General features: G+C 39.7%; 1 protein-coding gene and 4 pseudogenes across 1 annotated transcript in view; 2 read left to right on the forward strand and 3 right to left on the reverse strand.

The window, feature by feature from the left end:
• LOC148015418 (cysteine-rich receptor-like protein kinase 15) overlaps positions 1 to 4,999 on the forward strand; it is a 9,991-nt gene extending 4,992 nt beyond the window's left edge. The window contains exons 4-7 of the mRNA XM_087665037.1: positions 3,502 to 3,712; positions 3,803 to 4,046; positions 4,224 to 4,353; positions 4,536 to 4,999. Coding sequence (XP_087521163.1) covers positions 3,502 to 3,712; positions 3,803 to 4,046; positions 4,224 to 4,353; positions 4,536 to 4,811 — 861 coding nt within the window. The 3' untranslated portion in view covers positions 4,812 to 4,999. The remainder of the gene's footprint in view (positions 1 to 3,501; positions 3,713 to 3,802; positions 4,047 to 4,223; positions 4,354 to 4,535) is intronic.
• Positions 5,000 to 7,243: 2,244 nt separating this feature from the next.
• LOC148015419 (cysteine-rich receptor-like protein kinase 8) lies at positions 7,244 to 100,714 on the forward strand (annotated as a pseudogene).
• On the reverse strand, positions 33,821 to 41,211 carry LOC148015420 (thiol protease aleurain-like; annotated as a pseudogene).
• LOC148015421 (thiol protease aleurain pseudogene) lies at positions 42,365 to 43,195 on the reverse strand (annotated as a pseudogene).
• Positions 44,460 to 45,371, reverse strand: LOC148015422 (cysteine proteinase 2 pseudogene; annotated as a pseudogene).
• Positions 100,715 to 102,563: the final 1,849 nt, after the last annotated feature.

The following is a 102,563-nucleotide window of genomic DNA, read 5'->3' on the forward strand; positions in this document are numbered from 1 at the left end:
CCCTAAATAGTCTTTAACCTTTTCCCATTGGGTTATATTGAAATGCATTATTGTAACAACAAATATAGTTGAATCCATTAAGCTACTCCTCAAGATCAACAACCTCCTAGTTAGGGCAGTTGGATATTTTACACTAGTAGAAAACATATTAAACTTCATGCCCAATGGGTGATTCCCACACCCATTGGGCAACCCAAGTACTGGGACACTTGGCCATGCTGAATGATTTGAAAACTAAACTAAGACATCCATTGTATGTAACCTCCCCAACCAAGCATAAGGATTTTAGTTTTAGAATTGCTAACTAGAGAGGAAAAAAGGTTTTCAAATTCTTGATAAACATACATTCGAGATTTTGTTGATTTGTCGATAAGCTTGCACAATGTATATGTTGTCATTTATGGAGAATAGTACCATAAAGGACTATCCACCTAGAAGCAAAAGGCCTCTAATCACCCCATCATGTACTTTCTTATCCACTTTTCTCAAAAGAGGATCAGTGACTATAGCAAAAAGGAGGGGGGCCCCATGGGCACCCTTATCCTATCAATGTTCTTGATGCAAAAGGGAAAGAAATATATCCATTTAAGGATATACAAGCATTAGCATTAGTAAGTAGGGTTGCAACCATTTCCTTGAATATTGGCCCAAAGCCCAAGGTTGTAAGAGTGGACAAGATGTGACCACATAATCTAGTCAAACACCTTATCTAGGTCCATGTTCAAGAGGATGAAATTAGTACATGAGCTCAATGCATAGAGTGCAACAGATGGAGGGATATAAAGAAAACTTAAGATAGGAATATGCAAGAAATTGTTCCCAAATGTATGCCTTGTAATCAGAATAAATGTCGATAAAAGCTTCAGTATGAGTACATGGACACTAATACTAATGCCTAAAGTGGCATTGACTCTCTAAATCTAGAAGGAAGCCACACTCTAATATTTTGAAGCCAATGCCACTTTAGGCATTAGTATTAGTGTCCATGGTTCAAAATATTAGATTTTTTTACAGGGTGTGCGCGTAGCGGCACGACAACATGATAGAAAGTGATTGCTCTAACTTTGCTTATGATATTTTGGCATTTAATAGCAATTTCTTTGAGTCTTGGAGGCCTTATTTAGTAACACTTGTAGAGTTTTGTATTAATGGATGTGATCCATTGCTAAGGACTTTGGAGAAGAATGTAAGTGAAGGAGCTATGGAAGGTTTGCATTTACTAGATAAGCAAGTTTTCAATGGGAAGATATTTGTGCTATTGATGATAAAAATACACTGAGAGAAAAAAAGAATTTCTTAGTGGCTCTAATGGAGCCATGTGAGAAATTGGTGATCCTCTTCAACTTAGTGGTACACATTCACAAAACCAAAATCACATTGATCAATTGTGAGGTGGAAGAATTTGATTGGCTGGTGGACTATGGGTTTAAACTAATAGACCCTAGCAAGATTTTCAAATATCTAGGTTGTTACTATCAACACTTCTTCAAGAAAAGTTTGAACGGATGCATATTAAGGTTTAGAAAAAGTCATAAATATGGAATTGAGTTCCATTGAGTAATGAGTGACATACTTTGGGCTTCTTCTTAATTTGTTGTAGTGCTCTTTTCTAATTAAAAGCTTGTGGCTAGCTTGAGAATGAAAATAGGAGGGAAGATGACTCCTTGATTTGTTAAATATAGTTTTGCTGATCCATTAGCCAAATTACTGCATAACAAAGGAAGTAGAAAATGCATATATCTATGGGATGAAGGAACAATCCAATTTAAGTGCATCAATTTGACCAAAGTGGGATGAATTAGATATGTGATGAAGACAAAGAAAGAATCTTGGATTACAACAAATTCAAAGTCTAATATGCGCTACTATTGAATAGATAATGATTATATCTAATTATTTCAAATTCTTAGAAAAAGGATTCATTTTTATTTATTCTAGCTATATCAAAATAGAGATTACTACAATCGTGGTATTATTTTCAAACATCAAAAGGTATAAAACTCATTAAAAGGCATAGTACTGATGTGCTTTGTAAAAGATTGAAGGCCTCATAAAAGTTGGGTTTGGTTTTTTTAGCATCTTATTTTGCATATATTAAGTTAATGTACACCTTTTACATATAAATAAAATTAGAATGTGTATACGAGTAATTATATCATATAAAAGATCAAGATCAAGGAGATATGCAAGTAGTAGAAACTTGAAGTCAATATTAGATTTTGTGAATTGTGCAAAGGGGAACGTTTGAGCTTGTTACATGCAAAATCAAAAAGGCATGTCATTAAGACCTAAAATAAAAGCTTGGGTATATCTTGACTACTAGCCATTTAACCTTGCCTTAATAGAATATCTAATTAAACCATAGTAAGCTTCATGAGATCTACTTTTTTTTTGGGATAAATGAGTAATACAATCTAGTTGTACAAGCTTTATGCTTGTAGAATATTTTAAAACATTGAATAAAATGTGAGTTCAAATAGATTCAAAGGATATAGTAGCTTCATTATATAATAAAGGTGAATACCATGTGAACAACCAACCATGCCATAACCAATTCAATTCGTCATACGAAATTATAAATAGAGAGTCTTAAGGTATAATTAGTAAATAAAGATGGGCCTATGCTTAGCCTTGCATTGAGTATGGGTGTGTTTATTGTGTGTGTATATGCAAACGTGCATTGAAACGACAACTAATTAAACCATGATTGAAATCAACACTTGAAATTGTTCTATGTGCATTATCAAGATGGCTCCATTCAAAAACCTTTTTCCCCCTTGCATGGGCAAGTTTTGCCAAGTGGTAGCCTTCCAAAACAATTTCCAACATTTACTTGATTGTAGTTGTATATATGGGGGAACAAATAGTATGTGGGGTGAGGAGATGAGTACACATAGGTTGCCTAAGAGTAATCTACTATAGGGACAACTTGGCTCCTTGTCATATGATACCATCTAATAATCCAATATGGTTATGTAGAATAGCTAATGTAGTGCCTATTAATAGAATTCTGACATTCTATAACATTCGAAACCTTATAACTAGCTCCACTCACTTTTGTTTTAGTAAGAAATACATGGATTGAGTTACACTCCCTATCTACTTTAGATGGTTACTTGGTTGCTACCACCTTCCTAAGTAAAGATTTAGCTCATCTATTGACAAGACCTAAGGCATCCATGGTTCCTTGATTGTTTCCACCTTCCTAAGTTTGTGATTTGGTTCATCACCTTACAATATCTAAGAGCTAAGAAATACTTATCTACAAAACCTACATAGATATACTCACTTGGACTACCTAATTCTATAGTCTAGGGACTAAATTGATTATATGCACTTGAGTGTCTATTGTATTATCTATGTTGCAATGGCTTGGACCAAGAGAAATGTTGAGGTTCACTTCAAAACCTAGGAATCTTTTTTCTCCTCATTGTCACATGTTTAAAGTAGTCTCAACATGTTTTTTTGGCCAGTAAGATATTAACTCTAATGTTGATGCAGGGAGCTTTACCAAATGGACAACAAATTGCAGTAAAGAAGTTATCATCATCAAGCACACAAGGGAAGAACGAGTTCATGAATGAAGTAAATATCATAAGCAATGTGCAACACAAGAACTTGATAAAGCTATTAGGGATATGCACGGATGGCTCTAACAGAATCCTAGTTTATGAATATCTCCCAAACAAAAGTGTGGATAAGGTCTTATTTGGTACGATGACACTTATTACTCACACATGCATTAGGATATAAGAAGTGGTGAAGTAGTGCTATTGATAAGGGTTTCTTTTCTTGTCGATAGGGGACTCAATGGAGGAGGGTATACCGAAGCTAGATTGGCCTACTTGTTTTGGGATCATTCTGGGCATGGCTCGTGGGTTGGCGTACCTTCACGAGGAGTGCCAAGATCGTATCATCCATCGAGATATTAAGTTAAGTAACATTTTGTTGGATGACCGTCTCAACCCAGTTATTGCGGATTTTGGCCTTGCGAGGCTCCTGTCGGAAGATGAGTCACATATCAACACAAGGGTGGCCGGAACCTTGTAAGTGTATGACTTATTAATTCCTACAATATTATTGATGGGAGGGGATGATTATTAGATATTGCTTGTGCCTATCATATATATTCTAGCTTTACCATAGATAAAGTAGCAAGTTGAATTATGTGCATATAATGCCTTAGTGTACTAATTAATTACATTTTATTATTCATATGAAAGAGGATATCTCGCCCCTGAATATGCTATCCATGGGGAGCTCAGTGAGAAGGTTGATGTCTTCAGCTTTGGTGTCGTTAGCCTTGAGGTCGCAACTGGAAGGAGGAACTTCAATGGTGGAGTTCTTGACTTGGTAAGAGATGGATGCATCAGCCTTCCTTCATTAGCTATTATATATTGGGATATTCATTTACCTAATGTTTCTGATTAGGTTTTGCTTAGAAACAAGCACAATGGCCATTAATTAAGTCTTCCCTTCTACAGTATATTATATTATTAAACCAATTGCTTTGTTGAAACTTGTTGTACTAGTAGGCATGGAGATTGTTCCAACAAAGGCGACAGCTGGAGCTTGTAGACCAACGTATAAGAAGTGATGCCTTGTCTGTTGGAGAATTTTTGCGTGTCATTCATGTTGCCCTCTTGTGTACGCAAGCAAGTCCCACATTGAGACCAACCATGACAACAATAACCATGATGCTTTCTGGGGAGTCTGAAGTGTTACAATTACCTTCAAAGCCACCTTTTGTGGACCATACCACAAATAATTCTAAACCTTCTACCAATGGAATATCCAATCATAGCTTATGATCCTATGTAGAAAGGGGATTTTAGATAGTTACTCCACACCTACAACTTCTTGTGTTAATCCAAAAAGGAAAAAAAAGAAAGTCACGTTTTGCTCTACATACACTAAGCCTTATGATCAAATCGTGTAATTATCTCTATAAAGTTTCTCTTAAACTAATGTGGGTCAAGATTGATAAAGCACATTAACGAAGGTGAGTGGAAGGCTCATTGCTCTTGTTTAGGGCAAAGGTTTGCCAATGGAGAATAGATGTATGTTGATAAGTCTCCATTTTGCATGTCTATATGCATTGTATGCATGCGTGCGTGTGTGTGTGTGTGTGTGTGTGTGTGTGTGTGTGTGTGTGTGTGTGTGTGTGTGTGTGTGTGTGTGTGTGTGTGTGTGTGTGTGTGTGTGTGCATTGTATGCATATATGTGTATGTATGTGTATATGTGGATGTGTGTGTCTATACATGTGCATGTGCACATGTTTGTATGTGCATATTTTATAAGTGTGTGTCTATTATCTCTCCCTATGCTCTCTCTCTCTCTCTCTCTATATATATATATATATATATATATATATATATATATATATATATATATATATATATACACTCTCACTCATATATATTTACATGTGTATGAGCATGTCTCCACACACACACTTATATATATTTGCATGCGCACGCACGCATGCATTCTCATTTCATTTAATAGGCCTTGATAGAGAGACAACATTCCTTTGAAATAAGCATGAAAATAAAGGCATCATGATGAACACATCAAATTACAACAAATTCAAAGTCTAATATGCGCTACTATTGAATAGATAATGATTATATCTAATTATTTCAAATTCGTAGAAAATGGATTCATTTTTATTTATTCTAGCTATATCAAAATAGAGATTACTACAATCGTGGTATTATTTTCAAACATCAAAAGGTATAAAACTCATTAAATGGCATAGTGCTGATGTGCTTTGTAAAAGATTGAAGGCCTCATAAAAGTTGGGTTTGGTTTTTTTAGCATCTTATTTTGCATATATTAAGTTAATGTACACCTTTTCACACATAAATAAAATTAGAATGTGTATAAGAGTCATTATATCATACAAGAGATCAAGATCAAGGAGATATGCAAGTAGTAGAAACTTGAAGTCAATATTAGAATTTGTGAATTGTGCAAAGGGAAACATTTGAGCTTGTTACATGCAAAATCAAAAAGGCATGTCATTAAGACCTAAAATAAAAGCTTGGGTATATCTTGACTACTAGCCATTTAACCTTGCCTTAATAGAATATCTAATTAAACCATAGTAAGCTTCATGAGATCTACTTCTTTTTTTTTGCATAAATGAGTAATACAATCTAGTTGTACAAGCTTTATGCTTGTAGAATATTTTAAAACATTGAATAAAATGTGAGTTTAAATAGATTCAAAGGATATAGTAGCTTCATTATATAATAAAGGTGAATACCATGTGAACAACCAACCATGCCATAACCAATTCAATTCGTCATATGAAATTATAAATAGAGAGTCTTAAGGTATAATTAGTAAATAAAGATGGGCCTATGGTTAGCCTTGCATTGAGTATGGGTGTGTTTATTGTGTGTGTATATGCAAACGTGCATTGAAAGGACAACTAATTACACCATGATTGAAATCAACACTTGAAATTGTTCTATATGCATTATCAAGATGGCTCCATTCAAAAACCTTTTTCCCCCTTGCATGGGCAAGTTTTGCCAAGTGGTAGCCTTCCAAAACAATTTCCAACATTTACTTGAGTGTAGTTGGATATATGGGGAAACAAATAGTATGTGGGGTGAGGAGATGAGTACACATAGGTTGTCTAAGAGTAATCTACTATAGGGACAACTTGGCTCCTTGTCATATGATACCATCTAATAATCCAATATGGTTATGTAGAATAGCTAATGTAGTGCCTATTAACAGAATTCTAACATTCTATAACATTCAAAAACTTATAACTAGCTCCACTCACTTTTGTTTTAGTAAGAAATACATGGATTGAGTTACATCCCCTATCTACTTTAGATTGTTACTTGGTTGCTACCACCTTCCTAAGTAAAGATTTAGCTCATCTCTTGACAAGACCTAAGGCATCCATGGTTCCTTGATTGTTTCCACCTTCCTAAGTTTGTGATTTGGTTCATCACCTTACAATATCTAAGAGCTAAGAAATACTTATCTACAAAACCTACATAGATATACTCACTTGGACTACCTAATTCTATAGTCTAGGGACTAAATTGCTTATATGCACTTGAGTGGTCTATTGTATCATCTATGTTGCAATGGCTTGGACCAAGAGAAATGTTGAGGTTCACTTCAAAACCTAGGAATCTTTTTTCTCCTCATTGTCACATGTTTAAAGTAGTCTCAACATGTTTTTTTGGCTAGTAAGATATTAACTCTAATGTTGATGGAGGGAGCTTTCCCAAATGGACAACAAATTGCAGTAAAGAAGTTATCATCATCAAGCACGCAAGGGAAGAACGAGTTCATGAATGAAGTAAATATCATAAGCAATGTGCAACACAAGAACTTGATAAAGCTATTAGGGATATGCACGGAAGGCTCTAACAGAATCCTAGTTTATGAATATCTCCCAAACAAAAGTGTGGATAAGGTTTTATTTGGTACGATGACACTTATTACTCACACATGCATGAGGATATAAGAAGTGGTGAAGTAGTGCTATTGATAAGGGTTTCTTTTCTTGTCGGTAGGGGACTCGATGGAGGAGGGTATACCAAAGCTAGATTGGCCTACTTGTTTTGGAATCATTCTGGGCATGGCTCATGGGTTGGCGTACCTTCACGAGGAGTGCCATGATCATATCATCCATCGAGATATTAAGTTAAGTAACATTCTGTTGGATGACCGTCTCAACCCAGTCATTGCGGATTTTGTCCTCACGAGGCTCCTCTCGGAAGACAAGTCACATATCAACACAACGGTGGGCGGAACCTTGTAAGTGTATGACTTATTAATTCCTACAATATTATTGATGGGAGGGGATGATTATTATATATTGCTTGTGCCTATCATATATATGCTAGCTTTACCATAGATAGAGTAGCAAGTCGAATTATGTGCATAATGCCGTAGTGTACTAATTAATTACATTTTATTCTTCATATGAAAGAGGATATCTCGCCCTTGAATATGCTACCCATGGGGAGCTCAGTGAGAAGGTTGATGTCTTCAGCTTTGGTGTCGTTAGCCTTGAGGTCGCAACCGGAAGGAGGAACTTCAATGGAGGAGTTCTTGACTTGGTAAGAGATGGATGCATCAGCCTTCCTTCATCAGCTATTATATATTGGGATATTCATTTACCTAAAGCTTCTCATTAGGGTTTGCTTAGACACAAGGACAATGGCCATTAATTAAGTCTTCCCTTCTATAGTATATTATATTATTAAACCAATTGCTTTGTTGAAACTTGTTGTACTAGTAGGCATGGAGATTGTTCCAACAAAGGCGATAGTAGCTGGAGCTTGTAGACCAACGTATAAGAAGTGATGCCTTGTCTACTGGAGAATTTTTGCGTGTCATTCATGTTGCCCTCTTGTGTACGCAAGCAAGTCCCACATTGAGACCAACCATGACAACAATAACCATGATGCTTTTTGGGGAGTGTGAAGTATTACAATTACCTACGAAGTTAGTTTTTGTGGACCTTACCACAAATAATTCTAAATCTTCTACCAATTGAATATCCAATCATAGCTCATGGTCCTATGTAGAAAGGGGATTTTAGATAGTTACTCCACACCTACAACTTCTTGTTTTAATCCAAAAAGGAGAAAAAAATTTATGTCATATTTTGCTCTACATACACTAAGCCTTATGATCGAATCGTGTATTTATCTCTATAGAGTTTCTCTTAAACAAATGTGGGTCAAGATTGATAAAGCACATTAACGAAGGTGAGTGGAAGACTCATTGCTCTTGTTTGCCATTCGAGAATAGATGTATGTTGATAGGTCTCCATTTCACATGTCTATATGCATTGTATGCTTGCGTGTGTGTGTGTGTGTGTGTGTGTACATGCATTGTATGCATATATGTGTATGTATGTGTATATGTGGATGTGTGTGTCTATACATGTGCATGTGCACATGTTTGTATGTGCATATTTTATAAGTGTGTGTCTATTATCTCTCCCTTTGCTCTCTCTCTCTCTCTATATATATATATATATATATTCTCTCACTCATATATATTTACATGTGTATGAGCATGTCTCCACACACACACACACACACACACACACACACACACACACACACACACACACACACACACACACACACACACACACACACACACACACACACACACACACACACACACGTGCATATATGCACACATGTGTGGATGTGTTTGCACAAGTGTGTACACTCAAGGAGGTCAATTTTAAATGTATGTATGTATTACATGAGTTCAACGTAAGGGAGTTTCAAAATACCATTTTTACACACTTTTACATACAAAAGGGTCCCATATGAAGGGTTTACTTACATATTGAATAGGAAAGGGTTATGTTTTATTAAGAAAAAATGTACAATTAAGGATATTTATAAATAGGCCTTGAACACATGTGATATAGAGGATATACCTATAGTAAACTACCCGACTGTGTACATGCTTGCATGTGTATATGTACATATATTATTCATATCTTTTTAAAGTCTATGTATATTTGTGCATGGTTTTAGAGTATGTATATATTGCATGAATATGTTCAACAATTAAAACTGTTAACCCATCCTATAATCTTCAATGAAAAAAGAAATTCAACTCTTTTTTTATGTATATGCGCATTTGTGGATGTTTTTAGAGTATATATACATTGCATGCATATGTTCAACTATTAAAATATCATTTCATTTAATATGTCTAATCAAAAAACAAATTCATCTCTCTCTCTAGAAAGAGAGAAATAAATAGAGAGAGAAAGAGAGGGAGGGAGGGAGGGAGGGCCACATACAGTTATTCAAAGACTCACCTTTCCCCTTTTCATAATCATATCCCCTTTTCATAATTCAATACAAAAGAGAAAGAGAGAGTGTGTCTATTCTCTCACTATGTTAGAGGACTTAGCAAAATATAGAAGATGGATGAATCAACCATGCTTACACATAGATGTCAATTGAAGATAATAATTAACTATAGTAGGTGCGGTCTTGCAGGGAGGTTCACCTTCTAGGAATAATTCACAAACTTCTCTCAAATTGAGCTAAGAATGATTTGTTTCTTCTTATGAAATATAGTAATAGATTAATTATATACATATTTATATCAACCCCTCAAATAGGGGAGATGAAGTCTAGTTGGACAAACAATATAGCTATACTCAGTTGGATCCTTGTAAACATCCCCGGTTGTAATATTTCCGCAACTGCGTACCGTAAATATTGACGTCCCGCACACGACGTAAACCTTGTGCAAAGGATATCTCTTGCATTGAAATTATTGGCAGTGTAATGTGTGACCTGCACGCGTGAAATGGGATCCTCCGCATTGGTAAATCAAATCCGGGAGTTCAAAACCGCAAGTCTCACAAAAACACCCTCTTGGGAGGGGCAATTTTAAATATTCAAGGCAAAATTTTTTTAATTATTATCCCTTCCCCCAGCCGATGCATGGCTGGAGGAGAGGGAGTGTGGGGGAGGAATGGCCAATGAGGAGAAGGTCAGTTTGCATGAGGAGGTCCTCCACGTGTGTGGAGGCCCCCTTTCCCCACCCCTCCCAAGGCCTATATAAACACCCCCCTAGCTAGAGGGGGGGAGGCTAGAGGGTGTGCAGGACGGGCCGTAAGGTGAGGGAGCTCGCGGTGATGCAGAGAGAGAGCTCGCGGTGCTGCAGAGGGAGCCCGCGGTGTTGCAGAAGGAGCTCGCCGTGCTGCCGCAGGAGGTAGCCGTGCTGATGAAATGCCGCCCCGCCTGATCACGACCCCCTCCCCCCTCCTCGACGTTGCCACAGTCAACCAGAAGCTTCTTAGAAGCTTCTTCAAGAAGCTTCTAAGGGGGGGCTTCTTAAGCCCCCCTTCCCACTAGTCCATTCATACCCCCCCCCCCCCCCCCCCCCCCCCCCGAGACTTTGAAGGGAAAAAAAGCTACGTGCCTTCTCACCGATCACCCAAGAAGTCATCTCTGGGCCGGGATTTTGAAGAATAAGAGAGGAGGCCGTAAAGGCCCCTCCCACTAATCACTTACAAGGCCGGTCCTTGGATTTTAGGGAAGGAGAAGAAGAACTCTAAAGTCTCCATTCTTGCAAGGCCCATTCGCAAGAGCCCTTTTTCCGCGAACATCATCGTAAGGCCCACAAAATCCTTCCTAAACCCGGAATTTCAAGGTGGGTTAAAGTTCTCAAACCTCCATTGTCCAAAGGACCTCATAAGAACCCTAAGGACTTCCCAAGGCAAATTCCGCAAGTCGGAACTTCGGTCAAGGAAGCCATATATCAAAGAGAATTGCGCATACAAGGGAGACGGACCTAGGTCATAAGACTGCAAGCCAAGGCCAAAAGTTGAAATCCACAAAGGCTAACTGGAGATCGAATTCGCGATGGCCTCTAAAAAGATCACAAGGTGCGATGCGGAAGGTTCACCCCGAGCATACGTGGATATTTCCCGAAGTCCGCAAGTCCAGGTTTTTATCTATTTGGATTCCACACAAAAGTATTGAATTAATCACGATAACTTCACGGATTAGGAAGCACTCATGCATGTTCGAATTCAACTAGTCAAGTTAGATGCAGTTGGAAAATGAATTGGCTATTTGAACATTTATTAGAAATAGCTTAAGATATGAAAATTGATCATTGGTACGTTCAAAGGAATGGGTGAAAAGAGCATAAGGTGTCTATGCATTTGTAGGACCTTATCAGCAAGTTTCCTTTTTGTGTATTCAAAAGTGACGAGCCTAGGACAACTATTGCCTCATTTCAAGGTTGAAATTATTGAGGTACACTTTTTTTACTAGGCATGGAAAGATTAATGGCATGTCACCTTTTTAGATAAATCCTCCCTGTAATGATTCATGAGGGAAAGTTAACACCCATAAGACGTTATTCGAAAAGGAATAGAAGGCACGAAATTGATCTATGGACTTGCAAGAGGCATGATTATTTGAGGTAAGTCCTAGTAGGACCTAGGAAAGTTAGTGTCCGGATTATCAGGCATTTTTGCTTTGCCAAGGAAGGATAGGGTTATGGTGAACCATGTGATGCGTAGAAGCAATGAATCGCATGTTTACACGTATTGGAGTAGTTGTAACTATTGACCTAGTTTATTACCTTTGGGAAAGGTTCATCCTTGTTGCAAGACAAGTATATTGTGTTGTCTAAATCACATAAACCACAAGGGATTCATTTGGGCATGGTTCAGTCGATATGATAAGTATCCCAAGTGCTAACTAGGGTTTGGTGCGGCAAGAATTGACCTAGTTTTACATTTGTTGCCAAGTTAGAACCACAAACCCTAAGATCTTACACACATTCGGAATGTTGAGTCAATTGGGTGCTTATGCATAAAATGATCTAAGGTTTTAACCTAAGGATCATTCGTTCAAAATGATGGAACCCCGACGGAGTTGCCTATTTATAAGACCATGGGCCAACATAATTAGGAATAGGTTGGAGGGTACCCTAAACCGTGTTACTCGGCTGGGGTAAATTCCGTGAACGGAAAACACTAAGCAATGGAATGATCCCGTGAAATTAGATGCAACACATGTGCAAAAAGGTTGCAACAACGTATAGACTTAAGATTTGTCCACAAGAGAGTTTTGTCATCTCTCGAAATGAGGGTGGCAAGTTAATTTACAAGAGGATGAGTAATCATCCCGTTACTCACTTTTCTTGGGGAATAATTGCCAAGGAAAAGGAAAGTTAGGTATTTGTGAATGACCCGACAATAAACTAAAGCGACATGGTCGCTGGATCCTGCCACAACAAAACCTTAAGCATTGGAAGGGTATGACCCTAACCCAAGAATGATAGGAATCTTGCCAAGTTGCAATTGATTCCGGATCGAATGCGGGTTGCATTCGGAGGAAAGGAGTCACTCCTTAACAGTTTGCCAGCTAAATGACCATTGAAATTGATTATGCTTGTAACAGTTTAGAAAGGACTGTTTGCATTGTTTGCTCAATGAACTAAAGGATGAAAAGATATCTAAATACTTCAGGTTGAAGCCTGAAGGGAGAGGCAGCTGCAGTTACCCCCGACTGCCTGCCTGACCCTAACCAAGGGGGTTGTTAACCGCGCCGGGAACGTGGACCGAACCCGCCGTGAGAGGTCTCTCCGTTGAGTTCTGCTTGGAGCAGGAGGATGCTTGGGTGCCAGGGGGGGCTCTGGCTGTAAATCCCTCGCCTTCCGGGCCCTGCACAAGAGGCTAACGTGACTCGGGATTGGATCTCGAGGCCCGCATACTAGTCTACGGGCGGAAACTTGGAATAGTGATCCCTGGTGGATTACTGGATAGCCTTCGGGCGGATTATGAATACGCCTACGGGCGGGAACTCCTTGTATTTCAAAGATAAAAGGATAAAATGATAATAAAGAAGTTGTTTGGCATTGTTTTCTTTATGTCCTGTGATAAGATTACGTGAAGGAACCGGTGCATAACAGGGTTAATCAAAGAAGCTGTTTGTATATGTCAAACTAATGTGGTAGGTAATTACATAACTAAAACAACTGAGGAAAGTGCGGAGGATGGACCATGGGTCTGTCCTATGGATGGGTGGTCCCGGTTAGCCGGGAACTTTTCTCAAGGTCTTCGACGAACAGTAGGTTGATCTTCAGCATCAAAGCGAATAACGAGGACGATGACCTAGTATTACATCCTACCCGATTTATGCTGTTTTAGGGGAACGGAATGGGACTATGCCTTATGGCAGAGAGGTCGAACCTTGCATCCCTCTCGTTTCCCATTCTCCTTGAACCAAGTGCAGCGTGAATCCGCTTCAGACCGGGCGCTTCTGCGTAAAGTAGTTCGCTCGGGTCTGACGCTAGTCGCTGTTAGTACAATGACCAAACAATTCCAGTCGATCCTAGTGGGAACGGCCAGGACGCTTCCGTTACGTGGCAGACGCGGAAAGTCCTAGATTGCAAAACCCGCAACATTCCGTGGGAGTGCCGGGTGGAGTTTTCTAGACAACCTTTCCGATGGACTGCTAAGACGTGTCCTAGAGGATTCTAGTGGACACGTTACACTGGTAGAGCAATTCTTCTTTCTTCATCCTTTCAAAACAATAGAAAATTACTGCTATTAGTGTTGCTATAATGAATGAGTTGAGAGGAGAATGAGCAGAAGAGAGAGAGAGAGATAGATAGAGCGAGAGAGAGAGAGAGAGAGAGAGAGAGAGAGAGAGAGAGAGAGGAAGAAGAAGGGAGAGAAAGACTAGAAGAGCAGAGAGAAAGGCATGAAAAGGAGGAAGGAAGCCATGAAAGCTAAAGGAGAAGGTGAAGAGTTAGTTCTTGATTATGTCTGGATGTCCTAAATCGGTCTCTTATACCTTATATATCCCAATCAATGTGATTGGATATCTAACCCCTAGTTTTCGTATATCTTGCTCATTACTACATGTATATCTTACTCGTTACATTCCATCTCAACCTTGAAAGTTTTTACTCTAAAAAATAAAAGACAACTAGAGGAACTTGACAGAGTGGTTAAGGATTGGGGGTGTAGAATACTATTCTAATCCACATTACAGTGAAAATTTTGGGTGAAGACTATGGACATCATACTGTCCACTACAGACATGTTGAGGTAAATTTGCCATAACTTTTGATGGAATACTCTAAATAGGGCATGCCACATATCAAAACGAAGCTTATGAGATAGGCAGTTTCATTCCATGTAAGAAGCACATGGCTATAACTAAGACATGTACAAAACTATTCTAAAATAGTGTGCATTGTGCAAGTAGTGTGGGATCAAATAAAGGGGATATATCCAACTAGTCTTACACCTTGGGCCTCTTCAAGATGAGAAAACTCTTCCACAATGGTGGCTGGGTGCCAAGAGGCTTCTTCCACGGCAGGCCTTGCCATTTGATGAGATATTCCTTGATGGATCGAGATCTCAAGTGTTTATCTTGCTACCCAATGATTGCCTCAAGGATATAATAAATGATGTCTTATTTGTCTATCGGAGTTAGCTCTTCCACATAGTCCACTGAGGTGCCAATGAAAGGATATCTCAAATGGAGAAACACCAATGTTAGAGTAGGTGGATTTGTTATATACAAATTCAGCCAAGTGGAGCTACATATCCCAATTGTGTTGCACATAATGGAAAAAGAACCATAGAAAGGTCTCATGCCATTCATTTACCCTTTCAGTGACTATCAGTTTGTGGGCGATATGTAGTGGATGGAGCAAGCTTGGTGTCCATAGATATAAAAACTGCTTGCCAAAAATTGCTCATAAACTTGACATCCTAATCATGCACTATGACTTGCAATAACCCATGGAACTTAAATGCATGCTTCATAAACTAAGTGGCCACTTGAGAGGCAGTGTATTGCATCTTAGTTGGGATAAAGTGGGCAACGTTAGTGAGGTAGTCGACTACTACATACATACTGTTCCATCCTTTCTTGGTAATGGGGAGGCCAATAATGAAATCCATAGTGATATGCGTACATTTCCCTTTAGGAATAGGTAGGGGTTGCAAAAGACTGGTGGGTCTAAGCTTGATGTCCTTGTTCTATTGGCATGGGATACAACTAGCCACAAAATCCTTAACATCCCTCCATAGGCCCTTCTAGTGAAAGCTGTTAGTAATCCTATCGTATGTTTTGAAAACACTCAAATGACTAGCAGTGGGGTAATAATGCATCTCTTTCATGATCTTTCGCGTGAAGGGAGAAGAAGTGTGGGGGATGACAATCTTACCATGGGACCAAATAAGGCCATGTTTGAGCTGATATTGGGAGTTTTTACCCATTACCCCATGCTATAATTTTTTAAATATGTGGCTGAAGTCCTCATCCAACAAATAGGCTTCTTGAAGCTTCTCAATCCAATCACTATGCAACTCTAAAATGGAAGAGACTCTGCATATCCACATTGAGAGTGAATCAACCACTATGTTATCTTTGCCCCCAGTGTGAGAGATATTAAATTCAAAATTTTGCAAGGTTGCACTTATCTCCTCTCCTTAGGAGTCTAATTAGACTGAGTCAGGAAATACTAGAGGACTCGATGGTCGCTCTTTACTCTAAATTGGATGCCATATAGGTGATGGTGCCATTTCTTAATACCATGGAGGATGGCCAACATCTCCTAGTCATAAACATTCATTTGCATCTATTTATCATCAAGCTTATGACTCTCAAAGCAAACATACCATGCTCTTGTAGCAATACAACACCGATACCTCAGCCACTAGCATCATAGTGAATGGTAAACTCCTTTAAGAATTCATGGCATATGAGGATGGGGGACTAAAGTAAGCATTTTCCTCAACTACGTAAAGTTGCGATTTTAGTAATAGCATCCCAAAAGAATGATTCCTTAACCAATCAGTAAAAGGTATTGCAATAGTGGTATAATGCTTGATGAAGTATTTATAAAATGAAAAAAGACTAAGGAAGCCACATAACAAAGTAGTGGTGGATGATATGGGCTAGTCCTTAACACATTGCACTTTTTTAGAGTCAGTCTCCTATATGCCATTCTTGCTAACAATGTTCCCCAAGTGCTCCACTAATGTCTACATGAAGATACACTTACTTTCCTTAGCAAATAGTCTATGCTCTCTCAAGACATCAAACACCCTTCTCATATGTGCCAAGTGCTTGTCTTGTGATTTGCTATAAATGAGAATATCATCAAAGAAAACAAGCACAAAATTGAACATGAAGGGGTGTAAGATTTTGCTCATGAGGCTTTGAAATGTGATAGGGTTATTAGTCAATCCAAGAGGCATTATTAGAAAATGATAAATTCTATGATCAATCTTAAAAGCTATTTTGGTCTCCTCACTCTCTCTCATGCGTATCCAATGATAGGCTGAGTGTAGATCAATCTTAGTGAAAAACCATGCCCCTTTCAACTCATCCAACAACTCATCAATTCATGGGATGGGATACTGGCTCTTAACTATATCTTGTTTAAGTCCCTATAGTCAATACACATGTGGAAAGAGCCATCTTTCTTCTTAACTAGCACGAATGGAGATGCATAAGGTGAGAAACTCAACTCAATAAACCCCATCTTAAGTAAATCTTTGACTTGCTTTGCAGTAGGGGTAATCAAATCAAGAGCATGAGATGGGAAACCACCTAGGTTAAAGGGAAACCCATCGTCTAGATCATAGAACTGCTCTGGTCCAAATCCTTAGCATACTCCTCATTTTCTGCATGTAATTCCTTCTTCTCATTATTTTGATCTTCCATTACATACATGCTATGAGCTGGCATGGTTGGCCGTGTACTTGTCACCCCATTTAGAACATAGGCCTTTTTATTTCTGCTCCTTCGTAACATCTGGGGAGATAAACTTTTGACCGCTTGGATTAGTTGAGGTTGATATAGTTTGGGGTCTATTTTCAACATATTTACTCTCCCCATTAGAGCCAAGTGCTGTCCCAAAAGTACCATGTTTTCTTTCAACATTAAGGGGGGTAAGTAGGTACTTTGGGGTTGCTACTAGGCATGGGTTTGCCTCTAAACTAAAAACACCCCCATATGGGACTGACCTCAATGGGTTGCAGGGCTGTCCATAACCTTGCTAAAAATTCTCATTTTTATAATACTTTCTTGCATATCTTTCAACCAACTGGATTGCATCAAATAAAGTGGAAGGCTTTTGAGCCAATACATTAGTCCACAAGCTAAGCTCTAACCCATAGATGTACTTATGCAATTCTACATCATCACTAATATTCTCAACATACAGGGTCAAGTTCATGAACTAATCAATATACTACCATACTATGAGATTGCGTTGGTCAATCTGATACCATTGTCTTGCTAATTGTTCTTTCTCCACTGGGGATACAAAAACTTGAATCATATGCATCTTGAAGTCTTCCCAATTCTAATCATCAGTGCGTGGATAAATATTGAAATAGGACTCTAATTTGGATGTCCATTCTTCCAAATTCGATGGGGATGGTGATTGCACATTATACTTGGTAAGAATGATCTTGTCACGAATTTCGTCGGGGATTTGCTACCCATGGTAGTATTACTATCCATGCATACCATGTTACCATGTTGTCCATATATGCCATATTATGCATTGAACCCATACTACCCATTATTACCATTATAGCCATTAATGCCGTGCTGTCCATGATGGGGCTGAGCTAGAGAAGGCCCATTAGGGCTCTTGGGGAGAGTGGGTCTTACATAATATTGGGGTCTTACATGCACCCAATCCCCCTGTAAGATTGGCTAGTATGGGACAGGGGTCTTACAAGGGGATTGGGTGCATGGATGATGGTATAGCTCAAGAGAGACTCATCTTGACTGTGAGAAGGCTAACCAATCTCGAATGTGGAGAGGGGGATATCCTTAGTTCCAAGAACACCATGTGGGCCATGAAGCGGGTCCAATGGTGGAGGCCATCGTGATTCACGCTTGGACTCGTTTGCCTTGTCTTATACCAAGGTGGTGGCTGATCCGAGAAAATCACAAAAAATATTTGTCTAACATTTTGTTGATTTTTTGTACTTTTGGAGCTTTGAAATAAAGAAGAGGGTGGGAACAACCTCTTGGGAAATCCAAGAAATCACTGGATGAAAATATTTCATGGACCGGTTTACCAAGGGGGGGTGAAGAGTAAAGATCAATGGAGGAAGGTGAAGGGAAAATGTATAATGTGAAAAGGAAAGATATGAAATGGATTTGGATCCATCCAAAGGGCATGTGAGGCTCATAATGTCATGACTTTGGAGCCTTATGACAATTCAACCAAATGGGACCCTTCTTGGAAGCATTAGTGGAAGAAAAATCAGGCACATGATTTTGTAAGATTTTTTAAAAATACTTCCACTCCGATCCAAAAAAACTTTTCAACATGAAAGTTGTAGCGCGTGAGCTGAAGTTTTGGTTGGTATTTTTTAATAATTTTTTAGAGCTACGAGTCGGGAGATATGGCCAAAATGGTGGATGCCAACTTTTTCCAACTGCAGTGGAGACCACCTCCCAATTTAATACACATCCATACTTTCTTCCCCACACTTAACACTTCCATAAAACATCATTCATTAGACCCCCAACCCTTTCCCCTCTCTTATCCTCTCTCTCAAGCTAATAAACCATTAGATCTCCCCTCCTAAATCACCCTCAAATCATCCTTAGTTGTAGTAGTAATGTATGAACTCTCATTACTCTCTCTCTATTATTGCTAGATATGATCTTATTTTATGAAGATTCTCTATATTTTTTTATAGGAGAGCTCTTGGACTCAAGCTATGGGGGGGAGAATGGAGACAACTCACCTATGATGGAGCTTGATTAAGTACAAATTGGTCAACAAAACATCTAGATGGAGCTTCCATATTGGTGGAACCGCCTTAATGCAGCTTTGGTGGTGTTAATTCCTATTATATCTTAACCTCCTCCCTAAACACCCTCAAGGCCTATATAAAGAGGCCTTCTCCTTTGTAATTTGTAAGAAGAGGAGAGAGAGCAAAGAGGCCTTCTCCTTTGTAATTTGGAAGAGGAGAGAGAGCAAAGAGGCCTCCTTCAGCCCTATTGAGCCTTCCCCATTCTCCTTCATGAGCTTATGGAATTCCTTCTCTTACTATAGCTTATGTATGCTCTACAATGTAATAAGCCCAGGATATTGGTGTCCATATTGTGTATATTGGTTATGTCCCGAGGGTTCTCCATCTCTTAAGTTTATTGATTCATCTATTTTTTCGTAGTTCTCTCATTCTCACTCACTCTCTCTCTTCCTCTCTTAGTTTTCATCTCTTCTCCCTTACAATCTCCTCTCCCTCTTGCATAGCGTCCTAGTCCGCTCTTCCATGACTAGGTGGTGCCCTTATCTCATTCACTTTGTGGCAGAAGGGAGTTTGGCATAGTATAGAGGCTGCCATACCGAATTTCCTTCGTCATAAATTGGTGCCCCCACTGAGGACATTCTCATCCATGCGGGACGATACAACACATCGTGGTGCATCCTCTAAAACAAGTACTCCAAGTGGCTCTTCTCCAACGCCTTCACCAACTCTTTTTGAAGCTGATCGAAGTCCAGGACTCCCACAATGGTCTCCCAAGGAAGCCCAAGAAAGGAAGTATGCCTATTGGATGACGACACGTATGCGGGTAAAAGGTGTTCACCTTAGAAATTCCATTCTCTCACAATGGAAAAAATCATGTTGCCATCAATTGCTAGGTTCTCATAATTGTGGTGAGTGTTTTGCAAACAAAGTAAAGGCTCTTCCGGAAGGTCCTCGTCTCCAAATCATCAAATCCCTCTCTCTCTCTGGCCTAATCCACATCAAAGGAGGACAATTATGCATGAACGGTGTGGAGTTTTGTAGAAGTGCAAAGTATGAAGACTACCTTCAACTGTTGTTAGCTCGAAGGTTGGGTGTGGTTGAAAAGGTGGCCATCACACCTTATGAAATATATGTCGCCGAGGATGGACACACTAAGGCAAGAACAATCACTGGTGAGCAAATTCTCCGTATAGCAAAGTTGGTGGGATCCAAAAAGAAACATTCTGGAAAAAATCCTTCATAATTCAAGAAAGTGCATTCCCTCTACTCCCTTAAGTAGTTTCTACTCATGAATAATAATAATGGCCCGAATTTCTACACCTTCCACTCTGTACAAAACATCCAAGTTAATGTATGCATCAGTAGGAAGATTTTCTTCCAACAGCGTCTTGTCATGTACTTTGGAGCTGAAAGATTAAGGGAGATTCTTGTATCACCAGAACTTATAATCTTCCCAATGCTAGACTACAATGCATCCTTCAATGTACATGTCTTTATCCTATTATAATAGTTTCTCATGAATCACAACGAGTTGTATGGACCTATCCGTCCACTTGCTATGCAAACTGTGCATATTGTAGCTAGCACAAAGCTTTGATTCCAAGGCATTATTAGAAGCATATTGGGGCCTAGACGTCTTGCTGAAATCAATGCATCTGTAAACCCATTCATCCTTCCCCTCATAAAATACAACTTAAGTCTAGACGTGTTCATCTTTGTACTCTACTAAGGCAACATGGCATTTCCAAGCTTCTTTGGGCGCAATGGAGAAAATGCATTGGATTTTTTGGACAACCTTGAGATGGCCTTCCTTGTCGCTGGGAGGGATGATGAAGCATTAAAGTTGAGGGCTTTTCCTTTGGTGCTCAAGGAAGAAGCTAGAATGTGGTTCCAAACTCTAAATCCGGCCCAAAGAGCTGAATGGGAAGGATTGAAGGCAGCTTTCTTGCAGAGATTTCAACAAACTAACTCAGCTGAAGAGTTATGGCAACGGCTTTTGGCCCTCCATCAAAGTGATCCTTATGGTTATGCAACTTATGAGGAAGGGTTTTTGAAGCTTTGGGGGCAGTGGTCAGACTCACTAAACCCTGGAGAGAGAGCTCCAAACTGCCTTCAAAAGGATCGATTTATTTCAGGTTTGTATCCCTTGCTTAGGGAGAAGGTAAATGTGAAATTTCCAAACACTTTTGAAGATGCTTTGAGAATCACTAGGGAAAAGAATCGAAAGATTCTGTACCAAGCCCAAGCTAGCCAAACAGGTTTGGGAAACAACATCACAACTATGGAGGCCTCTCAAGTTTCCCCAAATGTATCTAATGCACCAGGCCTTGTTAGAGGTCAAGAAGACATGATCCAACAAATAAACAATCTTACTAATCAACTAGAGGGTTTGAGAGTGAATCTTGTGCAAGGTGCAAGAAGACCTATCGAGGGGAATGGTGGGAATCGACCACAAATGCGGCGACAAGCAAGGGAGATGTTGTGTTACAACTGTGGAGAAAATGGACATGGCATGTACAATTGTCCTCACCCTAGAAGATATGATCACCCTGCCAGAGGTCCTTGACAACAAGTAAGCCCTCCTCGTGCTAGGACTCAAGAGCAAGAGCAGTCACGACCTGCAATCTTACAACCACCTTATGTTCAAGCTGAAACCCCTGTTGTTCAACCAAATGTTAATGTCATAAAAATAGAGGAGGTGGTCAGGGATAGAAGGCTCCAAGAAGAAATAGCAAGAGGTAAGATGAAGGTAGATGTAGTAGAGACCATGCCTATCAAGCGGGTACGTGTCCAGACTGAGGCAAGTAAGGAAGCAACCAATGAGGCAAGTACATCACGGGCACCTGGAGATGAAGGGAAGAAGAGAAAGACTCGAACTAGGTCTAAAACTGATATCTCTGACTTCCCTTTGGGTTCTCGGACACAACCTTATGATCTGGTAGCAGACGTGAGCTCTCAAGGGCCAAAAATTACTTGGCCACAACTACTTCATGCCTCTCCAAAGCTACGACGACAATGGTCAAAAATGGTAAGCACAAGGGCAAGGCAAGGTAAAATGGTTAGTGCAATCAAGGCATATGGACTCAAAGATATAGTGCCTATAGTGGAGGCTCAAATTAAAGGTCAACGGATTCGAAAAACATACATGGATAGTGGAGCAGAGGTTTGTGTCGTGACAGAAAAACTTATGCATCAATTAGGTTTAGAAGTAATGGAATCCTCAACCTTCAGGGCAAAGATGGCCAACAATGATGCGGTCACATGTGTGGGTGTAGTGAAAGCTTTGAGAGTATCTGTTTTTGGAATCACTGCAGCAGTGGATGTTTATGTGATGCCAGTAAAGGGGGAAGGATATCCCCTCATCCTAGGGAGACCTTGGCTTATGGGCATCGGAGCTAGGCAAGATTGGGCAACAGGAGATCTGGAGTTGAGGCCACGTAAGGTGGGTGGCCACGATCAAAAGGTGGTTTACAACTTGAAGAGTGGGCGTCAAGAGAACCTTGAACTAGAAACGTCTGCCGATGAGTGGAGCTCAAGTGGATGTTCCTCATCAGTAGAAGAGGAAGAGAGTTCAAGTGGAGAGAGTGATAGCACTCTCGAAGTTATGGGCGTCACCTTAAAGGAACCTACCTTATCAGAAGACAACCCAAGAATCCAAGGAGAAGATGTGTGGGATGCTAGCCTAGAGAAGATGATATCCAAGGATATAAAGGATGAAGAAAGGGAGGGTGAAGCATGCATCATTGTTTATTTCTGATTATACTCACATTACAGGTGTCACTGCAGTGAAGCATCACATCCAACTCAAAGAAGGAAGCAAACCTATAGTACAAAGATTGAGAAGACTGGGAGTTGTGCAACAGGATGCACTGTTGATGGAGGTGAAGAGACTCTTGAATGCAGGATTCATATACCCAGTGGAAGATTCAGAATGGGTCTCCCCAGTAGTAGTGAGGCCAAAGAAAAATGGTAAGTGGCGAGTATGCATAGATTACAAGCCACTAAATGCTGCAACAAAGAGGGACCACTTCCCTCTCCCATTTCAGGATGAAATCTTGAATGAAGTAGCGGGACATGAGCGGTATACGGTGTGTGATGGCTACTCTGGCTACTTCCAGATTCGCATTGCAGAGGAGGATCAAAAGAAGACCACTTTCATCACACCATGGGGCTGTTTTGCCTTTCGGGTCATGCCCTTTGGTCTCACAAATGCCCCAGCAACCTTTCAACGATTCATGAATATGGTTTTCCAACCTTACTTTGGTAAGTCCATAAGGGTTTTCATAGATGACTTTTGTATTTACAGCTCAAGGAACATACATCTACGCAAGGTTGATGAAGGATTTACTCGCTTAGCTATGTTGGGTGGACAACTAAATAAGGATAAATGTCACATTGGGGAAAGCAAGGTTACACTACTAGGGCATGTAGTGTCAATTGAAGGAATTGAGGTAGATCCAAATAAGGTAGAAACATTGCTAGCTCTACCTTCCCCAACCTCCATCAAACAATTGGTCTCCTTCTTACAAAAGCTAAGATATTTGGGTAGATTTATACACTTACTCTCTCAGGCCATATACCCCCTGCAGCAACTGACACGCCAAGAAACACTTGTATGGAGTGAACAAAGTGAAGGACATTTTAAGGAGATAAAGAAAATGTTGGGGTCACTTCCTATAATCCTCCAGCCTTGTTGGGAAGAAACATTCTTCGTAAACCCTAGTGTGGGAGAAGAGGCCATTGGTGCTGCTCTCCTACAAAAAGATCCAAAAACATCCTTCATGAGGCCTGTGTATTTTTCCAGCCGCCTCATGAAAGCCTCAGAGAAGGCTTACACCTCCATGGAACAACTAGTGTTGGCCCTCATGTTTGCAGTAACCAAATTTCGGCCATATTTACTTCCAAAGAGGTTTGTGATCATCACTGTGGAGGATATGTTTCCCTATGCACTACAACATATAGAAATCTCTGACAAAATAGCAAAGTGGGTGGTCCGACTTCAAGAGTTTGACTATACAGTGCAGGTTGAAAAAACAACTCGGGCATGCTTGGCTGATATTTTGACAAATAGGTGCTATGAGAAAAATCTCGTGGTGAAAAGAAAGAACCTTCCACCACCCCCATCCATAAAAACTCTTGTAGATGCTTATAGCCTCTACTTTGATGGTGCATACAAGAGAACTAAGGATAAGGCAGCCGCAGGCATCGTTGTTTTCTCTCCTTTAGGAGAGAAAATCTATTGTGAAGGAATCATCTTGGAAGGTGTCCACTCTAACAATGAGGCAGAATATCAAGCTTTAATTCATGGTCTTTGTTGGTGTCTTAGTAATTCAATCGAGAGATTGAATGCTTTTGGAGACTCCATGCTATTGGTAAGGCAGATGCAAGGTACATGGGCATGCAAAAATATAAACCTCTCTAGTAAAATGAGAGAGGCCAAATCTCTTATGAGAAGATTTAGGGAGGCACAAGTACATCATGTGCCAAGAGACCAGAACAAAGATGCCGACCATCTAGCATCATCAAAGCTGAATGAGTCAATGGTGGGAGCAGTGGCGATCAAACCCCCACTTCGACAAGGCAAGGAAGACTTAGAAGATATTCTACATCTCTTAGAACAAGGAGAAGCTCCCAAACACCTGAGTAAGGGAGAAAGACAGTGGCTAGCTCGGAAGGCTACAAGATATCGCATAGTAAATGACAGTTTGTATTGTCTTGGTAAGGATGGTGTGCTTAGGAAAGTGCCGTCAAAATGGGAAATTGAAGAAATCTTAAAATCTTGCCATGATGATGTGTGTGGAGGCCACTTTGCACATGACATCACAAGTAGAAAGGTTCTACAAGCCGGCTTTACTTGGCCTAGTCTACACCGAGATGTCAAATATTGGTGTCAAACATGTGAAGAATGTCAGAAATCAGGACCACGACGGCTCATAGCAGAACCCCAAACCCCAATCAAGGTCTATGGACCCTTTGAGAAGTGGGGAATTGATGCCATAGGGCCTCTACCATGCACTCCATCAGGAAAAGAGTATATTATCATGGGGGTAGATTACATGACTAGATGGGCCGAGGCTATGCCAACTAGAAGAATCACTGCTAAGGAAGTGAGTAAATTCATCTTTGACCACATTTGTTGTAGGTTTGGTACCCCTCTTGAAATACTATCAGATAGAGGACCAAGGTTTAGAGCTAATGTGGTGGGTGAACTCATGCAAAAGCTAAATATTCAACGACGACACTCTACCCCTTACTACCCTCAGTGCAATGGATTGGTCGAAAAGGTAAATGGAATGATTTGTAAAATCATCAGCAAAGAGGTACATTCAAGGCCCCGGGATTGGGACAAGCACCTTAGTGGAGCTCTATGGGCTTACAGAACCTCCTTCAAAACCATGTTAGGGTTCACACCTTTTCATCTAGTTTATGGACAAGAGGCTCTTTTGCCTATTGAGGTAAAATTAGCTAGCCTTCGAGTATTAGGTGGCACAGTAGGCTCTCAAAAGGAGAAGTTACATCAAAGATTACTGGACCTAGAGAGGCTACAATTGGATCGTGAAGAAGCCATCAACCACTACTCCCAGGAAGCTGAGAAGTGTAGAAAAAATTTCAACAAGAAGCTAACAGATAAAAACATCAAGGAGGGATCTTTAGTGCTTCGATATGACAATCGCTTTGATAAAAGAAAGGATGGCAAGTTTCTCTACCGGTGGGAGGGACCGTTTTGGGTCACAAAAAAATTCAACAATGGCTCCTACAAACTTCAAGACATTGAGAGAAAAGTTCACAAGACCAGTGTAAATGGATGGCGCTTAAAACCCTATCACATCAGGGTGGGGTTAGCTCAAGATACCAAAGAGTGTCTAGAGGCATAAATACCTCTAGCCAGGTTGGGGGGGGCTATATGATCCGAGAAAATCACAAAAAATATTTGTCTAACATTTTGTTGATTTTTTGTACATTTGGAGCTTTGAAATAAAGAAGAGGGTGGGAACAACCTCTTGGGAAATCCAAGAAATCACTGGATGAAAATATTTCATGGACCGGTTTACCAAGGGGGGGTGAAGAGTAAAGATCAATGGAGGAAGGTGAAGGGAAAATGTATAATGTGAAAAGGAAAGATATGAAATGGATTTGGATCCATCCAAAGGGCATGTGAGGCTCATAATGTCATGACTTTGGAGCCTTATGACAATTCAACCAAATGGGACCCTTCTTGGAAGCATTAGTGGAAGAAAAATCAGGCACATGATTTTGTAAGATTTTTTAAAAATACTTCCACTCCGATCCAAAAAAACTTTTCAACATGAAAGTTGTAGCGCGTGAGCTGAAGTTTCGGTTGGTATTTTTTAATAATTTTTTAGAGCTACGAGTCGGGAGATATGGCCAAAATGGTGGATGCCAACTTTTTCCAACTGCAGTGGAGACCACCTCCCAATTTAATACACATCCATACTTTCTTCCCCACACTTAACACTTCCATAAAACATCATTCATTAGACCCCCAACCCTTTTCCCTCTCTTATCCTCTCTCTCAAGCTAATAAACCATTAGATCTCCCCTCCTAAATCACCCTCAAATCATCCTTAGTTGTAGTAGTAATGTATGAACTCTCATTACTCTCTCTCTATTATTGCTAGATATGATCTTATTTTATGAAGATTCTCTATATTTTTTTATAGGAGAGCTCTTGGACTCAAGCTATGGGGGGGAGAATGGAGACAACTCACCTATGATGGAGCTTGATTAAGTACAAATTGGTCAACAAAACATCTAGATGGAGCTTCCATATTGGTGGAACCGCCTTAATGCAGCTTTGGTGGTGTTAATTCCTATTATATCTTAACCTCCTCCCTAAACACCCTCAAGGCCTATATAAAGAGGCCTTCTCCTTTGTAATTTGTAAGAAGAGGAGAGAGAGCAAAGAGGCCTTCTCCTTTGTAATTTGGAAGAGGAGAGAGAGCAAAGAGGCCTCCTTCAGCCCTATTGAGCCTTCCCCATTCTCCTTCATGAGCTTATGGAATTCCTTCTCTTACTATAGCTTATGTATGCTCTACAATGTAATAAGCCCAGGATATTGGTGTCCATATTGTGTATATTGGTTATGTCCCGAGGGTTCTCCATCTCTTAAGTTTATTGATTCATCTATTTTTTCGTAGTTCTCTCATTCTCACTCACTCTCTCTCTCTCTTCCTCTCTTAGTTTTCATCTCTTCTCCCTTACAATCTCCTCTCCCTCTTGCATAGCGTCCTAGTCCGCTCTTCCATGACTAGGTGGTGCCCTTATCTCATTCACTTTGTGGAAGAAGGGAGTTTGGCATAGTATAGAGGCTGCCATACCGAATTTCCTTCGTCAGTGGCCAATTGGGCTACAAGGGGGCACTGTATGAGTGGCTCATGGGCTTAGGAGTCCAAGCATTGTAATGAAGGAGAACTAGGAGAGAAGGGAGAGACTATAGAGAGGATAGAGAAAGAGTGAGAAGATGAGAGAATAAGAGAGAGAAAGACTAGCAAAAGAGAGAGAAAGATAGGAAAAGGGAGAGAAAGACAAGGGATTCCATGAAAGCTGAAAGGAACGGTAAAAGAGACTTGATTATTGGTAATTGATGCTACAATTTGGTCTCTCAACATCTTAAATACCCCATTAGTGTAATCATGTATTCTCATGCTAACCCTGTGTCCTATCCATCTATCTCCACTGTTTTACATTCCATCTTGACTCCAAAGGTTTTTGCCCTCAAATACAAAAAGAGGACTTATTGCTAGGTATAGCTCATAGGGTACTTCTCCGCTCAACATTTCAAAGGATAATATAGGTACGGGGAAGTACAATCCCATGTTGAATTGGGGGACATAAATATTTATAGGATACATATAACCAGATTGGACAATCACCTTTCATGTTCACATTGACACTTCTAAATTCATTGCAAGAGCGATGTTGTGCTAGTCTGGTGAACACAACTTAGACTATCCTATGAGCTTTGCTAGCAAATAACTCACAAATACAGAAATGAATTATTCGATAACAGAGAGAGAGGGGTTAGTCATGGTATTTGTTGTAAAGAAGTTTCAGCACGATCTTTTGGCTACACCCTTTACCTTCTTTGTTGACCATCAAGCCATGCTCTACCTTGTAAATAAACCATGCGCCACAAGATGCATAACTCAATGGCTACTTCTACTTTTAGAATTCGACTTCTTCGTGGTTGTGCGTAAGGGAAAGCAACATTATATGGCTGACCACATGTCTCACATCCCCACAAGAGAAGCGGCTAGGCAAGGCATTGCAGACAAACTACCTGATGCACATCTATTCAATCTATCCAGCAAAAGATATTTGTTTAGAGTTTATTTGATGCCTTACTAGGCAGATGACATAGTCCAAGTGCTTGAGCACGGACTCCCTGAACGGCCAATAGTGAAAGCCTGGCTTAGGCAGCTCATTCTCAAAATTGAACCTTATCAATTGATAGCAGGCCAATTCTATCGGCTAGGGCAAGACACATTGTTGTGTAGATGTGTGTGCAAGCATGAAATGCATGATGCACTCACAGAAGCACAGGACAGAATAGTAGGAGAGAATTTCAGTAGAGACACAACAGCCCGCAAGGTGCTGTAGCCTCAGCTATGGTTGCCTACTCTTTTCCAAGACACAGCACGATTCGTAAAGCACTATGATGAGTGCCAAAGGACCAAGGTACTAGTTTGCAAGGACAAAATGGGGTTAAGTCCGATCATCACAAGGAAACCATTCAAGAAATGGGAATTCGACTTTATTGGGCCAATCACTCTCATAGCACAATACTCACAAGCAAAATACATCATTGTTGCCACCACATACTATCTCACAAAGTGGGTGGAAGCACGAGCTACAAGAAAGAATGATGCTAGGACCACTATCAAGTTCCTTTGGGAGCAAATGATCTCATGATTCGGTTGCCCATTGAACTTGTTAGTGACTAAGGTACACACTTCACCAATGAAGTGATTGCTTATCTCCTATCCACCTTTCTAATCATCCATCGAAAATCCTCACCGTACTATCCTCAGGCTAATGGCCAGGTTGAGTCTATGAATAAAATTCTAGTAAATGTCCTGACCAAAGTAGTCTCTACTTCATGCAGGGACTGGGATAACAAGCTCATGGAAGCCTTATGGGCCTACCACACAGCTTATAAAATGGATATGGAACAGACTCCCTTCATGTTGACCTACGAAACTAAAGCAATTATACTTGTAGAGTTCTTCGTTCCTAGCTTGAGAATTGCTCTTCAAGAGAGATGGGATGGAAAGGAGGCATGGACAAAGCGCTTAGTCGACCTACCACACAGCTTATAAAATAGATATGGAACAAACTCCCTTCATGTTGACCTACGAAACTAAAGCAATTCTACATGTAGAGTTCTTCGTTCCTAGCCTGAGAATTGCTCTTCAAGAGAGATGGGATGGAAAAGAGGCATGAACAAAGCACTTAGTCAAGCTGGAATGCCTATCAGAGACTCGGCTTCTAGCCACCCATGCACTAATATGCGAAAAGGCAAGACACAAAAACTGGTTTGACAAGCATGTCAAGTAGTGAGACTTTGAATAGGGTGACTTAGTACTACTGTACTCACTCAAGGGACATAAACATAAATTTAAATTTTGGGGGCTAGGACCTTTCAGAGTTTGCGTCATCAAACAAAGTAGCAACGTAGAACTTGAAACCCTAGAAGGAGAGGGCATAGGCTTCTTCAATGGCATCCACATAAAGAGGTACTGCCCTCCCACACACCCACTACATGAGCTTCTAATGTTAGAGTCCCTGCCAATGTATGAGTGGCCATTATCATTGAGATAGACGATGAGGATGAGGAAGCCGTAGAACCAGATTACCTAAGCATAACGGTAATTGCAAGGCAAACATATACCTTCAATGCATTGATGGATGAGGAAGTTGACTTTAATGTCATGACTCATAATCATTGGCTTCAAATCGGCAAACCATAGCTACAGTCCACTAACGCCAAACTCAGTTCGTATGGGGGCTGATCACATGCACTCTTGGGGAAGTACAAGGTTGCCATCTCTATCGAGTCTAAAAGCATGCCAATGATCTTCTATTTGTTGCCAAACACTAAAGATGCACTTACAGAATCACTATTAGGACGCATGTTTAAAAAGCAAACTCATTGCACTGTCCAATACGAGTCCTAGTGAATTCACCTTGCCACATGCAACGTACGTACTGTCACAGCTTTCAGCAATGGCTCCGTAACTCCATCAAAGTCTGCAAAGCCATCGATAGAGAATCCCACTATCGAGTCTAAGGAGGGGGGTCGTGACTCGTCACAACCTGCCAAAGCTTCAATGCCAACAACCCACTGAACCCAAAGCAAAAGCCCATGAACCCCAGTTCAAATGGTCACCTAAACAGCAAGCACAGCTGCCTAGGAGCAGACACCCATGCCCTCGCAAGGCTAAGGACACACACTCAAAACCTAGGAGGCATAGAAGAAGCTACTGATATTGACAAACGGTCAAGCGGTGATGGGTCCCAAAGACCTTATTGCAAGCGCAAGGCTACTATGAGGGTAACACTCATATCTAGGTACCTAAAGCCAAGATGGCCAAAGGCACTCCTCAAAATCCACCCTCAAACCTAACCACATGAAACATCTAGACAAGTCAGGCACACATGCCATAAGAGAATCATGCTGTTAAGTCCATAGAACCTCCAGAGCCTAGACCAGCAGGGCCTAAACCAATCTATCACCCAAAACCACAACCTGCTATTAACAAAATGCCCAAATCTAGTCCCGCTAGTGTCCCTCAGACCTCAGAAGCACCTAGTAGCGCAACACCCGCAGCTCCAACCAATCCCATTGAACATGAGGCCAAGCCACAACCTTAGAAGCAAACCAAGCAACAACCATCAGCCTGCTAAACTCTCTAGTTCTATCAAACCTCAACCACCTGCTTCTGGCCTTAGACCCTCTTATTGTTGGGAAACATGGATCTAGAGCAATGCTATCTATGGTAGATGAAGATTATAAACATAAAACATAATTGAGATAAAGAATTGTAACTCAAGTGAATTAGGTTCCAAGATAGATTATATTGGACACATAAACACAATCTTGAGTAACTCGAATTGAAAAGTACCATTCCATTCAAATGAGTTTTAAGTACATGCCTTTATAGATTTTTGGATAGTACCACTTTTCCTCATCGTGCTTATGGGATTTTGGACATCTCTTCCTAGAGCATTCATCATTGCTTCTCTCTCATACAAAGCCACTTATGGGCAAGCCTTTATGGGAGTACATACAAGCATCATTTGCTATTCTCAACAGCCCCCCTCAAATGATGAGTCTACCCTTGCTGGCTTTTGCCCCCCCTGCATGCAAACATGGACCATAAGACTAGCTCTTTGGCAGCCTAGTCAAGTTAAGGCTTGAAACTTTATATATTGGTAGGGTTTTTACATCCACTATGGGAAGCAGATTAAGATCCTCTTTAAAAAAATATTTTTTTGGTTTACAGCAGTGCAAAATATTTTCTTCATCTTTTTTTAAAATTTGTTGCTTCTTTGGCAACCTTTGATCTTCTTCGTCTTTTTGGACTTCTTTATCTTCATGCTCCTTGGCTTTTGTTGTACTCCTTATCCCCTTTGTCAATATGTGGTATGAGCCTTTTACTCTAGTCTTATTGACACAATCTTTTGCCCAATGCTTTTGTGATGCATATACACACGTACATTGCTTTGATGTTGTAGGTGTTTTCTTGTATTCAAGGTCTGCTATAAAAGCCCTCCCAAAACCATTGTTGGATTTATTGTCACCATATCTAAGCCATGTTCCTTCAAGAACTTCCAAGCGTCAGTTCTACTAGTATTTTTGATAGCATATACCATGCATTTGATCACTGACAGTGTTCTGGGTCGCTGAAAAAGCTTTCATCGACAACATCATACACTTGAGCACCCACTGAGTCTCCATTGAACTCACACACATCATCTTCTATCTTATAAGGGTATGCTTAATGCTTCCCGTTCCTATGTGCAAAGGATGCAAATCGATGTGCCAATTGAGAGTCCCAAATGGTGCTTGATATATCGACATCTTTCTTAGTCTCGAAGAGATGTTGGTTCCTCGTAGTTGCAGAGATGAAACAACAGAAAAAAATAGTAGAAGGAGCATCCTGCAAAGAAGCTCCATCTGTGAGGTAGCCATCTCTCTGCTTTGAGGGAGTCTCCCATGGTTTCCTTTGCCAGGACGATCCATTCATGATTTGTCTGGACAATAAGGGTGTCGCCCTTCTTCCTGAGAAGCTAGTGGCCTTTGGTGGCACCGATCAGACGGGTCTTCACCACTCCTAGGACCATTGCAGTTGGAACAACATTTAGACAGTGGCCTTGTATGACATGTTTGATAATCCTCTATCTTCAGGATAGACAGTAAGTGGCTTGGAGAAGGGTCAACGAAGAAGGGAAGAGAAGAGACCTGCTAATGCTTGCTTAAGCTTCTTGTGTGTTTCAAAGAAGATGGGAGGGGAGCTAGGTGGATTTTAAGTGAGGAGAAGGATACGAAATGCAGAATAGACCTAAGGTATGGATATGGAAAAGGCCTTAAGGTAGGTTCAACTCCTACTATCCATTGATAATAAAAGAGGGCTAAAGAAGGACTCTACTCTAATGAAGCTAGTCATAGCTCACCATGGCTCTAATACCATGTTGGGAAACAAGGATCTAGACCTATGCTAGCTATGGCAGATGAAGATTATAAACATAAAATATAATTGAGATAAAGAATTGTAACTCAAGTGAATTAGGTTCTAAGATAGATTAGCTTGGACTCATAAACACAATCTTGAGTAACTCAAACTGAAAAGTACCATTCCATTCAAATGAGTTTCAAGTACATGCCTTTATAGCTTTTTGGATAGTACCAGTTTCCTCATCGTGCTTATGGGATTTTGGACATCTCTTCCTAGAGGATTCATCATTGCTTCTCTCTCATACAAAGCCATGTATGGGCAAGCCTTTATGGGAGTACATACCAGCATCATTTGCTATTCTCAATAGCCTTCCTCAAATGATGAGTCTACCCTTGCTGGCTTTTGCCCCCCCTGCATGCAAACGTGGACCAGGAGACTAGCTCTTTGGCAGCCTAGTCAAGTTAAGGCTTGAAACTTTATATATTGGTAGGTTTTTTACATCCAATACGGGAAGCATATTAAGATCCTCTATTAAAAAAAACATTTTTTTTTGGTTTGGAGCAGTGCAAAATATTTTCTTTATCTTTTTTTTTTTGGTTTTCTTGCTTCTTTGGCAACCTTTGATCTTCTTCATCTTGTTGGACTTCTTTATCTTCATGCTTCTTGGCTTTTTTTGTGCTCCTTATCCCCTTTGTCGATATGTGGTACGTGCCTTTTACACTAGTTTTATTGACACAATCTTTTTCCCAATGCTTTTATGATGCATATACACAGGTACATTGCTTTGATGTTGTAGGTGTTTTCTTGTACTCAAGGTTTGCTATAAAAGAACTCCCAAAACCATTGTTGGATTTATTGTCACTAGAACTAAGCCATGTTCCTTCGAGAACTTAAAAGCGTTAGCTTCTACTAGTGTTTTTGATAGCATATACCATGCATTTGATCGCTGATAGTGTTCCGGGTCGCTGAAAAATCTTTCATCGACAACATCATACACTTGAGCACCCATTGAGTCTACATTGAACTGGCACACATCATCTTCTATCTTATAAGGGTATGCTTCTTCGGTTTCCAAGACACCCGTGTGCATAACATACTCAAATTCATGAGAGGGAAAGCCTCCATTACATCTATAGTTGTTGTAATCTCCTGCACAATCTACTAGCTATTGCTTAGAAAGCAGCACCATCTATCTAGTGGCTTGAGCATGTGCAACTTCCAAAGCACTAGTGGTACTCAATGTCCAGTATTTAGTGCTTGCAAGAGAGGATCTACCAATCAAGTTGAAGGCAAAGCCTTAATAACCAAGTCCACTCAAGCTGTTTGTTATTTTTTAATTGAAGAAGTGTTTTGTAGATATGGTTGTGTGGATAAAGTAACTGCAGATAGAGGAGAGTTGGATGCTGATGAGGCACGCAACTTCTTTGATCAATTGGGTATTAAGTTGGCTTTAACATCAGCCTACAACCTTGAAGGCAAAGGGAAAAGTAAAAGAGGGCACCAGTCTATTCTCAAAGCCCTAGCAGGCCACGGTGTCACTGGTCTTGGCAAAGCAGAAGCCGATCACCCAGCTGAAGTCCGGCGGCGACGCCGAGTAAAAGTCGGAGGTGTTGTCGTAGCGCTCAAAGCAGGGGTCGAGCTGGATGCGCGCCCCGACCGACGACAAGCATCCGGCCTGCAGCGACGCCGTGGCCTCCCTCACGCATTCCTGGCATGATGATGATGATGACGCCCCCTGATTATTGCCATTGATGGTTTGGCCCCCCCGGCACTGGAACAAAGCGAACGCCGCCCCGCCGCCGTTAACGTCCTCCCCTGCAGACGCTGTGTTGTACCGCCTTGTCCCGGCCAACGCCATTTTGAAGCGGATCACCCAGTTGAAGTCCTAAAATGCTACCTTTTGCATTGAAATTTTGGGTTGATTTACACTGTTCCAAATCATTCCAAACTTATTTCCATTGAATGGGGTGCCAATTTACTTTCCATCTCTTATTAAGCCTTATGTACAAGAAGTTCTTTCTTGTTTTCATATATGGGATGGGTAGTAGAGGCTTATTGTCAGGCTAGCAGATTTCTCTGATGTTAAATCTCATATTTAGTTGAATAGTCTTACACACCCTCGGGTCCCAACAGTGAATTGTTTGTTGTATTAATGTGATATATGAGGGTGATAAGGCATACCTTTCTTTGAGGGAGTCAGAAGTAGCCCAGTCTCCCCTATCCTAATCCCATATGCCCTTCTAGCTTATTACTCCTTTTTTATTTAATTTAAACTCCTGACTTACCTGGTCCTCTTCTATGCAATCATGGAACACACTAAACCAGATGGAGTCCAGAGTAGCCCATGGGAGAGTAAAGTTTTTATTATTGAGCAGAGTAGTCAACTCCTTGTAGGACATCCAGGTCCCCCTAGATGCTCTTGGTTAAATCTGAACTCCCTTGGATCTTTAGCTTTAACTTATTGAAGGCAACACTGATGACATTCAAATTCTTTCATCTTTTGCACTTAGGGGGATAGAAGTTTTTGCAGCTATTGTGCAAAAGAATGGCCCAATCTTCATTCTCATGAAAAAAGGATCGAACTACCCATTTAGCTACAAGTTTCTCTGCTAAGCTTAATATGTCTGGGAGACCTAGTCCTCCTTCTTCCTTAGTTAAGGTACATGTTTCCCAAGAAACTTTAGGTATTCTGAGTTTTTCACTGTCACCAGCCCACAGGAAGTTCCTCACCAAATTTTCTAGATTTTTAAGACCAATTTTGGAGGGTTTCCAACATGATAAAAAATAGATGGTTGTTGGGATAACGACATGCTTTAGTACTATCCTTGTGCCTACCAGATTTAGATGTAGAACTTTTAAATATTCCAAATTTTTCCTAACTTTACTTAGTACCCAATCCCATCTCTGCTTTAGGGTGACGCCAAAGCCCATAGGTACCCCTAGTAATCTGAACACTTGTCTCTTTGCACCCTTCATCCAATAGCCATTAGGGAGAAGGCTTGATTAAGGACTTAATAGCCAGTTCAGGTAAGCCTGAGCTGTCCTTTTTTCTACACGCATTTGATAATATCGCTCTCCTTTTTTCTTCAAAAGTAACTATCACGCGTCTTCCTCCATTCAAACATTTAATGTTGGAGAATTGTTCAAACTTGGTACAATAAGTAAGTAGCACTCCTTTAATTGACTAGGTAAATTACCCTTCTAATTTCTAAAGTTCCCTGCTACGAATGGAGAGAGAGAGAGAGAGGATGAATAAGCCCACACCAAGGTTCAAGTCCTAAGTTAAACTAATTTCTACCATGACAAAAGTCCAATTGTCTATTTCAATGAAGGTTACATTTCTATTCTCTTCTTTTCAACCATAGAAAATACAAACTCAAAAAATGTATAGCCTTTATGTAGGGATAGAAACCTATTTTCCTTTTCCAAAAGTATTAGAGAAAAAAGATCTTGCAATCACTAATGTCTAAAAGTTGCAATGAAGAAGTTAATCCTCTTCCTAATCACAAGGGTATAAACTTACAACTTTCTTTTCATCACAAAAGTCATCAAGCCTTGGTCAAGGAGCACAACATGTATATGCAATATTGTCCTATAATTGCAACTAGGCACTGCACACCTAGATTCTCTCAGTGCTTCATGTCAATGTTCTCCTAATGCTTCACACTATTATTCTCCTAGTGCTTCACACTAAGGTTCAAAGCACCAAGGTCTAATATTAGTCCTTCACACTAATATGTGAGATATATATATATATATATATATATATCTTTTTGCATACCAAACCTCCCCTTTTATATCACATATGATTAGGGATTTTCTCATTGGTTTGAGATTCTCAAACCAAACTTTTAAATAATATATAGAATAGATTTGGCATATTATGTTGGAGCACATATAGGCTCTTAAGAGCACTTGTCTTCACATTATTTCTTCAATCTAAAACTCTTGAAAAACAAAACACACACACACACACAAACACACACACACATGTTCAAAAATGAATAAGTAATACTTTGTTAGGCAACATCATGCCCACATGATTGGTTGGAATGCAGACTCTATGTGGAACTAATGCAAAGTGACTAAATATATGAAATTTTAGAGCTTCCATTTACTCAAATCCTTGGATATCATTTTGGTGTCTCTTCTCCTATCCACTAGTTATTGACCATAGACCTTTATTCATGTATAGTAGTTTTATCCTTGTTTGCCATGTGTGGAAGCGTGTTCCTTTGAAGCAACATGACAATGAATCATTGCCCATACTAGATGACAGGAGCAAGAACAAACCTTTTGAATCAGATCAACACAAAAGTTGAACCCAATTGTGTTAAGAGGCACAACTAGAAGTAGTGTTAAAAGACACTATGTTTTGATGATTGATATTAAATCCTCCCCTTCTTGTTGATTTGATATGTAATTCTTGCTGGAACTTTAGTGGTAAAATAGATCAGAGTGACATTGGGTTGGTTGAGTTGACAAGACTGAGAAAATAGAGTGATTTATGAGCTTTGGTGAAAGTGGCTATGGCTACCCACTTTAGGGTTTACACAAGCAACTAGATTTTTTCTTGTAGTAGAAGGTATAGTAGATTGTTTGATGAACCCTCTAGTGAGGAGAGAGCTCACATGATGGGATTCAAATGTCCTATACTCACAGGACTGATCATGACATGCCTGAGTAGTATGGATTGTACGACTAGCAGGTGGCCAAATGTGGACAGTGAGTTGAAGCATGCGCAATGCTAGAGCAGATAGGCATCAATGTCTGAGTGTGAGGTGCCAGCCTGAAGCGTTAGGAGCAAAGGAAGAGTCCTTCATTCACTTCGCTAGAAAATACTTACTAGAAAGATGGAAGTACAAAGTACAATGGCATTGCATTCAAATGATTGCTAAGTACACTCTTTTATAGTAACTTATAGGATGGTACCACGTTCCTCCACATTGTGCTTATGGGATAAAGACAAATCTTCCTACATTGAGCTGCATGTTCCTTGCCTATTTGTTCCATACAAAGAGGCACATATGGATATGATTACATATTTCTCAATAGATAGATGATTAGTTGTCTCTGGTTGCAATTCAATCCATAGTGATGCCTAGCTTTTGAAATTTGAGATCTTCATATATTCAGTACTTCTGATGATTTGCAACCATGTTTGAGGTGTGACAAACCTTTGTCATCAATGCCATGAAAACTAAGCTTAGAGATTCCAAGTTTTGAGAGGTGCAATCCACCTATGTGATGGGATTGCAATTCTAGACACTATTGCCTGTATTTCAAATGTGTTCCAAAACTATTACTTGCATTTTAGATCTATGATTGATGGGATTATCTATCTAGGTAAAGGACCTATTTGTTGACTTTCATGGGACTAGTTTTGAATGTGGCCATGATGGTGTTTCCTAGTTGCCTATATTTTCATCTATTCTAGACACTATTGGCTGCATTTCAAACCTATCACTGATGAGATTATCTGTTTAGATAAAGGACTTGTTGCTGGCATTGATGGGACTAGTTTTGAATGTGACAATGATGATATTTCCTAGTTGTATGCACTGTGAGATTACCCCATACAACTCACATAATAGATTACCGAATTGATGCTTTTGATTGACAACCTTAAAAAGGAGTGGTTTTTATTTATTTATGAAGCTGAGAGACATTGAAATTCTATGTTGAAATCCCAATCTGGAGGGCTATTGATATTTAATTTATGAAGCTAAGAGACATCAAAATTCTGTGTTGAAATCTCGATCTGGAGGGCTACTTATTGTGACAGTCATATCGAGGGTGTTGTATGCAGTGGATGCCAACCCATGTATGAGGATATTCTTAGCATGACATGCAAGACATATACATCATACATTGTGGATAATTCCTGTGGCAACATGGAGATTGATTAAAGAGAGAAGATGCCTAGGATAAAGTCAACAATCATTGGAAACATGGCTACATTGGTTTGGAACTTGTAGTAGCTTTGATCTTAGATAAGATTAGCGTCAGTGACAACAACCACTAGTAGTAGTTGCCTCTTTGTCTATGTATACATAACTCTTGAATCTCAACCTTGAGCATTGGATCTTCCATCTGAGGGAATTTTCTCTTGTCCTTGAAGTAACATCTTCCATAGATGTAGGATAGATATCCTTACTATATGAGGGAGATTACTAATGTAGATGATTTGATTTGGAATTAAGGATTCTTATGCTTGATGTGGATCTAAACTGGTATATTTAAAACTTGTAAACCATATATACACTAGGGAGGTACAAGGACCACCCAAGGAGCTTAGCCACTACTATTCAAAAGCATTCCAACAAGCCTATGCAATGTTGACTCCAAAGAGTACAACTAAATTGAAGTTAAGAATAAGACGCAAGAACATATAGACATTTAAGCAAGCTATGATGTAGTATATGAGGGGTTAATTCATAAGGCTTTTATGCATCAAAGGTAAGAATATGAAGTAAGAACATGCAAAGATTGAAGCAGGTCTTCATGAGTATTTAGAGGTCCATTGGAGAGTGAGCAACTGCTCGATAAACTCAATCATGGCTCCTAGTTGTAAAGGGAGATCTTGCTCAACCACCAAGACCCACAGACCGCTTATTCCTTCAAGTGTTTCAAGAGAGCACTAATGGCTACCTCTCACACACAGCCGATGTGTTATCCCTCTCTATGAGTGTCGTGAGCTTACATTGATGCTCGATTGAGTTACTTCCTCTCTCAAGCACTCCGATAGCTCCATGATTCATGATGCAAGCTCAAGCATCCTCAAGCCTCTTCCTCCAAGCTCCAAGATCCATCCTCCATAGCCACGCGTGAGAAGAAGAAGAAGAAGAAGAAGAAGAAGAAGAAGAAGAAGAAGAAGAAGAATAGAGGAGATGGTGGAGGGCTTTCCCTCCAAGATCCCTCACCCTCACACACTTACTCCCTCACTCACTCACACTCCCTCCCTCAAGCACTCACAAGCAATCAAGCAAGACAAGAGAAGGAGAGAAGAAGAAGAGTCCACTTTGCCACACACCAAATAATGAGCTCTTCATTCAATTTTAAACTTTATATACAAAATCCTAAATAATTTTTTGGGCGGTCATTCCCTTATCCCCTTTTTTACATGACCAGCCATTGTGGCAAGTTCATTTTTCCATTTCCTTCTATGCACCTTCTATTTGCCTTATTTCTTACCTATGCCCACCTACCTTTTACAATTTGCACAAGAGGGAGCCTGGCACTCTTTTACAATAGTTTTAGGGGCGCCTTGCATTTAAAAATGCACTTTTGCCTTTGACTTGATTTTAGAGGCTGCCCTTGTGCTTTTAGCCATTTTCCATCATGCATCTTCCATTGCATCTGATTCCTTCCTGGGCTACCTCTTTTAGGTGACCCAACTTGTGATTTTCCACTATTTTCACTTTCTTCTTATGCTGAGGTTAACATCATCCCCTCCTAGTTTAGTGCGAGTCCCATGGCACTGATGTGTAGTGGTTGGAAGGGGGGATGGATGTAGCTGGATGGCTTTTTTGAGTTTGTATACAAGCCCTTGCAAGGGTTGGGGTTGGGTGGATTGGCCTTTGCACTTGATTTTTGATAGGGCTCACAATGCCATCATCACACCAATCTTTCCTTGTAGGAAGGTTAGTAGAGAAGCTCCTCAAGAGGTGGGTACCCTTGGTGGCTAAACAATTTTGTTGCCAAGATCTCAAGTAGGTGTTTCTAAACTCGTCCCATGTGACATCAGCAAATTGATTAACAACGAGAGTGTACGGGAGCTTCTTGATGTTGGTGGAATTGATAAGCTTAACATTGCAAATGAATGGAGAGAAGCGATGGCGGACCTCTGTGGTGGTAGAGTTATGATGCTTCCCATTCCTTGTGCAAAGGATGCGAATCGATGTGCCAATTGAGAGTCCCAAATGATGCTTGATATATCGATATCTTTCTTAGTCTCGACGAGATGTTGGTTCCTCGTAGTTGCGGAGACAAAACAACAAAAAAAATAGTAGAAGGAGCACCCTACAAAGAAGCTTCATATGTGAGGCAGACACCTCTTTGCTTTGAGGGAGTCTCCCATGGTTTTCTTTGCCAGGACGATCCATTCAAGATATGCAGGAGCTGGAAAATAAGGGCGTCACTCTTCTTCTTGAGGAGCTAGTGGCCTTTGGTGGCACCGATCATACCGGCCTTCACCACTCCTATGACCATTGTAGTGGGAACAACATTCAGACGATGGCCTTGTCTGACATGTTTGATAATCCTCTATATTTAGGATAGACAATAAGTGGCTTGGAGAAGGGTCAATGAAGAAGGGAAGAGAAGAGACCTGCTAATGCTTGCTTAAGCTTCTTGTGTGTTTCAAAGAAGATGGGAGGGGAGCTAGGTGGATTTTAAGTGAGGAGAAGGATATGAGATGGAGAATAGACCCAAGGTATGGATATGGAAAAGGCCTTAAGGTAGGTTCAACTCCTACTATCCATTGATAATAAAAGAGGGCTAAAGAAGAACTCTACTCTAATGAAGCTAGTCATAGCTCACCATGGCTCTGATACCATGTTGGGAAACAAGGATCTAGACCTATGCTAGCTATGGCCGATGAAGATATTAAACATAAAATATAATTGAGATAAAGAATTGTAACTCAAGTGAATTAGGTTCCAAGATAGATTAGCTTGGACTCATAAACACAATCTTGAGTAACTCAAACTGAAAAGTACCATTCCATTCAAATGAGTTTCAAGTACATGCCTTTATAGCTTTTTGGATAGTACCACCTTTCCTCATCGTGCTTATGGGATTTTCAGTTAAGGCTTTTTGGATAGTACCACCTTTCCTCATGCAAACATGGACTAGGAGACTAGCTCTTTGGCAGCCTAGTCAAGTTAAGGCTTGAAACTTTATATATTGGTAGGGTTTTTACATCCACTACGGGAAGCAAATTAAGATCCTCTATAAAAAAAAACATTTTTTTGGTTTGCAGCAGTGCAAAATATTTTCTTTATCTTTTTTTTTTGGTTTTATTGCTTCTTTGGAAACCTTTGATCTTCTTCATCTTTTTGGACTTCTTTATCTTCATGCTTCTTGGATTTTGTTGTGCTTCTTATCCCCTTTGTCGATATGTGGTACGTGCCTTTTACACTAGTCTTATTGACACAATCTTTTTCCCAATGCTTTTATGATGCATATACATAGGTACATTGCTTTGATGTTGTAGGTGTTTTCTTGTACTCAAGGTTTGCTATAAAAGCACTCCCAAAACCATTGTTGGATTTATTGTCACTAGATCTAAGCTATGTTCCTTCGAGAACTTAAAAGCGTCAGCTTCTACTAGTGTTTTTGATAGCATATACCATGCTTTTGATCACTGATAGCGTTCTAGGTCGCTGAAAAAGATCTCCTTGACAACATTATACACTTAAGCGCCCATTGAGTTTGCATTGAACTAGCACACATCATCTTCTCTCTTATAAGGGCATGCTTCTTTGGTTTCCAAGACACCAGTGTGCTTGACATACTCAAATTCCTGAGAGTGCAAGCCTCCATTACATCTATAGTTGTTGTAATTTCCTGCACAATCTACTAGCTACTACTGAGAAAGCAGCACCATCTATCTAGTGGCTTGAGCATGTGCAACTTCCAAAGCACTAGTGGTACTGAATGTCCAACATGAGCCACAATGCACTTGATTTTTTATAGGGCTCACAATGCCATCATCATGCCAATCTTTCCTTGTAGGAAGGTCAGTAGAGAAGCTCCTCAGGAGGTGGGTACCATTGGTGGCTAAACAATTTTGTTGCCCAGATCTCAAGTAGGTGTTCCTGAACTCGTCCCATGTAACATCAGCAAATTGATTAACAACGAGAGTGTACGGGAGCTTCTTGATGTTGGTGGAATTGATAAGCTTAACATTGCAAATGAATGGAGAGAAGCGATGGCGGACCTCTGCGGTGGTAGAGTTATAATGCTTCCCATTCTTGTGTGCAAAGGATGCGAATCGATGTGCCAATTGAGAGTCCCAAATGATGCTTGATATATCGATATCTTTCTTAGTCTCGAAGAGATGTTGGTTCCTTGTAGTTGCGGAGACAAAACAACAGAAAAAATAGTAGAAGGAGCACCCTGCAAAGAAGCTCCATCTATGAGGTAGCCATCTCTCTGCTTTGAGGGAGTCTCCCATGGTTTCCTTTGCCATGACGATCCATTCAAGATCTATAGGAACTGCACAGTAAGGGCATCGCTGTTCTTCTTGAGGAGCTACTGGCCTTTGGTGGCATTACTTAGATAGGCCTTCACCACTCCTAGGACCATTGCTGTGGGAACAACATTCAGACAGCGACCTTGTCTGATATGTTTGATAATCCTCTATCTTCAGGATAGACAATAAGTGGCTTGGAGAAGGGTCAACGAAGAAGGGAAGAGAAGAGACCTGCTAATGCTTGCTTAAGCTTCTTGTGTGTTTCAAAGAAGATGGGAGGGGAGCTAGGTGGATTTTAAGTGAGGAGAAGGATATGAGATGGAGAATAGGCCTAAGGTATGGATATGGCAAAGACCTTAAGGTAGGTTCAACTCCTACTATCCATTCATAATAAAACAGGGCTAAAGAAGGACTCTACTCTAATGAAGCTAGTCATAGCTCACCATGGCTCTGATACCATGTTGGGAAACAAGGATCTAGACCTATGCTAGCTATGGCGGATGAAGATTATAAACATAAAACATAATTGATATAAAAAATTGTAACTCAAATGAATTAGGTTCCAAGATAGATTAGCTTGGACTCATAAACACAATCTTGAGTAACTCAAACTGAAAAGTACCATTCTATTCAAATGAGTTTCAAGTACATGCCTTTATAGCTTTTTGGATAGTACCACTTTTCCTCATTGTGCTTATGGGATTTTGGACATCTCTTCCTAGAGGATTCATCATTGCTTCTCTCTCATACAAAGCCACTTATGGGCAAGCCTTTATGGGAGTACATACAAGCATCATTTGCTATTCTCAACAGCCCTCCTCAAATGATGAGTCTACCCTTGCTGGCTTTTGCCCCCCTGCATGCAAACATGGACCAGGAGACTAGCTCTTTGGCAGCCTAGTCAAGTTAAGGCTTGAAACTTTATATATTGGTAGGGTTTTTACATCCACTATGGGAAGCAGATTAAGATCCTCTATTAAAATTATTATTTTTTGTTTGCAGCAATGCAAAATATTTTCTTCATTTTTTAAAAAAAAAATTGTTTCTTCTTTGGCAACCTTTGATCTTCTTCATCTTTTTGGACTTCTTTATCTTCATGCTTCTTGGATTTTGTTGTGCTGGTTAACCCCTTTGTTGATATGTGGTACGTGCCTTTTACTCTAGTCTTATTGACACAATATTTTGGCCCAATGCTTTTGTGATGCATATACATAGAAACATTGCTTTGATGTTGTAGGTGTTTTCTTGTATTCAAGGTCTGCTATAAAAGCCCTTCCAAAACCATTGTTGGATTTATTTTCACCAGATCTAAGCCATGTTCCTTCAAGAACTTCCAAGCATAAGCTTCTACTAGTGTTTTTGATAGTATATACCATGCATTTGATCGCTGACAGTGTTCTGGGTCGCTGAAAAAGCTTTCATCAACAACATCATACACTTGAGCACCCATTGAGTCTCCATTGAACTAGCACACATCATCTTCTCTCTTATAAGGGTATGCTTCTTCGATTTCCAAGCCACCGGTGTGCTTGACATACTCAAATGCCTGAGAGGGCAAGCCTCCATTACATCTATAGTTGTTGTAATCTCTTGCACAATCTACTAGCTACTACTCAGAAAGTAGCACCATCTATCTAGTGGCTTGAACATGTGCAACTTCCAAAGCACTAGCGGTAGTGAATGTCCAGCAGGAGCCACAGTGCACTTGATTTTTGACAGGGCTCACAATGCCATCATCACGCCAATCTTTCCATGTAGGAAGGTCAGTAGAGAAGCTCCTCAGGAGGTGGGTACCCTTGGTGGCTGAACAATTTTGTTGCCCAGATCTCAAGTAGGTGTTCCTGAACTCGTCCCATGTAATATCAGCAAATTGATTAACAATGAGAGTGTATGGGAGCTTGTTGATGTTGGTGGAATTGATAAGCTTAACATTCCATACAAATGCAGAGAAGCAATCGCAGACCTTTGCGGTGGTAAAGCTGTAATGCTTCTCATTCGTGTGTGCAAAGGATGCGAATCGATGTGCCAATTTAGAGTCCCAAATGATGCTTGATATATCGACATATTTCTTAGTCTCGAAGAGATGTTTGTTCTCATAGTTGCGAAGATGAAACATCAGAAAAAATAGTAGAAGGAGCATCCTGCAAAGAAGCTTCATCTGTGAGGCAGCCATGTCTCTGCTTTGAGGGAGTCTCCCATGGTTTCCTTTGCCAAGACAATCCATTCATGATTTGTTTGGACAATAAGGGCGTCACCCTTCTTCTTGAGGAGCTAGTGGACTTTGGTGGCACCGTCAAATGGGCCTTCACCAGTCCTAGCACCATTGCAGTGGGAACAACATTCAAACGATGACCTTGTCTGACATGTTTGATAATCCTCTATCTTTAGGATAGACCGTAAGTGGCTTGGAGGAGGGTCAATGAAGAAGGGAAGAAAAGAGACATGTTGATGCTTGCTTTAGCTTCTTGTGTGTTTTAAAGAAGATGGGAGGGGAGCTAGGTGGTTTTTAAGTGAGGAGAAGGATATGAGATGGAGAATAGGCCTAAGGTATGGATAAGACAAAGGCCTTAAGGTAGGTTCAACTCCTACTATCCATTCATAATAAAATAGGGCTAAAGAAGGACTCTACTCTAATGAAGCTAGTCATAGCTCACCATGGCTCTGATACCATGTTGGGAAATAAGGATCTAGAGCTATGCTAGCTATGGCGGATGAAGATTATAAACATAAAACATAATTGAGATAAAGAATTGTAACTCGAGTGAATTAGGTTCCGAGATAGATTAGCTTGGACTCATAAATACAATCTTGAGTCAAACTGAAAAGTACCATTTAATTCAAATGAGTGTCAAGTACCACCTTTCTCATCGTGGTTATGGGATTTTGGAGATCTCTTTCTAGAGCATTCATCATTGATTCACTCTCATACAAAGTCACTTATGGGCAAGCCTTTATGGGTGTACATACAAGAATCATTTGCTATTCTCAACACTTATGAGCGGTGATGAATTCTAACTTTGGGCATGAGCTTAGCTAAAAATACGAGGGATGACTTGGTTGCTTGCCTTAGACACTTGGATGCTACTTTCATGACACTGGCTAAAAGCTACAATCGACTAGACTTAGATCTTTTGGAAGAGCCTATAGCAACAGAAGTGTGTACACTCCTTGTCTCTTGGAAGGAGTCGGAATTCATATTCATTAAGGCTTCCGAAGTAGCTGAGGAGTTAATTGCCACTGAGATATCCAGGGAATGTGCATTGAAACAACATCTCATTACATCCGCATTAGGAGAAATATGGACTCTCTTTTTTTTCCCTTAAGGGGTTTCTCTCACCTCTCTCTCTCTAAAAAGAGATTCCAAAATAATATTAGAATAAGAGATCTTCTACAATCAAGAAAATCTCATATTTTTATTTTCAATAGATTTCACCTATTATTGTATTCTCAAACTGTAGGATAAGGTCACTTTTTCTCAAAATCCTCATAACTAAAAAAATACAATTCCATTTTTTGTAAAAACAGAGCCAATCATTAATGTACGACTCTTTAATGCCCTCATGACTTTTCAACATGAAAATATATTAGAATCATTCTCATTCTTGCTTCTTAAAAGGGCAGAAGTTAAAAAACAATATAAAATGACGTACACATCATATTTTCAGATTATTTTTTACCTAGAGACACCTTTTTGACTCGAGATTTTCCTTGTAAATTTTTATTGTTTTTGGAAAAATATATGCCAATTTCTAGGCATTTCTTCATTCCCTCTCAAAGCTCTAGTTTTGTCTGAAATTTTGTGTACTCTTCTCCTTCCCTCCAGAATATGGTTTCTTGCATAAGAATTCTTCTGAAGCAATACTCAGTACTGTCTTCAACACTCTCTACCTTGCTACAAGCAATCTGAGGAGTGGTTTTGATAGCATTTGCTGAAATCAAATAATCTCTATCTACAACACTCTCTACCCTACTACAAGCAATCTCCCTCCTCAGTACTGTGCTATAAGATATCTTCCTCTTCAACACTCTATACTGCAAGCAATCAAGTGATAATGGAGGTATCTTTATTTTTTTAATCTCTGTGATGTTTTTATTCTTCATAGTTGTTGTTTAATCCTTAAGTGTCAATTCGTAGAGAGAGAGAGAGAGAGAGAGAGAGAGAGAGAGAGAGAGAGAGAGAGAGAGAGAGAGAGAGAGAGAAGGGAGGGGGGAAAGAGAGAGGACTGTGTGAATAATCTCTATCTACAACACTCTCTACCCTACTACAAGCAATCTCCCTCCTCAGTACTGTGCTATAAGATATCTTCCTCTTCAACACTCTATACTGCAAGCAATCAAGTGATAATGGAGGTATCTTTATTTTTTTAATCTCTGTGATGTTTTTATTCTTCATAGTTGTTGTTTAATCCTTAAGTGTCAATTCGTAGAGAGAGAGAGAGAGAGAGAGAGAGAGAGAGAGAGAGAGAGAGAGAGAGAGAGAGAGAGAGAGAGAGAGAGAGAGAGAGAAGGGAGGGGGGAAAGAGAGAGGACTGTGTGAGATGAACTAGGAAAATAAGTGATAGAGTGACAGAGAGTAAATTAGGGTAGAAGATAAGATGATGTTATTGTTCTCCACTAGCCAAGCTTCTGTATAAATGTGTTTAAATATCTTTGATCAATTCTTCTTTTGAGAGAGAGAGAGAGAGAGAGAGAGAGAGAGTGTGTGTGTGTGTGTGTGTGTATTTTGGATAGAACATAAGATAAGATTAGATGCTGATTAGAGGTAGATTAAAAGCTAAGATTACAAGCAGATTAGGGATTGATTAGGGTCTATCATGACTGAAATCAAGAGAAAGAGACAAGATCCAACTAGGTAAAAAAGAACACAGATATAGTCAATCAAAGAGGTGTAATTGTGTGATTTGAGCCAATCCAGAATTAGTTGTATGTTGCTAGATTGATGCTGACCTACTACTCCAAGATATTTAGATGTTCTTGCTATTGATCAGAAAATTGGCATCGACTCCTTAGCTTACTATTAATCAAAGGGGTGTAATTATGTATTGTTAAAATTGGCATATATTTTTCTTTACAGGATGCAGGTGCAGGACGTACCAAGAGAAAGAGAGATATTCACTTTCAATTGGAGGATGAATATGCACCAATATTCAAAAGAACTGTAAAAAACGATGATGCAATAAGATACAAGATGCAACAATAAAGAAATGCAAGGAAAAAAAATGTGGACCTTTGGGTTGATGGGTGCATTTATCCACCCGATCCAGTCACACAAAGGCCACCACAATTTGAAGGGACTTACATCATTTGTAAAGTTCATTTGTGAAGGCAATGAAGGATTATATGGATACACATGCAGACTTGTCACATAAGGATTAGCAAGGGTTCATCAAGCCTTGACAAATATGCATACAAGATTACAAGGGAATATGCAGTCTTTGATGGAAAAGAATAGATTATTGACTGAGAAGGATAGGGAGAACCAGAGCCTACAACAAGCAATGTTTGTCATTGAAGATGCTATGCAGGCTACACACGTGCAAAATATGGAGTTATAGTCTAAAGTTATGGACTTGGAGAAGGAGAATCAAAACATAAAGAGGAAGCTCACAAAAACTTTGGAGATTGGGCCCATTTTAAAAACCAAAGAAGCACGTCAGCGCATTCAATTAGTTAAACCAATTCACCAATTAACCAAAATAAGTGGACAATATCATAGATAGATATATGCTCAATTTGCTACAATGAGAAATATGTTCCCTCATGTAGAGAATGATACAATTGCCAAAGTCCTAAGCAAGGATATGGTAAAAAATGCATTGGAAAATCATAAATTCACAGACATTGTAGATAGTGTCACAAGTGAACATCTTAGGGATGTGAGCAACTTATTTACTACTACAGATGCTCAGGTGTTATGTAACAAGGTGGGAATGAGTTCTGAGTCATATAGTATGCTCTATTAATAATTGGATACATGATTTAAGCAAGTCTTCAAAACTAAGCGAGTAATGCCTTTGCCAAAACCATTTCACGTGAAGAAGGCTCGAAAATAACTAAATGAGAAATTTTTAGAACTAATTGGTGAGCCAACGCATCTAGAAAATACACACATATTGAAGTATGGTTCCAAAGAAGTTGCATTTGTATTGAATGCATCCAACAACTTTGTATTGGATATATGTAGGGTTCAGATTGCTATGGTCAAGTTCTACAATATGTTTATGGAAAAATGTAGAAGCAAGCTTAAGTTTGTCCTCAAACTTGATGAGAGTGAGATTATTAAGGGGCAAAAACTTGAACGTGTGAGTATAACACTTATGAATCAAGCATTGGATCCCAACATCGATGAAAACCATCCTTTATACTTCAGTGTACAGTAAGAGAATGAAATATGGTGGCTTACAGCATTTGAAGTACAAAAGGAGGACCATGAAGTACTTAAAGTTTTTTTAAACCTCACAAATATACCCAGTGTTATTCAATAGCAAAATAATGGAGAAATTTTACACATCGAGGGATTTGGGAACTATCAAGTTGAATGGCATCTTGCAGGTGATTTAAAAACATTGAAGTGTATGTTTGGTTTATCAAATGCAGCGAATGAAAAATCTCCATGCATATACTACATGCAAACTAGGAAGAAAGGGAAAGATGGAAAGAAAGAATGGCTTGCCAAGGCAGGACAACAAGGTGCTCCAACACGTGATCAAAAAGTCATGAGAAATGGAATGCTAGTTCCAGTGGATCCAAACTGGTGCCCTATTTTGGAAATACTACTAACAAGGGTTCACTTTTGCACATTGCATTGTTTGGTTAGAATAATCGAGAAGCTAGTATATGAATATATATGGTTTGCATACAAGATGCAGCCTGTGTCAGAAGCTGATACTATATGCAAGAAGGTAGAACAAGTCCTCTCTGAAGTTGGATTGCACGGGGGCCAAGTAGAAATAAAAAAGGACGAGATAAAATTAGGAAAGAGTGGAAATATCCCTTGTAAACCATGCTTTGGTGGACCCAAGGCTAGGAAGTTTATATCTCCATCTCGAGATGAGGAAGGCAATATACTTGTAAAACAACCAAAGAAGTATGAAGCATGGAAAAAGTTGCACCTTGTTGTTCCAGATTGGAGCAATGGGGGATAAATGAGGATTGCTAAGGCAAAAGTGTGGATACACCTAGATAGATTAGCAGGTCTTTTACAAAAGTTGAGGTTTAGGGATGGTGATGCCAATACATTTAAAGAGACAATTGCTAAATTTCATAAGTCCATAGTGGAGGCATGGACTACATATAGTATAACACACTACAATGGTCAGTATTGTCACCATTACAAAAAAAGATCATCATTTGGAATTATTTTGTGTTTCTAATATCTCTTCTTGTGTAGCATATACTTGAAGCACATGGTCCATACTTTGCAGATCAAGGAAGTTTGGTAGTATGGTCAACTCAAGGCATGGAATGATCTCATTGGCAAGCTCACTATGCTTTTCAAAAGGCAACTGATCATGGAGGCGGCATTAATGATTCCAATTCTATGAGGCAATTATTACAATGGTAATATAGGAGACTAGAGATACGATACGAGGAAAAGAAAAGAAGTCCAAAACCTCTCAAGAAAAAATTATAAGTAGGGCAATATATGAAGTGATAAAAGCAAGATATGAAAACAACACAGCTAGACAACGCCAGGCAGAATGGTTGGCAACCCAAGAGAGAGATGGCAAGAAATGGAGACCTAGATAAAGATAATACTTTTGATGCATTTAGAGTCCACAAGAGAGCATAGGTACCCATGATATGCCACATCAATACTCCTATCTTTAACATGAGATGTCTTGCAAATTTTGTTTAAAATTTTGAAGGTTTGTCACTATGTTTTTCAAAGTTGATTTCAAACTATGTTTTTTAATTTTAAAGTTCATTTACACTACAGTAAGTTTAAAAGTTCCATACTTAAGTCAAGTCTCTCCTTTCATTTTTTCCCATTACTCTTCACTCTACCCTCCACCTTTCTATCCTTCATTATCACAACCATGGCACATTCCAAGCTTCCTATCAAGAAGGCGCCTGCAACAGCAAGAGCTCAACACTCTTTTGAATCTAATGAGCATACTGTGAGTGACAAAGGTCCCTTGGTGGCCGACAACGGTGGCCCTACTGCAACTAATAATAGTTATGCTACTATGTCCAACAATGGTGGCCTTAGTGTGGTCAATAATGATGGTTTGCCATTGTCTAGAAATGGTGGTCCACGTGCTCCAGTTGCTCCACCTCCCACTACTGCTCCAGCTGGTAATACACGTCCTCCAACACATAAGAAATGAAGATGGAGACCAGGCACAGCTGCGCTACGTGAGATAAGGAAATTCCAAAAGAGTGCCAACTTGATTATTCCTAAGGCACCATTCTCTAGGTTGGTGCAAGAAATACTGCAAGATCTGTAGTTAGGGCATCATCACAAGTTCTTTTCAAGGAACCAGGCAAGGAATGTGGGGCAATGGTCAAGCTAAGCCTTGCTTGCTCTCCAAGAAGCAGTTGAAAGTTACTTGATTGATCTAATGGGTGATTCTCAAGTTTTAGCCATTCATGCCCGACGTATCACTATTAAGCCCATAGATATGGTTTTTTTTTCGTAGGATCCACAACAAGTTTGGTTATAGATTGTAAGGAGCTTAGTTTTGGTTTATCTTTCCAGTAAACCTTCAAATATTTGATAGTAGTGGTCTACAAAATGGAGCTGAATTTTTCCCAGCTCTAGTTGTACTTCTTACAATGCATTATCTACCATGTATTTCATGGTTTCGTAATGCCAAATCTGATATTTGTTATTCTATTTTTCCATGATTTGCATTGTGTATATTTCTAAGCTTTTAATTTTGAAAGTAGTTTTATTAAGGTGTAGCGTGTCCGCTTGTCCACTATGGGACATGTCTTAGCAGCCCATTGAGAGGGGAGTCTAGAAAGCGCCACTTGACACTCGCAAGGATTGTCACAGGGTTTGTGATCTAGGTCTTCTCGAGTCTGCTCCAAAGCAGAAGTATCCGGCCGTTCCCACTTAGGACTGACCTGAAGTGAAGGTTTCTTTCCTATCAGCCAAGTCTCTAGGAAGTAGCTAGTGTCGAGCTCCAGATGACCCACTTTGAGTAGGAACAACAGAGTCGAAGCGAATTTATGCTGCACTTGGTTCATGGAGAATGGGAAACGAGAGGGATGCGAAGCTCAACCTCTCTGCCCATAAAGCATAGTCCCATTTCGCTCCCCTAAAACAGCATAAATTGGGATTCTAACTCTATTGACTCTAGGTCTTCACAGTTTCGTTATCATGTCTTTTGAGAAAAGTTCCCAGCTAACCGGGACCACCCTTCCGTAGGATGGACCCAAGTCATGTCCATCGCACTTTCCTCGGGTTGCTTAGTTATCTAATTACTTACCACATTATGTTTGACATGCAAAAGCAGCTTCCTTAATTACCCAATTTAAACACTCGTTCCTTTATGCAACTTAGGCAGCATTGACACAAAAACAATGTCAAGCAAGTTCCTTTTTCAAATATCTGGTCTTTATTTATCATAGTCCTGGAATACATCGAGTATCATGCTCGAAGGCTATCCCAGCAAATGAACAGGACTGCTGCTCCAAGTTTCACTCGTAGACTAGTACACGGGCCTCAAGATCCCATCTGGAGTCAGGACGGCCTCTTGTGCGAGATCTAGAGGCAAGGAATTTATGGCCAGAGTCTCCCCTGGCACCCAAGCATCCTCCGGCTCCAAGCAGCACCCACGGAGAAACCTCTTACAGCGGGTTCGGTCCATGTACCTAGTGCGGCTAACAACCCCCTTGGATAGGGCCAAGCAAATAAACGGAGGAAACTAAACCTGCCCCTCCCTCCAGGCTATTAACCTGAAGCATTAAGTGTTTGGACTTAAATTAGTTCCGTGAGCAAAGAAGTTCAAACAATGTACCTAAGTGTATAATCACGATCATTTCTATGGTTGTTCGTACGACCAACTGCTAAGGTGTGATTCCTTCTTACCGAATGCTCCCAGCATTCGGTCCTGGATCGTTTGCAACTTGGAGAGATTCCAGGGGCTTGGCAAGCTAGGTTGCTTGTTTCCATTTTTCTTTGGGTTAGGGTTTGTACCCTACGGACCCTAATTATCCTTACCTTAGGTTTCCTTGTAAAATAGATCATGGAAAACCCCGTCGTCCTCGGTTGGTCAACTTGCTGGTTATCTCCTAGATCCCTTGAAGTACCTATGTACCTTTATCTTTGATCTTAATTGATCAAGATTGTCTATCCCCTTGACCATGGTTGGTCATGATGGTTCTATTTAGAACAGTTCCTACTCCGTCTTAAGTATAATCTTCTTAAGCCCTCTTAATAATGCTCACATGCACAAAGCTTTTATCTATCTCTCTTGAAGTCACCAAGGACTTTGCATGGGACTCATGGATCTCAGTCCCATTTGGTAAATTACAAACAACGTTGAATTTTCCCAACAACTTTAATGCACACAAGGTAATGCCATGCCTTCATTTCAATGCTTATAATTTTGATATAATCCATATGATATTTTATGCCACAGATGCGAAGGTATTTTCTATGCATGCAATCTTAACATTATCCTTTATGTAATTATTTACACGATCTATAACCTTCTTGAATGATCTGAATTTTTATAACTTTATGTGATTATTGTATGAGTCTAGCTGCACTTTAATCTTTTCTACAGTATTACATGTACCTTATAATCCATCTTGTGATACAGAGATGCACTTTCCTTCTTTCGATGTCCTCTGAAATGTATTTTGCAAGAACTTGTACAAGGAGCAATACACTTTATGCAAGAATTCATGCAAGAAATTTTTTGGGGTAATTTACCATGCAATTACTTAATCAATTTTACCTTTTATGATGTCATCTTACAACGAAATTTATCTTGTTTGTTACAAACATCACAACTAAATTCATACCAAGGCAATACCCATCAATCGCGCAATCAATGTGATGCACGTGAATATGATTTTCACCATGATAATTATAATCTAACATTTAATAATAGAGCAATCTGGGTTTGGAGTGATGTCTTGATTCGAGTGGTATTCACGCCTGATGATAGACCATTCGTGGTTGCGGTACTGTCTTGATTTAAGCCGCCATCCACTCTTGTGGTATTTTCAGCTATCCTTGTAGATCCACGCTTTGGGACCATACTCGAAGATGCGCGTATGAGAGATATAATTCTCACACTCTCCTATGCAACTTTAAGTAAATTCTTGCAGCCTCTCCTTGAGTGGAGAAAAGATAATGAAAGGGGGTGTATATTCAGAAATATTAGAGGGGGTGTAGGACCTCTCTTTAAGGGGGGAAATAAGAACCCTCCAAAAGCATCCCTCTCTCTCTCTCTCTCTCTCTTTCTTTCTCTCTCTTTCTCTCTCTTTCTTCTTACCATCATAGCAACATGCCGGGGTGTCTCCTTGCGATGATGATGAGGAGGGGGGATTGCTGTCAGGCGAAGGGGGGAGGGGGGGGGAAGACGGCCGTCTAACAGCCGCCACCCCTCCACCTGGGGGTACATGCCTCCTTCTCTCTCTTTACTCCCTCTCTCTCACTCTCCCCGACATACTGTCGGCAGGGAGAGAGAGGGAGAGTAAAAAAATTTGAGTTAAATTTAAAAAATTTTAAGGGGGGGTTCTTATGGGGAAGGTACGGGGGGGGATATTACATCCTCTCCCCCTTAGAGGAATCGAAATGTCCTCATCTCGAGAAGACCTAGGGGTATTGTTGGTTGAGAGTATTTTCATCCATCCAGGTGGCATCCTCTTCTGGATAATCTTTCCACTGGATGAGGTATTCTCTCAAGGTCCTTAATCTCAAATGCCTCTCCCTAACATCTATGATTCTATCAGGCCGTAGCTCAAGGACTCCTTAGCTAGGAATTACAATTTGCTGATCGTCAAGTACATGATTCAGATTAGATAGATACTTTTTCAATAGGCTAACGTGGAATACATTATAAATCTTTAGAGTTGCGGGCAGCTGTAGTCTGTAAGCATTAGGCCCTAGGCACTTGATGATCTTATAAGGTCCACAATATCTTGGACTTAGCTTCTTGTACTCTCCCAAGGATAGTGAACTCTTTTTAGGGCATATACGGATGAAGACCATATCACCTTCGATGAAGGATCTGTCTTGCCGTTTCAAGTCAGCGTAAGCCTTCTGTCTATCCTTGGCAGCTTGAATGTCTTGTCTTAATGATTTGATTTGATTATCCATGTCTTCCAGCATCAGTCTTGAAGCTTCTACCCTCAAAGTTGGATCTGAGAAGTTCAAGGGGGTACGACAATCATGCCCAACATGCTTGAAAAGGGGTCATCTGAATACTGTATTGGTAAGAAGCATTGTAAGCAAACTCAACTAGTGGTGGTAAGTATTGAATCCACTTTTTGGGTTCGCGACAACAGTATGCCCTAAGCATATATTCAATTACTTGATTGACTTGTTATGTTTGACCATCAGTTTGGGGATGATAAGCTGTACTGAAACAGAGTTGAGTTCCAAATCCAATAGCCTCAAAGATAGCCCTCCAGAAGTGTGATATGAAAAGAGAGTCACGATCACTAATGATTCTTCTGGGTAACCTGTGAAGTTTGAATATTTCCTTCATGAATAATCTTGCGATGTCTGAAGCTTTATAGTTCGTGTTGACAGGGATGAGATGTGCAACCTTGGTGAGCATATCTACTACAACCAAAATAGAGTTATATGTTAAGATATCGAGCTCCACTCATGATTTGCCAGGGTGACCGTTGTGCATTTATGTCACCGACTTGTCAGTTGTAGACGCGGTTGGTACACCGCCCATGAATAATAGCTACATGATAGCTATCCTTATCTACTCTAGTTCGTGGCTCAGTTAGTATGCCACCTTAGTTAGTTGAGTTTGGTTTGAGACCCATATATAGGGTTCTTCTATTTCTTTGTACTAGAGTTCTTTTTGGCTTACACAAATAAGAAGAGGAAAACTGTTTTCAGCCTCCACCCTTGTGTGTCTTCCCCCATTGTGCAAGCAAGAAAGCTTCAAGCGAGACTCCTTCCTTCTCTCCCACAATCTTGACATGGTATCAGAGCCTTTTGAGGCCATTTCGGGGCCTGTTTTGGAGGTGGAAGTTTTCTGCACGCACTCAGGAAAAGGCCCAGTTTTATGCTATGCAGCCACTGTTCTACAGGTTGGTGAATAGTTACTGTAAAAATTGCATTGTATGCTTGTGCGCAGAGACATTGGGAGTTACAGAATCATCCCTATTGCCTGTTGATGCAAAATCGTCACTAGGAAGTGACTGTGTGGTCAAATACCACTTTCTCTGATGTGTGGACAACTAAAGCTGCATCTCTTGGAGGCTGTCATTATTTTGTCAGTTTTATTGATAACTATAGCAGAAAAGTTGGGTGTATTTTATGAAAAAGAAAAGTGAAGTTTTTGGGCATTTCAAAACTCTTAAATCTATGGTTGAAAAAGAAACAGACTTGCAGATAAAATGCCTAAGGTCAGATGGAGGGGGAGAGTACCTCTCAAATGAGTTTGCAAGGTTCCTGCAGGAGCATGGCATAAAGCAGCAATATTCATGCAGTCATACCCCACAACAAAATGGAATTGCAAAAAGAAAAAAACAGGCATATTGGAGAGGTATCTCGTGCCATGCTCAATGAAAAAGACTTGCCAAATTTTTATTGGGCTGAAGCAGTTGCTACAGCAGTCTACATAATGAACAGGACTCCCACTGCAGCAATACATGGAATGACTCTAGAGGAGAGGTATACTGGTAGGAAACCAGATATTTCTCATTTGAAAATTTTTGGTTGCATTGCCTATGTACATGTGCCAGATGAGTTGAGATCCAAGTTGGATCCAAAAGCTGAGAAGTGCATCTTTATTGGTTACTCTCTGCAGCAAAAAGGGTATAGATGCTATAACCCTTCTACTCGTAAGTTTACAGTGAGCAGAGATGTTGTTTTTGATGAGATGAGTAGCTGGTATAAACCAGTAAATGTGATTGATGATGTAGATGCACAAAATGGTAATGCTGCACAAAATTCACAGCAGCAGTCACAAAATATTAGTGGACCTGGAGCGTCCTCTAGTAGTGGTTCACATTCTTCGCCATGGACAGGCAGATTGAGATCAGGAGAATCTTCTCAAAGTAATGCAGATAGTGGTATGCAGGTATCACGAAAAGGAAAAGAGAAGGTTGATCAGCCCATGTTTGATGTGAATGCAGGTCACTCTTATGTGGATGGTGAATCCAGTGGCTCAGAACAGATCATTGATGATGAGTTGGGTATTCCTTCTATTGTTACACCTAGAGTAAGGAAGACTAGGGATGTTTTGAGAGCACCTGGGAGTGAACCTACTTTGCGCAGGTCTACGAGAGCTAGGTATCCTGTGGATAGGCTGAAATATGATGGATTTACAGCCATTCACTATGCATATATGGTTAAAGTGATACAGGAACCAGAACCCACTTCTTTTGAGGAAGCCATGGGAAAAGAAAAATGGGAGAAAGCTATGGATGAAGAAATGGATGCCTTGGAAGCAAATGCTACATGGGAATTGGTATCTTTGCCTAAAGGTAAAAATGCAATTGGCTGTAAGTGGGTTTATAAGGTGAAGCACAATGCAGATGGTTTTGTGAATAGATACAAGGCAAGATTAGTAGTCAAGGGGTATGCACAAACATATGGCATTGACTATGAAGAAACATTCAGTTCGGTTGCAAGGATGGCAACCGTAAGAGTAGTCATTGCTATGGCTGCATCAAAGGGATGGTCTTTACATCAGATGGATGTAAAGAATGCCTTCTTGCATGGTGATTTGCAAGAAGAGGTCTATATGGAGCAGCCACCAGGTTATGTGCATGCTGTTCATCCTGAGTTTGTTTGCAGGTTGAAGAAAGCCTTGTATGGCTTGAAGCAAGCACCTAGAGCATGGTCTGACAAGATAGGACAGTATCTTGCCACTATTGGCTTTCAGATTTCCAAGGCAGATTTCTCACTTTATGTGAGAAAAACAGAGAAAGGTATTATGCTACTTGTCATTTATGTTGATGATTTGATTATGACAGGTGACAGTGATAAAGATATCCTTCATGTGAAAATGCTATTGAAGCAGAAGTTTGAGATGAAGGATTTGGGAGAGCTGTGTTATTTCTTGGGCATTGAGGTGATTAGATCACCAAGTGGGATACAGCTCTTGCAGAGGCAGTATGGATTGGACATGCTGTCCAAATATGGGATGACAGGCTGTAAGCCTATTTCAGTTCCTTTGGAGCAGAATGTGAAGCTGAGCACAGATGCATGTGAGCTTCTAGAAGACCCTACTATGTACAGACGCATAGTAGGAAGTTTGATTTATATGACTATTACCAGGCCAGATTTGAGCTATGTTGTTGGATTGGTAAGTTAGTTTATGCAGGCTCCAAGGAAACCACATTTGGATGCGGCTAGACGCATACTCAGGTATGTGAAGTCCACATTGCAGTATGGACTATTTTATGAGACTGGGGTTCAGATACAGTTGCATGGATACACTGATGCTGATTGGGCTGGTAGTATTTCTGATAGACGATCTACCAGTGGATATGTGTTCTCTTTTGGGAGTGCTGCAGTCACTTGGAGCAGCAAGAAACAGCCTACAGTTACCTTGTCGAGCACAGAGGCTGAGTACAGGGGTGCAGCAATGGCTGCATGTGAGGTAGCTTGGTTGCATAAGCTACTTTATGATATGCATCAGTCCACAGATGGACCAGTTGTCATTTATTGTGACAATATGAGTAGTATATACTTGGGCAATAACCCAGTCTATCATGCTAGAACAAAGCACATTGAGGTGCATTATCACTATGTGCGAGAGAGGGTTTTACTAGGTCTTATTGATCTAGTTTATGTCAGCACAGAGGATCAGGTAGCTGACATATTCACGAAGGCATTGGGCGCAGAGAAGCTGTGCAAGTTCAGAGACCTGCTTGGTGTGCAGGAATTGGGATTGAGCTCGAGGGGGAGTGTTGAGATATCGAGCTCCACTCGTGATATGCCAGGGTGACCATTGTGCATTTATGTCACCGACTTGTCAGTTGTAGACGCGGTTGGTACACCGCCCATGAATAATAGCTACATGATAGCTATCCTTATCTACTCTAGTTCGTGGCTCAGTTAGTATGCCACCTTAGTTAGTTGAGTTTGGTTTGAGACCCATATATAGGGTTCTTCTATTTCTTTGTACTAGAGTTCTTTTTGGCTTACACAACTAAGAAGAGGAAAACTGTTTTCAGCCTCCACCCTTGTGTGTCTTCCCCCATTGTGCAAGCAAGAAAGCTTCAAGCGAGACTCCTTCCTTCTCTCCCACAATCTTGACATTATATCCTCCCTAAACTTGGGGTAAGCCAACAATAAAGTCCATACTAATGAACTCCCATTTCATTTGTGGAATGTCAAGTGGTTGTAATTTCCCAGGGATTTTAACATGTTTTGCCTTAATGCGTTGATAAGACAAACATTCTGTGACATATTTGAGTACGTCTCCCTTGAATCTTTCCCAATAATAATTCTTTCTGATTGTATTAAGGGTGTTGGCATAACCAGGATGTCTTGAGAAAGGGGAGTCATGGGCTTTCCAAAGTATCTTCTACTTGAGAGTTTGGCTTGAAGGGATACATAATCTTGTCCTAAAGTAGACAAGCCCACTACTGATGGAGAATTCTTGATACTTCGTCTTTAGCTTCGGGTCTTGATCCTTGATGGGGATCTCCCTTAGCATTTTCTGATAGACTGGGTCATGATATACCCCTTCTTTTGCTAGCTCAAGAATCGGGTTGTTTGGCATTGATACCTTTGTGGCTAGAGACCTTGCTGTTCATGGATCTTGCAAAATAAGAGAATTTAGAAATGCCTTGCGACTGAGTGCATCGGCAACTACATTCTCTTTTCCAGGCCTATATTTGATTTCAAAATCATATTCTTCTAGGGCTTCGATCCATCGACGTTGCCTCAGATTGAGCTAATTCTAGGTGAAAATCCATTTAAGACTGTTGTGGTCCGTTACTAAGAAAATTTTGTTACCTAGCATGTAATTTCTCCAAAGTTTGAGAGCGTGGATGATAGCCAACAGCTCCAGGTCATGGATAGCATAATTCCTTTCATGGCTCTTCAATTTTCTTGAAGAATATGCTACGGGATGACCTTCTTGCATAAGTACATATCCTAAAGCAAGTGAGCTAGCATCAGTTACCACTTCAAACTCCTTACTAAGATCAGGAAGTTTCAGGATGGGTGCTGATACTAAGCTTTGCTTTGGTTTGTCAAAGCTGGTCTATTTAGTAGGTGACTATACAATTGCTACTTGCTTCTTTAGTAGATCAATTAGAGGTGCTGCAATCAAAGCATAATCTTTGATGAAAATTCTATACCACCCTGTCAACCCAAGAAAACTTCGTATTTCTTTGATAGAAGTTGGTGTTGGCCATTCCAAAACGTCTTTGACCTTAGCTGGATCTACTGAAATTCCTTCCGCTGATACAATGAATCCTAGATATTCAATCTGTCGCTTGAAAAATGCACACTTCTTCTTCTTGGCATAAAGCTTGTGTGCTCTCATTGTTTCAAGAACAATACGAAGCTGGGGTTCATGATCATTTTCCTATTTTGAGTAGACTAGGGTATAGTCAAAAAGGACAAGTACGAAGTCATCAAGATAGGGCCTAATGATATCCTGCATTAATCTGTTAAAGGTAGCAGGAGCATTCGTCAGCCTGAATGACATCACTAGGAATTCGAAGTGTCCATATCTTGTACTGAATGCAGTCTTCGAGATATCTTCTTCTTTGATCCTTATTTGGTAATATCCAAATCTGAGATCTATCTTTGAGAAGATCTTCGCCCCTTGAAAATGGTTAAGTAATTCATCTATTCTTGGAATGGGGTATTTATTTTTTATGGTTGCTTGATTCAACCCTTTGTAGTCAATGTATAGGCGAAGCTTTCCATCTTTCTTCTTTTGGAACAACACTGGAGCTCCCTATGGTGAACTGCTAGGACAGATGTAGCCTTGATCTAACAGTTGCTTGAGTTACTCTTTTAGTTTGATAGCTTTCAGAATGGACATCTTATACAGCCTCTTTGCAGGTGCAACTCCTGGCACAAGTTTGATTTTGTGGTGGACTTCCCTTTGGGAAGGAAGTTCTGTCAGATCTTTAGGGAATATGCCTGCGTATTCCTTTAACCATGAAGGTTCTTCTCCAGATTCCTGATTCTAATCTAGCTTATTCAGTCTAATCAAATAGACAGGTAGACCCTTTTGAACACCTTTTATTATCCGTGTTGCTTTTTCCAACTGTATTTTTGGCTTACCAGCCTCACCTTGAGTCGTGACTAGTTCCCCTTTAAAATTTTGGAAGGAGACTTGGCCCTTCCCACAGTGGATGTGGGCATCATTGGGTATTATCCAATCCATTCCGAGTAAACATTCGTGGATACCTAGGTTCATTACCCTGAATCTCACAGAAGTTGGCTTCCCACCCATTAGGAATTTCACCTTAGCAATTTGCCTAGTACAAGTGACCTCACGACCATTTTCTAATTCCACAAGTAAAGTAGGTGCATCTATTGTGGCTATCCCTAATCTCTTTGCACAAATTGGTGAGATGAAGGAATGTGTACGGCCACAGTCAATCAAGGTTTTAAAGCTTTTACCTTAATATTCTGATGGAGTTTGAATAATCGAGAATTGGCAATTCGGACCCTTCTTGTGAACAGGGGCATGAACCGATACCCTCTCAATGTCAGCTTCCATGGGTGGATCTTCTTCATTGTCTAGCTCCTTGTTGGAAACACTAGAGGTTCTCCCTCTGGCCATAACGGTGGTTCCTTAGCCATGAGCAGCTTTGTTTTGACCTTGGAATTGCCCTTGGCGATGCCCTCTACCAAGCTTGGGACATTCCCTCTTGAAGTGTCCGGGCTCGTTGCAATGGAAGCAACGTGGGTTGCGATCATTGCTTAGTGTTAGAATAAAGTTGTTAACAGCATTGACTCTAGCTTTCTTTCTTTGGCCCATTAGGGGAGTTTTGAGGTCTCGAAAATGCCATGTAAGAGATCCTAGAGAGAGAAAACAATTTAAAAAATAAAATTATTTTATAGAATTTTTAAAAGGTTTATATTTTGGTAAGTTAAAATATCAAAATTCGTTAATAAGTCATTGTCATGATATTCTCGTGGTCACATCAAACCTAGAAATCTAGGTCGCCATAAAGTTGGCAAGGTTGTCATAATGAAGATCTTACCTCTCCTCATTAAAGTGAAAAGTAATATTCAATTTGAATTTTGGTGGATATTTGATTGCCTCCCTCCATCGTTTCTCTCTTCTTTTTTTCTCCTCCTTAGTAGTCTCTTCTTTGTTTTCATTCTTGCTTCTAATCATATCCTTAGCTATGGATCAATCACCCAATGATCTCTGTAACTCAGCTATGGATCAATCATCTAATGATCTCTGTAGCTCTCATAAAAGACCTCTCTATCATCTTCATATTGAGTTGGATAGTGAGTATGAACCAATAAGAAAGAGAACAAAATCTATCACGGTTACAGAGTCTATGAAACATATACTGAGGTTTGAAGGAAAGAAGAATATTGATCTTTGGTTAGATGGAAAACTATATCCTAAAGATCCTAGCACAAATAGCACTCCTCCTTTCTATAATAGCTTATCATTAATGAGGTTTATTGGTGATGGCTACAATGGATTTTTAGGTTATACACTTAATCTTGTTGCACAAAAGGATATCCTTGGACTAGAGAATCATCTTTTGATGAAACACAATATAGAGTTGTTGCAGAAGCTCGAGGATTGTCAACAAAAAATTCATTCATTGGAAAAGCGTATCAAAGCTTATCAACGAAAGAAAACTTTATTAGGCCTTCGAAATCGACAAAGAGCTCTTAAAAATATTGAGAATCTCAAACGAGGAGGAGGAGGCTGTGGTAAAAGAATCCAACCAGCAAGGTATATTTTTTTTCACTTGAAAAATCTTAAATATGGCTTTATTTAAACTACTTGCATTGATTTGTGATGTTAATTTTGCTTAGATATCTTCTACAACCAAATGCAAGTGAAAGAGATTATTTTTTAAAAGTAGCTCACTTTTATTATCATCTTCTTCCTTCAGTAGTTTCAAAGGATATTTTGGAGAAGAAGAAATTCAAAAAGGAAAAGAAACAATGCTTGGAGTCATTTATAAAGGATCATCCTTTGGATTCTGAGTTAGTACAGAAGACACTGGATAGTATTGGTATCAGTCGAGATGCTTATATGCAACTTTTCCAGCTTTTACAATCAAATATGAAGCAAGGACAGGTACGCAATTGCATGCTTCCGAAGCCATTTGTGGTTAGGACTATCAGACATAGAGTTAATAACAAAGCGATGGAGATTCTAGGTGAGCCTTTTCATATCAAGGCTAGCTTCAAGGGCAAGAAACAAGAGGTTACATTCAATGAATTTAACAATATTTTCCTTGACTTGCCCACCCTACAATGCTTAATGATCAAATTTTATGACTTGTCAGTAGCAGAGGCACAGGGAGTGGCTAGATTTGTGATTAAACTTGATGAAAGTGAGATTCTGAAATGTAAAAAATTGGAGAGAATCTCTATCACCTTGATGAATAGAGCACTTTCGTCAGGTCATTGCAATCACTCAACATCATTTAGTGTTCAATCTGAATATAACATCTGGTGGCTAGGAGCATTTGAGGTAGATATTGAGAATTTTGATATACTATATTGGGTTTTTCATCAAACATCAATACCTAATGTTATTCAAAGGCAACAAGCAGGAGAAGAGCTATTTGTTGAAGGATTTGGGAACTACAGGATTGAGTGGCACATAGCTGGTGACCTAAAGACACTCAAATATATGTATAATGTATCAAAGGGAGCTAACTCGAGATCTCCTTGCTTATACTGCATGTCACCAGCTGCAGAGTTAAACTCAAGCAATTGGAATAGAGCTCCCTCTAGGCACAATAAGGATCCACAGTTTAAACCATTCTTGGACATTCCTTTAGCGAATGCCCATATTTGTACACTTCATGCACTTTGCAGGATAATTGAAAAGCTTGTTCATCTCTATATAGGATTTGCATGGAAGCTGAAGCCATTATCAACCAGAACAAATGCTATAACAAAGGTTGAAAAAGTTCTCTCTGCAATTGGTTTGCATGGTGGCAATGTTGTTATTGAACCAGATCTTCAAAAGTCTAAGGATGGTAATTGTGTCCCAAAAAAACCATCTATTGGTGGAGTGAAGGCTAGAAGGTTTCTAGGCTTTCATGGAAGACTTGGCAAGATAAACTCGAGAAATGGTGGCTCAACTATTAAATTTAATCAATGGAAATCCCTACATAATGCAGTTAAGGATCACACTGATAATGGACAAGCTCGAAATAGAAAAGCTAAAGTTTGGGAAACACTAGATAAAGTGTTTTTTTATTGTGATAAGACTGAATGGAATGATGATGATCTCAAAGACTTTAAAAAGGTGATGACAGAAGCTTGGGGTGATCAACACTTTACTCACTATATGGTAAGAAGTTTGTATATGTTTTGTTTCTTCATTGTCAAACTCATATAATGTTTTTTAATATCTTTATTTATTTGTTGACTATGCAACATATTCTATACAACCATGCTCCATACTTTATTAAACAATATGGATCTCTATCTATCTGGTCAACCCAAGGTATTGAAAAATCACATTATCAAGCAAGAACAAAATATTTCAGATACACAAGACATGGAGGTGGAAGACACAAAGGCAATAGTTTATTAGAGGTCTTTCAATGGTTCTATCGACAAATTTGGCATAAATTAAAGCTTAAAGATACAACCACATGAAGCAATACATCATCTTTAGCAAGGACTATACAAATTGTTACTCAAAGAAGAAAAGATAGATATTTAAATTCTTGCGCAAAGCAAAGATTTACAAAATGGTTACAAACCAAACAAAGAGTTGGGAAAATATGGGTTTCAAGAAACCCTTAATCTTTGGCATCTTCTAGTCTGATTGTGTTGCAGAAGAGTCCTTAGTTTCAGGCACCTCAACAGGGCCTTCAGAGAAGTCCTTGGTTTTAGGTAGCTCGACAGGGCCTCTAGAGGAATCTTTTGTTTCATCCCACTCAATAAGACCTTTGTATTTCAAAAACTCTTGTTTCTGATAGCCTGGAAGAAGCTTCAAATTCTTACTATCTCCTACATAAGAGAGCAAATAGGAGCCAAGAACTCCAAAATATCCAGCTCTAGATCCACTGTATCCAGGCATGAAGCCAAAAACTCTTATGGCTTCTTCCTTGTCCACTAAAATGATCTTGTCCAAACCTCTGCTCAAAACTTGAGATCCAATTACCTTTGAGATAGCTCTCAAAGACATCATTGGTAGACTTGGAGAGCTTGACAATCTACTATGATATATTGCAATTGTTTGATTGTTTAAGTTTCCAATATAATGGCCAAGGCTTTGATTTTTTCCAAGCTTCATTGGCCTAGAGCCCTTGGCCCTTCCAAGAAAGTTGTCCAGATCTTCAATCTCAATCTACAGAACAAACCACAACAGTACAAGATATAAGATATTTATCTATAATGCATAATAAAGTCTAACATAAACTCACTAGGTAACTTTGAATTATATTTCATACCTTAGGGTGTTCGTCTTCTTCAAGAAGACTATCATCATAAAGATTTATTGAACTCTTGGGCTTCTCATCTAATGGAGACTTCAATCTCTCTTCATACCCTACATCATCAATATGAAGTTTCTTCTAGACCTGCAAGAACTCTTCTTCTGTAGGTAGCCCCCCCTTTTCGTATTCTATGATCTGATTAATACATGTATGTAAGGCTATAGAGCTATCTTGGAAATTCTCTCCCTCAACATCAAGACTTACTAGTGGTTCTTGTTCATAACCTATAAAATTCATGTCATTTTTGCCCCAACTTGCAAGGATTGCTAAGCAATAATCTTCTCTAAGATCAAAAAGATGTTGAATATCATTTAGCAACACATATCTCTTCTTGTTGATAAGATAAGTGGAAAATGTTGGAACACATGCAAGAGGACCTTCTTCATCAACCTGTGCACTTGGCTCGATCTCCTTTTCTTCCACCATTGTAATATTGTCACTCTTGAACAAACCTACATCAAAACCTTGGACAAGTTGATTCTCAACATCTTCTTGGAACATATCCTCCTTCTCTTCGACCTCCTTATCCATACTTGCAATATCCTCTAGCTTTCCCTGTTGGTCTATATCTGGAGAAGAATTTTCCATGTACTGAAGATACACAATAAATCCAACGTCCTTGTGGATCAGAAGGCATTGGTGTTGATACCTGTGGAAAGAGCAACATGTTTCTTTCTTTCTGAATTCCTCATCAATGAGGTTGAACCTGCCTAGCAAAGTTGACCTGGATGTACTGGTGGCTCCCATGACATCACTATAATGAACAAATCCATTGACTTCCAAACCTTGCACATGTCTATCATAAAAACATCTATACTCCTTAAGTTTATCTTCAAGATCCTCCAATAACTCCTTCAAATCAAAAGGAACATTGAAAATTTCCCTGATATAGTCAAACTTGGAAGAATTTCCAGTGGTGTGTAAGAAATCAAAGAGCCTATCATCAGATGTCTCCATTAGCTCCTCCTCATCCATTCCTTCCAGAGATAGCTTCCTCTTTGTCATCTTGACCAGGAAAAGATTTATCCCTGAAAACAAAGCAGAATAACAACAATATCCAATAAAACAAGATGGAACCATGGAAAGAGGCCCCAAAATTGCATTTTTCAAGACAAAAAAATCAAAAAAGGAGAAAATTTTTTAGTTGACTGGTGAAACGCGAAAATTAAATTGTCCAAGGCAAATTCCTGTGAAGAAATCGTGTTTCACCGGACACTACCTTGAAGATGAAAATTATTTCAATATCTCATCGGTGAAATGCGATACTTAGCAAAATATCACTAATAGGGACATTATTTCGCGTTTCACCGGTTAAAAGATGCAAATCAAGAAGAGAAACATGAACTATAAATTAATTCTATGGAAACATAGAAATTTATGATAAAATCATTTCTGGAAAAGCTATGCTACTTTTAATAGATACAAAGCACATAACATCTGTAATTATTCAAGTGTTATTAAAAAATCTTTCTATATTAATCAAATTTATTTTGTTAAAATACTTGCAATAAAAAAAATTTGTTACCTATTAAAGATTTTTGAACTCCTCGTCACACAGGAAGCAAGGACCTTGAAGGGAAGTTGAGACGAAATTTCGGCAGAAAAGAAGACAATGTCGGAGAAATGGCTTCGAAATGCTTTTATATTGACCGTTAAGCATGTGGTGATAGTTCCAATGAAAAAGTTCGTGTAATGATGGAAAAATAAACGAGACCACAAATTTGGATGAAATTTCCAATATTTTTGCATGCACGAAATGCCTCAGAATACGTGCACACATGTCTCACTTAACACATCGTATCAAACTCCTCAGAAGATGTACACACTCCCTTTTTTCAAAAATACGTCACACGTGTGTTACATAACACTTTTCCAAGTAATGCTTGTACCATAGATAAAAACATTCCGGTAAGCGAGAATACGTCACACATGTGTTACTTAACACTTTGCCAAGAACTTTGAGTCCATGCAAATTCACCGCCTTCGCCTTTCACCGCATTTCCAGCAAGCAGAAAACATTGCTACTCCGCCTTTACCTTTGGTGTTCCTTCCAATCTCCAAGCATTTCACTGCTTCCCCAGCAAAGGAAACCTTCGAGCATATTCTCATCATTAGGCTGAGATTGTGAAGAATAAGCTAAAAAGAAGGTATGGTTTTCTACATCTTGCTTTTCAATAACAGGCTCCATTCAATGCATTCTTTTGATACTTTTCCTTAATCCTTTATGCTATTATGAGCTTATTAGCACTACAAAAGATTTTTTTCCACAGTGGGAGCATTTCTTAATGTTGTGGAGATTTAAGGAAATCTTCAAACTTCTTTCCTAATTCTGTGGATATTTTATGTAATTTTAAAAGCTTTCCTTAGATCAAAGCTCTTTTTTCTTGGTTTTGTCGATTTCTTTGCTATTCATGAGTTGTCCGGTGAAATGCGAAAAGAAGCAGCTGCAAGGAGGCGCCTTGCTTGACACTCGCGTTTCACTGGACACGCTCGAGAAAAATCCAGCTGAAGCGCGAAAACGACATGCATCATGGATATCTCTTGTCTGAGACTCGCATTTCGCTGGACATGCTGGAGAAGAAGTAACATGTCTTTTTTTGGCAGATGGCTAGGACTAAGGCAACAACAAGAAAGGAGAAGATTGATCCTAGGGATTTAACAACAAAGATTCATCAGTCTTCAAAGCCTCAGAAGCTCTCTAGAAAGTCAAAGCCAAAGAGAAAGTTTTCTCAAAATGTCAGGTGCCTAAGGGATATTAGGAAGGCAATAAAGGCTCCTGACAATGCAATTCCAAAGTTGTCTTTTCAGAGGCTTGTCAGGGAAATTTGTGACAAATATAGTTTGGATAGTTTCAGATGGACAAGAACAGCTCTTAATTGTATACAAGAAGCCATAGAGGATTTTTTAGTTGAGTTTTTTCAAGATGCCTATATTTGTGCTGCTCATGCTCATAGGCTCACACTCATGGACAAGGATATGGTAATTCTTAGGAGACTAAGATATAGATTTTCAAAGGTCCTTGAGCCAATTCCCCTCACTGATTTGAAGACATTTAATATCCTTAATGTGCCCCCAGCTAGGAGAAAGAAAGATGATTCTGGTCTCAGGGTTGAGGATGTCACCCATGAGAGGGATACAAGGCAACATGAAAAAGAGGAGAAAGCTAAAGAGGAACAGGCAGATAAATGGAAAGAGTATAGGAGGCAAAGGGTTGAAGAAAGGGAAACAGAGCAACTAGAGTCCTTTGAAAATGAGCTAGCCACCCTTCTTGAAGCAGCTAATCCAAAAGGATTCAGTGTGTTTTGTTTCTTACCTGGTGACTTAGGCAAAAGAACTGAGGTTATTTGATCCTTTGATGCTGTATGTGTTCAAATTCTTAAGGATAAAAGAAGAGAAGTAAATGACAGTATTATTCTTGTTGGCCTAAGGTATATCCATCCATAATTACTTATACTTTTTGATATTTTTTTAACAATAAGATTTTTCTTGTTTATACTCACTATTTCTATGCCTTTTCTAGGTGTATAATGCATGAGTTTCCTTTGGATATACAACAAAAAATTGAGGTTCTTGATCCATCTATCTCATTCTTTATGAGGAACGAGCTTGATACAAGTTTTATTGAGCATTGGTTCAATCTGATTGACTTCGATACTTTGGAGCTCCTTATAATTCCATATAATGAAAAGTAAGTGATTCAATATTCTATTAGAGTTTTTGATATTTTATCCTACTAATTTGTTGAGATATGATTGCTTTTAGTTCTCATTGGAGCTTGATTGCAATAGACCTTGTGGATAAGCAATTTTTTTAATCAACTCTATGAAAGGAAGCCATGGAAATGCTAAATTGTAAGTTATATTATCCAAGGGCTCCTTGATATTTCAATTCTTTTTTTTTTAAGTACTCTAAATTTCAACATATTTTATATATAGAGGTGCCAAAAGATTAATTGAAGAGCTAGAGAAAAGACCCCCTATGCTGTCTGATTTGCTTGCAACAATGCAATATAGACAAGTTGCGGTAAGTTATTCATTAAAATAATTGAAACATGAGTTTATTCTATGAACTACCATCCGTCCTCTTTATAGTTTTACTTTGTGTTGGTGGTTGTGGTGTCCCCATTAGGATGATAGCCATTCTTGTGCTGGAGGGTGATTGCAAATGCTAGAAGAATGGTTAACTTTGTTTATCTTAATGATGATAAACATGTAAAGGTAATATGAAAGATGCTAAACTTTAAGATAGATATTAATTGCAAATAGTCCATTGATGATAAAAATATAGTCTATTGTAAGAACAATAATGAACTAAAACACTTTTTTCTATAAATGTGTGACAGTTTTTGAAGGATTGCTATACATCTGAGCATGTTTGGTACATCAAAGCAAAGCTCTTGAAGTATATAATGGTCAATTGTATACATCCAACAACAGAGATTGGTGGGGATTTGCACCATGAAGGAGATGCAGTGCCTATAACCATGGAAGGCGAAGCCACAGCTTCAACACCTTCTATACCCAAGACATCAAAGAAAGGCAAAAGGACTCCTAGAAAGGATAGTTCTCCAAAAAAGAAATAGCTTTGCCATATCGCCTTGTAAGCCTTCATATATAGAAATTTGCCCTTCAGCCCTTGTATATCTCATAGAGATAGCAGATAGACATCTGCTACAAAATTTGTACATATATTTTATATTGATAGTAAATATATATTTTCTTGAATGTCCTTGCAGTGTATATTATTTTCTCTCCTTTTCGATATCTGCAAAAAATAAATTACAAATGTTTGTTAGTTAGAAAGTGAGATCTTGATATACATCTAGGTAGATATAATATGATGTGAAAACTTACTCGTTTCTTGTCAAGTTGGAATACAAAGGAGCATGGTAGTTCAATGTCTTCATTTTGTAAATCCATCCTCACTTGATGTAGCGTACATGATTTTCTGATCTTTAAGATTGCAATAATATCCTCGTTGAACCAAATATCAAGGTCCACTATAGGATCTTTGCTAAAATCATTAAGATTTTGGTCTAAAGCAACTAGACTACTACCAACAAAATGCCATCGACTATAGTAAAAGCTAAGGATAAAATTTTGAGTAGCAATCATATATTTACAAGCTATAGAGTCTTGATCTATCTTACATATAATTTTTCCTTCTGTCCTTGTATCCCATCCTTCATCAACAAATTGTATGATATGATCATATGTTAGTCTCTTCACTGAAAGCATGGTTTTTGTTATTCTTATCTCCATATTAGAGAAGAAATCAATAAATATATTAATAGGCATAAATAAAGTAACTTTGCTTATCCTACTTGAGATATTAGATTTTAGTGCTTTCTGGATCTCAGAAAATATCTTACATCTATAGCCCTCACTAGTAGCTGGACTTGGCAAAGGCCACTCAAAGCTTGAAAAATCTGGCAAAGGAAGGAGTTTTATTGATCCCCATTGGCAACGCCGACGCATAGGAATAACATAAGAATGGTCATAAAAGAATATTCCATTCTCTGCAAGCTCTGTCTTCTTTCTGCCTCTATATATTTCTTCTCCAATTGAACCATGTATAATATCAATAACATCAATAATAGATTCCACTAGTTGCCATTCCTCAAGATTAGAGGGATAAACATCTACAAGACAAACAAATATTATAATGGAAAAACCTAAACCATGTTTAAGACATGAAAAACTTTAAGAATCAAATTCTTACAATTTGGTCTATGCATTGGAAGCTTTGAAGATCCATGTTTCAAACACAGCTCTCTACGCATGAGCACATGTTGCACTAGTACCTCTTTGATGCTATTCTTATTTGCTCCAAGCTTAAAATCTCGGATTCTGCCCTTCCAAGCAGAGATAAACGAGCTCTCATGTTGTTGCCTTTTTCCACGTTTTGCTTGTTGCATGGTGATCCAACTACCTTTGCTAATGATAGTAGGAATCCATCTTCCATCAGTTTGGAATGAGTTAAACACTGATATGGATGTGATTTGGGAGCTTGGACGCCTTGTTTAAGGTCGAATTTCTGTATCCATGGTAGAAGAGAGAGAGACATGCATAGAGAGAGAGAGAGAGGACTAGGCTACCGTAACAGAGGGAAAAACAATAGAGGAATAAATGAAAGGAGGGAAAAAACTGAGCGCCATGCTTTTCACCAATTTGAAAGCCAAGACTTTATGCCATTAATGCAAAAGATGTCATAATCACGAATATAAGAGACTAAGAAAACATAATAAAAATACAAATTCATAATATTATTATATTTATATATTTTTTAAAATAAATTTTTAATTTTTTTAATAGAAGTTCCGTTACGGAGGCTTTGCTCTTATTGGTCTAGAGCACTCTCTCTCCACATCCTAAAAGGCATTTTCGAGACCTCAAAACTCCCCTAATGCTTATTCTGACCGTGCACTCTCTTAGTCTGAGCCTTAGACATGCCCTTATTTTGATCTTTGTAAGGCCGAATCCTATTGTTCCTTGGTTTGGTCTGCACCTCATGTATTATTGGAGCAGCTCGAATGAGTGCGTCTTGTAGGTCTGTTGTGCGCATTGATTCCAATCGAGTGTTTATGGCTGGATTCAACTCAATATAGAATTTTGACACCAGCTATGTTATATCCATTGGGGGTGCATACTTTAGGAGTGAAACGAACTTCAAATAATATGCTTCAAGGGATAATCCTAATTGCTTTAAGTCATAGAATTCATTCATCTTTTGTGTCCGGTAGGCAGGTGGTAGATACCTCCCTCGCACAACTTCCTTAAGCTTATCCCAAGTGACTGTCCCTTCCGAGATCGCTTGGTCTCTGCACCACTATTTCCACCAAAGTCTCACTTTGCCGGTAAGCTTAAGTTTGGCGAGCATGGCTTGGTTAGAAGGGGCAGTTCTTGCTGTCTCAAAATAGTCCTCCATGGACACAATCCAGATCTTGGCGTCAGCTTGAAAAGTCCTTCCCTTGCCATCAAACTCGGGTGGCTTAATTTATTGAGAAGGAAATTCTTCTCTTGAGCCACAGCTAGACTTAGTGCAGGAGTCTGATTTGGAATCTGCGCTTGGGATTGCATCTAAACAATAAGATTCCTTATGTTAACATCTTATCATACGTTCCCATATTATGTTAATATGGCTAGCACAGCTTTTTAGCTAAGTGATTTAATCACTTAACACCTTAGTTAACGTTTATGATCAAGATAGACAATTGTAAAAAGTCTTATTTATTCATGAGGGAATATCCCTTTGAGTGCATTTATTTTGGATAAGTAGAACTGGCTGATTAATACATCAGGGAAAATAGGATTGTGTTACAATCAGCTACAGGGACCGAATAATAATATGGAGTGGGGTCATGGATTTTCAGGAAATGGTAAGTCATAGGAAGCTTGGGATATCCCTTCCTTTGATACCCGTTCTTCTCATAGTGCCCTAACACTTTGATTCTGTTCAGCAGAGATCACACGGGTTACTTCTTCATAGACATACTTGTTCTGCTTGACTTGTCGATCGCTAATGTGCAAAGTTGCGTTTACGCGAGCTTCGACAAAGATGAACAGCTTCACGATCTTTAAATCCTCCATCCACTTGATTCTCTTCAAGTTGGTTTGAAGGTACGCGAGTCGGTGGGCTGCTATGTAGTATATTCCTAAGTCTCCCATCCATCTCCGCTCGGCATATAGGGTTAAAGGATTATAGATGCGGTCCAGAATATTCATCATGCCAAGCCTCTGACGATAATTTGAAGCATACATTGCAGTCATGAACATGACCTAGAACACCAAGAACTTGCTCCATGCTTCGTGACTCTGCAATCTAGCATCCATAAGTGAGTAAAGAAATGATTTCAATAGAAAACACTACTCTATTCTACTCACCTTCCCCTGTTTATCCCCTTATTTCCTTTATTTTCCTCCATTAAGTTCCCTTGTAATCTTTAGATCTCGTTGGTTCGCTTTGATACCAACTATAACGTGTTCGCTTGTCCACCGTGGGACACGTCTTAGCAGCCCATCGGGAGCGGAGTCTAGAAAGTGCCACCTAGCACATGCAAGGAATGCCACAGGGTTCGCGATCTAGGTCTCCTCGAGTTCACCCCGAAGCGGAAGTATCCGGCCGTTCCCACTTAGGACAGACCTGAAGTCAGGGTTTCTTTTCTATCAGCCAAGTCTCTAGGAAGTAGTTAGCGTTGAGCTCCAGAAGACCCACTTTGAGTAGGAATAACAGAGTCGAAGCGGATTTATACTGTACTTGGTTCATGGAGAATGGGAAACGAGAGGGATGCAAAGCTCAACCTCTCTGCCCATAAGCCATAGTCCCATTCTGCTCCCTTAAAACACCATAAATCGGGATTTTAACTCTACTAACTCTAGGACTTCACAGCTTCGTTATCACCTCTTTTGAGAAAAGTTCCTAGCTAATCGAGACCATCCTTCTGTTTGACATGCAAAAGCAGCTTCCTTAATTACCCAATTTAAACACTGGTTTCTTCACGCAACTTAGGCACTGACACAAAAACAATGTCAAGCAAGTTCCTTTTTCAAATATCTGATTTTAATACATCAAGTGTCATGCCCGAAGGCTATCCCAACAATAAATAGGATTGCTGCTCCAAGTTTTGCCCATAGACTAGTACATGATCCTCGAGCTCCCATCTCGAGTCACGTCGTCCTCTTGTGCAGGATCTGGAGGAAATGAATTTACGGACAGAGCCTCCCCTGACACACAAGCGTCCTCCGCTCCAAGCAGTACCCACGAAGAGACCTCTCGCGGCGAGTTTGGTCCATGTACTCGGCGCGGCTAACAACCCTCTTGGATAGGACAAGGCAGACAGCCAAAGGTAACTGAACCTGCCTCTCCCTCCACGTTATTAACGTGAAGCATTAAGTGTTTGGCCTTGAATTAGTTCCTTGAGCAAAGAAGTTCAAACAATGTACCTAAGTACACAATCACGATCATTTCTGTGGTCGTTCGTATAACCAAATGCTAAGGTGTGATTCCTTCTTACCGAATGCTCCCAGCATTCGGTCCTGGATCGTTCGCGATTTGGCAAGATTCCAAGGGCTTGGAAAGCTAGGTTGCTTGTTTCCCCTTTTTCTTTGGGTTAGGGTTTGTACCCTACCAACCCTAATTATCCTTACCTTAGGTCTCCTTGTAAAATAGATCATGAACAACCCCGTCGTCCTCGGTTGATCAACTTGCTGGTTATCTCCTAGATCCCTTAAAGTACCGATGTACCTTTATCTTTAATCTTAATTGATCAAGATTTTCTATTCCCTTGACCATGATTGGTCAAGAAGGTTCTGTTTAGAACAATTCTTACTCCGTCTTAAGTATAGTCTTCTTAAGCCCTCTTAATAATGCTCACATGTACTAAGCTTTTACCTATCCCTCTTGAAGTCACCAAGGACTTTGACATGGGACTCATGGATCTCAGTCCCATTTGGTAAATTATAAACAACGTTGAATTTTTCCAATAACTTTAATGCATGCAACGTAATGCCATGCCTTCATTTCAATGCTTATAATATTGATATAATCCATACGATATTTTATGCCACACATGCGAAGGTATTTTCTATGCATGCAATCTTAACATTATCCTTTATGTAATTATTTACACGATCTATAACCTTCTTGAATTATTTGATCTTTATAGCTTTATGTGATTATTGTATGAGTCTAGTTGTACTTTAATCTTTTCTACAGTTTATTACATGTACCTTAGAATCCATCTTGCGATATGGAGATGCACTTTGCTTCTTTCGATGTCCTTTGAAATGTATTTTGCAAGAACTTGTGCAAGGAGCAATGCACTTTATGCAAGAATTCATGCAAGAATTTTTTTGGGGAAATTTACGATGCAATTACCTAATCAATTTCACCTATTATGATGTCATCTTACAACGAAATTTATCTTGTTTGTTACAAACATCACAACTAAATTCATATCAAGACAATTACCCATCAATCCGCAATCAATGTGATGCATGTGAATATGATTTTCACCATGATAATTATAATCTATGATTTAATAATAGAGCAATCTGGGTTTGGAGTGATGTCTTGATTTGAGTGGTATTTACGCCTAATGATAGACTATTCGTGGTTGCGGTACCGTCTTGATTCAAGCCGCCATTCACTCTTGCAGGGTTTTTGACTATCCTTGTAGATCTACGCTTTAGGGCCATACTCGAAGATGTGCATATGAGAGATATAATTCTCGCACTCTCCTATGCAACTTTAAGTAAATTCTTGCAGCCTCTCCTTGAGTGGAGAAAAGATAATGAAAGGGGGATGTATATTCGGAAATATTAGAGGGGGCATATGACCTCTCTTTAAGGGGGGGGGAACAAGAACCCTCCAAAAGCTTCCCTCTCTCTCTCTCTCTCTCTCTCTCTCTCTCTCTCTCTCTCTCTCTCTTCTTGTCATCAGAGCAGCGTGCCGGGGCGACTCCTTGCGATGATGATGAGGAGAGGGGGGGGGGGGTTGCTATCAGGCGGAAGGGGGGTGGCATTGCTAATCACGGGGGGAGGGGGGGTGTCATTGAAATCACAGCTGAGGGAGGGAGGGCTGAAATCACGGCCCAGGGGGGCGGCGCCTGCTGATCATCACGGGGGGGAGGGGGGGCTGCTAAAGATGACGAGGGGGGGGGCTCCCCTTAATAATGGGGAGGGGGTGGTATATGGGGGGGGGAGACGGAAGTCTAACGGCCGTCACCCCTCCACCTGGGGGGGTGCATGCCCCCCTTCTCTCTCTTTACTCCCTCTCTCTCTCTCTCTCTCCCCCCGACATGCTTTTGGTGGGAAGAGAGAGGGAGAGTAAAAAAAACTGAGTTAAATTTAAAATTTTTTAAGGGGGGGTTCTTATGGGGAAGGTACGGGGGAGATATTACATAAGGATAAGTTCAATGCGCAATCACACACACATCAGTGATGAATTGCACATGGGCTGATGCACTATATCTTTACTGTATTTAATGATTTGGCAACACTATATCCGATATGCGATATTCCATTTGACCCATGACTTATATTTTGTGAATTTTTAAGTTTCTAATATTCCACATAGTTTGGTTGACAACACATTTAGTATGCAGTTGTGTACACTCGGTGCAGTGGTGAGTTTTTCTGTTTATCAATGAAGTATAATCGAGTTAATGCATTTTCAAAAAATGATTGAACCGTCAATTAAATGAATCAAAATCTGGTGAAACTTCACCCACATGCCGGGCATCATAAAAACTCATGGATATTTAAAAATTGGCCCCATCAAAAGTCTCTAGGACACCTGTCTGGAGGTTGGCGTCTGGGGCCCTAAATCCCCAAATTCATGGCCCCAGACGCCAACCTCTGGACAGGTGTCCTAGAGACTTTTGATGAGGGATTTTTTTTTTGTAGTTGATGCACCATAAAGGAGTCCACATGTAAAATTTCACATCAATCAGATCACTGGTCATAGTTTTCCAAAGCCTGGATACATTAATTCAGATTTAAGGGTTTTTTGAAAGTTCTGCTATAAGTTTAAAGTTTCACCTCATTTTACACATTTCACTTTTGAGTTTTGGGTTTTCTCTCCTAGAAGATATGGCACGCACCAAGCAAGCAGCCTGAAGACACCCCCCTAGAAATCCTATGCAAAGGCCACCTCCGCCAGCTCCACCACCACCACCACCACGCAAGCGTCACAAGCATCGATGGAAGCCAGGCATATTGGCTCTTTGTGAGATTTGCTATTACCAGAAGACCACGCACCTCCTGATACCAAAGGCTCCATTCCATAAGCTAGTGCGTGAGATTATGGACGGCATACTCATTAAAAACAGCAGGAGGCACTTTCCAGATGGAACACGCTTGCAACAACCCGATCACTGGACTGCCCAAGCCCTCCTTGCACTACAGGAAGCTGCCAAAGATTATGCCATCGACTTGTTCAGGGACTCGGTCTATGTAGCAGTACATGCAAGGAGAGTCACCGTCACCGATAGGGATTTGCGGATAGTGAGGTTCTTTTGGCGATGGAAGCATAGTCCTCGCGGAGATCAACAATGATAGGGGTGTACTACCAAAACATAGTATACGGAATGTAGCTTTCAAAGAGATTTTGTAAAACCCTGGTTGTAATGGATCCCATGTAAAATGTTATGAATATAAATACAATTCTTTTGGCACGTCTTATTTTTGTTTATTCACTTGTTATTTGTTTTATTTATGTCTTTGAGTTATCGTTACATGCGTTCGAACAAATACATTTTGTGTACGAACTTGATAAAGCACTACGTATTAAATTTAGGGTACAAATCGTGTTGCACATAAATATGATAAATAAACATAATATTCAAGTAAAAAACAATAATAAACGACGCGTATGACAAACTATATTGCATGCAAATCCAACAAATATCGGTTTTCATTACTTCAAGAGAATATTACAAATTACATTACATTGGTGATGAGATATCATTTGGCACTAAGTACATCTACTCTCTCCAAGTCTTCTTTGAGCTAGACTCCCCATGGTCACAGCTATTCTTGATCATAGGCAACAACACATTTTGCCTTAGTAGTTCCTGCCTAATGACATTGGGGTCTTCAACACTAGTAACCATGCCATGGGCCACCATAGAAAAAAGTGGCCCAGACCTAGTACTAGAGAATAAGTAGAGGAGCTTTGAACATCAAAGCAATACTACTTTCTCCAAGCTAGAGTTTGTTGGGATTGTCTTAAAGGGCCCAGCCTTTGTTAGTGCCCTCAACTTCAAGAAGTTCTTAGAAAAAGCCAGAGAGTATGTCTTATGGAATACAAAAAATAAGTTGGCCGATATACTCCTTCAATGCCGAGTCCTGCACCCTTCCTTGGCTACCAGATCGGCCACCTTGTCTAGATGAAAATTCATCTATATAGACAATGTCCTGCATCACATAAGTTCAGTGTCAAACTCACTGTGTCAAACTCACTATGCATGGAGTGTGGTAAAGATATATACATCGGATTTGCGTCAAAATTTACCAGTAGGGTCCCTAGGGCATCGGGAGTGTGCATAATAAATTTTGATGGTGTAGATTCAGGTCCCCTAGATGCGAGCCTCTGGCCAAGGCAGCTCTGAGGGTCCGATCCCGGCAAAATTTGTTGTGCACACTCCCAATGCCCTAGGGGATATGCACATCAAATTTTCTTGGGATCGAGACCCCAGAGTTGCCAAATTTAGGTCCCTAGACGCGAGCCTCCGACCAGGGCAGCTCTGGGGAACTTGATCCTGACAAAATTTGATGTTGCAGATTCAAGCCCCCAAACGTGAGCCTCCAGTTAAGGCAGCTCTGGGGGCTCGATCCCGGAAAAGTTTGATGTGCATACTCCTGATGCCCTAAAGGCCCTACTGGTAAATTTTGACACAAATTCAATAACATTAATCCAATAACATTACCTTCTCTGTATCATCTATCTGCTGTTGTAATGGAGCATCTAGGTTTGCTCCTGCAGCTGGGCCACCCTTGTCTCTCTCTTAGGAAGGTATTACGTAGTCGGGTTGAGGTCCAAAAATGCTTTCTTGCAACCGCTCGAACTCCTCATGTGAGATTTCATACTATGGCGCCGCATTCTCAATCTGCTCTTGGATGCTCACAATGGCAGAGATGTCATCAACACTCGTGCCATCATATCGAGCCACCTCATCAACATGTGCTAGCGCATCTTGTATATCAAAATCTATAAAATTATCAAGTGCATCATGCACCATGATACAATATAGCTCTTCTTCCCTTAGCTTCAAAATTTCTAGTACATCTTACATAAGTAAATATTCCACCCCCTCGATGATGATAGCATGGAGAGAAGCGAGGGGTGGCTCATCGCTTGTTGGCATCTCAATAGGGCAAGGAGGTGGGTGCACAATGGCTAAGCTTTGTACGACCTCTACTCTCGGATCAAGTGTGATCTCTTCAGGCTCCCTCTCAAAATACTCTAGCTCTGGTCGAGAGGGTGTGTCAATGTCTTCCTCACTGTCCTCTTGCATCTCAGTGCACAAAACATATATGGCAAATGCTGCATCGCACTCGATGAGATCCATCATGGCATGGTCCTGGGATGAGATGGGCACTACTCTGGTGCAGAGATACTATCCCACATGCAGGAGGGCTCGATTTATTATCTTTCCATGGCTTGATCCAGCATGTAAACTATATAGGAAATCTATGGGGGCCCATCTGAGAGCAGAGTTCGGAATAGAGCATGTAAGAGGGTTCGGCGCATCACAAAACGATGCTAGTATACTAGAGCTAGGGTCTACTACTGAAAGTGAGCTCTCTAGACTCAAGGTCGCTCAAAATCTAGGGTATATCTGATCTACTATGTGTGTATAGCATGTGGAGCTAATCCATGCGGTGAAGGCGGGAGTGGTAGCCATGGCACACAAAGAGAGAAGGGAGGAGAGCACAAGTGTAGGGAAGTAGAGAATGAAAGTGAAAATGAGTTTGGAGTTATAGCTTTTATGTATCCTGGATTTTAAATAAAGGTTCCTTTTTAACACTAAAGTTTCAAATTAAAACTCTTACCTTAGTTTCTTTATTTCAATACTTTAAAGTAACCATTAAAATTATTCATACAGACAAATGCTTTGTTCTATATTATTATATCCTTGAATATACTTGTATCGCTGAGTATATGCAAGTCCATCTACAAAAAATATAGAAAATTTTTAAGAAAAGAAATATGAAAGACCTTCAAAATCCCTTAGATTCAATTTAATATTTAATTTTAAGAAATAAGGAGAAGAGATGAGCTATGATATATCATTATACAAAGACAATATTGCATAGGTTATAGAACTCCAACCTACAATTTAATTATGATTTTAACTAGCACAATTGACTAATTACAATATGTATTATCACACGCTTGGATCATAGTAAACTAAGATTATCTAAATTGAAAGTACTTAGAAGTTTAAAAAAAGTTTATATTCGTTCTTTATATAAAAAAAATTACAAGGATTCCACTATCTTAAGGATATGTGGAACTTGCACATTGTTTACGTGTCATAGATTGCTCACTACGAAACCAGACCTTTCTATTATCTAACTTAAAATAGAAGTTGCAGAGGGGCTCACTGGACATTAATTAGATTTCTTATCTCAGAAAAGAAATGGGCCAATGGCTCTCTGCACTAACCACAAAAGGATTATGACCATTCCACAAGATAACCACATCTATGAGAGTTGTATGTGTCTCATCTCAAGTATCTTGATCCAAGCTGATCCACTCCCCTTGCAAAAGTCGCCATCTTCTATATCAAAAGCGAATGCACAGAGTTTGTCTAGCGATGAAATACCTGTAATAAAAACAAAAATAATGGTAAGTAAATGCGAATAATACAACAATTCATCTAAGCAAGACCTATGTCAATCAAATCAAGGCATTCAAAGTAGTAAAAACGATTTACCTAAATGCGAGATCAAATCGGTTGACCTTGCATTCAATCGTCTCATCAAAATGTGGTCTTTTGACTTGCCAAGACTCACCCAATAGCTAACTCATCCATTCCTCGGATGGACACTTGCATTGATAAGTAATCTTTGTTTTCTTCAGAACATCGCATGAACCAAGCAAATGTGTAAACAATGTGAATGGAATAAATCAACTAAGATGCACATCTTTGGAGCCTGTGGGTTTCATAGCACTATTGATGTTAGATTTTATCTTGGACTTATATGCTCTTGACAACTCCAAGCTACCAATCAACCATTCACCACTAGATAGTGGCAGCAATGGGACATGCTGTAATCTTTGGCTTTCTACTACATACAATGAATTATAAAAAAAGACATTTTGAGTTGCAAGTTGACTTGCAGAGTTATTATCATAGATCAAAGAACCTATGTCTTCATGGCAAACATGTATCTTGCCACTCAAACATTCCACATTCTGCCATTCATGCAAAGTTGATGGATATAGAGCTGCCAGTAAAACAAGATTGAATTAGAACACTGCAAAGATTTTTAAAAACAACTCTGATGCAAAAGCATAAACAATGATAAAATTTAAAAACTTATTGTTTTGTTTATAATTTTCCATGTAGTTCTTGTCATGTATAGAGATTTGTTTGTGCGTATAAACATATTGGATCAACACTTCTGTTACTGTACTTGTTTCATTGAACACTTTTCTGAACTCTAAAATTATACCTTTCCAATGTTTGCTAGGATTTGCAACATCCTTACACCTGACCTTGAAACTCCCTTAAGTACTTGGGTGCATCAAAATCCAATCAAACTTATAGTACTTATCACAAATCCAATTACCGACACTATCTTTCCTATTGAAGACCTCCACTGCAAGTATGTTACTGATGTTTTTCCTCCATGAAGACATCTATAGTAACCAAATACAAAATTTACCTATCAACGTGTGTATAATTTACAAATGTTCTCTCCAAATGAAATGAAATTTAAAAAGAGCAAATTTTTTAAAAAATTGTACCTACAATTCTTTTCACAAAGAAGCCCAAAGATGTTGAACAAGAAGTTGACTTATAACAATACCATTATTTCTTCACTAACAAATTTCTAGAGTACAAAAACAAAAGAAATATCGAGTCAAAGCATACATATAACTTACATAGGCTTTGTCCAAATGAGTTGAAACTTAACTATGGAGCAACAGAAAAAAGTGGCAATATACATGTGGCTCTCTTTGCAAAGAAAACCAAAGATGTTGAAGAAGTTGAATTTTTAAAAAATCATTGTTCTCCACCCTCAAAGACTTTGGGAGTAAAAAAACAAAGGAAAACTCAGTATGTATATAGCTTGCATACATTTTGTCCAAACGAGATAAATTTAACCATGGAGTAACAAAAAAACAAGACAACATACCTGTAACTTTGTTTACAAAGAAACCGAAGAAGAAGTTGAGTGTTCAAAAGATCATTTTTCTTGACTGTCAGAGACTCCTAGAGTACCAAAACAAAAGAAATTACATGTTAGAGAATGCACATAACTTGCACAGGTTTTGTCAAAATGAGATAAAACTTTAGTATAGAACATCCATGGAAGAGAACAATATACCTGTAAAGTTTTGTGATGAAAATCTTAGAGCTTTGGTAGAACAAGCTCTGCTCTCATAAAACATGCGAAACTCACTCTGTGTTTGTGTAGAGGAAATGAAATTTCATAGGGTTATAGATAGGGCAAGCAACAATGAGGCTATAAGATTTCGCTAGGAAAGAAGAAGTGGAGAAAGAGATATGATGAATTTGAGATCCGCCTAAGAAAGAGGGGGAAACTAAAAAGGGGAGAAATAAAAAGTCAAACATTTTAAAAAAAGAAAATGAAAATTCGAGTCACAAACTTCCAGGAAGTGTTAGCATTGTATTCCCCACATTTCCCTTTATTTTATTGCTGAGGGAAGATTTGGGCCAAGATATGGCTAGAAGATTCATGTTACATGAATCTAGAATCCCAGCTCTCTCATTGGTTAGGCCTATATTTCTTTATTCACTCCTTAAGGGGCAAAAAAGAGAGTCCATATTTCTCCTAATGAAAGGAAGAAGAAAGCAGAAGAAAAGGCAGAAGAATGGAGAAAAGAATCGAGAATGATTGATGAGGAGAGAAAAAGGAAGGCAGCCGAAGAAGAGGTAGAGCTAAAAATAAAGGAGGATGAGGATATGGCTCTAACTACACACTGATCAATAGAGCAGCAGAGCAAGAGAGACGAGTTGGATACCATGAGCCCGCCAAGAGAGGAAGGCCAGGCTCGAGCACCCATGTGCCAAAAATCACGCTGCCTCCTCCAAACGAAGACAAGGGCAAGGAACCAATTGTGCCCATTCCTACCCTTCTAGTGCCAATCACACCCACAGTCACAACCACCCAGGGCTCCACACCAAAAGTAGACTCCATTAATGTATTAGCCTAGGTGTAGTACCTTGTAGATAAGGAGAGGACCCAAGGGACTGGAGAGGGTACGCCAATGACACGGATCAAGAGATTGGCTACAGCTGATGCCAAGTCCAGGAAAGATATGAAGAGGTAGAAGGTGGAAGCCTCTATCACCTATGTATCTACACGATAGAGTTGCTAGCTAAGAAGTATGATGAATATGTAAAACAACTACTATTGCTGTTGGAGAGATCTCGAAGCTAAACAGGAGGCCGTGGCTGCATTCTAAATGGAGAAAATACGCCAAATAGCCATGGCCCAAAGGGAGATCAATGAGCTCAAAGAACCACTCTAGGCTAAGGATGAAGTGGAAGTCGAATGGTGGGCAAGACTAGATGAAGAAACCAAAGCCATGTGGTGCCTACGAAGACACAATGAAGAGATCATGGGGCTTTATGAAGATTTGCAAGATGAAATGAAAAAGATCACTAAAGCCACAGATGAACCGGAGGCACTGAGGGAGGAAAGAGCACGTAAGTGTGAAAAAGAGGTGGAAAATTTGTCATAAGAGACAGTCTCGACATAGGAAGAGCAGCAGAAATTGAGAGGAGAAATGGAAGATGAAGAGTAGAGGTTGACAGTGCTATCTCAGAGGTAGGGGAAAAGCCTCTAGGAAATGATGAGAAGGGTAGACAAATGGGTAGGGCATAATGAAATAAGAGTTAAAACCTAGGCACACCATCTAGCTCAGGTGGAGAAAGACAAAGTATTGGCTGAAAGCAGAGCAGCGGCCGTCCACATGAGTTTCAAGGTGCAGCAATGTGCCTTCCTCAATACACTACTTGATGTCACTCAAATAGAGGAAAGGGAGGCCATTGAAACAATCAAGAAGAAGCTTGGGATTGCATGCAAGGCCCTAAAGGCGGGCCTGCAGATGTTGGCGCAACCAGTGGAAGTCCAAAGAACAAAGAAAGTATATGTTGCAAGTAGGATTGACCCCATAAGAGGTGGACGCATTAGGGTTTGTTGAAGGGGCATAGTAGGAAGCCCAACAAGAGGAAGAGATTGGATTAAACTTCGAGATGGGACCTCATGAAGAGGAATTAGTCCCATCGCCTCATTCTCCACCCCCAGAAGACTAGCAACCAATAGACACCTCCACCGAGAGGAGAGCAACAATGAAAGAAAAGAGAAAACAAATGGTGGAGGAAGCCATTAGAAGATTGAATGCTAGACCAGTAATAAGGCCAACTCCACCCCTTCCACCAAGCTCAAATGAACTCCCAAGAAGCTTCCATGCAGATCTCATCTCTTAGGAGCAACAGGAGAATGCACAATAGCCCTTTGATCTTAATTTCCACTTTCCCACCAACTTGCGCCGAGTCCTACTGCTCATTAAGGTGGTGGAAGAGGTGATTTCCATTGGTAGCAAGCTAGGAGGTAGATTCCTAGCAGAGAGAGAATAGAAACCCACACTCTAGGCCATAGAGGATGCAAAATTTTGGCAGGACAAGGTTTTTGAGAATTTGAGATCAGTGCTAGGTTATGAGTATCAACTTACATGGAGAAGGCACCTCTATGACATAAATATGGACACTTGGGTGGCTTTTTGCAACACCCTCCCATTCAAACGCAAAAACCCGATATTCATGCCATACCCCCGAAGAATGGAAGTGGATTTTGACCTAAATGACCAAAGCTAGTACGACTTTCCCGTGATCTACAACGCGAATTGTACCATGCTAGAGGAGACCCTTATCTTCACCCTAGAAAATCTGGGTAACTCTATAGTCCATTTTGTAGATGATTTCTCCTCGTGCCCCGACCCTACATTCATACTACCTGTAATTACCTTAGGCTACTTAGGATACTACTTAGGCGAAATCCCATCCCACAAGAACACAACCTTCCACCCTTTTCTTTGATCTCAACACCATAGACAGCTATGCCATGGCTCGACTAATAATGTACACCGCTTTTCTCCCCTCGTTTTGTTTATCCCTTCTAGAAGATATGAATGATAGTCGCTTTATGCGTTCCAATCATCCATTTCTCTCTACCACCACACTGTAAGTCCGCCTAAACCTCAAAGGGTACTTGCAGAGTTGGCAATTCCTAAATAAGTCTCTTAGGCCTCCTTCTCCACCCCACTTGGACGATGAAGCTTAGCTCTCGTCCTGCCTATCTTTTTTTAAAAAAAGAGAAGAAGAAGAAGAAGAAGAAAGAAAGAAATATAAAAGAAAAGAAAAAGAAAAAGAAAGAGAAAGAAAGAAAGAAAGAAAAAGGAAGCAATGTTGAAAAGCAAAGAAATCACAACGAACAGCAGTTTACCCCACATAGGCCACAATCATTGCACCTAGGGGTTCTTAAGTTAGGTGCATTTGGTGGCTTTGGTCGGTTGGCTCCGTCCCTAATCCCCTAGCCTCATTTTGATTCCCTAGTTTACACTTAGGGCACATCAAGGGCAGGACATACCTAGGGAGGTAACATTCGCCTATGATTAAACTTGTCACCCTAAGCTACACGCATTGCACCTCCCTTATGCACGAATTGGGTCCTCAAGTGTGGGAAAACACCTTGCGGTTCAGTGACCCAACTCCCAGTCCTACTAGCACTAGCACAATGCACCACACGGCAAAGCAGACACACCCCCAGATAGTGCACTTTCTTTTTTTTAAAGGTATAACCAAAGGCTCTAACCCCCAACTTCGGAGGCCCATCATCCATGCAATGCGCTCCCCGCCTCCATCACTTTAATTGGGTTGATCCATTTATTCCCAAGACGAATTCCCCTAGGACCCCATCATCTTTGACTCACTCGTCCACCTTTTGTAATCATCGCACCTTCATCAACTCAAAACCACAAGTGCCATGGAACTAGCCCCCGCCTAAGAGAGGGGTAATCTCATGCGACCATGTCACCAGGAAAACAAAACAAGGCAGAGGCAAACCAAGGCAACCCCAGTCAAAAAGTGAATGAATAAGCTCATTTGGAACAATGCAAGAGAAAACAACCGCAGAGGGAAAAAAGAAAAATTTGAGAAGAGGGTTCAACCTATGCATTATGCTGAAATTGATGAGCCTGTCATGATACCGCGTAGTCACTTTTCGCGGAGCCATTGGGCTAGGGCAACTACAGAGACGATGGTAAAGATTGGAGAGAAATAGGTGCCTTATGTTGCATTGGTTGATCATGGTTCAGAGATTAATCTCATAGTTCGTGGAGTTTATGAGAGTAACAGATGGCCTATGGATGTAGAGCATGGGTGGCGTATGAGAGCTGCCAATAACACTGCAGGTGATTTATATGCTGCTTGTCCTAGTGTCAGGGTTTCTATTGGTGATGTAGAGGAGGATTTTCATTTCTTTGTGCAGGATTCATGCTCTTATCCCATAATTCTTGGTCAGCCATTCATTACAGAGATGCGCATGGAAACAAAGGTCATGGATGATGGATTTGCTTATGCACGGATTCGCAGTAAAGATGGTATGAGAGCAGTTCAGTTTATGACTGTATGTGTGAACCATGTTAGAAATAGGGATACTCTCAGAGATGCACCCTTGCCCACTGTGAGGGATTCGGGTTTTCATTAGGTACCGCCGTTTCGCGAGACGACGGTGGTACAGAGGAGAGGAGATTGGAGTTCTCGCCTCCTGGCAGCGGTGTTTTCTCCTCCGATTTTGTTGGGATTTCAGCAAACAGTTCAATGAGTTATCAGAAGACTTCTGGGTTGCCTAGAGCTGGCAGGCAGTATATATGCAGGAAGGAGAAAAATTTGAAAAATGCAGGAATTTTGGAGGATGATGAGCATATAGATGGGATGTATGACAGTGTGATTTGTGCAGATATGATGACAGAGATGGGAGATATGCTGAAAACTGATATGCTGAATTGTCACGGTAATGTATTAGTGCAGCCCCTGGACATGTTTCATGAAATTGCAGATTTTATGTCACAGATTGAGTCAGAGGCTGAGGTAACTCAGAAAAGAGTGTTGAGTGCTGAAGAAATTCAGCAAACAGAGTTTCCAGCTGGTTATGATCAGCTTTCAGAGAGACAAAGGGCTGAAAACTTTCAGCCAACAGAGTTTACTGTGCTGAAATATTTCAGCATTCAGAGTTTGGGGCTGTTTCTATGCAGTCCATAGAGCAGAGGGTTGAGAATATTCAGCCATTGGAGTGCAGAATTGCTGATTTACAGCAAGGTTTATGTAATGCAGAAGAGCATAATGAAGCCAGGGTTGACACGAAATACAAAACTCTGGATAAGAAGGTGAAGCTGGTTGCTGTACCGCTTCCACCTGACAGTGATCAGCAAATAGAGAGGGCTACTAAACAGCAAATTTTGAGGAATCCAGAGCATATTGGTCATAAATTTTCAGCAGAGACTCTTGCTGAATTGAAAATTGGAAATGGTGATTTCCTGCTACCCATAGAGAAGCAATGCTTTCAGGATATGCTTGAGCGTCATGGAAAGGGATTTGCTTTTTTTCCACATGAGATTGGATGTGTGAATTCTGATATTGTTGCTTCTATGGTCATTTTTACTATTCGTCATATTCCATGGAATCTCCGACCTATTCCAGTGCCTAAGGCACACTTGCCAAAGTTGATTGATTTATTGAATGAGAAAATCAGGATGGGAATCCTTGAGCCTTCAGTTCCAAAGAAGAATGGTACTCTTCGATTTATTCAGGACATGCAGCCAGTGAACAAAGTTACTATCAGGAATGTTGGTATAGGTCCAGTTGTGGATGAGTTTGCAGAGGCATTTGCTGGACGCGCCATCTATTCTTTGGGTGGTTTGTATTCAGGATATGATCAGTTTCAGCTGGCTTTGGAAAGCAGGGACATAACCACCATGAGAACTCCTATTGGGCTTGTCAGGATGTGTACCTTGCCTCAAGGTGCCACTAATTCTGTTGCGCATATGATGAATGCCATGCATAAGGTCCTTCGTGATTACATACCTCAGCTTACTATGCCTTTCTTGGATGATGTGCCCATTAAGGGGTGTGCAGAAGAAGAGAAGAATGAGAGCCTAAATGAGCAAGGATGCAGATACTTTGTGGCTGATCATATTTCAGCATGTGAGAAGATTTTGGCCAGGTTAGAAGAAGTGAACTTGACACTTTCAGGGCAAAAATCTATTTTTGGAGTAAATGAGGTTGTCATTGTTGGACATATGTGTGGATATTATGGCAGAAAACCCTCACCTGATAAGGTGAATGCTATAGGCAAGATTGCAGAGTATTGTTCTACTACTTCAGAGGTACGGAGATTCATTGGTGCTTGTGTGTTTTATATGATTTGGATACCTCATTTTGCACACATAGCAGATTGTTTGTATCAGCTGCTTCGAAAGGGGCAGAAATTCTATTGGGATGAGAGACACACTGGAGCCATGCAAAAATTGAAGAAGTTATTGCAGAATGCTCCTACTCTTAGGAAAGCGGATTATAATTATGGAAGGCCTATTGTATTGACAGTTGACACTAGTCCAATTGGCATAGGTTGGGCTGTGGGTCAAGATGATGCAGATGGAAATAGGTATGCTATTCGGTTTGGGGCGAAAGTCCTAAACGAGAGACAGAGGAGATATCCGCAAATCAAGAGGGAGTTATTGGGGATTGTCACAGCTCTCAAATGTGACAAGGAGTACTTTATTGGAGCTTCAGTTGTGGTAGAGACAGATTGCTTGCCATTGATTGGTATGATTACGAGTTGCTCTACTCCGGATATAGCTATGTTGAGATGGATTGCATACATCAAGTCATTAAATCCGGAATTTAAATACATAGCAGGGAAGGATAATCCAGTGGCAGATATGTTGTCTAGAGCTAGATATGATGATGAGGAGACTCTACTTGCAGAAGAGGATGATGCAGAAATTTCAGCCACTATGGTTGATCATGTTTGTCATGTCTATGATATTGTGGCTTTCACAGAAGAACTCTATGTTGGAGATTGATTGCAGATTGGCAGGTACCTTAGTACACTAAGCAAAAGAGATGAATGGACAGATGAAGAGTTCAAGAAGATCAGAAGGAAAGCCTATGGTTATTTTCTCAAGGACGGATTTCTTTGGAAGCATCCGAAGAAAAGAGGCGGATTACCTTTGCGGGTTGTCTGCGATAGAGAGACACAGTTACAGGTGATGAGGGAGTTTCATGAGAGTCCTTGGGCTGGTCATAGAGGAGTATGGGCTACTTATGAGAAAATCAAGGAGAAATATTGGTGGAAAGGCATGTATAGAGATGTTTCTCACTTTGTTGAGACTTGCAGAGACTGCCAGATGTATTCAGTAGTGCGTCATCGAGATGAGCTTCATCTGACCTATCCGCTATGCATTCATTATAAGTGGGTAGTTGATTTGGTTACCATGCCTATGGGTCTATGGCAGATGAGATACATTGTTTTGGCTAGAGAGGATCTTACCAATCATGTTGAGGGCAGATCTTTGAGAACGAAGACCACTAGTGCAGTGTGTAAGTTCTTATTGGAGGAAATTTTCTGCAGGTATGGTTGTGTGGGTAAGATCACTACAGATCGTGGTGAATTGGATGCAGATGAAGCAAGAGAGTTTTTCTCTCAGCTAGGAATCAAGTTGGCTCTAACCACAGCATATAATCCAGAGGGAAATGGGAAGAGTGAAAGAGGGCATCCGCCGATAGTGAAAGCATTAGCCAAAGCATGCAGAGGACGGATTGGAGAATGGCCAAGACTTCTACCATTTTCTTTATGGGCTGATCGTACGACTCATAGTGTTACCACAGGATATATGCCTGCAGAGTTGATGTATGGTTAGAAACCTGTTATGCCGATTGAGACTTGTGCTTTGACTTGGTCAGTTTTACCTTGGCAGGAGGATTTGATGAGAGAGGAGCTCTTAGCTCTTCGGATTCTACAGTTGGAGAGGAGACCAGAGGATATTCAGCTAGCTATTGACAGGTTGAAGGTTGCTAGACTAAGGAATAAGGACAGGTTTGACAGCAGGCATCGCTTGCAGCCTAGAGCAATAGAAGAGGGAGATTGGGTATTGGTCTTTGATAGCAGCCTTGAAAATCAGCATACTGCACTTCGGAAGATGGTGAAAAGATGGTTTGGGCCGTACATAGTCAGACATGTCTTTGATAATGCAACATATGAGTTGACAGAATTGGATGGGACAGTGCTTAGAGTGCCTATTGCTGGAAAAAGAATCAAGATTTTCAAGAAAAGAAATGATGAGGAATATGCATTGGAAGAATTTTCAAGAGAAGAGCAACGATAAGAAATTCCAATGGAAGAAACAGATGATATGACACCGGAAATGCATAATGAAGAGATTGATCTGTTTGTGGATCTAGATGATAATGATCATGGGTAGTTGGCCCATCCGGAGGATGCGCAGGATTAGAGGGGGTGGATGTCATATTGCTGTGCATTCGAGGTGTGAAAACCACCCAAAAGTTGTGCGTGAGATTTGTTACTTTGTACATACTTAGACATAGACGTTGTGCTTTGCTTTGCTTGAACATTTTGCTTTCAGTTGGTTCATGTTCAATTTTACAGAAGAGACAAGCGCTGTTTGGGATTGAATCTGATATTTGGTATAAACAAATTAGAAGGAGAATGGGTTCTAGATCTGCAATGAGTATGGTTTTTCCGAGCTTCCCAAGTTGTTTGCTTATGCTGAAGATACAAATGGTATCGACAAGGGAGTTTAAGAAGACCAGTGAATTTTCAGATGAACATGAGGCTCATGTGCAGCTTGCCCTTGAGCATGGAATCCCTGCCATTTCTACAGTGATGGGGACTCAAAGGATTGGGAATTGATTGGAAGAAAATCAAGAATATGATGGACAAAGGGGGCGTGAAAAAGCAAAAGCAAAACAAGAACTATTTTGAAAGAGCCTTTGTGGGGGGAAAAAGAATACTATTTTTGAACAGAGAATCAGAAAGGGGGAAAATCTGGTATTCTGCGGCTGAATGAGGAAGAAAATAGACGAATGATGAGGAAAATAGAGGAAGGAGGAAGGGGAAAGACACGCAGAAAAACAGGGAAGGGAGCTTTTTCAAGGACGGTGAACGATATACAATACTCTGCAGTTCAATAGTGGACTGGTTTTGAAGAGTATTCTTGGACTTGAAGGAATGAGAAGGATCGATTAAAGGTAGCATGGAGGGGAGGACATTGAAAATGCAGTAGAACAGAGGAACGAAGGGATTTTGGGAGACGATGACAAGGAGAAGCTGAGAGAGCGAGAGCGAGCAAGATAGCTATGGCAACCTCCCTCCCAGCGGTGCCTCGTACCAAGCTCGGGTCACAGGGCCTGGAAGTGTCTGCCCAGGGGCTCGGTTGCATGGGCATGTCCTTCTCGTACAGCCCCCCAAGCCCGATCAGGACATGAACGACCTCATCCACTACGCAGTCACAAAGCTGGGCGTCACCTTCCTCGACACCTCGCATGTCTATGGACCACATCTCAATGAAATTCTTCTAGGCAAAGCACTTAAGGGAATACGAGACAAAGTCCAATTGGCTACAAAATTTGGAATCACTATAGAAAATGGACAGCGAACATTCAGAGGTGATCCCACATATGTTCGTGCCTGCTGTGAGGCAAGCTTGAAGAGATTGGGTGTGGATTGTATCGATCTCTACTATGTGCATAGAATTGACACAAGAGTACCCATTGAAGTTACGATAGGAGAGATGAAGCTGCTGGAGCAATGCTATCTTTTTCAGCAAACAGAAAAGGTTACTCAAAATTTTCTAACATATGTCAGTAATTTACAAAGAACATGTGCTAGACTTGAAGATGATAATGCTGTGTTGGGCTGTGAGATATGCTGTCCTAGTACTGCAATCAACCAGGCTAAAAGTACGGAACTATATCATTAAAGATGATGCATAAACAGTGGCTGTGTTATACAATGATTGATGTACAAGTGCATGGAGAGGTTACAAAGCATTCAGAGCTGAGTTGGATGATATGAACATGACGATTGTAGTCCTACTTTGTCAGTCAATACTCTATCTACAGTATAAAAGGCTTTGTGCCTATCAACCGTATACTATTTCCAACACTCTAGGCTGTAAACTAGCTGGTCCCATGCAGTAGCTTATGTATGGTACTGTTTGCTATAACAAGCTCTGCATTTGGTGTTATCTACTACATATTCAGTCATGAACAAACTACTTGGAACATTCACTGATTTCACCTTATTTGTTGCTACAAAGTTTTGTTTTGTGTCTCTTACAGACTGGAAAAGGGTTACTAGCTCAACTGGTCACTGTTAAAATAGTGACAACAGCTTTGTACATAGATTTTTTTTTTCATCTTCGCATCTTTGCTGATCTTCTATCCAGAAATTTATCAAAGTCTTCTGAAGACGCGACATTGCTTTCATAAACCCTTCGACACCGTCTCCCTCCTCCCATGGCATCTTGCCTATTGTATGCATTTATACATGTAGTAGGGGAGCAATACCTTTACAAAGTGAGTGTTAATAGTGTTCAATGGTATTAATGTCCACTTGAGTGTGCCCCCATTTTAGTCCCTTAGTCATTCTTCGAGAACCCAAAATTTTTTTTGGTTGGTTTCAAAGGTTTTTGATTTCAATTCAAATCATGTGAGTCTAATTCCAAAAATAATCTTGAAGCCAGTTCTTAAACTAGCTCATGCTTATAATAGCTTACATATAGTGTAGTAGATTGAAACCACCTTCAAGTGGGAGTTTCAAGCACTGACTTTGGGTGATAATAATTGTGAAATTCCTTTTGATTCTCTCTCTTTCATTAATATGGAGTTAATGCTTTTGGTGAAACAATGTAATGATTTAATATTATTTTATTTTTCATGAAAAATGATATAAATATACTACTAAAATAAAAATACAATTTTCCAAAAATTTGATGAAAACATGATTAGAAAGCTAAAGCCAAAACCACGGTCAAAACTAGTTTTTGGTTTTGGCCTACACATGGGCAATTTCTTCTTCTTCTCATAAATGCTATAAATACTTGCTTTCCTAATGTAGTATTTTTTCATTCATGAGTGCATCCTCAATGGTATTTTCCTATAAAGAATTAAGACTTATGTAAGCTTACACATGCATGGTGAGTGGGTTTAATTAAGACATATAATAAGTTTTACCAATGAGGTAGATAAATTCTGAGAAGTGACTGCTTGATGTTGACTAAATCATAGTTAGGATCATAGCAACAAACATACCTTATAAATATTCATCAACATGATAAAGCATGAGATAAGGTAAATCTTAATATTCAATGTGAGATTAGAAAAGGATGTGATTGAAGGTACATTACAATGAAGGAATTAATCCCCTATATTTACAATAGATATTGGGAGATCTCCCATATCTTCAACATATTACCATATAGAAGTCTAAATAATAGAGAAATCTTAAAATTTTGAGCCAACTACTTGCAATCCTGGAGATATTCATCAATGCTTTCACTATGACATGAGGAAATTGCCGATTACAACACTAAGATATGAATTGACTACTTGGCGCATTCTAGAGGTATGATTGAAGCATATTTGCAACAAGCACTTGAGAAATTCGATGGTAACATCGAGTCCTCCAAGTCTTACCTCAAGTTGAATCAAAGTTAGAAGAAGACTACATACTATTTTCATCTGCATAATGAATCTTATTGCCCAAGAATATTCTAAGTAAAAGTGCCAATACAAATTTATTTATTTGGCTTTTATGTATTTTATTTGAAAAAATTGGGCCCTACACAATCAACTCAAAGATTCCATGGGGAAGAAGATACACAATGTGGATGTAATGACATGGATATGGTTAACTACCTCTCAAATTTGGTTTAGGGCTAAGACATGATGTAAAGACCTAGAGAACTAATCCAAGCACGTTACACTTGTTTTGAAGAGTGGAAACAATCATGGATTTGTTTTGTAATTATAGTTAATTCATATATTGGTTACAAAATCTTAGTTATTTCATATCTTAGTGATAGGCTTGAAGGATACAACCACACATTCAAGTGTAGCCTTGGGGATCCATTCTCCTTATACACACATTCTTGTTCCATCAAAATTTATGAAACCCTAAACCCACCATCAAGTGTCTTTGATGGAGTTGATACACCATTCCCTTATAATGAATGAAGCCTCATGACAAAAAAAGAATGCACATATGGGGTGAATCTACACTTGAACATGCGCATTACTTTTCAAGCTTATCACTACAACACGAATACACTTGGACAACAAGCATTATTTGTCAAGCCTATCAATATAGCATGCATTGTTGATTATGAGCCTAAGATATCAATTGAGCACCTAATACATTCCAAAGTTATGATTGATTCAGTCTCAAGAATAAGCAATAGAGTAAATTAGTAACCCAAGTCCTCTTTGTCATCCCTTCAAATGATTAATCAAAGTCAAAAGTGGGATAAAGAGCATCGCTAGTCCCCAAGTGGTTTTTATTTCTCGTTGATTATAAGTGGTAAATGTGTGGGAGTTCATTTAATTCTTGGGCTTTAAGGCTCATTTGAGTAAATTGGGGCCTACTCACCTTAAAGAATTCAAGGGAAATACAATTCATGATGGGGTGCATTTGTGGCTATTGTCTAATACCTTTGATTTTGTTTGTGATTTGAAGGCAAATCTATGAGACTTGGAGGGATGATCCCTCTCAAGTGTTGACAACTTGACTTCCATAGCTTTTTCATATAATTGTAGTTAATCCATATCTTGGTGTATGTATTTGCAACAACTGATTCAAATCCTAGTGATAGGCTTGGAAGATTCCAACATGCATTGAAGTGTAGTCTTGGAAGTCCATTCATGCCTTTTACATGTTCTTGTTGTTGTCTAAGAGGTCAACCATTGACCACACTAGAATATCATTTTCCCACATAAACTTCTAATCTTGATTTTTTGGACTTTCTAGCAAATTCAAAGCCAAAAAGGATGAGGCTTTGACTTCATTGGAGAGTCTTCCAAATCAAGATTGAAAGCTAACATGGTGAATGGGCTTTTTGATGCTACGTCAAGTCAACCTATGCATTCAAATTTTTTGGGCTAAGACAAGTTAATGGGTAAACCTTGAAACCTTCAATGCCATGACCCCCTACTATCACTTTCCATACATAAAGCTCATATAATGACTACAACTAATAATTTAAAGAATAAAAAACTCAAACTTGTTTTGCAATGGAGATTCCTAAACCTCCATCCATGGTTGTAAAAACATAGGACATCCAAAGAGGAGGAGGCAACCTAAAAACAATAAACAACAAAACCTTGTACAACAAAAGTGAAGGAGTAAGGTGCCATACTTTGAAACCTTGAAACATTGAAAGCCTAGAGGTAGATGAAGAGTGTTTTGAAACACCTTTTGTGAGAATCAAAAGGCTTCCCATATATAGCTCATGGAAATGTCATATCTTTTGGTGTCTCTAAGATTTTCATCACCAAATATTTTGATGGGCACATAAATATCAATATTTCCCTTAGGTTTGAAAACGAAAAGGCAAAATAATATTTCAGTTTAGAAACTAGTGCGTCCTCCTCTTGTTGAGAGGAACATCTACTTGTCTTTGTTGGGGCTTGATGGAAATATGGTAGATTTTGATCTCTATAATGAGGAGGATGTTTTACATGGAATATTAGGGGCCTTTGCTCACAAATCTAAGATAATGACATGGTTAAAAAAGACAAGAGTGGAATTAGTAAAGCTTCAAGAGGTTAACTTGGGTGAAGGTAAATGGGAAGGAGCAGAAAAACCTAGGTTGTGATGTATTTTCTAGTTCTTGTCATACAGAGAAGGTGGTATGTGATTGCTTGTCAACAAGCAATAGTTCAAGCCAAAGATTTTGTGCTAGTTAGAGGGTTTTGAGAGCAAGATTATGATGAGGTTGCATACGGGTGATAAGTCCTTCCTTGTGCTTTTGGTATATGAACTTTCTATTGTATCTAGGAAATGGAATGCATTCAAGGAAGATTTCCTAAAATAAGATGTTGTTTTGGTGATGGGGGATTAGAATACAAGACTAGGAGAAAGTGTTACATCACATGGTTCATGATCAATTATTTATGAGGAAAGATGGAGTTGGTAAGCTTGTTACCTCAAGATCATTTAATTAATAGATTCTCACTTAGCATAAGAGCCATGATAATAGTTTGTGGAGGGATGCTAGATCAAATGAGCTCTATTCCATTCATGGTTGGTAGTGGCTTACTCCAATATATAATGTTATATGCTTTACATCATGTTGCACCCTCGAATGATGTGATTTTGGTACTCTCTTTCAATTTGATTAGGACGATGAAATGTATTGGAGGAATTCTTGCTTTTCAATTGGTTTAAAGGAGAAGGATTACTTTTAAGCTACTCAAGAAGCATGGTTTATTAATGGTATTGAAATAAAAGTAGATTAGTGCTATTAATGTTGTTATTTTTTAATTAAAATGGTATGGAAAGAGAAAGACACCTAGCAATACAGTTGTGAGTGAAGGGAAAAATTTCTTGATGTGCTTGCATGCATGAGCTTTGTACCTTTTTGATTGTGTTCTCTTATAAAGCTATATTCAAAGTTAGAATCTCTTAAAATTGAAGGTATCAAAGTACAATTGAAGGTATTAGAAGCATTTAACATTGAAGGCATCATAGAACTTAGAAGGAGATGCACCTAACAAAATATTTCAATGCACTCAATTGTAAACATAAGAGAGAATAGTTGCAACATTAAAGGATGTAGATGGTTACATGTGCTAAGGATAAAAAGGTAGTTGAAAGCTTTGAGTCTTAGTTGAAATTGTACATATTGAGCCAGATTGTGATGGATTGTATGTGAACAGACACACCTTTAGTACTTAATCAACCTGTTTCTCTAGAATAGATAGAATATGTTGTTTTCAATATTTAGAGAAGCAAGCAAAATATCTTGGTCCTAATGGGCTACTAATGGAGTTCTCATAACCTCAAGATGTTTGTTAACATTATCTATGCAAACTTTGGAATGAATGCATGAATATGGGAAATATTTCTTGTAAATGAAGGTCTCCTCAAGCTCATGCCTAAGACTTTGGAGAGAAGGGTAAATTGTTGGAGACCTTTGGTCATGGTTAATTTTTTGTACAAATTAATGGCTAATGAAATGACATTAAGGATTAAAATTTTGGATTTTTAAACTAGTGCATTGTAGGAAACATGGGTATGTTACAATGTAATATTTCCGCCTCAAAATATTGAAGACTCGTAATCCATGCAAAGAGCAAACTAACATAATCTCCCGCATCGGTAAATGTGGTGGTTAAGTGCTTACCCCGCACGCGCGTCAGTAAACTCTAGCCGCGTTGTGCAAAAGAGGCCAAGGCTAAAAACCCGTAGGCCGCACGGGAATGCCTCTTCAAAGGAAAAGGTAAATGGATAATGGTAAAAATCAAGGCAATTTTTTTTATTATTAACCCCCTCCCCCCAGCCGATGCATGATAGGGAGAGGGAGTGTGAGAAGGCTTGAGCTAGAGTGGTGGAAATGCATGAGGGAGGGAGGAGGCATGTGAAGCCATGTGGGTGGCTATCTCTCCCCCCCCCATCCTATATGACCCCCCCCTAGAGCTTGTAAGAGGAGGAGAGAGAGGGAGCAGTCATGCTGCCCGCTATCGCCCCCTTCACACCGTGCTCCTGCCGCCCCTAGCCCGTTGCCACTAGGTGCCACGCTGCCTTCATCGCCACAACCACCATCATCATCATTATTATCATCATTTCCATCATTATCCTCATCATCATATCCTCCATCACTTCATTCTCTCTCCGCGATTTTTGACAGAGACAGAAGCTTAGAAGCTTCTAATTTTAAGCCTCCATAGGCCTCGTTCCCCCGTGCTTCCTCGGGTTTCCTAAAACCAAGTCCCTAAGGCTTGTGTCCTGTGTGGGAGGAGGAGTTTATCGTACAGACATAGATTCGATACACGGAGTAACTCAGTGGAGAGTTGTTGGAACAAAATTACTGCGTCAAATGGCCCCCAAGAAAATGGCGAGAGGCGCACATGCGGGAACTTCTACTCCGAGTTCGCGTGTGGATAACACCCCGAACCCCAATGCCTAGGTTCTTAGAAGATTAATTCCACATAAAAGGGATGCATTAGGCACGTTTAATTTTCATGGGAAAAGTTATGAATGCAATTATTCATTCATCTTACAAGATTTAGTTGCATGTTGCACATTGCTTGCACTTCCAAGTTGCAAACCTAATCCCATATTGCATAAAAGGTGGATTTGTTCTAGTTGTGGATTCGTATGAGATAATTGTTGTTGTCCATTGGATGTTGTCCAAGTAGTTGCATTACATGAAAGGGATTTATGTACCTTGCAAGTTGCATGCGATGTTAATTACATCCTAGGTTGGGTTAAGTGTTGTAGGATCGATTAAGCCAACAATAGTCTTATGACATTCGTCATGCATGAACTTCTTTTATCGAAGTTGTATTTGGAAAAAGATGCATTTCATCTTAAAATTTGAATTCAATGCATTAAGCGAAGGGTTATGAGCATAGTTCTTGTTGAAATTCAACGTAGGTTTTTATATGAATTAGCCCTAAATTGTCAATCATTATAGTTTAGGCAAGAAAAAGAAATGGTCATTGTACATTTTAGTTGCATAGAAGGAAAAAGTCAATGAATCGCATATTTGCATGTAATGTCATGTCTTGCAACTATTTACACCTTTTTAGGAAAAATATTAGCATCCCCAAGAAAAGACCACCTCTTGTCGCAAGACAATTAGATCGATTTAGGTAGATCACTTGTAATGGCATAACCCACATGGGATAGAGGGTATACTGAAGCTAGATTGGCCTACTCGTTTTGGGATCATTTTGGGCATGGCTCGTGGGTTGGCGTACCTTCACGAGGAGTGCCACGATCGTATCATCCATCGAGATATTAAGTTAAGTAATGTTCTATTGGATTACCGTCTCAACCCAGTTATTGCGGATTTTGGCCTTGCGAGGCTCCTCTTAGAAGACGAGTCACATATCAACACAAGGGTGGCTAGAACCTTGTAAGTGTATGACTTATTAATTCCTACAATATTATTGATGGGAGGGGATGATTATTAGATATTGCTTGTGCCTATCATATATATGCTAGCTTTACCATAGATAGAGTAGCAAGTCGAATTATGTGCATAATGCCCTAGTGTACTAATTAATTACATTTTATTCTTCATATGAAAGATGATATCTTGCCCCTAAATATGCTATCCATGGGGAGCTCAGTGAGAAGGTTGATGTCTTCAGCTTTGGTGTCGTTAGCCTTGAGGTCGCAACCAGAAGGAGGAACTTCAATGGAGGAGTTCCTGACTTGGTAAGAGATGGATGCATGAGCCTTCCTTCATCAGCTATTATATATTGGGATATTCATTTACGTAATGCTTCTCATTAGATTTTGCTTAGAAACAAGCACAATGGCCATTAATTAAGTCTTCCCTTCTATAGCATATTATATTATTAAACCAATTGCTTTGTTGAAACTTGTTGTACTAGTAGGCATGGAGATTGTTCCAACAAAGGTGACAGCTGGAGCTTGTAAACCAATGTCTAAGAAGTGATGCCTTGTTTGCTGGAGAATTTTTGCGTGTCATTCATGTTGCTCTCTTGTGTACGCAAGCAAGTCCAACATTGAGACCAACCATGACAACAATAACCATGATGCTTTCTGGGGAGTCTGAAGTATTACAATTACCTACGAAGCCAGCTTTTGTGGACCTTACCACAAATAATGCTAAACCTTCTACCAATTGAATATCCAATCATAGCTCATGGTCCTATGTAGAAAGGGGATTTTAGATAGTTACTCCACACCTACAACTTCTTGTGTTAATCCAAAAAGGAAAAAAAAAGTTATGTCATATATTGCTCTACATACACTAAGCCTTATGATCGAATCGTGTATTTATCTCTATAAAGTTTCTCTTAAACAAATGTGGGTCAATATTGATACAACACATTAACGAAGGTGAGTGGAAGGCTCATTGCTCTTGTTTGCCAATGGAGAATAGATGTATGTTGATAGGTCTCCATTTTGCATGTCTATATGCATTGTATGCATGTGTGTGTGTGTGTGTGTGTGTGTGAGTGAGTGTGTGTACATGCATTGTATGCATATATGTGTATGTATGTGTATATGTGGATGTGTGTGTCTATACATGTGCATGTGCTCATGTTTGTATGTGCATATTTTATAAGTGTGTCTCTATTATCTCTCCGTTTGCTCTGTGTGTGTGTGTGTGTGTGTGTGTGTGTGTGTGTTCTCTCACTCATATATATTTATGTGTATGAACATGTCTCCACACACACACACACACACACACACACACATGTGTGTGTGTATATATGCATACATGTGTGTATGTGTTTGCACAAGTGTGTACACTCGAGGAGGTCAATTTTAAATGTATGTATGTATTATGTGAGTTCAACGTAAGGGAGTTTCAAAATACCATTTTAACACACTTTTTACATACAAAAGGGTCCCATATGAAGGGTTTACTTACATATTGAATAGAAAAGGGTTATATTTTATTAAGAAAAAAAATTACAATTAATGATATTTATAAATAGGCATTGAACACATGTGATATAGAGGATATACCGATAGTAAACTACACGACTATGTACATGCTTGCATGTGTATATGTACATATATTATTCGTATCTTTTTATAGTCTATGTATATTTGTGTGTGGTTTTAGAGTATGTATATATTGCATGAATATGTTCAACAATTAAAACTTTTAACCCATCTATAATCTTCAATGAAAAAAGAAATTCAACTCTTTTTTTATTGTATATGTGCATTTGTGGATGTTTTTAGAGTATATATACATTGCATGCATATGGTCAACTATTAAAATATCATTTCATTTAATTTGTCTAATCAAAAAAACAAATTCATCTCTCTCTCTAGAAAGAGAAAGAAATAGAGAGAGAAAGAGAGGGAGGGAGGAAGGGAGAGCCACATACAATTATTCAAAGACTCACCTTTCCCCTTTTCATAATCATATCTCCTTTTCATAATTCATTAAAAAAGAGAAAGAGAGTGTGTGTCTATTCTCTCACTATGTTAGAGGACTTAGCAAAATATATAAGATGGATGAATCAACCATGCTTACACATAGATGTCAATTGAAGATAATAATTAACTATAGTAGGTGCAGTCTTGGGAGGTTCACCCCCTAGGAATAATTCACAAACTTCTCTCAAATTGAGCTAAGAATGATTTGTTTCTTCTTATGAAATATAGTAATAGATTAATTTTAGACATATTTATATCAACCCCTCAAATAGGGGAGATGAAGTCTAGTTGGAAAAACAATATACACCCTTGGTACACCAAAGCAGCACTGGACACACGGATTAGACTACGAATCTACCCTTAGACACACCATTATCAAGTCCGCTGCCACTAGAACCATCACTGTCTAGCCCAATTCCACCCCAACCACCAACAAGTCTTAAGCCTTCCTACGAGCGATGCTCATTTCTATCGGTCCTCGCCGAGGACCTTGCTGAGAATACGGGAGATGACTTGGTGACTTGCATCAAGCTCTTGGATAACACCTTTACCACATTCTCTAGGAGCTACGAAAGACTTAATATCGGCTTGCTTGATGAACCCCTTGTCACTAAGGTTCATTCCTTACCTTG

Source organism: Lygodium microphyllum, chromosome 24 (genome assembly GCF_053477565.2).
Source record: "Lygodium microphyllum isolate KBCC chromosome 24, Lygodium_microphyllum_v1.1.10, whole genome shotgun sequence".
NCBI lineage: Eukaryota > Viridiplantae > Streptophyta > Polypodiopsida > Schizaeales > Lygodiaceae > Lygodium > Lygodium microphyllum.